At 38.7% G+C, this 144,179-nt stretch overlaps 2 protein-coding genes across 7 annotated transcripts; both read left to right on the top strand.

The window, feature by feature from the left end:
• Positions 1 to 8,508: 8,508 nt before the first annotated feature.
• Positions 8,509 to 46,607, top strand: ZMAT1 (zinc finger matrin-type 1). Of its 6 annotated transcripts, none has more exons than XM_045996110.1 (7): positions 8,509 to 8,794; positions 24,959 to 25,065; positions 31,667 to 31,768; positions 31,846 to 32,020; positions 33,734 to 33,802; positions 42,576 to 42,675; positions 44,136 to 46,607. In XM_045996110.1, exons 1-7 carry the CDS (start codon positions 8,515 to 8,517, stop codon positions 45,451 to 45,453), a joined length of 2,151 nt encoding a protein of 716 aa, XP_045852066.1. In that variant the 5' UTR covers positions 8,509 to 8,514; the 3' UTR covers positions 45,454 to 46,607. The 6 variants fall into 6 exon arrangements, with proteins under 6 accessions (XP_045852066.1, XP_045852067.1, XP_045852068.1 ...); XM_045996112.1 differs by lacking the exon at positions 8,509 to 8,794 and adding an exon at positions 8,964 to 9,047; XM_045996111.1 differs by lacking the exon at positions 31,667 to 31,768.
• Positions 46,608 to 85,755: 39,148 nt separating this feature from the next.
• Positions 85,756 to 129,420, top strand: LOC123935082 (nuclear RNA export factor 2-like). Its single transcript, XM_045995527.1, has 22 exons — positions 85,756 to 85,790; positions 87,091 to 87,188; positions 120,200 to 120,383; positions 120,613 to 120,766; positions 121,076 to 121,159; positions 121,274 to 121,378; positions 121,494 to 121,574; positions 121,695 to 121,764; positions 121,911 to 121,999; positions 122,119 to 122,226; positions 122,399 to 122,508; positions 124,336 to 124,372; positions 124,755 to 124,823; positions 124,910 to 124,965; positions 125,105 to 125,212; positions 125,333 to 125,391; positions 125,504 to 125,619; positions 125,712 to 125,754; positions 126,319 to 126,391; positions 126,922 to 127,104; positions 129,114 to 129,174; positions 129,313 to 129,420. Exons 1-22 carry the CDS (start codon positions 85,756 to 85,758, stop codon positions 129,355 to 129,357), a joined length of 1,968 nt encoding a protein of 655 aa, XP_045851483.1. The 3' UTR covers positions 129,358 to 129,420.
• The last annotated feature ends 14,759 nt before the right edge of the window (positions 129,421 to 144,179 follow it).

The raw sequence follows: 144,179 nt of genomic DNA, 5'->3' as shown, positions 1-144,179 counted from the left end.
TGTATTGTTGACTGTTTCCTTTGCTGTGCAGAAGCTTTTGATCTTGATGAAGTCCCAAAAGTTCATTTTTGCTTTTGTTTCCTTGGCCTTTGGAGACATATCTTGAAAGAAGTTGCTGTGGCTGATATCGAAGAGGTTACTGCCTATGTTCTCCTCTAGGATTCTGATAGATTCCTGCCTCACGTTGAGGTCTTTTATCCATTTCGAGTTTATCTTTGTGTACGGTGTAAGAGAATGGTCGAGTTTCATTCTTCTACATATCGCTGTCCAGTTTTCCCAGCACCATTTATTGAAGAGACTGTCTTTTTTCCATTGAATATTTTTTCCTGTTTTGTCGAAGATTATTTGACCATAGAGTTGAGGGTCCATATCTGGGCTCTCCACTCTGTTCCACTGGTCTATGTGTCTGTATTTATGCCAGTCCCACGCTGTCTTGGTGATCACAGCTTTGTGGTAAAGCTTGAAATCGGGGTAACATGATGCCGCCAGTTTTGTTTTTGTTTTTCAACATTTCCTTAGCAATTCCAGGTCTCTTCTGATTCCATACAAATTTTAGGATTATTTGCTCCAGCTCTTTGAAAAATACCAGTGGAATTTTGATCGGAATGCCATTAAAAGTATAGATTGCTCTAGGCAGTATAGACATTTTAACAATGTTTATTGATCCGGGGCAGTCAAGATGGCGGGGAAGTAGGAGGAGGCACCATTTCAACCTGTACCCTAAAGTGAGCTGATTACCTACCAAAGAACTCCGACCACCCATGAAATCAGCCTGAGATCAGAATTATACACGTCTGGATCTCTACAGGAGCAGAAGACGCCAGTGGCAGGTAAAGCAGACTGGGAGCGTCGGACTGATATCGGAAGATAAACAAAAGGGGGAGGGAGCCACCAGAGGTGACCAATTGGAAAGTAATACCCCAACAGGAGAGTGCTCTGAGTCTGGGGACCAGCATTAACTTGGAGTCTGGTTGAAAGCACTCAAAAAACAAAGAGCAAAGGATCGCGGGGGGTAATAGTGGGAACCTGGGCGGCTAGGGTCAGGGACCTAAGTCCCCGGACCCAGGACAGCCTCCCCTGGTGCTGAGCCAGAGAGAGTGGGGCGGAGAAATCAGGTCTCTGTCCCTGAGCCGCCAGTGCGCCTGAACGCCAGCGTGCCCAAGAACGAGTGGGGTCTGGCTCCCGTGAGGGGCTGGGAGCCTGGCCAGACGGCAATCCTGAAACGTGGGCATCCCACACCCTCCCTTGGGATAGGTGCTCATAGGCGCTAGCCTGGATCTCTGGCATCCGGAAAAACCAGACATTCCCAGCCCGGAACGGCGGGAAAATCTCAGTGTGAGATATCTGCTCAGAACCTCTCTGGCGGTCTGGAGCTGCCTAGACAGCCATCGCTGCCCTGGTTTTGGGTACAAGGAGGAGCTCCTGCATCCCCAGGGACAGAGACTCAGAACAGACTCTGCCAGCAGCTTTTGCAAAACATTCTGAGGCTTCTCTCTGAGAGGGAGGTCGGGGTGCAGTTTGCTCTCCTCTAAACTTCCAAAAACCATCAAAAGCTGTCAAGGCGAGAGAAAACAGATGAAAGAACATAAAAACCCCCAGAGAACAAAAGGCTGAAAAAAACAGTTTCCTCAGAGCTCACCCCCTTGAGGGGAGCAGGAGGACCTAACTCAGGGAACATCATTGTCTGAAAACCCACGTGGCAGCCCCCCCCCCCAGAAAACCAACCAGGAAGGAAGAAAAAAAAAGACTACAAGAGACCAACCACCACTACTTCATAAATACAACTTTTATTTTTAACTCTTTACCAATATTCTGGTTCCTTTTTTTTATACATACAGATAATTTTTTAACCTATTTACCACCACACTGAGATGTCCAGTACATCAAATTCTTTAATAACCTTCTAACCTGAACTTTTTGATACATACACCTGTGTTTTTCTTTTGCTTTTCTATTTTTTTAATTCTTTTTAAATTTTAACTTAGTTTAGTCTAGTTTATTCTTTTTTAATTTTTATTTTCTATTATACATATAGAGTTAAACTTCAAGGTAATCCCCTTTCCCCAATCAATGCTACCCCTATAGGCAAACCAGTTTCTAATCCCCCTGTAACTTAGGAAAGTTGAGTCCCTTAATAAAAACATCAAGATACCTTCAGGAAGAATCAAAATAACCTTCCTCACCCACACTGAGAATTTATAACCACTCTCCCAATTTTTCCTTCTGTCAGTGTTTCTGTAAATTTGTGTTTGTCCTGATAATATATAAATCTTATACTTGGGGTTCTTTCTGATGAGGTTCTTCCCTTTTTTTTTTTTTTGCTTATATATATATATTTTTTTCTCTTGTCATATACTTTTATCAGTCTTTTTGTTTGTCTGTTTTTGTTTGTATACTTCACAAATCTTACCTTGTGGCCCATTTGGGCTGAGCCTTCTCTTTTATCTTCCCTTTTTTCCCTATCTCTCTCTCTCTCTCTTTTTTTTTCCTTTTTTCTTTTCCCTTTTTTTCTTTCTTCTTCTCTATTTCTTTTTCTTTTCTTTTTTCTCTCATTTGGGTGGGGAATCCTGACTGCACAGAAGCGTTCCAGGGTGTACATTGACTGCACCACAATCAATAAGTCCAACTGCATCTGTTCAGTCATCTCTTACCAAAATGACTAGGAGAAGGAATGAACAACAGAAGAAAAATACAGACGATGGGCCTTCTGCAACAGAGCTAATGGCTATTGACATAGACATATGTCAGAAAAGGAATTCAGACTAACAATTTGCAGGCAATAGCAAGGTTGGAGAAAGCCATGGATGACCAAACAGAATTGATTAGGGCAGAACTGAAAGCCACCAGGGATGATGTTCACAATGTTAGGGCAGAACTGAAAGCCACCAGGGATGATGTTCAAAATGCTCTCAATGAGTTCCAATCTAATCTAAATTCTCTAAAAGCTAGGGTAACTGAGACAGAAGATAGAATTAGTGATCTGGAGGACAAACAGATAGAGAGAAAGGATCAGGAGGAAGCCTGTTATGTCAAATATATTTTTATTGACAACTTCTCATGTCAATAAAAATATACTTCCATAACATCAATTACCAATCAGATACACCCTATGCTATCATAGTTTTATCTATAACTATTTCTACTTAAATAATGGAAAAATATATAAATTATTTTGTATTTTCCTCATAACCCTGATTTGCCATATGCTCTCTACTCTTAGTATTTTTATATATTCTCCAGATATATTTTATGTATATTTGTATACAGCTCAAATGTTATATATTCATTCATAAATATGTTTATTTAAAACCGGGTAACATTAGGGGGACCCGGGTGGATCAGTTGGTTAAGCATGCAACTCTTCATTTTTTTTGGCTCAGGTCATGATCTCAGGGCTGTGTCAGGCTCCAGACTCAGTGAGGAATCTGCTTCTGTTTCTCTTTCTCTACCTCTCCCTCTGCCCTACCCACCACTTGTGCTTCCTTTTTAAATCTTCTTTTTTAAATAAATAAATCTAAGTAACATTATATGTACGATTTTATGCATTTCTTATTTGTGTGTCTCAATCTGTCTATTTGCTTTTCTTTAATTTCATTGTTGAACAACTGTGGATGTTTGACATTGTTTTTCACCTTTGATTTGTTTGTTAATAAAATTGTTAATAAAACATAACTGTTTTATTTAGATTTGTTTTATGACAGTTATATATTTATATGCCACTAAATTATGTTTTAATTATTTCTTTCATTTTTTAAGATTTTATTTATTTATTTGACAGACAGAGATTACAAGTAGACAGAGAGGCAGGCAGAGAGGAAGGGAAGCAGTCTCCCTCTGAGCAGAGAGCCTGATCCCAGGACCCTGGGATCATGACACAAGTTTTGTTTTCTTTTTGTGTTTTTTTTTTTTTTTTACTGGTTTCTCAAATATGCAGATATATTCCTTCCTTTATTTTTGGTGTCTCTGACTTCCACCTTAAACCTTTTACACATGCCCCTACCTGCCTTTTCTTTCTATGATATGGGGAGTTGGTCGTGAAAGCTTAGTTGAGACAATACAGTGCCCTCCCTGTAGCCCACTGATGTAAACAAACCATTTCAATCACTAAATTAAAAACCACAGAATAGTTAATTACATCAACAAGGTTCAGTTCATATTCCTTAAATGGGATTAATGAGCCCAATATAACATCACTGTTGTAAGAAGACAAAATTATGGAAAACATCTAGCCCATGGCAGGGTTTTGTTAATTTTTACATTCTGCAACATCCCACTTCCTCTCTCTCCTGTGAAAGAAATTAATTTGGCATTCACTTAGTAGCATTACTGTCAGAGAGAGCAGTGATAAGTGTAAAAGGAAGAAAGGAAAGTAAATGATCGTTGTCATAATGTATGACTGATATTTGGCGGCAGTTTTTGTATTATGACACATCACCAAATGGAACTAGGGAACACAGAGAAAATTAACTAACTACTTTGTTTTATTTCATGCATTATACTCTCCCCCCTTTTTACTGTTTGATCGAACAGCAGGTACATAATTTTCTATGGAGCTTAATAGGGCAGAATTAATTCCATAATTTAATAAATATTTGTTGGTGCACTGTTGTGGAGGGGAATGCAAACTGGTGCAGACACTGTGGAAAACAATATGAAGTTTCCCCAGAAAGTTAAAAATGGAGCTACCTTATGATCCACCAATCACACTACTGGGTATTTACCCAAAGAATACAAGACTACTAATTTAAAGGGATACATGCACCCCTATGTTTATAGCAGCATTATTCACAATAACCAAATATGGAAGGACCCCCAAGTTTCCATTGATGGAATGGATAGAGAACATGTAATATGTATACAATATATTTTTTACCATAAAAAATAATGAAATCTCGCCATTTGCAATGACATGGATAGAGCTACAGAGTATAATGCTAAGCAAAATGAGTCCTTCAGAGAAAGACAAATACCATATAAATTCACTTATATGTGGAATTTAAGACACAAAACAAAACAAAGGGAAAAAAATAAGAGAGAGACAGAGAGAGGAAAATCAAGAAAAAGACTCTTTACTGTAGAGAAGAAACTGATGATTACCAAAGGGGAGGTGGGGGGAAGATGGATTAAATAGGTGATGGGGATTAAGGACTGCACTTGCGATAAGCACAGGAAGTGTTGAATATAATCTAAACTAATATAACACTATATGATAACTAACTAGGATAACAATAGAAACTTAATAAATATTTATTGAAAGCTATAGTCCAAAGATAGGAAATTATAACTAACACACAGAGGTCAGGGGACTGCAGAAAACTATTGTTAATTTTACATGTCCTCCAGAGACTTTGGGTGCAAGAGTTGTGTAAGAATGCTAAAGCCACCACAAAAATTCATGTTTTATATCTTTTGGAATCCATATAAAGAACGACTTTTATCCCCATTCCATTTTAAATGTCATACAAATGTGTATCATCGGTAAGACCTAAACCATATTCAGAATCCCGCTGGCCAAGAAATCTGAGAAATATAATTCATAGGCTTCCAATTTTTGCAACACATGGGAGTGCATAGAAAGGGGTAGAAAGGCTTCCCAGTGTTAGCTGACAATATCTAAAATGTCCTCTGAGTTTTATTCCTCTAACACTTCTGATGATTTTTTAAAATACCAGATTTCCTATATTAAATCTTTTCTGTTTAAAAAACCTAGTGCAGGGCGCCTGGGTGGTTCAGTGGGTTAATCCTCTGCCTTCAGCTCAGGTCATGATCTCAAGGTCCTGGGATCGAACCCCAGGTCGGGCTCTCTGCTCAGCGGGGAGCCTGCTTCCTCCTCTCTCTGCCTGCCTCTCTGCCTACTTGTGATCTCTGTCTGTCAAATAAACAAATAAAAACATTTTTTGAAAAACCTTATAAAATACCTAGTGCAGTTTATCTTTTGCTGACTAAGTCCTGAGTGATGTATACTCCCCAAAGATTTTGATTGAATAGTTTTTATACAAGTGGATGGTGATTCATATTTTGAGAAGCAATATTTTTAAGGGCCCAATCAATGTTTTATGTAATATAAAACACATACATAATGTATGTATACATATACTATGCATATCATATACAACTTGGAATATTATCTAATGAACATGAACCTTGAATAAATCAGATTCCCATCTCCTTCTCTCTTTAGCCTTGTCCTCCTCTTCTTTAATGAAAAAGATGAAAATCATCATGGATTTTTAAAAATTCCAGGCTAAAGTCTAAAGTGGTAGTTTTGGGGCCCCACATAGTGGGTTCAAAGAAAGTGCTGATGGGGGTGAGGGCAGAACAGCCAGCAAGGACTTGGATGGAACTAAAGGGTATTATGCTAAGCAAAATAAGTCAATCAGAGAAAGACAATTATCATATGATCTCTCTGATATGAGGAATTTGAGAGACAGAGTAGGGGGTCGTGGGGGGGAAGGGAGGGAAAAAAGGAAACAAGATGGGACCCAGGAGGGAGACAAACTATGAAAGACTCTTAATCTCAGGAAACAAACTGAGGGTTGCTGGGGTGGGGGAGGAGTGATAGGGTGGCTACATTATGGACACTGGGGAGGGCATGTGCTATGGTGAGTGCTGAGAATTGTCTAAGACTAATGATTCACAGACCTGTACCCAAGAAGCAATGTTTTGAGGGATTTCCTCCCCCTACGCACAATATTGGAAGGGATAAAATTGCATTCCCTCTCTAGGCTTTCCTTGTCCTATTGGCTAATTCAATGGAATATTACTTGTGTGTGATCTATCCAGTAATTGCTTTGGCGAGTAAACATTGCACTAACTTCCAGAAAGACAGGATAGAAAATTAGAGAAACCATTCAATACCTCAGATAATCTTGGGTGAATTACTGAACCACAAAACAGCAAAGACATGTTCCTGAGTGCCCAGTATTCCAAGTCTTCAGATTTGCTAATCAGAAATGCACAGCCAATACTGCCAAATTTTCAAATGCTTTTAGGAAACTGTTTCTTGGCATGAAATGACCCTTTAAAATATTGACAAGGAAGTAATAAACAACTTTACAGTTAAACAAAACATTTCTGTGGGACAGACCTAGGGATTTAGGGACATAGCCTTAGGAACCACCAGTTCAAGACCTTGACTCTAGGACTCTACTGTGCTGGAGCACAAGTATTGAAAAATAAAACAAACTGTCTTTTATATCAGAATGTTCCGAGGCTATGGAGAAAAAAGGAGCACAATACAAATATGCACAGGATATAGGGGCAGCACAGAGGAGGGAATTAAGTCTACATAGGGAAAATACATGTGGAATTAAGTCTACATAGGACAGAACAGGTTACCGGAAGAATGTATTATCTGGGTTTCAAGGGGTGTATAAGGACTCATAAGACATGTGCTTAATGTTGGGAAAAGTGCGTTTCAGGAAGAAGGAACAATATATACAACATTGCATAATGAAATGACAGTCTTCATAGGAATCTGTAATTAATATTGCAGAATCATAAAGTAAGAGTGGTGAGGTGGGAGCCATGGAAGGGACTGAAATCAGAGGAAAGGAGACCAGTAAGACAGAAGCCATACTTCTGACAAGAGATGGTGACTTGAAATAGGGTAATGGAAATAAGACTGGAAGGGAGAATACCCAAGAGAAATTTTTGCAAACAAGCACCAGGACACATATCCACCAATACGGAAATGAATGGGATATTATACAGCATTAAAAGTGAGTGAGCTACAGCTACATGAGTGAATCTTAGAAACAAAATGTTTAGCAAAAGAAAAACGTCCCAAAATGCTTAGAAAAAGATACAAAATGTTCTGAATTTGAAAAGTAAAAAACATTGTTTAGGCATATATGTATGTAATAAGAATATACGTAACAAGAGCATGGAAATAGTAAATGTAAATCAAGATACTGGTTTCTTTAGGATGGCAGTTGGCGGAAAATGTTGAGAAGTTTTAAATTATCAGTAATATTCCAGCTTTTTGGTTGGGTACCAGATTCACAGGTTTTTACCATAATTTAAAAGGGTAGATGGATCGATAACAGTCATTTACGGCCCCAAGACGAAAATGTCATGACCAAATATTCTGTTTATTTCTGTTCTCTGTACTGAGGGCTACAAAAAAGACATATTTTGGAGGTGAAATCAGTTGGTTTCCAGACGTTTTTTAAACCTTAAACCTTTTAAACCTTGGTTTTAGATCAGCTCCTCCAAAGGAAGAGGCCTCACTGTGTGAGGCACACGTGCTTTTATATCCCGCTCTTTTTGCCCTTTGCCCTTGGCCTTCATTGCTTCCCCTCCAAAGGGAAACGGGTGACGCCAAGCGGTGGGGTAGGGGGAGGGGCAGCCCGCGGGTCTAAAGAGTTCCTATTGGTGGGAAGAAGGAGCGAGAAGGAGGCTCGAGCTGAAGCGTGGAAAAGAGGGGTGAAGGGGGAGGGGCTAAACGGAAGGCGGGGCTAAAAGAGCTTAACGGGAGTGAGGCGCAAGTGCAATTGTCCGCGCGTCGCTGCGATGGCGGCGGCGCCGGGCACAGTCACACCGCTGGCGGCAGAGTCTTCCCCTCAGGAAGCTACCGTCTCTGCCGCCTCCTCCTCCTCCTACACCGCCTGCGCGGCGGCGGCGGTGGCGGCGGCAGTGATTGTGCCTGCCTCCTCCGCCACCTCCACCCCTGCCAGCCCGCCTGCCGGTGGCTGTGGCGACGGCGGCGGCGGCTTTGGCGGCTTCACTATGGCGGCTGCGGGGAGGGGGGGCAGTAGTTTTAAAGTAGACACCCGCCCTTGCCTCAGAGAAGGTGAGTTCCCGTCCTGGGCTGTGGGAGCGGCCCCATCTCCTTCGCTGCCTCTCTTCAGCTGGTCCGAGATCGGACTGGGCGCGGTTAGCCACCGCCCCACCCCCCACCTGCTGTGGCGCAGTAAAGGCCAAGCTCGCCCCGCCCCGCCCTGCCGTAGTAGCCCCGAGTGTGCAAGACCGACCGAAGCAGAGAGGGGCTTCCCTACTTCGCCCCCACAAAGGATGGAGGGGATCCCCAGGAAAAGGAGCTGCAGGTATTCACAAGGCAGGAGTTTGAAGGGAAGAGAAATACCACATAGTTTTTCTCCCAGCGAGGGTGCCTCAGTATGGTCTACGAAGCTGAGGTGCGATTTGGTTAAAAAAAAAAAAAGAGAGAGAGGAGGCAAGGTAGAAGTGCTGTGGAACTGGACGGTCAGGAAAAGGGAAGGAGGACTGATGGAGAAAGGGGGCAGAGATTTTTTTTTTAAAGGCCGAAGAAGTAAGAGGGAGGAAACCCCTTTTGGTGAAATTCGTCCTGCAGTGTAGAAACTTGGAGTAGGGTATTTAAAGAGATAGGAGGTTAGAAATCTGGGAAGGTTAGAGTGTATACTTGAGCTTTAAAGATTTTAGGATCATAGGGTCTGGGGGAGGGCGTTGTACTAAGAAAAGAATAAAGGAATAGTGTGGTAGAAGCACAGGTTTCAGAAATCACTTTGGAGAGTTTTCTTTGACTATTTGAGAGTGTGACCTTGTAGAGCAAGGTTTAGGGGCCCATCTTTGAGATGATTTTGATTTTAATAAGTGCTGTTGTACGTACCAACACATACTACTCCTAACATAAAAAGATATTTCTTGGCGATTTCAGTAATAAGTGGTTTCTAGTTCACACAAAATACTATATACTAGTAAACAGCCTACTAATACCAAACTGTAAGTTTTGCCATTGAAATGTGTTTTAAAGCAGTGCTTGAAAATGCTTCTTAGATTATTGAGAACGATTCCACTACAGAAGAGCTCAGTAAAGCTTTTAGCCATCGTCAATTTCGTAATTAACTTCCAGTATTTGTGTGTTACCTTATGTTGCTAACTGGCCTCCAAAGTGAAAGATGTGGACAACAAAATGAAGTAGAATAATTTAAGTTCCTTTTTCTTTGGAGGACACCCCATTAAAATTACCCCATAAAATGATTTTCTCTTCGCATTTTTAAATGGTACATCCCTCTGTGCTATTTCGTAACCTTTCACACCTTTCACTTTGGAGGAATGGCAAAGCAGTAAAAAAAAATCCTTTACAATATTGGTCATAGGCACATTACATAAATGCCAATTACTTAATATGGAAGTCAGAAATACACTGTGATAATGGTTATGTCTTTTTATTTATTAACTCTCTTATTGAAGGCAACTGTTGAAAGACTGTAGTGTCTTTAGTCAGCCTGGATTTGTACAGTTGTTTCAGGATTAAAATATGAAATCTGGATTTCTTTGTTTTTATACCAAACGATGTATAACTAGAAAGAAAGAAAGAACAATTTTTAGAGGTGGTTGAGATCACAATTCAATCTGGCTGTCATGGACTTTCCACAGTATCTCCAGTATTCCAGTATCTCATGGATATCTCATGGAGCAAATGGCTTTTTGCCTGCCGCTGTGACTGGCTTGGTTATAGTATCTTTGTATTTATGTAGGTATTGATGGCTTTAAGAGATAGAAATTCATAAAGTAGCAGCAATACCTTGTAAATACTATTACTAGCTGGCAAAATGAGGAGAGCTCTAGCATAGGCGTCTGGTGCAGAGAACTTAGATTCTGTTGTTCATGTACTAGATTTTGTGACCCTGAAGAGATCACAAACTTCCTGAATTTGGGTTTTGACATTTCTGAAATAGAGGTTTTAGACCAGCCAGACTCCAAGGTTGATTTCAAATCTGAAAATATGAACCATGATTTTGCAGTTCTGCATTGATACTCTCGACGGCATTTCCATGGCTGTGCAGTAGGACAGTAATTCATAAGCCCTAAGAAACTGTGGCCATAGTTCCCATTTGACATTCAGTGAGTAATGAAATCTGTGTTGTTAGTGTTGAGACCATTTACTAGGATGTGAAAAACCAAATATAATTGCTACCTAAAAATTATCTCTTACCATTTCATTTTAGGTAAATATCCTTTGTTAATGTTTCACTCCAAAACAAAACTCTCTTACATTTCTACTTAACAAAAGATAAATATGTGATATACTATCCAAGACATTGTTAGGTCTCAAAAATATTTTTGTTTAGGTATTTATTGAGACTATAAATGGTTGCCAGTAGTACAATAATAGGTAAAGGAGAAGAGAGAAAAATGTTGCTTAATGGTGTATCTTTTGCTTGTTTGTTTTTTGAGCCCTAGTTAGGAAATTGGTCTAAACAGTGACAAAGAATTGTCAAGATTCCAGTTATTATAGGTCCACTCCAGATAGAACCATTAAAAGTGGTTTGATCAGGAGTTTGCTAAACTATTTTCAACTATAGCCAACATCTTTCTTGGGGTTGATAATGAGCAAATGTCAGTGGAGATTAGAAATTGCCAAGCAGAGGAGATGAAAAGCTTTCAATGTTATAAATGGGAAATTGGGTAATAAAAACAAAAGAAATGCCAAGTAAATGGACATATGACAAAACACATACCTACCCAGAATTCATGGTAAGAGGAGTCATGAGATTTTATAGGACACTTCATATTTCATTCAATTCATTTTCAAAAATGTTTAATGGCTCAAAAATGAACTTTCACCCAGTATTGATGTAATCATAGTATAAATCAAAACGAAAACAAATCCCTTTTATTTACCTCTTCCTTTTAAGAAAAATAATTTTTTAAAGATTTTATTTACTTATTTGACAGACAGACCAGACAGAGATCACAAGTAGGCAGAGAGGTAGGCAAAAGAGAGAGAGAAGCAGGCTCCCCACTGAGCAGAGAGCCGGATGTGGGGCCCGATCCCAGGACCCTGAGATCATGACCTGAGCTGAAGGCAGAGGCTTAACCCACTGAGCCACCCAGGCGCCCCAAGAAAAATAATTTTTTTTTTAGATTTTATTTATTTATTTGACAGAGAGAAAGATCACAAGTAGGCAGAGAGGCAGGCAGAGAGAGAGAGGAAGGGAAGCAGGCCCCCCGCCAAGCAGAGATCCCGTTGTGGGGCTGGATCCCAGGACCCTGAGACCATGACCTGAGCTGAAGGCAGAGGCTTTAAACCACTGAGCCACCCAGGCACCCCGAAAAATAATTTTTTAAGTCAATTGTATTTTAGATTGGAGGACATGCTGGCTTTTTATTTAATTAATAATCCGTTTGCATAGCAATTATCCAACAATTACCTTTGTCTCTATATTATTCAGTAAAGTTTCAAGTCCACCATAAGAAAACCTAGTTAATGGCCTTTCCTTCATTTATTCAGGAATCATTTATTTAACACCCGTGTGTGTGTGTGTGTGTGTGCCAGGCACTATGCTAAATGATGAGGATATAGATGAATTAGACATGGCTATATTAAAGAGCTCGATAGTAGTGCTCGATAGTAAAATTATAAAATAAATAAATAAATAACTGGGAAAAATACAATTTTAAATAACATTTGTCAAACTCTTAAACTATCAGAACTGCCCCATTGTTTATTATAAATCTGTATTCTACCCATGGTTTCTTACATACTACAGGCACACTAAAACATATTATAAATGTAGTATCTAGAAAGGAATAATTAGCAAACTGTTAGAATTAATTTTTATTTCTTTACATTTGGCAGGGTGGGGCTGTCTGGAGTGAGGTTAATGGCCACTTGTTCGTTTCTGAACCCCTGTCTTTAATTAGGTGTCAATATGTAATAATACTGATTAAGCATGTCCCCTCCTGTATTCATCACATATCTGTTAGGGTATGAACTTTGATCCTTTTCCACCTGAAACTAGTCTTGTAGATCCATTCACATTTACTAACCTGTTGGAATGAATGGCATGGTACCTTTCTGACACCAAGTAGGTGTCATAGGATCAAGTAAATTACTGGATATACACAGGACTTGAATTCTTTTTTTTTAAGATTTTATTTATTTATTTGACAGACAGAGATCTCAAGTAGGCAGAGAGGCAGGCAGAGAGAGAGGAGGAAGCAGGCTCCCTGTTGAGCAGAGAGCCCGATGCAGGGCTCCATTCCAGGACCCTGGGATCATGACCTGAGCCGAAGGCAGAGGATTTAACCCACTGAGCCACCCAGGCGCCCAGGACTTGAATTCATTTTATAACTTCACAAACAGGCAGGATTCCAGAGCTAATGAGCCACAGAGTGCTTATAATTATGAAGGTCAGGGACTTAGTTTAAATAAAGACAGAGTTAATATTAAACATGTAACTAGTACTCCCAGTTATTTCATTAATTACGCTGTATTTTGTAATTCTTAATATGCTATAGGAAAGCCTTCATTATTTTTTTATTGTAACAATCTGTGTAAAATAGCTTAGCTTGAGAAACTTATAGTTCAAGTACTAATCTTATAAACTGAGAAAGTTTATAAACTGAGAAAATTAAAATGATGATTTCTCTGGTTTATTAATACCTGACTACATCTGAGACTAAGAGTAAAATTTATGTTTATATGATTGCAGATAACTCTTCTGAGCTTTGCTCCATTTTGTCACTTTATTAAAATAGGATGCGAAAACATTTTTTACAATGCTATTTTTTTTTTTTGCAAGATCAGTTGGACTGTGAAATTCCCACTTCAACAAAGCATTAAAGCAGTTAATAGTTATTGCCAAAAACATCTGATGGGTTGTTTTGAGGAAGATATTTAGTGTTTTGTACAACTAAATCTAATTGTCATGCAACAAATGCAAGTAAGATTCCTTTTTTAATTGTAGCCATTTATATATAGAATCATCTAATTTGAATAAGCTTAAACTTGTCAAGATAACCAAAGAACATTTCATTGGAGTGAACAGAGAAAGTTCTTGTACTTAAAACTGAAGGATGTTACAATCTTCCTTTCTTCAAAGATCCTGTATGGATTTTTGTTTTTTTGGATTTTGTTTTGTTTTGTTTTGTTTGTTTTTGAGAGAGAGAGAGAGAGAGAGAGAGAGCCTGCAGGCATGGTGCCTGGCACGCTGCCGAGGTGGGGGGAGGGTGTTGGTGTAAAAAGGAGAGAGAATCATAAGGAGGCTTCCCGCCCAGAGCCCAACACAGGGTTCATTCTCAGGACTGTCAGATCAGGATCTGAGTCAAAATCAAGAGTCAGACACTTAACTGACTGAGCCACACATGCACCCCAGATCCTGTATGGTTTTTAATTTCATTAGTGAGAGTGGACCAAATTGTAGGCATAGATTCATTATTTTTTTCTGACTCACGGCCATAAATATTTTTCTTTTATCACAAAAATCTATTACATCCTAAATATCTGGTGTTGTCTAATAGTATTATAGGAAAGTTTCAAATAGGATAATTTGGATTTCACACTTAATTGCATTTTCGGATACAGAAGTTAAGGGTATTTTACTTTAGCATAATAATGCAACTATTCGGAGTAGATACAATCCAACAAAGTTCTCTAAAAATGAGTTTCTGGGAAGTGAATCCTCTTTGCTTTTTGTTTCATCAAAGGCAGATACTCAAAACAAGCTGAATTGAATATTTTTTATCAACGTAAGGGATTCTAATCCACAGGATGTTAATTATTGGTACTCACATTTGTATTTCACTTACTTAAAAACATCCCTCAGCTGTTACTAATGCCTCTCCTCAGACTTCTGGAACTTTTTCATAGTCCAAATCCACCTGAATCTGGAATCATATAATTTAACTTCCCCAGCCCTTTGTTTCCTATGACCTCTTTGGGCTTTAGCTTCCTTACTTTGAAATGAGAACAGTAGACTAAATCAGTTATAAACTAGAACCAATTTTGCTGCACAAGGGACATGTGTCAGTGTCTGGAGATACTTTTGTTTGTCACAGCTGGGGAGTGCTACCAACTTCTACTTGATAGAGGCTGGGGATGGATGCTGTTAAATGTCTTACCATGCATAGCATAGCTCCTCACAACAATGAATTGTGTGATCCTAAGTGACAATAGTGCTAAGATCCAGAAACGTTGGACTAGATGATCTCTAAAATTACTCTGATCTGAAATAAAGTTATTATAAAGATGTTCTTTCTTTATTTCACAGAGAGAGAGACAGCGAGAGCAGGAACACAAGCAGGAGGAGTGGGAGAGTGAAAGCAGGCTTCCGGCCAAGCAGGGAGCTTAGTGTGGGGCTAGATCCCAAACCCTGAGATCAGGACCTGAGCCAAGGGCAGACACTTAAGGACTGAGCTACCCAGGCACCCCTGAAATTAAGTTATTATATACAATGTTAAGTAAAACTTTGAGCTACTGAATTAGTAAACAAGCATACTTTATCAAGTGATTATGTGTGTTAAACATTTTTTAAAATTTTGTTTCATTTAATAGTCACCATGTCCTGGGAGAGACATTGTGTTTCTGTACTTTTTAGATAAAAAAAAAAACTGGCTCAGAGTGGTTAAACAATTTGCTCAAGGATATACAGTTAGAAGTAGAGATAGGATTTGAATCTGTTTGACCAACTCAAAAGCTTATTTTTCTTCCTACTACCCACTGCTGTAGGTCATAGCTTTTTTGCCCATTCCAAATTATTATGAAAATTTTGCTTTCTCAAACCATGTAAACATTCCTGTAGGAAAGAAAGAAAGAAACTAAACACTTGGGACACCTGGGTGGCTCAGTCAGTTAAGTGTCTGCCTTTGGCTCAGGTCATGATCCCAGGATCCTCCGATTGAGTCCTACGTTGGGTTTCTTGCTCAGTGGAGAGCCTGCTTCTTCCTCTGCCTGCCGCTCCCCCTGCTTGTGCTCTCTCTCTGAAAAGTAAGTAAAATTTTAAAAAAGACTAAACACTTTCATTAATAGAAAATTAGTTGATTATTTCTCTCACCAAAGGCTAACACCATACAAAAATATAATCAAATTGTAGGAGCACCAAATACTTGAACTTTCTTATCAGATCACATTTATGGTTTGTCACAAAACCACTCTTTCATTTAAAATAACCCTTATGAAAATTAATTAATTAATTAACCCTTATAATTGTTATTCAAGAGAGGATCACTTAGGTGATAACAGAAAAACAAAGGTTTATTACTTGCTCATGCATTTTCCTCTGAGTGATAGGTTGACTGCAGGGGAACTGCCTGCCCTTCATGCTGTGGTTGAGGGACAAGAAGGGGCTTTTGTCTTTTATTTTAACTTTTTTCAGTATTTTATTACATTTCTTATTGTGGCCAGATATACATAATGTAAAACTGCCATTTTAAGCATTTTTAAGTGTGCAACTCATTGGTATTACATACATCCATGTTGTTAGGCAACCTTCACCACTATCCATCTCCAGAAATTTTTCATTGTCCCAAACTGGAACTCTGTACAGGTAGGTCATAGTTTTGCTATATGACCATTTTTCTCCAACCTAAAGAATTTTCTGATGTATCTAATTTCTGGAAAATAAAATATTTAAAAGATATTCTTAGTATGTTAATAGTTGACAACCTGAGGAACTGTACTGTTTATTGTGACCACAGAGGGCAGCATTGCAAAGCTGTTTTACTCTCTTAATATTCTGAATTTAAACAGGAGTATACATTAAACCTTGGTTTTATTTCATCTGTTCCATATCCTTTAAGCTGTAACTCCATTATCAGCCTTAGGTCTCTTTCCATTTTGAACCTAGTTTTTGATAGTGCTTTCCTATTTCCTATTGCTTTTTTTTTAATGGTAAAATGCAAAGAAGTGCTATCAGCATGAGAAACTCCTGTTTCAAAGACGGTATATCCCAGTCTTCATTTGAGAGCACACCATTATATCACTAAGATCTTGCGATCAAGCTACACTAAGATGGGCTTTGATTCTGAGTATAAAATCTTTCTCCCCTATCCATATCTCTTTTCCCAATTTATTTTTTTTCTTTTCCAAATTTATGAGGGCATATAAAATTCATATATGTCAGAGAATGAAGAAGAGTTGAGAAGTACTATGCTAGGAATATTAAAACAACATTGGGAGATATTTATCTTCCCATGTTCAAAGAACTTTACTCGCTGCAGATGAAGAATGAAGTCACACTTCACAGCATTTATTGTTTTGTCATTTGATATTCTAATCTACTTACATTTTCAACCCTAGCTCTCCTAACTTCTAACTAAATTAGATTGGAAGATACAGGACCCTCTGCCATAAATTCAGTGTACTCATTGTCAGAAAAGAAAACTGATCCATTTATACCTAAGTTATAACAAAAATAATAACCTAATTTGCTAAAAAAAATTTATTGACACTAACTATAATAACCAAAACATTATATTTAGTAATAGAAGTGCTGTGTATGTTTTTGCAAAGACATGCCTTGGAGAGAACCAATTTTAGAGTTAGGGCATAGATAAGAAAAATGCAGATAATAGAGGAATAGGGGAAGAAATATGGGGACCTTTTGAATTTTTAGGCCCTAAAGTCTGTACAACCATAGCTGCTTAAAACTTCAAATCATCTTTTGCGTTTCCTGATAGACTTATTATTTGGAAGGAGCTAAGATATTTGGTTCCTTCTATAAGTGCCCCACCAAAATTTTGCTTCTTCTATGTATTTCTATCTAAAATACAACATTTTCTTATTGATAACTATCAACCCATATATGGTCAAGTACAAAGAAACTTTACACATGGGTATCTGGAAGATTGTGTTATGTTCTTAGTCATATAGCTAGTTAATAGGGTAAAGGCTAATGCAAGTCTCTCATTCTAGTGCTTTTTACAACCCTTACTGCTTTGGGAATTAAGAATCTCTATAAGACATATTTAACAACCAACCAATAAAAACTACATTTGTTTCAAATTTTGACCAGTATATAAAGAGAAAAGATGTAAAGAGAGTGTGAAGAAGAAAAGGAAAAAGAGGAAGAAACAATTGTCAAGTTTCTTCAGCTATTCATTCCTACCAGAACCAGTTCCAAAGCCCCGGTGAGAACACTTACTTTGTGAGAACACTTATTTTAGTTTGTGTCCACAATAAACATTAGTTTCTGTTCCAGCCATCTTCCTCACAGCCAACATCATTTATTCACATGACCCTCATTTAACATCTATTCCCTGAATTTGGCCTGTCCTCTAGGTCTTCCCCCTGAGACAGGCTGGGAATATCACCAATTTCCTCTCCCACTTTCAGAATTGGCTATAAAGTTCATTCATTTCTGGGAGTCCAAAAATCATGTCTCAAATGGTGGGGATGGGGGTATAGTGGGGTCTAAAGTAACATTTTTTAGCATCTCTTGTGAATTGGACATGTATTTCTTATATATGCCAAACCTAGAGAGGAAGTTTCTCATTCAAGACTTTGGCTTTTTTAAAAAATTTAATTTTTTTTCAGTGTTCCAAGATTCATTAAGAACTAGCTCTCAGGGAGGCACCTGGGTGACTCAGTGGATTAATAAGCCTCTGCCTTCAGCTCAGGTCATGATCTCAGGGTCCTGGGATCTAGCCACACGTCAGGGTTTCTGCTCGACGGGAAGTCTGCTTCCCCCTCTCTCTCTGCCTGTCCCTCTGCCTACTTGTGATCTCTCTCTCTGTCAAATAAGTAAAAATCTTTATTTAAAAAAAGAACTAGCTTTCAGGGAAATCTTTGGCAGAATTAGGCACTTACTAACTATGTAACTTTGGAGAAATTGCTTGACATTCCCAATCTTAAGGTATAATCTTAGAAAGTAGCAATCATTACATTCATGTCAAATTTAGGGGAAATGCAGTTTGAAGAAAATTTGGCAGTGTGGGGTGCCCTCTGAAAAAACAGTACCTCATCATGTATGATTGTTCTCAGCAAAAAGCCAGCTTCTACAAGCTTCCTGTCTACAAATTCAGGATCTAAAAAGATCTTGAAAGGCCAGAATTATTGGTAAAATCTAACAAAGGAGAACTTAAATGAGACAAATATAAGTGTATATTGGGTGTTCTAGGGAGCCATAAAAATTTCTTTCCATATAACTATGTCCTGCAGACTTTAACTAGCTCAAGATGAAAGAGAAGGTTGTATTTTAGTCAAAAGTTAGCCTACCATGAGTCAATAATATGATATTTCCACCAAAAAAATGGCAAAGCTATCTTAGGCTATATTAATAGAAGAGAAATATTCAAAACAAAGGTGAATACACTTAACACTAAGGAACTGTATGCTTAAAAATGGTTAAGGTAGTAAATTTTTTATTATGCATTCTCATTACAATAAAAAATGAGGTGATGATCTCATTTTACTAGTGTGTAGTTATTTTGACCCCATTAGGGTGATAGTGCTTAAGTTACACTTTATGAATTGCTGGGATTTAGGTAAACTAGTTAAGAGGACTAGAAATCATACTGCATGACAGAACTGGGATCAATTCACAAAAAGCTAGGGTGGGCGGGAATAAAGATGTAATGATTCTCTTAAAATATTTGAGGATTGCAATTTTAGGAGAGGGATTATACTTAAAGTGACTTTAAGGAATAGAACTAGGACCAGAGGAAGCTCTGAGACAGTATGAGGCTCAGCAGTGATGCATGAGCATCACCAGGGAACTTGTTAAAAAAAAAAAAAAAACTATGTTCTTGGTCCCCCACCCCAGAACTACTGAATAAGTAGTTCCGGGAATGGGACCCAATAATTAATTAATCTTTTAACAAGTTTCCAGGTGATTCTGATGAACACTAAAGTTTGAGACCTCCCCTCCCCTCCCCCAGCTTCCAGGAAAACAGATTTTTCAATTCAACAGATTCAGCAACAGAATCACCTGGAAAGCTTTAAGAAACGGGGGGGGGGGGGGGGGGGGGGGGGAGGGGGGAAGGCCAAGAAACTATGATGGGGAACCACTCTCAGAGATTCTGGTTAATTCGTCTGGATGGAGTCTGGGTATTGGTATGTTTTTAAAAAAACCTGGAGACTTCAATGTGCAGCCAGGGTTGGAACTACCTTTTTGAAAAGTTGAACCGGTATCACTAGGTAGGCTGTTTAAGAGATTACTTGGGGGACCGTATTTAACAACACAGATTCTTGGGCTTCAACTCCAGAGATTTATATAGATTTGAGGTCGTGCCAAGGAATACTTTTTTTCTTTCCTTCTTGTTCTTTCTTTTTTTCAAAAAATCATTTCAGGTTAAACTAAAGCACAGTTAGCTTGATAAGTATCGTAGATGACAAAATCTGTATATCAATCAGCTTAGTCACCAAATAGATATTGGACAGCCGTTATTTGTAAGAATCTGAGCCTGTCCTGTAGGGCAGTGATTCCCAACATGGTTGATTATCAGAATCACTTGTGGTTGGATTGAACCACCCACAGAGATTTTTAGTTCAGCATGTATGATTTTGGAAAAACTGCATGTGAATTTGATGTGATACCCTGATTGAGAATAATTTTTACATGAAGATTTGTACCTGAAAATTTGAACGTAGATTTAATCATATTTGAATTGATTAGGAAAGCCTGCTATTTAAAGAAAATTAGGGTCAGTCCTCCTAAGTACATTTTAACCTGCATCATCACTCCAGTATCTTCTTGTTAAATTACAGATTTTTGTATACTTTAGTTTTGATTCACTGAAGTCAGAACATCAGCACATTCTTTATATTACAGTCACAAAGAACATCCATTGACAAGTAATTGTAGGTGAATTTATTTGATTTAAGGTCAAATCAGGAGCAACATTTTGTAAGCTTAAATGTGATAGATCTAAAAGCTTATCATATTCATAGCAAGTTCTAAGCTCAGGATTTAATGCCCCTTGGTTTTTATAATTACATCTCTTATGTCCACTTCTTCCTTTCTGTGCCTGCTGCCCCTCCTCTGGTTCAAGCCTCAATGACCTCTTGCCTGCAACTGATTCCTAACTCCTATCCACATTTTGAGCTACTTCTTTTCCCTTTTTGAATGCAGAATTCAATCCAAATGCCCTAGTGAAGACAACTATGATTTGGCCTCATTCCAACCTTCCAGTTATTGTCCTTCATATACTTGCCTCTCCCCAAATCTGTTTATTCCACTTTTTTTTATCTGAATTTTACACATCTTTTAAATCTTAGTTCAAAACCCGTTCTCTAGAAAGCTTTTCTCAAACTCCTCAGCAGGAACACACTGTACCTTGTGTCTTTTATCACATATGACATTTGATCTTGGGATCATAGTTTTTTCTATATGCTAACTATACACTTACTAAATTTACTAAATTGTAAATTCCTTGAGATTAGGAATTCGTCATTTCTAACATGTGGGATAGTTATGTAAAAATGGGGAAAGTAGAAGTAAAACAACGTTTAGGTTTTAGCTTCACCAAATAACACAACGTGACAAGTAATTTTGATTGTACTGAATCCCTATTTTCTAATCTTCAGAATATGTGAAATGCTACTTATCTTGCAGATTTGCTTTAAGGACTAAAGGGATAGGCTGTTGTTTTGTTTGACACGTAGAAGTCTTTCAATAGATGCTCATTCTTTTTTAATCTCTTTCCAAAATGTCTACCATAGTACTTTGAGACTAACTTCAGGTCATCAATGTAGATGATCATAGAACTAAATGATGTCTAAAGGCACTGATAGCCTGAACTAGAGTAGCATTATGGGAAGTGAAAAGGAAGAGATGAATATGAAATGACATTATAAGCTAGAATGGACATGAAATAGTGATTTGCTGGGGACAAGAATGGCTGAGATTTGAGCCTGAAAGATTGTGCCATTTAATAAAGAAAAACATACCAAGTACTTGATTGAGGAAATGAGTCAAAGGCAATAAGTCTAGGCCATACCATTCTAAAGAAAAAGTTATAGGGGTACCAGTAACTTCATGGGCTGCGTGGAAATGTTGTTGGGTACCAGTGGTGAAAGGCTGGGTTAAGATATTTGGCCTTGATATTTCCCAACTTGAGTTGGGAAACACTGAGTTTCAAACATTGAGTATTTAACCTGGGGAAATCTGGAATTTTAAATATTGATCTAAGAGAAATGAATGTTTTATTTTAAGAATTATTGAACCTCTAAATTGGTAGTTTCCTTTTATCTTCTTAAAGGAAACTGTCCCTTGATAATAAGCTATAATGCCAACAAATTATAATATTTACTAATTAAAGGTTTTAAAGGGAAATTCAAAATCTTACCAGTATGCTCCATTGCATATAATAGTTAATTCTGAAACAAGGGAAGTCCTGAAATATATTGTAACCTCTTTACCTTGCTGATTTTAGAGTCAAAGATAAATCATATATTCTAAAACAATCTTAAAAAGTAATTCATGGGCACCTGTGTGGCTCAGTGGGTTAAGCTTCTGCCTTTGGCTCGTTCATGGTCCCAGGATCCTGGGATCGAGCCCCATGTCCAGCTCTCTTCTCAGCAGGGAACCTGCTTCCCCCTCTCCCTCTGCCTGCCTTTCTGCCTACTTGTGATCTCTGTCTATCAAATAAATAAAATCTTTAAAAAAAAGTAATTCAGAGGGGATTCTATTGATATATTATAGGGATACATTTTTAAATGTTTGTCAAGGCATTTCTGACATGTTCCTAATTAAAGTTATTCTTTCTTTTTATTAAACTATAATTAACATACAGCATTATATTAGTTCAATTCTGTATGTTTTTCAGTGTTCATCAGGATAAGTGTACTCTTAATGCTTTTATCTATTTCACCACTTCACCCATCTCCTCTCTGGAAACCACCAGGTTTTGATCTGTATTTAAGAATCTGCTTTTTGGGTTTGCCTCTTTTTTACTTTGTTCATTTGTTTCTTAAATTCCATGTATGAGTGAAATGGTATTTGTCATCTTTCTGACTGATTTAAGTTAGCATTCTGCTCTCTAGATCCATCCATGTTGTAGCAAATGTCAAGATTTCGTTTGTCTGAGTAATATTCCATTTGTATATGTACATTGCATCTTCTTTATCCGCTCATCTATGGATAGATACTGGGATTGTTTCTACATCTTGGCTATTGTAAATAAGGCTGCAATAAACATAGAGGTGTGTATATCTTTTCAAATTAGTGTTTTTGTTTTTTGAGGGTAAATACCCAGTAGTGGAATTACTAGGTCATATGATAATTCTGTTTTTAATTTTTAAAAGATTTTTTCCATTTTATTTAATTTTATTTCTTTTCAGTGTTCCAGCATTCATTGTTTATGCTTCACACCCAGTGCTCCATGCAATACGTGCCCTCCATAATACCCACCACAAGGCTCACCCAACCCCCCCAACCCCTCCCCTACAAAACCCTCAGTTTGTTTCCCAGAGTCCACAGTCTCTCATGGTTTGTCACCCCCTCCAATTTCGCCCAAATCACTTCTCCACTCCATCTCCCAATGTCCTCCATATTATTTTTAATTTTTGAGGAAGCTCCACACTGGTTTCCACAGTGGCGGCACCAATGTTGCATTCCCAACAGTGTATGAGGGTTCCTTTTTCTCCACATCTTTACCAACTCTTGTTAATTTTTGTGTGTGTGTTTTTTTATTTTAGCCATTCTCACAGGTGTAAAGCGATACCTCATTGTCGTTTTAATTTGCATTGCCCTGATAATTAATGATGTTAATTATAGTTATTCTTATCTTGGACAAGCAATTTTTTAAGAAAGCCTTTTTAGTGCATCTAATGATACTGAAAATTAAGCTTAGTTGAAGATATCTGACATAACTTTTAAAATAAAAATCTTTATGTGTGCCCGGGTGGCTCAGTCAGTTAAGTAGCTGGCTGTTGATTTTGGCACAGGTCATGATCTCAGGGTCCTGGGATTGAGCCCCTACATTGGGCTCTGCACTAAGTGGGGAGTCTGCTTGAGGATTCTTTCTCTCCCCCCTCCTTGTGCCCCTCCCCCTGCTCATACACTCACTCCCTCTAAAATAAATAAATCTTAAAAATAAAATTAATATATTTAAAAGTTTTTAAATAGAAAGTTTTACATGTGTTTTGCAAAAACTAAAACAAGATAACATAAAGAATAAAATGTTTATGTTTCTCCCTTTGTTCCTTATCTAGCCCCATTTCCCAGAGTTAACCACTTTTAAATTTAATTTATATCTTTGCATATTTTTTCTACGTGGTGTATAATTAATTTTTGTTAGTGTTGGGAACTAGATGTGTTATATTTTTTCTTCTACAATGGAAACTTTCCTTTGGTAATAAGTTATATTTATAGTTACGTTATATTTATAATATAAGTTATATTTATTGTTATAATTCTATAAATATAGTTATATTTGTAGTTTGCCAACAAACTATAATATTTACTGGTTAAAGATTTTAAAGAGAAATTCAAAATCTTACCAGTATGCTTGGTTTATCAATTTAATGTATCATTGGCATTTCTCTATGAATATGTGGTATCAACTTATTCATTTAAATAGCCAAATGGTGAGCAAAATTTTTATGTTTTGTGATTTATACCTTATAGATAAATAATAAATTTTGTCAGAATACATTGCAGCTATTAAGAAACTTAGAACTGTAGACCTCAAGTGTAAATGCAGAAAGCTTCAGTATGTGTTATTACTACAGTGAGAAACACTATAGCATAATTTCTAGATGTTATTACATGAACCTTACTTTGAGGGGCTTATGTGAGACATGTTTTGCCAGATGGGTATGCAGTCTTTTTACAACAATGGAGGATGTCTGCCCACTGTGACCAAAGTTTCTTTGTGGTTCCAACCACAAAGAAGATAACATTGGAGCCATAGCTGTCACATAGCCATAGTGACAGTCTTAATGCTTTATTAGGATTATCTCTTGTAAAACAAAATTCCAAGGCTGGGTTTTTTAATCCTGCCTTTCATTATTGGTACTCTAGATCACCCCGTGAAGCTCATGAAGTTACTAATAACCCCATAACTTTTCCTTTGGAATGATATTGCCTAGACTTATCATACCAACTAACTCTTCTTGTATCAGAGATTAGAAATTTACTTAATATACCCATATTGAATTGTATCCTCAGTAAGCAAAAAGCTATTACTGTAGTCTCATAGGCACTCAGATTTGAGGTGACATAAGAAATAAGATAGTTGAATGAAAATGATACTTCCAAATATTCATTAATGTGATATACAGTCTCACCTTCTTTTATTTTATTCATAGATATGATTTGGAATGAACAGGAAAAGACTGAACTTTATACAGATAACTTTTGTAATATATGTGGAGTAGTGCTACAGTTTGAATCACAAAGGATTTCACATTATGAGGTAGGTTAAAAATAATGGGACTAGAGTCTAAAGGACTCTATTTTATTTTATTTTATTTTTTATGGTTTAATGTATACATGTATTTATTTATATATTTGTTTATCCTCATTTATATTTGTTTAGACTCATTTAAAGGAGGTTTCTAAATGTAGCCAATAAACTTCCTATTTTATTATTTTTGATTCTTATGAAAATCCTGCAAAGTAGGTGATATTATTTCCTTTTGATGGATGAGGAGACTGGCTCAGAGAGGGTCAGTAACTTATTAGCTTAAGTTTGGGGGATTTGGGTTTAAAATAGGTCTTTTTTTTTTTTTTCTTTTTTCTTTTTTTTTTCCCTTTTTATTTATTTTTTTTTTCAGCGTAACAGTATTCATTCTTTTTGCACAACACCCAGTGCTCCATGCAAAACGTGCCCTCCCCATCACCCACCACCATGCTTAGTGAAATAAGTCAATCGGAGAAAGACAACTATCATAAAATAGGTCTTTTTTATTCCAAAGATTCTTTCCTTTTCTTCGCACCATTCTGCCTCCCTTTGTAGTCATCAAGCCACTATATCCTTCATGTCCTTGTAGTAAATAAAAGAGAGGCATTATAAAGCTTGAGTAGAAGGGATATTATAGAACTTGAGTCTTCCTTTATAGTAAATCAGGGCTATAAAAACAAAATGAACCAGTCTTGCACTTCACTTAGCCAACATCTTTTTAAGCAGAACCATAGAATTCTAAAGCTAGGAGAGGGAATATTTAAGGTTCTTACTCCTTTGGTTTATTGATTTAAAAACTGAGACTCAGAGGGGTCATGATTCTTCATAGCATCATTGGAATGACCAAGCTTAAAAATGATTTCTTCTGATTTCAAGTCCAGTGTTCTTTTCTTTCATTTGGTGTTGCCCTCCCCCACCCCATTTCTATATCATAGGATGAGCTATTGGATTTCTTTCATATCTACTGTCTGGGTTACCAAAAGTACTAGATAAATTTACTTTAAAAAATACAAAGTCAGCTTTACTTTTTAAAAAGCACTTCATCTTGTCCATTGCAAACGTTATTGGCAGCTATATTTCAGTTCTCATGTTGACTGGGATTCAATTACTATAATTACAGATAGGGAAATTTTGTTGGCTATGGATTGAGAGGACCTACATTCAGGCTTTAACCCCATCATTGTTGTGTAACCCTGGGCAAGTCACTTTGCTTCTCTGAGCATGTTTCTTGAACCTTCAAAATCGGGGTGGTAAAATCTCACTTACTAGGCTCATGAGAATTAAGTGAAATCAAATATGTGACAGTGCTGAGTACATCCTCAGACCTCATAGTTCAAAGATTTGGAGTTAGTAAAGAGATACACAGAATCAAGGGGCTCTGTGATAACTGTGATTCAAACCATTTGAATTTAAATTTGAGAAAATAGCTTTTTGTGAGCTTATGAAGTAATAGTGTAGAAAATACACAAAAATATGAGAAAATCACATTCAGTTATAATTCTGTCACTTGTAGATAACTCTCATTTAACTTCTCTTTTGCTGATATGATTCCACTATGCTTTCTGCACGCACATGGGCACAGACACACACTTTAACAAAATATAATTTTTATATGTTGCTTTTTATTCTTTATTCATGTAAGAGCATGTTCTGGACACCTGTCCTATTGCTACATCTTTTTATTTTTCTGTAATGTTTTAATGGCAATAAAGCATTATGTAATGTTATAGCATTTTTATTAATAAATATTTATTAAGAACTACCAATACTTCAGAACTTGGATGGTTATAAGGATTAAATTGTAAATAATACAATGTTCTTATCTTCAGAGAATTCTGCAAATAATGCAGGCAATAAAAATACATTGCAAAATAAAATTTATGATATTAAAAAGCAAATATAAATAAGTTTACACATTGTATAATTACAAAATATTTGCTACTAGCCTATAGTTAAAAAGTTGGCACTTTATAAAATGATGTTGATATTTAAAGTATTGCCAATTCTTTGGAAACCTTTGAAAGGTTATACATTTTCATAAAGGCTGGGTTTTTAAAAATATTTTATAGAATTCTGAACCTTTGAAAAGCTATTCTGCTCTGGGAAAATTTGGAGAGAGCAAAGCTAGACTTCCTAAGAGCCAAGTTTATTATATTATGAAATAAGTTCTTTTAAACTGAGTTGTTTAGATTCCAAAGTACACTTTTGAAAAGCAATATTGTTTTAATAAGAATAGAAAATGAGCTGTACATGTTTCTTAAAATTCCATTTGTTAAGGATTTTATTATAGATTTTATAGGCTATCATTTTTTTCTTTTTTTCAAATTTTTATATAATCCCAGTTAGTTAACATACAGTGCAATACTACTTTTAGGTGAACAACACATACGGGGGCACCTGGGTGGCTCAGTGGGTTAAGCCACTGCCTTCCGCTCAGGTCATGATCCCAGGGTCCTGGGATCGAGCCCCACATCGGGCTCTCTGCTCAGCAGGGAGCCTGCTTTCCTTCCTCTCTCTGCCTGCCTCTCTGCCTACTTGTGATCTCTGTCTGTCAAATAAATAAAATCTTAAAAAAAAAGAAACAACACATACGTACAACAGCTGGTGCTCATCACAAGTGCATTCCTCAGTCCCCATTACCAATTTAACCCACCCACATACCTCTCCTCTGGTAACCATCACTTCGTTTTCTGTAGTTGAGTTTATTTCTTGGTTCATCTCTCTCTCTCTTTTTTCCCACTTTGCTCATTTGTTTTGTTTCTTAAATTCCACATGCGAGTAAAATTATGTGGTATTTGTTTTTCTCTGATTGACTTATTTCATTAGCATTATACTCTCTAGCTATAGCCATGTCATTGCAGATGGCAAGATTTAATTCTTTCCTATGGCTGAGTAACATTCCATTGTGTGTATATGTGTGTGTGTGTGTGTGTGTGTGTGTGTGTGTGTGTGTATACACACACACACTACATTTTTATCCATTTATCAGTTTATGGACATTTGGGCTCATTCCACAATTTGGCTATTATTGATAATGTAGCATATTTTTAAATTTAAATTTCAGTGCCATCTGTTAGTTTGGTGCTTATGATTATTAAATCATCAAATCAAAATTATACATAACCTTCCATGTATTTGAAAGCATTTCCATACACATACTCTACTTGAAAAGATGATTTTTTTCCTCTTTCATATACAGCTTGGTTAATACTAGCAGACTATCTCAGTGTATAGTATTTATTACATATGTAAAATAGAACAGTACTGTTGAACTTTTGAATGTTTCTTAAGTTATTTAAATTCCAGTTAGTTAACATAGAGCATAATATTAGTTTCAGGTGTACAAAATAGTGATTCAATACTTCCATACAACACCTGGTACTCATCACAAGTGCATTCCTTAATCTCCATCACCTATTTAACCATTTCCCCACTAACCTCCCCTCTGGTAAGCATCAGTTTTTTCTCTATACTTAAAACTGTTTCAGGTGGTGGGTATTATGGAGGGTACATATTGCATGGAGCACTGGGTGTGGTGCATAAACAATGAATTCTGTTACACTGAAAAGAAATTTAAAAAAAAAAGAATCTGTTTCTTGGTTTGCTTCTATCTCTCTTTTTTCCCTTTTGTTAGTTTCTTTCGTTTCTTAAATTCCACATATAAGTAAAATCATATGATATTTGTCTTTCTCTGACTTATCTTCCTTAGCATTATACTCTCCCTCTCCTGCTCCATACTTGTCATTGCAACTGGCAAGATTTCACTCTTTTTTTTTAAGATTTTGTTTATTTGTCGGAGAGAGAAAAAGAGAGAAAGAGGGAAGGAGGGAGAGGACAAGCACAAGCAGGGGGAATGACAGGCAGAGCAGGCAGAAGGAGAAGCAGACTCCCTGATGAGCAAGAAGCTTTATTCAGGACTGGATTCCAGGACCCTGGGATCATGACCTGAGTTGAAAGCAGACCTTTAACCAACTGAGCCACCCAGGCATCCCAGATTTCATTCTTTTTGATGGCTAAGAAATATTCCATTGTATATATATACCACTTCTTTATCCATTCATCAGTCAATGGACACTTGGGCTGTTTCCATAATTTGGCTATTGTAGATAATGCTGCTATAAACATAAGTGTTCATGCATCCCTTTGAATCAGTATTTTTGTATTCTTTGGGTAAATACCTACTAGTGCAATTGCTGGATCATAAGGTAGTTTACTTTTAACTTTCTGAAAAATCTCCATACTGTTTTCCAGAGTGGCTGTACCAGTTTGTATTACCAACAACAGTGCAAGAATGTTCCCCTTTCTCCACACTCTTGCCAATACCTATTTTTTCTTGTCTTGTTGATTTTAGCCATTCTGACAGATATAAGGTGATACCACATTGTAGTTTTGATTTGTATTTCCCTGATGATGAGTGATGTTGAGCATCTTTTCATGTCTGTTGGCCATCTGGATGTCATCTTTGGAACAATGTCTATTCATGTCCTCTGCCCATTTTTTAACTGAATTATTCATTTTTTGGGTGTTGGATTTGGTAAGCTCTTTATATATTTTGGATACTAACCCTTTATCAGGTATGTCATTTGCAGATTATCTTCTCCTATTCCGTAGGTTGCCTTTTTGTTGTGCTGATTGTTTCCTTCACTATGCAGAAGCTTTTTATTTTGATGAAGTCCCAGTAGTGTATTTTTGCTTTCATTTCCCTTGTCTCAGGAGACATATCTAGAAAGAAGTTGCTAAGACCGATGTCAAAGAGAAGGTTACTGCCTGTGTTCTCCTCTGGAATTTTTATGGTTTCAGTTCTCGCATTTAGGTCTATAATCCATTTTGAACTTATTTTTCTGGATGGTGTAAGAAAGTAGTCCAGTTTCATTCTTTTCCATGTTGCTGTCCAGTGTTCTCAAATGACTCCAACAATAAATGCTAGAGCTGATAAACGAATTCAGTAAAGTCTCAGGACACATAATCAACATACAGAAATCTGTTACATTGCTATACACCAATAACAAAGCAGCAGAGAGAAGTTAAGGAATCAATCCCATTTACAATTGCACCAAAACCAATAAGATAGCTAGGAATAAACCTAACCAAAGCAGGGAAATACCTATAGTCTGAAAACTATAAAACACTGATGAAAGGAAGTAAAGAGGACACAAAGAAATGGAAATGAACCCACAGCTGTAGGGGCAATTAATCTTTGACAAAGAAGTTTTGAGTTTTAAGGATATTGCACTTATTAAAATTTCCCTTTGTATTTTTATTTAGATGTTTAAACAACCATTTTTTGCACTTATATCATATAGATATGTCCCTCCATTTTCTTTGAATACCTTTAAAAGTTCTGTTTCTCATGTTATTTACTCATCTAGTATTGAATTTTGCATATGGAGGAGGGTGTATATGACAGTTTTTCATACAGATAGCCAGATGTCCCAGCACTGTTTATTTCACAGTCCATTCTTTCTACATTGATTTGTGTGGCACTTCTGTCATGTACTAAATTTCATATATATATTCTTGAAGCTATTATTCTGTAGCATTGTATTGCTTTGTTTGCCTTTCTGTACAGTAGTTTCACCTCATTACTATAGCTTTAAAATAAAGATGTGGTGGTGAAATTTTACATGAAAAAAATCATCATAAAGTTAAAAGACAAAGTGCATATTGAGTGGTATTTATAACAAGAGATAGGACTATATATATAAAATTTTATCTCTTTTAAAAAGGAGATCTGAAAGAAAGATAGCAAAATGTTAACATCTCTTAAAGCAGAGTGGTGGGTATGGGCTTCAGCTATATTATTTCCTGGCTTTTCTGCAAGATGAGTATATTTCATAATTTAAAATTCTATAGATAGTGATTATATCACAGCATGTGCTCAGGAATACTAGTTTCCCTTCTACCTACACCAACATTTTTGTTATTCTTATTTATTTTGTTACACATTTTTTGGAGATTTTTCTAATATGCTTAACTTAGAAGGTTTAAAATTTTCACACAAAAGAATTTTGAGAGGTAAGCAGTACAGGGCTGCTATGACAGTTCCATGACAACAGTTCCATGATATCATCAGGAACCTAGGCATTTTCTGTCTTTCTGTTCTGCTGAACTAGTTTTTGTCCTCAAGATCCCCTATAGTCCCAGATGACTGCTGGAACTATGATCTTAATTCCAGAAACAGAAGGGAAGAAGGTTGGAAGGGCTCATCCCTCAGCCTGTTAAAGAGATTTCTCAGAACTTCTACCCAATAGTTCAGATTGTATCTTATTGGCCAGAATCTAGTCACATGGTTACATTTTGTGGAAAGGGAGGCTGAAATGTGCAGTCTTTTAGCTGGGTATATTGCCCAAGACATGTAACTAAGAAGAAGAAATTTGATATTGGGAAGCAACCAGGAGGCTCTGTCAACAACATAAAAGTTATTGATTTCTAAATTATAGCATTTTCATTATGAGATTCAGAGATTTGAAAAAAGCATGTGAAGCTCTTTTATAAACATGGTACAACACCACATATATTACAACTCACAAGTGCTATCCTCAAATCCAAAGAGGTGTAAACTCGGGGTGCTTCTTTTATTGCATAAACGAAGTCATATTATATCTTTTTTCAGAGTGAAAAACATGCTCAAAATGTTAGGTTTTATTTTCGAATGCATGGGGAACAAAATGAAGTGCCTGGTAAGAAAATGAAGATGGATGTTAGGAATTTTCAGGTAAGTGGCCTATATTGATGTTGTAATTCTAAACTTTGAATTATCAAATAATTTTAACAAGATTGTGCTTATTTCAGGTCCATAGAAGTGAAGTAGCAGACAGAAATAAATTTTGTGATCTCTGCAACATGATATTTAGCTCCCCAATTGTTGCTCAGTCTCACTATGTGGGAAAAGTCCATGCTAAAAAACTGAAGCAATTAATGGAGGAGCATGATCAGGCATCTCCGTCAGGATTTCAGCCAGAGATGGGTAAGATTACATTCACCTCTTTAGCTTCAGTACAGGGTCTCCTGATCATTTTTTTTTTCCAACTTCGCTATCCATTTTTTTATTGGAGAGCCTTTCACTCTGGAGTAATAACTTGATTCTTCTTCTTCTGCCCAGTTAATCTCTTTCTGTGTCTTTGTCATTTAATATGGAGATTATAATTGATAGCTGAATTTTAAGAAATGTTATGACCTTTCCCTTTTAGTTTATTAAATACAAATGAAAGCAGGTGATTTGCTATGCTGCTATGAAGAAACAACAAAAAGCAGCCTGGGCTCTCCATTTTCTAATCAGATCATAAAATCTTACTTAGCTCCTTCTTCTTTTCCTTGCCATCAATCTCATTTTTTCTTCTTTAGTTCTTCCTAGAACATTATCTCACATATGTGTTCACACCAGTATTTTCACTATAATATAGTTATGGTATAGTGTTTTCTGACTATAACTATAAGGAAAAAAAAAGTTACAGAATCTCCTTCTACCCTGATAGTTCACTTCTTTCCTCTTATAAATATAAAGTGCCACCAACATCATCAATTAGTAATGGGTACTTATTTTATGCTAGATCACAAAGACACACAGAACTATAAAACATTGTCTCTTTCCTCCTTCCAGTGATGTTGAGTCACCAGCACATGAGATATCTAACCTAAAGATCTTGCTTCTGGCCTAAGGTGGCAGAGTATACCCTGGAAAACTGAACTTGTATTTTGAAAAATTTGTGTGCTAGAATAAAAAATGAGATGATTAATCCTCTGTAAAAAATAATATACTACATTCTCACTAGTTTCAACACTTTAGGAATAAGGCATGCCTAGTATGGAAAATTTACCAACATTAATTTCTAACTCATATGGGAGGCCTCACCCTACCTTAAAACATACTGTTTTCTTAATAATGACGAGCACTGGGTGTTACACACAACTAACGCATCATTGAACACTACATCAAAAACTAATGATGTACTATGCAGTGGCTAACTGAACATAATAAAAAAATAAATAAAAGAATACTGTGAATAATAATATAAAAATTAAACCAGAATTATTTTTAAACTTATTCTAGTCTGTCTAATTTTTGTGTATTTGTTTGTCTTCCTATCTTCTAAAGAGGGTTGGAATCAGTATGTCCTACAATAGAAAGCATCTTGTAAAGTCTTGTTTCCAGTCCCCCAAATTCATCAATTTAAGCTCATGTGGGATACTAAATGTAAGAACTCTGAAGTAACTACAATTGTAGAAACATATAATTTTATAGACTTAAACAACTGCATAAATTTTATTTCGATACAAATACCACAAATCTGGACTGGATAGACTTACTGGGGTACTCAAGAAAGACACCAGCTTAGAAGTTGGTACCATCTGTTTTACCCTCACTAATTTTAAGAACCATCCTATGCTCTCATGCTTTCATTGATTATTCCAATAAATATAATTAGCCAATGCCTGATGTTGAATATTCCTTCCTGTACTTAATGCTGAAGAAACGTGGTGACAGACTTGTATTCAAATTTCTATTCCCACAGAAAAGTAAATTCTTTTTAACCTGAGTGCCTTTATCCAACAGCCCTGTATGGAAAAAAGCCCAAAGATGGCAATTTTCAAGGAATTCTGAATTCCCCTAATACTTTGTAATGAATGCAGCTCTAATAACTGAATATATGTTGATGACTTCTCATTACAACTATTTCAGCAGGTGTGCCTCTTACTACTTCTGCACAATCAACTTTTCTGAAGCCCCTTGCTGTCAAGCCTCCTCCAGGTGGGATTAAAGACAAGACTATGCCTTCCTCTTCCAGCAGTGCTTTGGATTTGAATAATCCAAACAAGTATTGCAAGCTCTGTCCTGCTTCCTTTAATAGTCCGTTAATGGCCCAACAGCATTATGTTGGGAAAAAACACAAAAGAAATGAAGCTAGAAAGAAGTTTGTAGACAACATAAGAGAGAAACCTCTTCCAGCAAAATCAGATGCAAATGGTAAACAGTAAAAATATCCCAAAACTCTTTCATAGGAAGTTTATATTTTATAAAACATACTGACTTATGTATATATCAATTTGCAGGTTGATAGTACTGATGGTATTATACAATTTTAGATGAGTAAGGACTTCAGAGTTCATCTGGTTCTGTCTGTTGGTTTTCTAGAAAATGAGACTCTGAAAAGTTTAGATGACCTTTATTAATTATAGGATCAAATATAGGTATCCCCATGTCCATGTTATGTCATAGGTACATAAGGAAGTATTTTTAATTAGTGCCGTGTGCTTATATTATTCAGTCACTAAGTATGGCTTAAGTATCTCTAGGGTGCTAGGCTAGTCATTGTTGGGAATACAAATGAGGATATACCATTTTCCCTGAAGGAGCAAGTGTATAAACTTGCTGAATTTATAACACTTAATTGCAAGAGGCTACAGACATGAATTTTTGTGTACATATTTTTTGGTAACTAGGGGAGTGAAACACCATGGTTCAGAAAACCTTCATTGAGGGAGTATATGATTTAGAGTGGTAGAAGTGGGAAGGAGAATTAACAGAAGAGCTAGAAAGAGTGGCAAGAATTCAGGTGCAATAAAGATTCTGATCCTGACTGGAATAATCCACTTGCTCTTCTAACCATATTTTTTTTCATTTTCCCCCCACAGGCACCTTCTCACTACTAGTGTATTTTATTCCCTTTTCATATTCTCTCTTCCATCCACTTCTTTTCGTCCACTTGCTGTTATGTTTCAATTCTTTTCTTACTAGACCTTTCTTCTTCATGTGAAAATGTTCATTTCTCCCACCTTGAAGCCCTATTCTTTGTCATATGTAATTCCTTATGTTCTGGTTCTTCTGTGTTTCTGTTTCTTTTCTGTTTTCGTTGGGGGATCTTTTTTTAATGCATTACCTAAATGTAGGTGTTCCTGTGGCTCCATTCTTGACCTTACTCTACAAACATGATCTAAGCTGTTCCCCTGATTTCATCTCTTATCTGTATGCTTACGACCTTTCTGTCAAGCTTTGAATTCATATCTCCTACTGGCAGCTACTGCTTTACCTGGATACCTCATATCATTTCAATTCCACTCAAGTCACTTGGAATAGAAACCTGTAGTTAACTGTGAATTCCCCAACACTACCTTCTTTACTTTTTATATCTAATGAAACACCAAGCCATGACTGTTTTACCTGTTCCCTTATCTCCAGCCCTACTTCTCCCATACTAGCTCAGGCCCTCAACATCTTCCCTAGAGCTTTGCTACTCAAAGTGTGATTTGTGGCTAGCATCATCAGCATCACTTGGGAGCTTGTTAGAAAAAAGAATTTCAGGCCTCACTGCAGACCTACTAAATCAGAAACTGCATTTTGACAAGATCACTAGGTGATTTGTTCTCTCAGAAACTGCATTTTGACAAGATCACTAGGTGATTTGTTCTCACAATAAATTTTGAGAAGCATTGTTCTAGAATATTGCCACAGCCTCCTAACCACTCTCCCTACCATCAGTTTGTCTCTCCAAATCTACCCTCAATTTAACCATGAGAGTGTTTCACCTAAAGTGCGCATCTTTCCATGCCACTCCCTACTTTAAAATCCTCACTTGATTCTCCTTTTTCTGGGGATAAAAATCTAAGTTTCACAGCTCTTTATCATCTTTCCCTGCATATCTTCTCCAGGCTTATCCCCTGCTACTTCCTGTCATATCTTTATAGGTCAGAACCAACAAACTGCTTATGGTTTCCAGAAACCATTATCCTATTTCTTGCTTCTGTGCCCTTTTTCATGCTGCCTTTTACCTGAAACATCTCCATGTTCCTCTTCATTATCTAATTCCTACTCATGGTGGGCGCCGTGGCTTAGCTGGTTAAAGCGCCTGTCTAGTAATTCCTACTCATTCTTTAACATACTACTTCCTGGGAAGCCTTTTCTGTTCCTTCAAGACTTATCTTCGTGCTTCCTTAACCTGCATGTATAATTTTCTCTTCATGTGTCTTTATCTCCTACTAGAATGTGTAAGGTCTTTGAGGGAAGGGATTTCACCTAACTCTAATGTATTTCCAGTGCTAGCGATAGAAACTGGCACAGAGTAGACCTCCCTCAATAGCAATTAGTTTAATATAGAATCAGTGAACTACTAATCTTGATATATTGAGTGCTAACCCTGCGTTCATACTATTTAAATTTCCTAATTAACGTGATTCAACATATTCCAAAAAGTTACATAGAGATCCATGTTTTTATCTAGGAATTTGAAGAATGTTGATTTAGGCAAAAGCAGAAATAAAAGTGGTAGAGTTTCAGAACACTAAAAAGAAATAAAGTGAAAAAAAAGTGGTAGAGCTTCTAAAAGTAGTAGATGTTTGGAGAAATGACAAGTTTAACTTGTTAGGTTATTTTTCCTATTGCTAGGGTGAAGATATCTGAAATAAGTACCTTCTAGTTTAAAGGTCAGCATTAGGTAAAACTGGAACTGAATCAATTATGATAAGTGTGTATAGCCTGGGAAAGTCATGTTACCATTCTGAAGTTTCAAGTTTATTAGAATAAGGGAAGGATTTTGGTGAAATTTTCATCTGGCCAGGGAGGAAGGCTGACCATTAGCATAATAGAGCTCAAAGAACAAATTTCCAGCCCTGCTTTCGACTGTTCCATTTTAAGAACAGTAAACATTTGAGGATTAAAAAGTAGCTGGAGAATTTAAATCAGCTAATGAGAATTTCAAAGAACAGAACAGCAGAAGTCCATATTATAAGTAAGCAAGTGGTAAGACAGAAACAATTTGATATATGACAATTTGACTATTTCATTCATCAACCCATCTTCTCCCTTCTTTCTGTCTCTGCCTTTTTTTCCATCTGTTTTGTTTATATATGTTCCTACTATACCTAATCTCTGTCTTTCTTCATCATTCTCACTGCTTTCTTCATGTCCCTCATCCAGCCCAGATCTTATTAGCACAGGAATGGCTACCATAACGATATGGAACTAAAGTATGTATGTATTTTTTATTTATTGTATTTGTTTTGTTTATCTTACTAATTTCTAGCTTCATTATTGCACTTAGATATCTCACCTTTACCTGTAACTCAACATACCTAAAATTGAATTAATAATCTTCTCTAAAACCAACTTAATTTTCCCAAGATTCCTGTCTTTGCCTGTTGTACCATTTCTTAGTTACCTACATTTTAATCTTTGAGGGCATCTTCAACTACTTTATTTTCCTCTATCTTGTCCATCAATAAGTCTTATCAAGTCTTATTAGAACTATTTTTCCTTTCCATTACATTTCCACTATCATCATTTCACACTTCAATTCTGTAACAACCTCCTGGTGGGTCTTACTTATACCTCATTGTTACTCTCTTATTCTTCAGTAGCAAGATTTCAACCCTGGATCAGTTCCACATCCCCATTTTCTACTTTTACATTCAGGATACTGAGTGATGCTGTGGAAAATTATGTAAAGCTAGAGATTATGTACCTTGATAGAGTCTTGGAATCCAATCTCTGTGGACTTGTCCTGTTTAACCCTTTACCTTTTCCTTCACTTTACTCTCAGCAATGATTTTAAAACCCACACCACTGTCCAGGACTCTCTTCCACTCTTCTGTGCTTCCCCCTCTCACACCTTTCAGATAAACTTACCTCCCACATTCAATCAGTCACCAAGTTTTGCCAGTTTTTTCTTTTTTCGTTTTTCCAGTTTTGATGGTATATTTCACCAATCTCCCTGCTCCTGTCTATCCCTACTGTGTTCTATCTCATGCCCTCCTTATCTCTTGCTTTGTCTAGTTATTTATATACATGTGGTCTCCTTACTTTGAGGCTTGTGCCTCTCAAATTTATCCTCCATATTGCAGCTATAGGAGAGATTTCTCTAAAACACACAGCTGACTATGTCACTTACTGCTTAAAGCATTTCAAGGTTTCCCAATACACAGGATAAAAAGTATAGGCTCCTTAGCATAACACTTAGATCTCTCTGACCTGACACCCTTTTGCCTCTCCCATATTGTCCTGTTATATTTTATTCTACAACAATTCCAAATTTTAAGAAGTTCTTATAAACACGTCAGTGTTTCTGTCATGCTAGTCCATCTCCATAAAATACTATTCTCAACTCTTTTCAACAAGATAACTATTGTTCATCCTTCCAAGTTAACTAAGGCATCATCTCTTCCAGTAGCCTTCTTCAGACCCCCATACTGTGCTAAGTGTCTCTGCTTCTTTGAGCTCCCATAGCCTTTTTTTTTCCATTTTATTTATTTTTTCAGCATAACAGTATTCATTCTTTTTGCACAACACCCAGTGCTCCATGCAAAACGTGCCTACCACCTGTTCCCCCAACCTCCCACCCCTGACCCTTCAAAACCCTCAGGTTGCCCCAACCTCCCACCCCTGACCCTTCAAAACCCTCAGGTTGTTTTTCAGAGTCCATAGTCTCTTATGGTTCACCTCCCCTCCCCAATGTCCATAGCCCGCTCCCCTTCTCCCAATCCCACCTCCCCCCAGCAACCCCCAGTTTGTTTTGTGAGATTAAGAGTCATTTATGGTTTGTCTCCCTCCCAATCCCATCTTGTGTCATTTATTCTTCTCCTATCCCCCTACCCCTCCATGTTGCTTCTCCATGTCCTCATATCAGGGAGATCATATGATAGTTGTCTTTGATTGACTTATTTCACTAAGCATGATACGCTCTAGTTCCATCCACATCGTCGCAAATGGCAAGATTTCATTTCTTTTGATGGCTGCATAGTATTCCATTGTGTATATATACCACATCTTCTTTATCCATCAACAGATGAATGGAGCTCCCATAGCCTTTAAGCATACCTCTTACCTTTTACCAAATGAGATTGAAATCCTTTATTTATATGTTTCTCACTTGCATTTGTCAGCAACCTGCCCATTTTATCCATCTTGTACCCGTAGATTCTAGCGTGGTTCTTGGTGCCACATAGGGGCTTAGTGTTTTTTGAACAGATTATTTGAAGTCAACACATCATGCTCATTGCTGTCTCTCCCATATCTGATACTGTTTTCTTCCCCTGGAATGCCCTTATCTGCCTTCCTTAAAATTCAAATCCTTCTTATCCTCCAAGATCCATCATAACTTCCCTCACTTGTCTGGCTGCTGATATTCTCCCCCTCCTCTGATTCCTCATAAACTTCACTGTTCATTGAGAGTTACGCTAATTATAGCCCCTTAAATGAATTAGCCTCCTTGAGACAAAAGATTATATTTTATTCTGCAATATCCATCTTAGCACTTTATATGGTAATAAGTACATAGTTTTTTTATTATTTGCTAATTGTTTATTGAAAAGAAGAGTCATATAGAAGGATAAACATAGATTGAGAGATATGTTTGAAGTCACTTACTCAGTTGTACCTCAGATTCCTCAGGTGTAAAGTGAAAATAAGGCTACTTCACAGGATTTTCAAAGGATGAAATGAAACAGCACAGTACCCATCACAGAATAGGTACTTAACAAATGTTACCTTTTTTTGCAATGTTTGTTCTCCTGTTGTAATTTAAAAACAGGTAAAGTAGACTTTTTCTACTTTTCTTCATAAAGTAAATTCACGTTAAGCTGCACTTTTCTTTATATGAGGCTCTCAATTGGTTATTTTCCATTTAAGCTATTAGACAATGGTTCTCACCTTGCCTACATGTTAGAATTATGCAAGGAACTTTTAGACATCTCAGTGCTCAGGCCATCCCACAAATCATTTAAATTAGAATCCCTAGGACCTACACATTAGTGTTTTGTTTTCTGTTTTTTAACTCCCTAACTGATTAGGATATAGAGCTAAGATTGAGAACCACAACAGTAGACTATAAAGATACATACTTCCCCAATCTGTGCTTTGAAAACAAAGATCTCAGTCTGGGCAGTTATAAGATAGAGCTGTGATTAGGAGAAAAATAGGCACCACAAGTGTTTGGTTATGGAAAATTCTGAAAGGTATGAGATTCAAAGAAGCTTGAGTTTCTGAATGAAGTCAGAAATAAGGAATCCTAGCAGAGCTGAGGGCAGCAGAGCTGGACAGGAACAAGGAGCAGACCAAGATGGAAGAATAGAAAGTATAAGAAACAGAGTAGATTAAAGAGATTTAGAGTATACTTACCTTGGTGAGCATTAAGTAATGTATAAAATTGTTGAATCATTATATTGTTTACCTGGAACTAATGTAACACTATATATTAATTATATATCAATTTAAAAAGGAAAAGATAAACATAATGGAGGCAGGTTACAGAAGGATTAGACCAGGAATTTTGATCTTGGAGCCAATAAATAGGCTTCATATCTTCACAGAAAGTGTTTACGCCATATTTATATATTATTTTTTTAGATGTCTATATCTAGAAAAAGATAAAGAATATCAGTGTATGAAAAAGACAAGAGCTAAGGTTATAGTAATCAGACCACAGAGTTCCAGAACTGCCTCTGGACCTTTTATATGTGACCTGCAGCTTCTCTAAACCCATATATTACCTATATTATAATCTTCTGATATAATTTGTAAAAAAAAAAAAAAAACAAAAGAGGAACTGAGGAGAATGTTATATATACTGTATACTTTATAAGCACTGAACAAATATGTAAAACCCCTGAAATCTAATCTGAGTTTATAACCATAATGAAGATCATTGGCTCAATATTAGGGCAGTGGTGCTCAATGGCTGTATAAAAAAATCATCTAAGAACGCTTTCAAAATTAAGAAAGCCTGGTTCCACTCCTAGAGATTCTGATTTAAACGGTCTGATGTGGAGCTGTAACATGAATATTTTTAGTTTTCCACATGATTCTAATATGTAGCTAGCATTGAGAACCACTAACCTAGAGGAAGTCAGGATTCCTGCTTAACTTGCATAACTTCAGTGCTCTCAAAATGTATGTTGTTGGCCAAGCAAATCTGAATGTTAATTTTTGTACTTGTTAAATAAGGATATTAATATTTTTTTGAAAAGTTTATTGTGAGCATGCATAGTCCTGGCTTTAGACCTTGGCTTTGCAGGAAGTCCAGCATCTTCATGTTAGATAAACCTCAAATCAGGAACTGACTGGACCACAAACAAACTTGGCAAACACTGATAAATAATCAGAGAACAAGAAAGGTATTCCCTTAGTGTATTTCTCATACATTCTCTAAGAATAATTACCTGAGCTATTGTTAAAATACAAATTCCCTCTCATAGAGACAGTGGATCATGTTCTCCAGGAGAGGGAATTGGGGGTCTATATTTAAGTAATACTCCAAGTAATTCTTAGCAGAGAAGTCTGGGAAACACTGTCATTTAAGTTAATACACTGTCATTTTGGTATTGATTTATGGTAGGAGGAGATAAATATTTTTCCAGTCCTCAAGGTTTTTAAAACTTGGATCTATCACCCAGGTATCCCTTTTTTAGGATCAAATAATATGGGAAACCAAATTAAATCTGTAAGTGACTTGGTGAGCATGAAATCAGAGCACTGGCAGAGAGGATAGTTATGAGGAATCATTCATTCAGTCTTTGGCATAACCTGCTGAGTTCTCCTGGGCCCACTAGAGTATCTGTCAATTGTAAGCAGACTCCCCATGTTCTTCCAAATTATCGTATTTCTTTCTCCTTGACAATATTCTCTTGTTTCTATGAATGATCTTTCCTTGGACAAAGCCAGTATTCTTGATAATGATTAATTTAGCATCCTTTGGTGATTAAATTGCTGTTTGATTTAAAAGATGACCTCTCTTGACTCTAAAATTACTGCAGCCACCAATTTATTGCCTCTTCTTTAGGGTGGGATTGTTTCATATTTGGCTTATGAAATTTATTAATTTGCTACTTCTGACCAAAGAGGAAGTGGAAGAATAATGAAGTTAGGAAAATAAAGATTAATTTATCCCCTGCTTTCAATTCTACCTAAGAAGCAGAATAGAAAGGTAGCTGGTATATCTATAGTTCTTGATTCTTTTGAAGTGGTAACTAGTAGTTTTGTTTTAGAATCTTGCTTTCAGCTTTTATCCTGAGAGTGGGGCTCACTGAACCTCTCTCCTATCTAAAATCTCTCTGTGGAAATTACTTTTGGTAAACTAATGCACTACAGTGATTTCAGGTAAGAGAGTAAAAATTTGCTTTTGTTTAATCTTTTGGGACCTTTCAGGTTTTTGTTGGGCAGAAAGAGAATTAGGAACAAGCAGAAAGGTTGGTTAAGGGATTAAGAGGTCGGGCATACTAAATTTGATGTGCCTGCTGCACTTTGATGTAGAAACAATAGGCAGGCAGATAGCAGTTTCTTAAGAAAGAGTCCAAGCCTAGAGAAGCAATGTGATGTAGTATAAATAATTCTGGGCTCTAAATTAAGAAGTATGGGCGCCGAGAGGTTATCTCAATTACTAACTGGCTCTTTGACTTTGACCAAGTCATTTGACCTCTCTGGACCTTATCTTCAAATTGGGAAAGTTCAGTAGATAATCTCAGTAAATTCCTGTCCAGTTCTATGATTCCAAATGTGTCCACATTGACCTGCTTAACTTGGACTCTCTATTTTTCAGCATTTAGTATGAGAACCTACATTTGCCATATTTGTAATATCACCTTTACATCTTTAGAAATGTTCCGGTCCCATATGCAAGGAAGTAAACACCAAATTAAGTAAGTATTTTTTTTTTACCAAAATGCCCCTGTGACACCAAAGAACAGGGCTTCTGTCAAGTACCCTTACATGTATTTTTTTACAAACTTTCTAGGCATTCATTTCCCTATGAGTTGATACTGCTGTAGGTGATGGCATTTGTAGGTGATAGTATTTGATACTGCTAAAACTGATGGTATTTGAATCCCCTAAGGACTTTCCTAGCCATGATAGTATACTGGCAGAGCTGGATAATTGGCACCCCTGCTGACCAGACAGCATTGTCCTTTTCTGGAGAAATGCTGAAGGATCATTCTCATTGAGCCATACAAACTCAAATAAGTCTTGGAAGGTTGCTTAGTTTTGGAGATACAGTGATCTGGTCATCATCCTTCTAGCAAGGTACAGTGGTTAAGAACAAAGGTCTTGCTGTTGGACAGATCTGGATTAGAATATCATATCTGTGTTTCTAACAAGTATATAACTTTGGGCAGCTCCAATATGAAGTGGTTATAATGAAATGTTAAAATTATTTGTAAGGTGCCTGGCCTGACATATAATAGGAGCTCAATAAATATTTATTCCATTCTATTTTATTGTTTTAAGGAGAGGATTAAATGTACAATAGGGATTGGATAAGTCAGGTAGCAGGACAGAGGGGCACTTAACTATTGTATTTTTGGTTTGTTGCTTTAAAAATCAAACCATAGGGGCGCCTGGGTGGCTCAGTGGATTAGGCCGCTGCCTTCAGCTCAGGTCATGATCTCAGGGTCCTGGGATCGAGTCCCACATCGGGCTCCCTGCTCAGCAGAGAGCCTGCTTCCCTTCCTCTCTCTCTGCCTGCCTCTCTTGTGATTTTTCTCTGTCAAATAAATAAATAAAATCTTTAAAAAAAAAAAAAATCAAACCATAGTGTTTCTGTCACATTATTTTATTCTGGTAGAAAATATTTCTACTTTGAGTCTGAATACTTAGGAGCTTAATTGTCTGATTAATCTTCATTTAGACTCTTTATTTTAAACCTCAGAGTTCCAGAATAAATAGCCACTACATTTATAGATCTATACAAGAAGCTAATTAAAACTTCTAAAACAGGGTGACATTCAGATCAGACCATTTTGGGACACTAAATATTATTGGTCCTTTCCCACATATCCCAACATGCCTTACACTTTAAGTACTAAGACAGTATCAGCTATGTCTACATCTTTGTACCCATCTTCCCTTTTATCTCAGCCCTGAAAATTTTTTTGTGTGTAAAAAATCGTGAGGTACATGGGAAGTATCTGACTCTCCCTGCTTGCTGCTTCTTTTTGGCATAAACAGTGATGATTTATAGCTTTTATATTACAGTAGGTTTTTTAAAATTTGCTTGGGATTTTTTTGTTTTTATTTTTCCAAACTAATCTTTTTGAAAGCAAAGAAAATATTCAGAATAAAATAACCTAGTAACAAGAACTTTCTGCTGTCTTCTTTGCAGAGAATCCATTGTTACCAATCTAGTGAAGAATTCAAAGACACAAGACTCTTCCCAAGATGAATGTACAGATTACATCCAAGTGCAGAAAGCCAGAGGACTGGAATCCAAGACTTGTTTCAGAAAGATGGAAGAGGGTTCTTTGGAAACCCGTGGGTACAGGGAAGTAGTTGATTCCAGATCCAGATATAGAATGTTTGAACAAAGACTCCCATGTGAGTCTTTCCGGACATACCCACGATCATACAATATTTCACAAACAGGAGAAAACCAGTTACCTCGTTGTTCACCAGCTCATTCAAAGAAGACCTATGACTCTTTCCAAGAAGAACTGGAAGATTACATCAAAGTGCAGAAAGCCAGAGGACTAGATCCAAAGATTTGTTTCAGAAAGAGAAGAGAGAACTCTGTGGAAACCCGTGGGTACAGAGAAGTTGATTCTGGACCCAGACGAATGTTTGAGCGAAGATTTTCACTTGAGACTTCCCAGACCTACCAACAACCATATAATATTTCACCAGTAGAAAGCCAATTACATCACCGGTTACCAGCTCATTCAAAGAGGACTTATGATTCTTTCCAAGATGAACTTGAAGATTACATCAAAGTGCAGAAAGCCAGAGGATTAGAGCCAAAGACTTGTTTTAGAAAGATTAGTGATAGCTCTACAGAAACCCATAAGTACAAAGAAATGGTTGATTCCAGACCCAAACATAGAATGTTTGAGCAAAAACTCCCATTTGAGGCTTCCCAGACCTATACAGGATCATACAGTATTTCACAAGCAGTAGAAAACCAGTTACCTCATTGCTTACCAACTAATGACAGCAAACAGAGACTAGACTCCTTGACCTCTTGTCAGCCCATCAGAGACTATTTCTCAGAAAAACCAGTACCCCTTAGCCTTAGTCAGCAAGAAAATAACTCTGGCCCATACAGTGTAGAATCTGAAGTTTACAAGCCTCTCTCTTCAGAAAACAGTACCAGTGACCATCAAGCAGGTCATAAACGGAGACATCAGAAGAGAAGAAGGCACCTGGAGGAAGGCGAAGAAAGGCCAGAGAAAGAGCAGTCCAAGCATAAAAGGAAAAAGAGTTGTGGGGATACTGATCTAGACAAGGACAAGAGCATCCGACAAAGGAAAAGAGAGGGAGATAAAGTCAGTGTCAGTTCAGGAAAGCCTAAACATCGGAAAAAGAAAAAAAGCCATGGTGTACCTACTGAGAAAGAAGAACGTAAGCACAAGAAAGAGAAAAAGAAATCTGTTGAAGAAAAGACAGAAGAGGAAATGCTTTGGGATGAATCTATTCTTGGATTTTGAGCTTTTAGTTTTGTTTACCCAAAGATGAATTGAAGAAATAGTTAAGAATATGGATTTAGACAAACAGGAATATCTAGTAAAGAAAAGGAGCAGTGGATACAGTCAGTGTCAGTTTAGGAAAGCTTAGTTTTTGTGTGTGTAAATTGAAATTGAGTTGAAAGAAGAAACAAGCTTAAACCTACCCTCTGAGAAAGAACATAAGAAAAACATAAAAACACAACAAGAACAAGAGAAAAGGAAACCTGTTGAAGAAAAGACCACAGTCAGTGTTTTGGGAGGAGTCTGTTTTAGGAATTTGAACATTTCATTTTATTTGCCTAAGGATGAATTGAAGAAATCAGTTTAGAAAATGGATTTAGATAAAAAAAAACAAAAACATCCAATGAAGAAGAGAAGAGGTGAATATGGTCATTGTCAATTCAGGAAAGCTTAGTTTGGGGGCAGGGTGTAAAAACTGAAAATGAATTGAAAGAAGAAACAAGTATAAACCTAGCCTCTGAGAAAGAACAACATACCAACACAAGAATAGAAAAGAAAAGGAAACCTGTTGAAGAAATGCTTTGGGATGAATCTACTCTTGGATTTTGAACTGTTTTTAGTTTTGTTCCCTTAAGGTTGAGTTGAAGAAATAAGAAATAAGTTGAAGAACTTGGTTTCATGAAATTATTATTTGAATTTTCCTAAGTGAACAGTTAACTTTAACCTATAACAAAAGCCAAGTGAAGTAAAAGTATTCAATATGCCTTTTCCTCAAGTTACTTTTCCTCATTTTCTTAAAAGAAAAAATATGTTTCTTACATATAATGTAATTTTGTTTAATGGGGTTGTCCCTACTTCTGTTCATCAAATTGCTGTGGTGGTGAATTATTTACCCATGGGAGATAATTTATTTTAAATGAGAGAACTACCAGGCATTACAGAATCCATTTCTTGTTTAGGTTTGTGTTAGTGTTGTTGATATTTTATTGTTGTTGTTGTGTGTTTATTTGTTTCTTGGTTTTCTTCAAGAAAAATGTATGAAGCGATTTAGACTGATTTTTTTTGTTAAATCTAATTTGCAGTGTATTTTTGTATTTTCTAAATCTGAAAGTGAAAATGAAAGTCTATAGTAAGTTTAGATGATATATAGTTTTAAAAAGCTCTCAAAAAGTACTGATACAAAATCAGTCTATATTCTGCAAATGTTTATATTATATTAAAGTGTTTTAATTTCTACATACTGTTTTGTGTAACCAATCATTTGCCAGCCAAAGATGATTTTATTTGGGGAATGAGAGGAGAAACAATTATGCAGTTTGCACCCCTTAGGAGATCACAATGTGAGATTGTAATAATTTCATTTATTTCACATCTTGCTTAGTAGAAGCAGACTTGAGTTCAGTTTTAAGTTAAAAAATTCGACCAACTAAATAACTTGAAACTGAAGAAGGAATAATTTCCTAAGTGGGAGAGGGCTGTGAGAGTACATTACCTTTAAATTGTTTCATCTTGATTATTTTTTTTACACTGGTGCTCCCTTTTTTTATGATTAGCACCTCGATCACCATGGTACAGTAGAAAGAGTAATACTGGGAGTCCAAATCCCAGGATTCTGGTCTCAGTTGTACCATCAAGTTGCCTTGTGACTTTGTGAGAATATTATCAGAATCCAACATGGAGTCATCAGGAATAGGAAAAATAGGCTATAGTATTCCCTTGATGTGTTAATCTTATCAAAAAGGTAAATAAATTTAGATGGTAATGTATCTGCATGTAGGCAACACATTTAATAGTCCTTTTCCTTGAGATTTTGTTGAAATGGTAAATGTGAGCTGAAGCATAATATGATTGATTGGGTTTATACCACGTTGGTATAGTCTGAAAGGGAGATAGTTCTCAAATTAACTTTTCTTCCACAGGACTTTGGTTGGTGTAAGATTATTCGGTGCTACACTACTACTTCTCTTTTTAACACATCTGGTATAATGGTAAAAGGAGAGGGGAAAGAACCAGAACAGAGCAAATAGACTGTGAATTAGCTACACAAATAGCAAGATCTTTTTCTGAATTTGGCAAAAAATGCAGCTCTTTTCCACAGAAAACGCAAGACAAGATTATTGAATTGTAAGCATTTTTAGAATTGGTGAATTATTTTGCAGAAGTCCATTTTTTATGGAAGGGTGGAGGGTAGAAATTCAAAACTATACATCATCAGAATATTCACTAAGACACCAAATTTCTATTATCTTTTCCAAATAACTTAAATAGATCAATGATTTATTAAAATTAGCAGCACACGATTTCATCAATATTGTGTAAATCATAAAAAATTTTAACATTAAAATCATTTAAATTAGGTGGGGTGGCAAGTTGGGAGAGGGAAAAGTGTGTGCCATTGACTACATTCTTGGGGAAGTTACCAGGGACTTGCTCTAGAAATTGGTTTCGAAAATTTCTAGGACAAAAACTGTTTTGACAAAAATAAAGTTTAGGGGCACCTGGGTGGCTCAGTTGTTGGACCTCTGCCTTTGGCTGAGGTCATGATCCCAGGGTTCTGGTATTAGGCTCCCTGCTCTGTGGAGAGCCTGCTTCTCCCTCTCCCTCTGCCTACTGCTTCCCCTACTTGTGCGCTTGCTCATGTTCCCTCTCTGTCAAATAAAATAAAATCTTAAAAAAAACTTTATGTTAACTCTATCATAAAATTAGTTTTCTATTAACCAAAAAGTATTTTCTGGTTGAAGCTGGAGACAAAGACCTGGAGTCTGACTTTGGCAAATTTGTTCTGCTCTTAACTTCTGCCTCTGAGCACTGGGAGGTGACAATATAAATCAAGATATTTAAATATATATGCAGATCCCAAAATCATCTCTAATTCTGGAGTTGAGGCTGAATCTAGCAAGACAAAATTTAGTAGTGTTACTATTAATGCATTTGGCTGTAGACAATACAAAAATATATTTGAGGGGGCATAGTTTTAGGATATTACCTGTGAAAATGTTGAGATTTTTATTACATGCTTAGTTTGAAAGACTAATATGCTCATCTAGACATAAGATCACTTATGATTTAAGACAAATAGTGTTCAGACAAGTAAATTAATAGCACCTAGCTTCATAGGTATATACTCAATAGAAGGTTGGGGGGGCAAATTTGGGCTGAATTTGGAAAATAGTTTTCAAAAATTGCAGCTTTAGGGGAAAAATGGAATTGACTGCCTTGTAATATGCATACCTTAAACAAATTATAAGAGCTGACTGTCAGCATTGAGCCAGGAAGGAACCTGGGGGAAAAAATGAAGAGCATAGATTCTATTCCACAAAGAGCTCACACTCTAACAGGGTAAATGGACCAATAAATAGGAAATTGCAGTATAAATTTGATAAAGTCTACAATAGGAGTGCTGAAGGATGCTGTGGTTAGAAAGGTAACAAGCTTAATGGAATGGGAAGTGGGCATTCAGGAAAGACTTCCCAAAGGAAGTGATATCTAAGCAAAACTTTTCCTCTCGGTTCAAAGACATTTCTTTGCTACATCTACCACTATCTAATAGGTACTAAACAATATAGATAGCTACATAGAGTGCCTCCTGCCATTACCAACCATTCACCTCTCAGTTTCCCCCATTTCTGTAAAACTGTCCAATTGTTCAAGCCAAAAACTATTTTTGAGAACCTCTTCACTTTTACATTAGTCCATAAGCAACTCTCCTTGATCATATCACCAAAATATCTCTCTTGATGTTCAATCTCTTCATCCTCACTGCCACCACTCCAAACTGAGATATCATCTCTTGATAAAACTAGAATAGTAGGTTTGAGAGCAACTGAAACATTCAGAGAAGCCATCAGAGGTTCTGAATTACAGATGAGTGGGAAAAAGCTACACAGAATCAGCAAGAGATCAAAGAGTGGTGCGGTGAACTAGGCCCTTGAGGATTTCAGAACTATCCATCATAGTATTTTCTACAGAACAAACCCACACACAAAGAAAACTGCTAGTTTCAGAAATCAAATGGAACAGGACAGAAACACCGTGGGTAAGGAGAAAGGAAAATTCAAATAGTAGTGGATAGGGAAAGAATCCAGAGAAAGAAGATCCCAGGAAGTATTATGAACAGCAAAATAAACTTCTGAAGGTGAGAGTAGCACCTTGGAAAGCCAGATCTAGTAGAAAATGAACACACCAGAAAAATGCAGATACAAATTAAATGAAAACTAACCTAACCCAGTATTTTAAAATGAGCTGAAATAAAGAAAACATTTATGAGCTTTGATAAAGAGCATAAATTCAGAAATAGAATCCAGAAATAGACAACAGAAAAATGTAAGACAAAACCTGACAGAACTAAGTAAATAAATATAAGAACAATTGGAAAATAAACTGCCAAGAATACAAGAGAGAAGAGACACTATGTTAAAGATAGGGAAATAAAGAATAGAAAAAGGAAAATAAAGGCAAGTTTTTGAAAATTATATAGATTGATAGACCAAATAAAGGATAGCCAATGGGAGATAAATTTGTTGTAATGGAACTCTGTTTGTGCTGCCCAAACCACCCCTGCCCCCTTCCCACCATCTCAGGTCAAAGACACTCATTTCCCCAACTTTTAGGGAATTGGCCTTGTCTGAAGGGAACAGTGTCTTTTAAGATCATGCCCTCTCCTGGGGACAACCTGCATCCTTTAGTGAGATAATGTAGATGTATACAAAGGCCAAGATCTCCTGTTTCAAATTTGGGCACCTCTAAAAGACCATCTTAGTTCCAGAACTCCCCATGGGATCAGCCAAAACCTTTGTTGTAATTATACTACAGTTCAATTTCTCTGCTAATCCTGCTTCCCTTACTACCTCACAGCGTTGTTCTTTTGAACATGCCCCTATAAATTATCTACAAACAAATCTCTGTTTCATCATTATTTTCCCCCAGAACCTTACCTAAGACAGGTGGTATCAGGAATAGTCCTAGCAAACAGACTCCAAAAATGGGATTTGCAGAGCAGGAAGTGAGGATCCTGTCAATCATGGCAGTTGGTAAAACACTGGTAGAAAGTAGTCCGCGGTGTGCTACAACAGTATAATTGTTAAAATTTTCACCAGTTATACTAGTGAAAAGGAAGGCATGTGCAAATATACAAGGAGTTGAGAGGATCGGGGCAAACAGCAATTACATAGAATCCACTGGCTCTTGCTGAGTGATATTCACGTAGTGGAGAGAGAAAATGAAAGGCTTAGAGAATTACCAATTTAAAGTGAAATATTAAAGTCAGAAGACATCTTTGATAGCATATAAAGGGATTTCCAGCTCTATCTTGAAATCTCATCTCCCATGGGTCTTCTATCTTGAAAAGGTGGACCAATTCTAAGATTGCCAGAAAAATAAACAGAATGCCCAGTTAAATTTGAATTTCAGAAAAAGAGCAATTTTTTAGTATAAATATGTCCAATGCAGTATTCGGGACATAATTACACTAAAACAGAATTTCACTATTAATCTGAACTTCAAATATAATGGGATTTTTAATATTTTTTTATTAAATCTTGACAACCCTACCCATTTCTTCCAATTGGTTGTTAGCATTCCCGTTGCCTGAAGATGCTATTTAGCCCTCTGCCTTGCCAAACTCATCCCCTCCCCTAAACATAATTACACTAAAACAGAATTTCACTATTAATCTGAACTTCAAATATAATGGGATTTTTTATATTTTTTTTATTAAATCTGACAACCCTACCCATTTCTTCCAATTGGTTGTTAGCATTCCCGTTGCCTGAAGATGCTATTTAGCCCTCTGCCTTGCCAAACTCATCCCCTCCCCTAGCATCTATCCCCATGATTCCTGCTGGCCAACAGACTGATAACTATAATCAAACCACAACCTAACCTGGCTTGAGAAGTGTTGATCTGATCAGGGTAAAAAGGGTCTATGTGCACTCTAAACGAAGGAAAGTACTAGGAGAAAGCTTTCTGGGGCTGAGCTCAGAGGCCAGAAAAATTTGTGAACAGACTGTAAGAGGGCTACGTATTTCCAGGAAGAGCCCCATAATACAGGGAGGTTAGAAATAAAGATAGAGAAAGCAGCCTACTGAGGGTATGTAAGAGAGAATATGCACAGGGAGAGTAGGATAGACCTGAAAAGCTTTGACAGAGAGAGTTTTGGTTTTTGCCTGTTAAATTACAGGAGTCACTGAAGATTTCTAAGCAGAAAATCAAGAGTTGGACTGGATTGGTCTTAAATTAGTCTAATGTGTTCATTTCAAAAAATTGTTAGTGTGAAGTTGGGAGGGTGGACAGGGAAACAGACACAGAATCTGTATGGTAATCCAAATGTAATATCAGGGACTAAGGTGATGTCAGAGAAAACTGGGAGTAAGAGACAGAAAAAGACTATGAAGTTCTCTTGTAAAGACTCTGAAAGACTAGGACTGGGTCATAGATGTCCAAGAGAAATGCAAAACTTAATTTCAGACAGGCTAATTTCACAATGATTGATACCAAGAAAGTCAATCTAACGTCATGATGCCATGAAAGGAAAGAGATAGCCTTCAGACTGAAAGAAGCCCAATAATATAATCACAAGCTCTTGTTCCTTGGGACTTTTTAATCAAGTCCAGGGAGGATTAAAAAAATTTAAGTATATAACAATTGACCCATGGGACTTGTCAGTGTAACTTCACTGTGTACCTCAATTTAAGATAAGCACTAAGAAAACAAATGTTTGGGAATAGCGATAATCTGGAATCTGGAAAGTTAGAAAAGGATTTTCCACAGGACTGCTAGTCTAAAAACAAAATAAAATTATTAGTGTAAACTTGCTAAAGATTTGTCTATGTTTCCTTCCTTTTGCTTTTATTTTTTTAAGATTTTATTTATTTATTTGACAGAGAAAGACAGCAAGAGAGGGAACACAAGTAGAAGTGAGAGAAGGAGGAGAAGCAGGCTTCCCACCGAGCAGGGAGCCCAATGTGGGGCTCAGTCCCAGGATCCTGGGATCATGCCCTGAGCCAAAGGCAGACACTTAACAACTGAGCCACCCAGGCACCCCCTTCCATTTGCTTTTATATAACTTTTCCTTTTTTAAATTTTTAAATTTTTTCTATTATGTTATGTTAGTCACCATACAGTACATCATTAGTTTTATGTAGTCTTCCATGATTCATTGTTTGCATATAACATCCACTGCTCCATGTAATATGTACCCTCCTTAATACCCATCACTGGGCTAACCCATCGCACCACCTCTCTCTCCTCTAAAACCCTCAGTTTGTTTCCTGGAGTCAATAGTCTATCAGGGTTCCTCTCTACTTCTGATTTCCTCCCCCTTCAGTTTTCCCTTCCTTCTCCTAATGTCCTCCATGCTACCCCTTATGTTCCACAAATAAGTGAAACCGTATGATAATTGTCTTTCTCTGCTTGAATTATTTCACTTAGCCTAGTCTCCTCGTTGATGCAAAAGTTAGGTATTCATCCTTCCTAATGGCTGAGTAATATTCCATTGTATATATGGACCACGTCTTCTTTATCCATTTGTCTGTTGAAGGGCATCTTGGCTCCTTCTAATTTTTAGGTATATTATAGCAAGGCTGAAAAGGGAGAATTCGTGAAATCTTTAATTGGCTCACTGAGGGTAAACAGTGTGTCAGGGAACTGTAACTGTAATTCTTTTCAAAAGATTAGCTGTACATCTATCTTACTGCACCTGTTATATATACAAGTCAAGGAAGTTTGTTAGAAAAAAGGAAGTGTATCCATCACTGCCCAAAGAGACAGAAAAACAGGACGTATGTAGTACTCTTTCCCTTTAGTTTAAGAAATGCTCTAAGCAAGAGGTTTATTTGGATCCTTGAATTTTCAACCACCATAAAGTGGGTGAATCTATAAATTCTATAAAGGGACATTTATGGGGAGAAGTGAGAGCCATGGCTTATCAAGCTCTCATATATCCTGAAATACTGCATGAAATCACCAAGAAAGTAATCCCCATTATGTTTTTCTTTTCCATAGCTGATAGCACTTTTAAGAGGTTAGGTGGAGTAGGGCTCATTCCCATCCCAGAAAAGAAGAAAATTCTGGCTTTATAGACTTCTTCAATGCATACATAGTGAAATCAGGAGGTGATTCCTCATGTTTTCTCTGAATTCACTTCAGTGTAATGCCTGTTATTCAATAACTGGCAGAAACCTATTAAATGTGCAGGTACCTTCTAGAACAGCAGGAGAAGAAAAAGTCCTATACATTATGGTGAAATGACATGGAGTATTGCAGTATTGGATTCAGATTCAGAAGACCTAGGTCTAAAAAACCACTCTCACACATATTTGCTTTAAGGCAACTGGAAACAGCTCATTTAGCCTCTTGCAACCTTATTTTCCTCATCTATAAAATGGAGATTTAAAGAAACTCATCTCACAAGGTTATTTGAGGATAAAATTGAAATAAGATAAGGTGTCAATACACATTTGACAGAAACCGAACTCTCAATACATATGGATTAAATTAGAATATCAAGTAGAGAATATCAGTTGGGAGATCATTACTAAATGCTACATTACAAGGTGGTGACCCCAAAAAGTCCTTTCCAGTGGTCATAGCTGTCCAAAAGCAAACTGGCTTGTCTCAAGAGGTAATGAATACTGCCAGTGTTCAAAGGCAGACTAATTATTAGAGTAGGTTGTGTGGGGAGCTCTAAAGAATTACATGTAGGGTTCAATACAAAACTTACTCTCATTATCCCTCATAACTTCAGTCTTATTTTTTCTACCTTACTTTCCTTTATCTTACAATTTCATCTCTTAAAAAAGTCTTGTCATCAAGCCTATATCTTTATAAGCTGCCTTGACATTTTTAAATAACAAACAAATTTCACAAAAATTGTAAGTGGAATTGAATCTAAGAATTAACATTTTTGTGGTTTCATTTTTTTGTCCTAGGAGAGATTTTTGTAGGGAAAGTGTGCCTTCAGAGAAAGTGAGAAGTTTAGGCTATTGCCTTATGGGTAAGCATTTTGCCATCAGCTATGACTTTATAATAATGGACTTATAAATTAATAATTATATTGTCACCCATTGGTTAAGTTCAAGCTTATAAATCCTTTCACATTCCACCTTTATTATCCCAAGTTCACAGATGAGCAAAGTAAGGTTTTTAATGATGTGCCTCAAATCACACAACTTCCTACCTGTAGGCAGTTAATATCTGTAAATCCACTGTAGTGTGTCTAATTTGTGAAACATCATATCCCTTGAAGAAGGCACCACTCTGCAAGAGTAGAATGCCATCATCTACCAGATGTCATCATCTACCAGCATATGCCAATGCCCAAAGTATCTGGAAAGAAGAGAGAAATAGTCTTTTCTAAAGTGTTCTTCTCCCAAAAGGAATGAGACTTTCAATTTCATCAAAAAAGGTTTAGGGGCGCCTGGGTGGCTCAGTTGGTTAAACAACAGCCTTTGGCTCAGGTCATGATCCCGGAGTCCCTGGATCAAGTCCCACATCGGGCTCCCAGCTCCAAGGGGAGTCTGCTTCTCCCTCTGACCTTCTCCCCTCTCTCTCTCTCACATAAATAAGTAAAATATTTAAAATTCAAAAACTTTAAATCCTATAGGCTAAGGACTGTCCTTTGTAAGGATGCAAACACCACTCAAGGGGTAATTTATTCAGCCATTACCAGCCACTAATTTCCCCCATGGAAAAGTAGCAAGAGAGAAAATAGAAAGTTCAAGGAAATTTTCAAGATGAGAGAGAACTGGAACGAGATTTGAGTACCAGTATTGAGCTAGGCACTTTCACATTGTTATCTCTTTGAATTCTTAAATTAATTCTGAAAACCAAGTGGGGAAAAGAGGGAAATTGAATCTCAGAGAAGTTAAGTCCATTGGCCAAGATCATAGAATTAGGGTCATACCTGGGAATTGAATCCCCATTTTTCTGACCTCAGAAGCTGATCTGTGCCAGGAAGCTCATTATTCCTGGAGAAATGTTGACCCAGAATGCCCTTCGGGTACAAAGACCCTAGATAGACCCTGGGAGATCTTATCCATTAGACACAGGAGGCACAATGCCTAAGTATCGTGTAATTTTTAGGAGTCCATGAAAATGGTTTAAGGAGGTGATGCCACTCAAAATGGCAGAGTAGCTAACTCCAGGGCCCGGCCCATCTACAAAAGCAACTATTTTTGGCAAAAACTGTTAGACTCAACTTTCACAGAATTCTGGAATCTAGTCAAAATAGTAGAACAACTAGAGGAAAGCTTAATGAAGAAAGAAGCTGCAGCGTTTTAGTAAGAGAGAGTGGTGATATTTTAAATACCTCTCTTACCATTCCCATTCCCCAAATCAGCAGCAACCATGAAGACTCCTGGTGCAGGTTACTAAGTGCCAGAGGGAACAGTACAGACCTTATTCTCAAAGAAGGGTGGTTGTGTGTTTCAGTGTTTCAGCTCCACTGGCAGCTCCTTGAAAGAACATTTCAAGGGCTTGCCATTGTTTCTTTTTCCTTGGAGAGTTCCCAGGGCTGGAGTGACTGCCCAGGCAGCATTTGCTGACAGCACTTGTAATGGTCCATTTTATGTACAAACTTGGCTGAGCCATGGTGCCCAGATATTTGGTCAAACATTATTCTGGATGTTCGGAAATCGGTTAGAGAGGGAGATGAACCATGAGAGACTGTGAACTCTGAGAAACAAACTGAGGGTTTTAGAAGGGAGTGGGGTGTGGGAATGGGTGAGACTGGTTATGGGTATTAAGGAGGGCACGTATTGCATGGAATACTGGGTGTTATACACAAACAAGAATCATGGAACACTACATCAAAAACGAATGATGTGGGGTGCCTGGGTGGCTCAGTGGGTTAAGCATCTGTCTTCGGCTCAGGTCATGATCTCAGGGTCCTGGGATTGAGCCCCGCATCAGCCTCTCTACCCAGCGGGGAGCCTGCTTCCCAAACCCATGCCTACCTCTCTGCCTATTTGTGATCTCTGTCTGTCAAGTAAATAAAATCTTAAAAAAAAAAACTAATGATGTACTATATAGTGGCTGACATAACACAATAAATAAATAAATCAGTGAATTTTGAGTAAGGCAAAAACCCCTCTGTACAGGTGGGCTTCATCCAACCAGTTCATGGCTTTAATAGAATAAAGATTAATCACCCAGAGCAAGAAGGAATTCTGCCAGTAAACTGACTTTGGATTCAAACTGGGTCTTCAGCCCAAAAGCCTATCCTGAAGATTTTTTACATACCAATTCCCAAAATCATGTGACCTAATTCCTTAAGACAAACAAATAAATAAACATCCTGCTGGTTCTGTTTCTCTGGAGAATCTTAATACAATGTTGGTACTGAGAAGTGAGGTACTACCTTAACAAACGCCTAAAAATGTGGAAGCAGCTTTGGAATTTGGAATGGGTAAAGGCTGGAAGAGTTTTGAGATGTGTGCTAGAAAAAATGTGGATTGCCACAAAGAAACTGTTGGTAGAAATGTAGACGTTCAACGTGATTCTGGTGAGATTTTTAAAAAGAAAAGAGGTTTGGGGCACCTGGGTGGCTCAGTGGGTTAAAGCCTCTGCCTTCGGCTCGGGTCGTGATCCCAGGGTTCTGGAATTGAGCCCCACGTCGGGCTCTCTGCTCAGCAGGGAGCCTACTTCCTCCTCTCTCTCTCTGGCTGCCTCTCTGCCTACTTGTACTTTCTGTCTTTCAAATAAATAAATAAAATCTTTTTAAAAAAAAAAGAAAAGAGGTTTGGAACACTGAAAAAAATAAAATAAAATTTAAGAAAGGAAAAAGAAAAGAGGAACATGTTATAGGAAACTGAAGAAAGATGATCCTTGTTACAAAGGGGCAAAGAACTTGGCCAAATTGTGTTCTAGTATTTTGTAGAAAGTAGAAATTGTATGAATTTGGATATTTAGCATAGGAGATTTTGAGCAAAATATTCAAGGCATTGCCTGGTTTCTCTTTACTGTTTAGGATAAAACATAAGAAGAGAGGAGTAAATTGGAGCAGGAATCATTAAGCAAAAAATATCAGAACATGATGATTGGAAAAGTCTGTCTATCCATATTGCATAAAAAATGAGAAAGCATGTTCTGGGGAGAACATGAAAGGTGTGATTGAACAGTCAATCCAGAAAAGAGATGATGGGCATGATTCAGAGTCTAATCAGCAATCTCAGCAGAAGCCAGAAATAGAGATGGAGTTATACCAGCAGAAACACTGCCAGCTTTGACTGAAGGAGACAAAGAAGAGACAAAATGCAGAAAGGCTATAGGACAGAACCATAGACCTATCCAGCTGTGAATATGTGTTGTCCTTCAAGAAAAAATAAGAGTTTACCCCAAATTGGGGCAGTGTCTTACTGGGTTTCAGAGAGCAGGGCCACTTCTTTGGTTTCAGAGGGCAAGGCCTAGGGTCTTGGAAGCAGAACTGCCACCCAGAGACAAGGGGGTAGGCCTGCTACCTCAGTGGGCTCAGATTCCACTGCTGTGGGCCTGGAGGACAGAGCATTGAGCCAAAGAGAACTATTTCTTGGGACTCCAAATGAATTTTTCCACTAGGTTTTAGACTTGCTTGTGATCTGTAATTCCTTTCTTCTTTCCGATCTTGACCCTTTTGGAATAAGTATCTGTATCCTATGCCTTTCCTACCATTGTATTTTGGAAGCAGTTTAACTTAACTGATTTTGCAGGTTCACAACTGGACAGGAATTTTGCCTCAAGATGAACAATTTCTTAAGTCTCACCCATCCTTGATTTAGATATTTAGGTGAGATTTGGGACCGAGAGTTAATGCAGGAATAGGTTAAGACTTGGGCTGTTGAGATGGGGTGAATGTATTTTGCATATGAGAAGGATATGAATTCTGGGTATCCAGAATGTTGATTGTTATGGAATAAATTGTGTGCCCTCAAAATTCATATGTTGAAATCCTAATACTCAGGACCTCAGATTGTGACTATATTTGGAAATTGGGTCTTTACAGAGGTCAGGGGTGGGAGGTTGGGGGAACAGGTGGTGGGTAATGGGGAGGGCACGTTTTGCATGGAGCACTGTGTGTTGTGCAAAAAGAATGAATACTGTTACGCTGAAAAAATAAATAAAATGAAAAAAATAAAATAAAATAAAAAATAAAATAAATAAAATAAAATGTATTTGTGGCATAAATAAATAAATAGGTGATTGAATTAAAATGTGACCCTTAAGATGCGCCCTAAACTGACTTGGCTTGCATCCTTACAAGAAGAAGAAATTTGGACACACACAAATACCAGGTATCTGAGCACACAGAGTAAAGAGCATATGAGGACAGAGCAAAAAGGTGACCATCTGCAAGTCAGGTAAAGAGGCCTCACAAGACACCTTGATCTTGGACTTCTAGGTTCCAGAACTGTGAAAAAAATAAATTCCTGTTATTTGAGGCACCCAGTCTGTAGTATTTTGCTATGGAAGTCCTATCAAACTAATACACCAGTCTAGAGTGAAGGGCAAGAGTCACAACAAGCAACAGACAGACTGATAAGCCTGGGAGAAAAAGAGGTTGGGAAAAAAATATGTAGGAAAATGAGGGCTTTTAAAAGCTCCTGTGTCTATCAAGGAATCCAGAAGTTCTCCTAATGCCACTGGCATCGGTGCTATACTTTTTTTCTTTTAGTTGAAAGAGGGCCAGTTAATATAACCTAATATATTACTTCAGCCCGTAGCTGCCCACAACCTATCGAAAGTTCAAGAGATTTATTTAGTAGCTACATTAAAGTAAAGACATTTCACATTTCATGCTTTATGTCTGTCTGTTAATTTTTCAAGTAATATACAGTGATATTTTCATAATTACCTGATAAATTAATCAATTAAAAGGAAAAAGTAACCTTATCACCACTTACTCTATCCTTCTGTTAGACCACTGTCACTCTCACAAATACACTATTCCCTCCTTACTACTAATGATCTTTTTGTGTAGATGTTTCATATAGGCACCTGTATCAAAAACTAAGATTGATCCATGTGACTCCTGGGTTCCTAGAAAGGGACTGAAAAACTATATGTGTGTGTATGTATATATATATATATATGAGTTGTGACTCCATCAAAATAGAAACAAATTAGCAACACAATTAGATCTCATATTGGCATACATTTGTTGGAAAATTTCTTGTGAAATTACCTAGAGGGGCAAGAAAGTTATGAGAGGAAGATTTTTTTTATCAGAAGTCAGACATAAGGTTACATCTATCATACAACAAATGCCATCCTTGGCACATAATACATGCCTAAAGATTCTGAGATTCCTTAGAAGTGGGAACATGTCATCACTATCTTGTTATGCATTTATAGAAATTTAATTAATTCACTCAACAACTATTTCTTGAACACCTTCTAAGTGCAGATACTATTATAGACATTGAGATACAGTAGTTAACAAAAAAGACAGAGACCTCTGATTTTGTAAGTGAAGGAGACAGAAAATAAATTAAGTGCAATATTAGTAGGATAGAGAGTGATAAATGCTCAGGAGAAAAATAGGGGAGAAGGATAGTGAGAGTGGGAGTCCGGGAATGAAAGGTAATAGGGAATGATTAGGTAGTAGGGAAGTAATGAATAGGGGATATAAACAGGGAAGCTAGGGGACACCTCAGTGATAAAACAATTTTGAAGCAAATACTCTAAGGAAATCACAGGGATAGTCTAGGGGGTATTTTGGAAAGAGTATTCCAGGTAGAGAGAATAGCAAATGCAAAGGTCCAGAGGACACAGCATAATTGGCATATTCACAAAACCACACAGAGGCCAGCTTGGCTGGAATAAAGTGAGGGAAAGGAAGCATAATAAGAATGAAGTCCTAGAAGGAATGGGGATGAGATCATGTTGAAGTGTTAAAGTGCTGGCCTGAAATAATATTCCAGCACTTCAACCATTCTCCTTCCAGTGTCCTCAAGTTCCTCATCTCATCCTCCTTGTCCCAAGCAGTGATCAGAATTCCCGTACAACTACATATTTTTTGTAATACAAAAACTTGGAAGGAACGATTTCTTCCAGGTTAATTTCCAGGAATGGTATGGTCAAAGGATCTGTACACTTAATATGTAAATGGAATAATATCCTTCATATTTTAGGGTATGATAATTTTCCCAATATAAAGAAAAATCTTCCAAGCCGGTAAGAACATGATTTACAACCAAATGAGTACATTACAGAGACAAGAACAGTGGTTTGGGTTCAGAAAGACCTCAATTCCAATATGATTTTCGAGATTACAGCTGAACTTGGTGGTGTCCTTGGGGGGGGGGGGGAATTAGGGGTTGATAGAAAGTCATTTGTTACCACCTCTTTCTTTTTGGTGGCTGTATGACCCTAGACAATATGCTTCTTGTTTCTCAGTTTCCTCATCTAGAGAATGGGGATGATTATCTTCCTCACAGGAATAGCTGAGATAACCTACATGTAGCACATGGTCAGGCCTTCCTGGGTTCCCTACAGGGCAGCAACTAGGGAACCCACCTGCAAGGAGCCCTGTGCCTGCAGACATTTAAATAGCAATCTTAGGCATAGGTTGGGCCCGAGGCCCTTGCTGGGAGGCTGAGGCTGGAGTCGGCGGGGAGGGGCGCTTAAGGCGGGGAGGACGGAGGAGGGAGGAGACAGCAGCCGCGCAAGCGGCTGACTGGAGGTTCGCACCCAGCGTGTTAAGTAAACTGCGATGCTGTCTCCGGTTCGCCGGCCAGTATGCCGCCGCCGGTGCCAGGCTTACGCTGCCTCGCGCCCTAGGGACTCCGCGCAAGCCTTGTGCGCCCTCGCCGTCTCCCCCGCGGCCCCCGGCCCGCGCCCCTCGGGTCCCGCGGCTGACCCGCGCGGGATGTGACCTCTTGCAGCTGCCTGGCCTCCTCTGCCGCCCGAGGGGCCTGCCTTTACTTGCTTTGGGGAGTTGGGGGCTGAGGAGCTGCACGCGGATCGTGGCATTGGAGTTCCCGGGCTTGCAGCGGCCGCCGCAGCCTCATCCACGCACCCCGAACACCCCCCTTCTTCCCAGAGCAGCAGCGGAGAAGGCTAAGCGACCGGCGGGGCCGAGGCAGACGGGGCTCAAGGCACGCAGAGCGGCGGTGACAACGGGGGCGGCGGCGGGGACGAGAATCCGGCCGGAGGGGACGCGGCGGCGGCCGGCGACAAGGAGAGGAAAGCGGGGTTGGCGCCAGGCCACGTAGAGCAAGTCACCTTGGCGCTCAGTCGCAAAGCTAACTGCTGGAGGGCGGCGGCCGCGACCACGGGCCGCGGAAGACCCCGCAGGGCATCGGGCTAAGACTGGCCAAGACTCCTTCCCCCACCCCGGCCCAGCCGTCCTGTCAAGAGCAACGTCGCCAAGTACGGGCGTATCCAAACTTTGATCTATGACACCCCAGAGAGATCGCGGGGCTGGACGCTGCTCTACCATGTGCTCCTACTCTTGGAGCTACCTAACAGGCAGAACTGGGATTCCCGCAGGAGTGTTCCACCTATGTCCTAGTGCTCTCTTCACCATGTCACTGTTGTCCCCAAAGACTGACGATGTGGAAAAAGGTAATAGACTGAAACGCTACCTTCTTGGGTGAGATGCTTTGTACAGCTGCTTTTCTGAAAAGTCCCCAGGGGAGGGGTATCTGGCTAGCCCAGTCAGTATAGAGCATGAGACTCTTCCCGTTATAAGATGAGTAAGTTCTGGGGATCTACTGCATAGCATGATGACTATAGTTAACAATACCATAGCTGAGAGAGTAGTTCTTAAAAGTTCTCATCACACATGTACACACAGAGGTAACTATGCGAGGTGCTAGATGTGTTAATGAACCTTATGTGATAAGTCATTTCCTTTTATCTGTGTATCAAATCATGACATTATACATCTTAAACTTACACGATGTTATATGTCAATTATAAATCAGTACAGGAGGAAAAAACACAAATGAAATTCATGATACTTGATTGGATCCCAGATTGAAAAAATAAGTAAAAATGAAGGAAAAACTAAACAGCAATCGCATTGATAGGAGTGTATTATTGGATCCAAGTCCCTGAAACTGTAAATTTTATTTACTGGTATAAACTTAGGCTAAAATTTAAAATTTCTATAAAAAGAGAAAAATGTAAAGAAGCAAATAAAAGTCATTATGTGTACCTCCAATTAAAGGTAATTTTTTGAATTTTTATTAAGATTGTAAGCTTGACAATAGATATTGCTTATTACTTACTAACTATGGCATCCTGCATGAGTCAAAAACTGCATGATCAGGGGGTCTGAGTGGTTCAGTCTGTTAAGCGTCTGCCTTCCCCTCTCATGATCCCAGGGTCCAGGGATTCAGTCCCGCATTGATCTTCCTACTTGTCCGGAAGCATGCTTCTCCCTCTGCCTCTGCCTACTGCTCTGCCTACTTGTGCTCTCTATCTCTCCGTCAAATAAATAAATAAATAAAATCTTTAAAAAAAAAAAAACTACATGATCAACTCAATAGAAGCAGAAAAAGCACTAGAGGTAATCCAACACCCATTCAGGATAAAATCAAACTAGAAATATCAAGGAACCCCCTCAACCTGATGGAGCACCCATTCTACCAGAAAATCCTAAAACTAATAACCTGGGGCGCCTGGGTGGCTCAGTCTGTTAAGCATCTGGTCTGCCTTCACCTAGGTCATGATCTCAGAGTCCTGGAATCCAAGCCCCTAGTCCTGAGGCTCCCTGCATCAGTCTCCCTGCTCAGAGGGAGAGTCTGCTTTTCCCCTTCCCTCTGCCCCTTACCGCCACCTCCCCATCCCCATCCCCCATGTTCTCTCTCATTCACTCTCTCTCTCAAATAAATACACAAAATCGTTAAAAAACAAAAAATAAAACTGGGGCGCCTGGGTGGCTCAGTGGCTTAAAGCCTCTGCCTTCCGTTCTGGTCATGATCATGATCCCAGCGTCCTGGGATTAAGCCCCACTTCGGGCTTTCTACTCAGCAAGGAGCCTGCTTCCTCCTCTCTCTCTGCCTCTCTGCCTACTTGTGATCTCTGTCTGTCAAATAAATAAATAAAATCTTGAAAAAAACTAAAAAAAAATAAAACTAATATCCTATTTAGTGGTCAAAGACTGAATATTTCCCACTAATATTAGGAACAAGGCAAGGTTGTTTGTTTTTACTGGTTTTATTCAGCGTAGTACCGGTGATACTAGCCACTGCAAAGAAATATGAAAAAGAAATGGAAGGCATATAGATTGCAAAGGAATAAATAAAACTATATTTGCAGGTAACATGATCTTGTGTGTGGAAAATCCTAAGAAATCTGTAAGAGAAATACTAGTGCTAATACACAGATTTTGAAAGATCAATAATGTCTGTATACTACTAGAAATGAACAATCAGAAAATGAAACTAAGAAGTCAGTTCCTGGGAGAGTATGTGATATGGTGAATGCTGTGAAATATGTAAGTCTGACGATTCACAGACCTGTACCCCTGGGGCAATTAATAATACATTATATGTTAATAAAAATAATTAATAAAAAACCTTTATCTAAATGGGAAAAAAGAAATCAATTCCTAAAGTAGTGTAAAATAGAATAAAATGCTTAGAAATAAACTTGGCAAAATAAGTGCAAGGCTTACTCACTGAAAATTATAAAAGCTGAGAGAAATTAAAGATCTAAATTAATAGACATACATGTCACATTTAACAACTGGAGGACTGCCCTGTTCTCTCTCACTCCTTCTAGGATTCCAGTTAACTGGGTTAGAATTAATCACTGTATTATCTTTAATTCTTCCCCCCTCTTTTTCAGTATGTTCCATCATTTTTTCTCCCCAAGCTTCACTCTATCTATTCTTCAGACTGTCTTTCATTTTTTCATGTGGAGAACTCACTATGACCCTTAATATCTAACACCACACATTCAGGGTAGTTTGAATTGTCCACCTAGAACAGAGAAGGGAGGTGAGGGTTACAGACATTAATTAACTCATTCCAGGTCACCCAGCCTGAACACATCAGAGCAGGGATAGTGTCTCACAATGGACACTCTGTCCAAGTCCTTCCTGCTGTGCTTGCTCTCTCCTGGGTGATGAATTCTCCCCACCTCTCATCTCCCAGGAGGTACAGGGCAGCCTTCCAATCTTCTGTGCTATATTTCTTTCTCGATTATAAAAATCAGTGATATTTCTTTATTAGCCATGACAGCATCCCAGGATCTTTTTCTTCGTTTTTAGTGTTTTCTACTTTGGGTTTTATTTTGTGTTGTCTTTTTTTCTTTTATTGATTTTTATGTGGGTTTTTTTTCCAATTTCAGAGCATGATACCAAATTAGCTTCTTTCAAAGAACAAGATGCTGGGGTGCTTCCCAAGGGAGGTATGATACATGTTCTGAACAAAGCAGTTCTGGGATTCATTCTTCACCCCTGTAGGAGCAAGATAGAGATGCAAAAATGGATGATGCCAGTGAGGATCCCTGGATAAGATAGTAAGTGGCTGAAGTGTGCAGGGATAGGTGTGAATTGGGAAGATTAAGGGAGTGAATAATGGGTATTTGCAGGTTATTTGTTTTGTTTGTTTATTTCAGTCATTATCACATATAACACTTCAATCTCAGCACATATAAGCCAGCTAGTTGTTTTTGAACAGTCATGCAATATTTTTATGAATTTCATGAACCTGTTCCTTTCCTGACAGACACTTAGGTACCTGAATTTTTCTCCTGTGGCATACTGCCACAAAGCTCATTCCGCTGCATATGATGCAGTAAATGTGGAGGCATGTTTCTGTCACATGTGATCTATGATCAGGATATGGCACTTTGCAGTCAGAGTATCTCTACTTTGATCCTAATGGGTGTTACCTTTTCTTCCTCCATCCCAGATGCCTTCATGACAACCACTTGGACTGCACCAGGGCCTTATATGTTCTTGCTGTGCCCAAGATAAGTTTTGGGAATTTAGGCCACGTGAGGAGGATGAGACTCAGGGCTCCAGGCTGTGCTGATCTCCCAACTCCCTCCCTTCACTCCTTCCATGTTGTGATCAAGGTCAAGAAAAGGCTTTCATGAAGCTGTTTGTGATCCTGAAACCTAAAACTCTGAAAGGAGACATTGGTCTTGTCACCTTCCTAACCCTAATCTCTCTTCTCTGGCCTGCAATTGAGGTGAGAGTCTCAGCTTACCCAAGGAGCCAAAGGTTACGTGGTAAGGGTGACACCCATTCATGCAAATGACTGGTTTTTCTCTGTTTTTGTCCCAGTATCCCTGATTATTTTGATAATAAAGAATGGCACTTCATGTTATGTCAAATCCCTGCAAAATCCATTGGAGGTGAATATTAGTTCACTGGTCCACTGAGGAAGAAGGGAAAAGTCAGAAGGTCAGCAACTCTTGGAGAACAGTGGGGTAGAGGCTCAAATCTTGGAGCTCCCCTCCAAAGCCCAGGCTGTGTATGATCCCCAGAGTCATGTAGCTGCTGAGATGGGGAATGTTTTATTACTTTGTTACACCTGGGGGTGGTGTTCTCTCCCCCTAGTATATTAGTCAAATGTTTTTATGCAGAACAGTATAATTTCTTCATTATACAAATCTATTCAATGTTTGAAACAAATTAAATTAAAAGTAAACATATTATAATTAAATATATATTCCATGCCTAATCTTACCATCCAGCCAATAACTTTGCCCTGAATTTAAAAATTCCTGTGAAAAAAATTATTATACTAATTTTATCAGTGAGGGTGTTATATTCAAATTGTTTTAAAAACATAAATCTATTTTACTGAAATTCAGTTTATTTTTGAGAAACACTAGGTGAAATAAGGAGACTGCACCCAGCTGAACACCTAAGAACACACAAAAGGGTACAAACATAACTCAAACATCGACCACCTCCCTCAGTTCACAGTGCTTGGTATGAACTGTACCCATCCGCATCAGGTGTTAGAATGTTGTAATTCAGATCACCTGTTTTCCACCATTTCAAGGAAACTGGCAAATTGTAACCCTTTAGACACCCACTTTTACAAGCAAACTTCACATTGATATCAAATAAACTGCCATAAATATTGTAGTATTTACATACATAATCATTTAACAGGTCTGAAACAGCACTACCATTTTTTTTTTACCAGTAGCTTTGTTTATTTATTTATTTATTTTTTCAGCATAACAGTATTCATTGTTTTTGCACAACACCCAGTGCTCCATGCAAAACGTGCCCTCCCTATTACCCACCACCTGTTCCCCCAACCTCCCACCCCTGACCCTTCAAAACCCTCAGGTTGTTTTTCAGAGTCCATAGTCTCTTATGGTTTGCCTCCCCTTCCAATTTTTTTTTTTCATAAAGCACTACCATTTTTATTAGGTTCCTATTTCTAATGAATCAGTATTTAAAAATATCCCAATAACGCCTGGGTCCAGATGCCTTCACTGTTGAATTCTATCAAATATTTAAAGAATTAGTACAAATCCTTCTCAAACACTTCCAAAAAGTAGAAGAGCAGGGAATATTTCCTAACTCATCCTATGAGGTTAGCATTACCCAGATACCAATGCCAGACAGACCCTACAAGAAAACTACAGACGAATATCTCTTACAAATACAGATACAGAAATCCTCAACAAAGTACTAACAAACTGAATCCAACAGCATATTAGGAAGACTCTACATCATGACCAAATGGGATTTAGGCAAAGGTGGTTCAACATTAGAAAATCAACGTATTAGTATTTAAAAAAAAAGAAGAATATCAATGTATTAAGAAGGGCATGGGTTGTGATGAGCACTGGATGTTATATGCAACCGATGATTTACTGAACTCTACCTCTGAAACTAATGATGCATTATATATTGGCTAATTGAATTTAAATAAATTTTTTAAAAACTAAACAAATTTTTTTCTATAGGGAAATAAATGAACAAATTCATTTTATTCTTTAGGTTAAAAAAAAGAGAGAGAGAAAGAAAGAAAATCAATGTAATACACCATAGTAACAGAATGAAAAACATCTTTCCATCCTTGGAGTGAACCCTACTTGGTCATGGTGTATAATTTTTTATATATTGCTGAATACTATTTGCTAATATGTTGTTAAGGATTTTTGCATCTATACTCATGGGGGACATGTAGGGTGTTATTTTTTCTTCCAGCTTTATTCCTTCCCCCTTACTTCTCCTTCCTCCCTCCCTCCCTCCCTTCCTTCCTTTATTTATTTTGTCTAGTTTGGGTATTAGGGTATTAGTAGTTTAATAAATTTAATTGAGAAATACTCCCTTCTCTTTTATTTTCTGGGTGGAGATTTTGTAGAAATGATGTTACTTCTCCCCTTAACATTAGATTCTCCAGTAGTATCATATGGGTCTGGATTTTTGGGAGAGTTGTTAACTTAGAACCTCAATTCTTTCAATAGATGACTTTTCAAATATCTATTTCATATAGGGTGAGTTATAGTGGATTGGTTTTTTTAAGGAAGTGGTTTCTTTTATCTAAGTTATCAAAGATGTGTGTAGAGTTGCCCATCGCATAATATACTCTGAGGATATTTTTTATGTCTACAGGATCTGTAATGACATCCTCTTTAAACTATGATTTTGGTCATTTGTGTCTTTCTTTCTTTCTTTTAATGTTTATTGGTGGAGGTTTGGCAATTTTTTCTATCTTTTCCAAGAATTAGTTGCTTGTTTCATTCTTCTATTATTTTTCTCTTAAGTTTCTTCAGTTTCTACTCTTTATTATTGTCTACCTTATTCTGGTCTTGGTTTCTTTTGCTGTTCTTTTTTTAGATTCTTGAAATAGAAGCTTGGATAATTGATTTGAGACATTTTTTGGGGAGCGCCTGGGTGGCTCAGTGGATTAGGCCGCTGCCTTCGGCTTGGGTCATGATCTCAGGGTCCTGGGATTGAGCCCCGCATCGGGCTCTCTGCTCCGCAGGGAGCCTGCTTCCTCCTCTCTCTCTGCCTACCTCTCTGCCTACTTGTGATCTCTCTCTCTGTCAAATAAATGAATAAAATCTTTAAAAAAAAAAAAGAAATGAGACTTCCATGCTGCTGAATCCCACAAATTTTGATACTGAATTTTCATTTTCATTCAATTTAAATTTTTTTAATTTCCCTTGAGACTTCTACTTGGACCTATGAGTGAGTGAATGTGTGAGTTATTTATTTATATGAGAAAATAAAATTTAATAGGTGTATGTATGAGGATTCCACAGTCATGTAAATCCCAAAAGAAATCAAGCAAAATAAGGTATATATGTCATTCTGAACTAAGGAGAAGGGAGTAGGGATCTGGGATTTCAGAGGAAAGGAATGCACTTCACAGGGTGATAATGGAAGCAGATATTTGGCAATCAGATGTTTGACCTACAATATAGATGCGTCACTCAGATAAAATTCATCTCTGTTAATAACTCTTATTCTGGAAAAGACCCCCCAATTTAAATTTTTCTGTGTGCTTAAGAGACAAAACTTTCTCTTGAGTCTGCAGGATCTCAAGTGCTTTCAGCTCAGAATAATCCACATACCAAAGTGGTATATTCTGAGGTAGGGGCTGTTCTGAACCCACAAATACTTCCTTGGGAGTGTGACATATTAAATATTACACAGGTGAATTGTTTCATCTTGTCGATCCCATATCTTGGTCCTAGCAATAGGTCAGTTTAGTCAAACTAATTTCAGGAAGTAGAGACGCAGGTATATTCTCAAAGTTACACCTATGTTTCAAGTAATGAGATAATAAATAAAAAGCATTTCTATGGAAATAAAAGGAAAACAATGGTTAATGTTTGGATCAAATGTTAAGCCAGTTTTTGTGTTCTGAGGGTAGCTAGTTGATGAAACATCTAGATGTCAGACTTGAAGCCTCTTTAGATAGAGTGAGGGCAGGTAGTGGCAATAACAGAGCTTCCTGGTTTGTAGTTCAAATGTCTTGGGTGATCTTTTTGAGTGGCCCATAGAGCAGTAAGCACAAAGAGTGTCTATTAATGAGGTATTAAGGGGATTTCTTTACATCAATTCATTTGTATTTAGTTTGAAGGACTTCAGGAAAAGGCAAGTTTTCATTCTCAAATTATTCCAAGTCAGAAAGGTGGGAGAAAAAATCAGAATGTTAGTTTGGAGAGTTTTAGCCAGGCATTGGAGGAACTTAGGAGGAATCAGGACCTGGTCCAGTTTATAACAAATAGTATTAAAATCTAGTATCTACAAAGATGTGTTATTGAAACATATTTTGTCTCTATACCCTTATTTTTACCAAAGATAACCAATAATTTTATACAAAATAAGTCTAGACTTATTACCAAAGATAAATAATAATTCGTTTGAAAAATAAGGCTAGGCTCCCAGCAGTCTCTTAACATGCAGAGAGTCTGCTTTGCCCCATATGTCTACAGCAGTGATTCTAGGGCAAGTGAGGGCAGAGGAGCCTGTCTGGAAAGGAGACTTAGGGATGGTAACATGGGGACGGGCTGGTGCTGGAGCTGTACCAGCTGGGCCTCTGTCAGGCCTCTGATTCCCTCCTCTTGGCTTCTAGGAGACTTGATCACCCATGGTATTGAAATGGTACCAAAGTCTAGACACAGCATGGCTGCCTCCCTGCAGACCCATGAAAAGAACATGCCTGAGGTGAGGACTCAGGGCCAGTGCCGAGACTGGTGGTGAAGGTGGGAAAGATTAGGTAGAAGAGACAGGTTGGTCTCAGATATCCCCTGTTGGGGTCCTCACTCTAAACTTTTCCTCACCATAGCTTTTGCCCTCGAACCCGAGCAAAAAGACACCCTTTCAGCTGGATGGCCTGTCTGACACTGTGCAGAATGTCGCTGGCATTAAGAACTTGAACCTCTCAAACAGTGAGGTGAGGTATGATACCCAGATCCTTCTTTGAAAGGATGATGGGAGTGCTCATGGGATGGTGACAAGTCAGGGAAGTGGATTTGTTGGAAAAGAGAAGGGCTGGGTGTGCAGGGTCATCCTGGCCATCTTTCTCTTCTCCATGTGTTTCCTTCCCATAATTGCAGGTGATGTCTTCAGAGGAGCTGGACAGGGCAAAAGTCTGCAGCCAGAAGAAATGACTGCTGACAGAAGCCCCCTGTGCACCGCCTTCCCTGATTAATCAACCAACATAAAGTCAGTTGTACACTGTGTCACCCCGTGGGACTCTGAACTATGCCTGACGGTACCTGTTTGGAGGAGGCAGCAGCTCTGTTCCTTTGCAGGAGACCAGAGTCCCTATGCTCTCCTCTCTGTGTCCCTCACCTGTGCTGAAACATCTCCTATTTGGATTAAGAGGCTAGAGGATAGCTTCTGAGCCCTGGCTCAGGCCAACAGGCAGAAACAGAGAGGGTAAGGTTCACTGAGACTTACTTTTCTTGGCAAGGAGGGCTGGAAGTGGAGCTGAAGCTGCCTAATGTGCCTCAAATTAAGATGGCTCTTAGATCTGTAATAGGATGAAGAGGTGGAAGGATCTCTGGGTCCATCTATGGGGATCTGAATAGAACAGGAAAAAAAGGGAGCTGTGGAGTGGAGAAAAACAGTGGAAGAAGAAAGATATGGGTTGGGGGGAAATGCCTTCTACATGATGCTAGGTCCAATACTCTCAACCTCCTTTATAGGATGCAAAACATTATTCTCTTAGACCTGTGTTTTTCAACTCTGGATACAGTAAAATCGCCTCCAATGTCCAGACTCAGGAAATTGAATCAGAAAAAAAAAAAGAAAAAAAGAAATTTGATCAGAATATCTAGGGGTAGATCCAGTCATCAGTGTTTTTAAGGCTCCCCAACTGATTCTCATAAGCCTCATGAAGAGTTAAAGCTTCAACATATGAATTTGGGTGGGACACAGTTCAGTCCACAACAGATGGTATAAGTAAATCGAAAGCCTTATCTAATAGTATATTAGTTTTCTAAGGCAAAGTCACCACAGACTGAGTGACTTAAGCAATAGAAATTTATTTCTCACAGTTCTGAAAACTAGAAAGCCAAGGTCCAAGTACTTATAGCATTAGTTTCTTCTGAGGCCTCTCTTCTTGCCTTGCAAGTGATCACCTTCTTGCTCCTTCTTCACATGATCATCCTTCTGTGCACACACATCCTTGGTATCTCTCTATATTTCTTAAACTCCTCTTATAGGTAGATAATCTAATCAGACTGGTTTATGGCCTACCCTGATGGTTTCTTTTTAACTTAATTACCTCTTTAAAGGCCCTATCTTCAAATCCAGTCATATGCTGAGGTACAGAGAGTTAAAGCTTCAACATATGAATTTGGGTGGGACACAGTTCAGTCCACAACAGATGGTATAAGTAATATCTTGGTCTGAGAAGTTCAGGTGCCTTTTAGCAACCTTCCTATGGCTACCACACAACACTTTTACAATCACTTTGTTGGGCAGAAGTTGGTCATGTGGCGACACATAGCTGCAAAGGAGACCACCAATGTGGTCTTTTACTGGCAACACTACTATCTAAAATAAATTTCGGATTCTATTACTTTTTAAAGACTTAATATTTATTTATTTGACACGGGGAGAGGGGAGAGAGCAAGCATAAGCAGGGGGGAGGGGCAGAGGCAGAGGCAGAAAGAAGCAGGCTTCCTGCTGTGCAAGGAGCTGATATGGGTTTCAATCCCAAGACCCTGGGATCACCACCCAATGCGGAAGGCAGACGCTTCACCTACTGAGCCATCCAGGTGCCCTAGGATTCTATTTTTAAGGGAGAAGTATAACTGATATAGAATATATGCTATACTTTTATACCCAAGACAGCTAGAAGCACTCCCTCAATTACTAGGCTCTTTCTACCCAATTTTCCAACCACAGTTTTCATGGGTTCAAATAAAACTGCTGTTTTAGAGACACCTAAGCTCACTCTTCCTTCCTCACAAATCCCCTGTCCCAGACTGCTTGGCTCATCACAACTTAGCATACATATGTATAATCAATGTCATTTATCCATTCAACAAATATTTAGTGGTTAACAAAGACATGAGAGGCACTGTGATAGATACTAGAGATAAAGTAGAGAACCTGACAGACATGGTCCTGTTTCCCATTGAGTTTACATTTTAGAAGGGATGGTACCTTCAGGGATGAAATGTTATTAAGAAAATAATATGGAGAAACATGATAGAGAGCCAGTAGGGTGGGGAAGGCAGGGAAGAATTTTCTGAAAAAATGACTTTTATCTGATACTCAGCAAGAAGCAGTCAGCTGTGGGGAGATATGGGACCTTACGGAACAAGAGAGGGTGCAGCAAGAAGAAAGGCCCTAAAATATGAACAAGCTTGGCACATGTAGGAAATAGTTTGGATTCCAGTGTGTCTTAGAAGAATAGTGTTGGGAAATGAGGTTAGAGTAGCAGAAGAGGCCAGGTCACAGAAAGCCCTATGGGCCACGATAAGCACTCCAGGTTTTGTTCTTACTAAGATGGAGCCACTGGGGCACTTTAAGAAAGAAAGGAATATTATTACAATCTACTTTATTAAAGGTCAGTCTGAATGTTCTTTGTGGAACAGACTGAAATATAGGAGCAAGGGGATGAGGTAGGAGACTACTACAGACATGAGAGTGAGAAGTTACAGTGGCATGGACCAGAGTCTTAGCAATGGAAGAGGTGAGAAGGAGTTTAATGTGAGATTTATTCCAGAAGTACTGAACTTGCTGATGAAGTCCATGTTTGTAGTGAGGGATAGAAAGGAATCAAGTGTGTCCTTTGGAATGTGTGTCTTTGCAACTGGGTTAGGGTAGTTTTCTTAGATAAAGAATTGAGTCAAGGGTCAGGTTTAGTGCAATGCCAAGAAATTGACAGTTCTGTTCTGATCATGTTGTTTGTGGAGCTTATGAAAAAATCTGGTTGGGGCCATGTTGTTGGATATATAAGTCTGGAACTCCTGATAATATTCTTGGCTACAGCAAAAACAAGAGAGAACAACTATACAATTTAACAGAATAATCAATCAGAAAATACTTGATTCTACATATGAGCAGGACTCAGCTCTAGATTTTGGAAGGAATATGAAGACATTTTAAATCAACTTTACTGAGCTATAACTTATGTTCAATATAATGCATCCATTTTAGGTGTATAATTCAATAAGTTTGGATAAATTTATCCATTCATGCATGTAACTACCACAGTGGACATATAGAATATTGATACTAAGGCTTTTAAGATCCCTATCACTTTCTGGGGTGCCTGGGTGGCTCGGTGGGTTAAAGCCTCTGCCTTCAGCTCAGGTCATGGTCCCAGGGTCCTGGGATTGAGCCCTGCATCAGGCTCTCTGCTCGGCGGGGAGCCTACTTCCCCCTCTTTCTCTGCCTGCTTCTCTGCCTAATTGTGATCTCTATCTGTCAAATAAATAAATAAAATCTTTAAAAAAAGATCCCTATCACTTTCTTCATGAAGCTCTTCATGCTGTTAGAGGGAAAGAAATGCAGACATGTAAGTGAAAGAAAGATATAAAGAAGTAAAGAGTAAGTTTCAATGACTGTAACAGTTCTTGAAGGATGTCACTTCGGTGAGGGTATCCATTGGGAAATGCCTGGCTATAATGCAAATACATTTGGGCCAGGAAGCTTGCCATCAACATAAAAAGTCAAGGGAGAAGTCAGGCCAGGACACAAGACTTTCATCTCCTCAAATATCTCACCAATCCGAAATGCCCATAATTATTCACCACTTTGGCTTAAAATATTTGGAATTATCCTTAGACTACAACTTATAAAATGCACATAAATTTTTCAAGAGTGATGTCTGTGGGATACATAGAAATCCAGCACTCCACTAACATATGCTTATGGTGTCATAGGAAGATTTTCTGGCAACCACCTCATTAGAGGATAGGGAACTTCAGGACAAATGAGGGATTAGCAAAGCAAGTACTCAATATCCTCTTAACTCCTCTGTTTTCTTTTAACCTGACAATAGAAAGACTTCCTTCCTTTGGGATATCCTGTATCATTTTGGGGTGGCAAGCCTCATAAGGAAGCATGTGACATTTGTTTTAGTCCAAAGAAAAGGAGGATTTTATTGGGAGCATGAGTTCATCTAGGGATTGGGGGAAGCCCTAGAAAATGATGTGTGTGTGTGTGTGTGTGTGTGTCAGGAGTCAGGAGGAGGTATAAACAAAGTCTGTGGGCTATAAATTTTCAGTATCTATGTCTGTTCATATTGATAGTAACATGTAAAAAGTGGTTATGGTGAGAGAGATGAAGGCTATGCCGAAGCCTAACAGTATGAGTCTTGATTTATCTAGGTGGGTGGATATAGCTTTGCTACTGTTGAATGTTCAATCTTCCAGCAACAGAAACCAATGTTGATCACCAAATATGGGACCGGTTGAATAGACTGGGTCTTTTCACTCTGAAAGTGAAAGGCCAATGACTCTTTCGAGAGGAAGATGCATATACTGAGGGTGATGGTTTTCTTGTCAGGTCTTGGCCATCACCTTTATCTGAGAGCATAGTGTTTGATCTACTGTCATGGAATTCTCAGAAAACATCATATCAAACAAAGAGACCCACTTTATAGCAACATGTATGGAAATGGACCCATAGACATGGGATTCACTGATCATATGATATATTGCACTACCCAGAAACTCCTGCCTAATAAAGGGTTAGAATGGATTGTGAAGGACCAAATGAAGTTCTGTTTAAAGGTGACATTTTAGTAGAATTGGGAGTCATCATCTAGGACTCGATGTACACCATGAGTAAAAGACATTTGTGTGATTCTAATCATCAAAGAAGATAGTACATGGATCTGGAAAACAAGGGGTATAAGCAAGACATATCATTTGCCATCATTCCAATTCCAGGTTGGAGAAATTTGGGTGCCTGGTTTCTAGAACTCTGGGTTATTGAACTATAAGCTACAAATTCTACTCATATACTTTGTCTTACTTGTGCTCATCAACCATCCTGTAAAAGAAGAGTCACCATCCTGGCAGACCTAATTGACTGTTATCAGGAGAGGTATGAACATTATTACACACTGAGAGCAGGAAGAAATATGTTTGGCTATGAAGCAATCCATTGAGTGCTTCTTAGTACTCCCCTGCCCAGTTTTGACAATAAAAGGATAATGGAGAAACCCATAGCCATAGAAGAATAAAATGACCAGGAATGAGGGTCTAAATAATGCCACTCATAACCCATTACAAACATCAGATTTGGGGACTGAAGATGAAGGGAATCTAGAATGGGTAGTGGACGAAAGAGATGAGTATTAGTTGTGGCCACAAGGCCAGATGCAGATATGGGCTGGTAATTATTATCTTCTAAGTTTCCTTCAGTAATACAGAACCACTGGGTTTTCTGGGCATATGTGGAGTAGTAGATCCAATCAGAGCAAATGGTAGAGAAATAGAGAGGAACTCAGAACAACATTGCCTTGATATCCCTTTCAGAGAATGACTTGTTGCCCACCCTGTGGCAATTGATATCAACAGATAGCCTTCAGCTATCAACGGTTTCTGGGATAACATCTGCTGCAGAAAGCTGTCTTGCCGGTAGTCATGCCCTTCTTATGGTGTTCCTCATTGATGGAGGTAGGGGAAAAGGCCCAGCCATTTAGGCCCAATGCCTGACAAATCTAGTGAAAAGTTTTAGCTCCTCAACTCAACATGGAGAGGGCAAAAGATATCAGACTTGCATCATAGACTGACTTTTCCCTTGGCCTAATCCTACTTCTTCCTCCTCCAAGCTATAGTGTTTTTTTTATCCCTATGGAACTCTATAATAAATATCCAGCATATTAAATTCAATCTTAAACATTATTTCCTGAGCTCACCTTAGGACCCCTCCCAGATTTTCTCAATGAGAACTTGCATATTTGTCTGTTTTGTTTAATGTTATATTTCTAGCATCTAGAAGAGTGTCTGTAACATAGTAAAACCTCAAAAATTATTGGTTGAATGGACATGTAAAATGGCACAACCACATTGAAGAACAGTTCGGAAGTTTTTAAAAAGTTAAACTTACACACTACCTACCATATAATATATCCATTCTACTCTTTGATAATTATTCAAGAGAAATGAAAGGATATGTCCACCCAAGTACTTGTGCATAAGTTTCATAACAGCTTTACTCATATAGCTCAAAACTAGAAACAAGTGAACCATCTACCATTTGGTGAGCGGAAAAACAAATTGTGGAGTACTGCTCAGCGATAAAAGGAAGAAACTATTTGTACACTTAATGATATGAATGAATCTCAAAATAATTGTGTAAAATCAAATAATCTAGAAGAAAAAGAGTATATGATTATATTTTTCCATTTATATAAAAGTATAGAACATCCATTCGTCCGTTGAAGGGCATCTTGGTTCTTTCCACAGTTTGGCGACCATGGCCATTGCTGCTATAAGTATTGGGGTACAGATGGCCCTTCTTTTCACTACATCTGCATCTTTGGGGTAAATACCCAGTAGTGCAATTGCACGGTCATAGGGAAGGAAGATGTGGTCCATATACACTACGGAGTATTATGCCTCCATCAGAAAGGATGAATACCCAACTTTTGTAGCAACATGGACGGGACTGGAAGAGATTATGCTGAGTGAAATAAGTCAAGCAGAAAGAGTCAATTATCATATGGTTTCACTTATTTGTGGAGCATAACAAATAACATGGATGACATGGGGAGGTGGAGAGGAGAAGGGAGTTGAGGGAAATTGGAAGGGGAGATGAACCATGAGAGACTATGGACTCTGAAAAACAATCTGAGGGTTTTGAAGGGGCGGGGGGTGGGAGGTCGGGGGAGCCAGGTGGTGGGTATAAAGGAGGGCACGTATTGCATGCAGCACTGGGTGTGGTGCATAAACAATGAATTCTGTTACACTGAAAATAAATAATTAATTAAATAAAATAAAATAAACTACCATATGAAAAAAAAAAGTATAGATCATGATGGGGTGCCTGGGTGGCTCAGTGGGTTAAGCCTCTGCCTTCGGCTCAGGTCATGATCCCAGGGTCTTGGGATTGAGCCCCACATCCAGCTCTCTGCTCAGCAGGGAGCCTGCTTCCTCCTCTCTCTCTGCTTGCCTCCCTGCCTACTTGTGATCTCTCTCTCTCTCTCTCTCTGTCAAATAAATAAAATCTTTTAAAAAAAAGTATAGAACATGCAAACTGACTTATAGTAACAACAAATCAGGGCTTGTCTGAGGGTGGTAGAGGGTGTGTAGAGGGAGTGAGGAAGAATTAGAAAAGAACATGAGAAATTTGGGAGGGTTAATTAATATGTTCATTATCTTTATAGCAGTTATGACTGCATGCATCTGTCAAAACTTAACAAGTCACACACTTTAAATATATAGTGTTAATTGCATGTCAATTATACATCAAAAAGTCTGTTAAAATAGTTATTGATTGGATAAAAGAATGAACTCATAACCTAGGACAGTTGTTTCCCAGAAACCTACCTCAAATGTATATTCTCTGTTTCACATTTCACAATTGAGTAACCAGGCCCCTAAATTTTCGCTCTCTGAGAATCTTAGGAATAGACTTTAGAAACATAATTGACCCTTCTATCCTTACCTTTTATATGGAAGACTCAACAAGTACAGCCCCACCCCAAACCTTGGTAAAAAACTGGTATGAAAGATCTGGCCAAGACTAGGCAGGAGTGAAGACAGTTGATATTTCATGGGGAAAAATGAACTTGCTGAAATTGTTGGCGGTAGGCAGGAAAATCATAGCTCCAACTTACACCATCTGTTGAGAAAAGACATTGTGGGCCATAGGCTGAAAAATCCCTGTGGTGACTAAGAACTATCTCTGAAGTTATAAGAAGGAAATGAGAAAATCAATGTGACAATGAAAAAAAATTTGCAACTCTCTCATACTTTAAAGAGGGGAGATATAAAAAAGGATTCTCCATGTGCTAGAACAGGGTAGTGTATATGAGGATTCAGTGATAGGAAGCTGAGAGAAGGAAATGACTCCACCTAGGACAGAGGTTTGGGGAGAAGAGATGGTTCATGAAGGACAGGGACTGATACTCTTCCATCTCATAAATCTTCAGGGAAGAGAGGCAAGACTGCCTGATGAAGAGTCTGGCGACGTTTTATTGTGCACTGTGCCAGGTAACCTCTTCCATTGTACACATGAGGATAACATAAAAGGCACCTTGAATAATTTTTGCAATTAAACTTATTGTTAGTAGAAAAGTGGGAGATAGATTTCAGCACCTGCTGCCAAAAGTGGCCCTAAGTGTCCCAACAATATTGTGCTTCAATAAAGTTGCCACCCTGTATTGCAAAATATTTCAACCAAAGTTGAGGGGTTAAATACAGGCTTTACCTTCAGAGAAATGGAATAATTCTGAAGAAACTTGGAGAGAAGTTTCAAACTTGCCGCAAGCACAGCTGCGGCAGATGTTCCAGTCTTCTTCAGAGAGGTTTTAAAAACATGGAATGGATTTTGACAGGTGCCTGCTGCTTCCCACTTCTACCCTGTGCTTGTTCCACACTGTGCCTGTTTAGTTGACTGCCTGCCAGTCCTAAGAAGAGAAGATCTAAATTGCTCTGGTCTTTTTTTGGCAGCTTGGTTCTTAAAACGAACATTTACCAACTTTACCCCACTCCAGTGCCTACAGAATGATGAACTACCTGTTGTAGAATGAGATACAATGGCTACTACAGGAACCAATAAAATACAGTGAGGATGCAAGGAAATTAGGGTTAATGTTGATCCTGAGGTAGGAATCCTAACTGTTTCAAGTAGTACAAAATATAAGGGTGATTAAAGGCTCTGCTTTAGGGGCACCTGGGTGGCTCAGTTGGTTAAGCAACTGCCTTCAGCTCAGGTCATGATCCTGGAGTCTCGGGATCTAGTCCCACATCGGGGTCCCTGCTCAGTGGGGAGTCTGCTTCTGACCCTCTCCCCTCTCATACTTTCTCTATCTCTCAATTAAATAAATAAAATCTTTAAAAAAAATAAAGTCTCTGTTTTAGATGCTTTTACTGAATCCCCCAGTAATCAGAGCCATACTCTGGTCTCTGCCTTGAAAGTTACCTACGACTCCCAGTTTGTTTGTTTTTTTTTTTTAAGATTTTATTTATTTATTTGACAGAGAGGGATCACAAGTAGACAGAGAGGCAGGCAGAGAGAGAGGGAAAAGCAGGCTCCCTGCCGAGCAGAGAGCTCGATGCGGGACTCGATCCCAGGACCCTGAGATCATGACCTGAGCCGTAGGCAGTGGCTTAACCCACTGAGCCACCCAGGCGCCCCGACTCCCAGTTTTTTAGTCTTTTAGGATTCTGCAATTTGTTTCTTAGGCAATTGGTGTTTAGTTTCTGTGGTCTGCTCAGTGTCTGTTTTCCAATTTCCAAAATTTTGCTCAGATTTTTTTTTGTCTGCTGTCCTTTTTTCCCACCTTTTCTTCATTTGTGGAGGTTTTCTACTGAAATCAAAAAAGCATTTGTATTCCATTTTCCAGGAATAAGCAGAAGTTCATGAATAGATTTTTCTAATAGTTCACTGTGCTTTCATTTCTGGAATAAATCCTTTATGATCTCATTTCTTTATAAGATATTGGTTAGTTCAGTTTGGTATTATTTTACTTAGAATTTTTACATCTATAATTATACATGTACTATAATTTCCTTTGCTTATACTCTTTTTCTAATGCTTGGTGTCCAATTTTACTAGAATTACAAGAGAAGATTTTTAAATCTTATTGACTTTAATGATAAATGTTTTCTCATCTGGACTAATTAGTGGATATAAATATATCTGAATAAATAAAAAGAAGAATAGTCTTAACATGTGGAAAGGGACCATTACTATTTCAAAAGCACTGCTCTGTGAAAGGAGGCAAAAAAAAAAAAAAAACACAAACCTCCTCAGTACACGGACTATTACCAATGAAACTGGGATAAAATGTTGCTTTGTTCAGGGGATTTCATTAAACTGGCTTTGTTATTATAAAGTATATCTTGAGGAAATGCCAATAAATTATGTTTTTTATTAGGTATCAGTGTTTTTTAAGTTTTTATCTAAATTCCAGTTAGTTAACATACAGTGTAATATTAGTTTCAAGTGTACAATATAGTGATTCAGAATGGCTAAAATTAACAACACAAGAAACAAGTATTGGTTAGAATGTGGAGAAAGGGGAACCCTCTTGCACTGTTGGTGGGAATGCAAACTGGCACAGTCACTCAGGAAAACAATAAATTATAAGTGAATAGAGTCTTTCCCATTCACTTCCATGGTACTATTGTAAAATAAAAGAAAACCCCTGAATGGATCTTCACAGTGCTCAGCTTTCCTCCCAGGTCAGGCCAGAACAGCCCTTCACAGTGGCAGACTCAGGAGAGAGTCCCAATGTTCTCACTTACCTTTCCTTCCATCCTGACTTGATATCTACTACAATTATTCCTCTGCCTATGTTATCCCTTAAAATGTGCTTCCTTGGTATGACGCATTTAGATTTAGGTGAGAATCATGTTGGTTAATTTTATGTGTCAACTTGACAAGGCTACAGGGTAGCCAGATATTTTGGTAAAATGTTGTTTCTGGGTGTGCCTATGAGGATGTTCCTGGATGAGGTTAGCATTTGAGTTGATAAACTGAGTAAAGCAGATTTCCCTCTTCAGTATGGGTAGGTACCTAATTGGTTGAGTGCTGGAGCTAGAATTCTTCCAAGAGGTAAGCCTACATCATTGGACAGTGTTTCACTTCTAGTTATTTAGATAGTGGAAATGAGTAACCAGAGCAATCTCTTGATGACCCACAGCCCCCAGGCTTTCCCTTTTGACTACTTCTTCCTATTGAGTAAGCTAGATCACTTTCAGAAGCTTCACTTAATCTTTAACTATCTCTCAGGCCACCTATGTAGGATGCTCAAGGAGTGTAGGTAGAAGTATTTCTGAAGAAACAAAGGCCAAGATCTCCAGAATGCCTCTATGAAACTCATCAAGTTAGAGCCAAGCATAGGTTTCCCTTCCATAAATTTATGCTGAATCACTTGGGAGCACTGGCTGCATACCTAGGGTCCTGGTCTACCAGGGGCTATTAACGGTTAAAGGGAAGAACGATACATACCTGGAATATAACTATAATTCATTCATTCATTCATTCATTTATTCATTCATTCATCAAAGCACCTAGTGCATGTCAAGCATAATGATAAGAAGGGAAAATAGGACCATAAAAAATTCAGGCAATGTCCTTGTCTTCCTGAAGCTTCAGACTCTACACAGAGAAAGAAAGGCGTTCTGGGGTAAGGGAAGTGTTTGGGTCCCTGTAGTGTCTAAACCCAGTTTATAAAGTCGACTCTTCCCCTTCTGCATGTCTCATAGACAAAGCTCTGATATGAACTGGAACAGAAAGCTGTTCACCAGGAGCCTGTCCACTGTGTAAATAAAAGGCTGAGGAATTTGATTTCTCAAAATTCCACCCAATAAAACACTTAGCCCTTATTATATGCAGAAATACACTTAAATTTCATTTAATTCTTAAAACAATTTGAGGAGTGTAACTAATTATTTTATCTTTATATCTAATTAGAAAGTTAAGGTTAAGGAAGATTGAGTGTCTTAAAAGAAAATAGAAGGCATATTGATAATAGGAAAGCGTTAAACTTTAAGCTGTGAAATCTTAACTAATACAATATACTGACTCCCATCCTTTAGGTCCAGGTCAGGGTAGTGGCAAAGCAAATTTCTCAGTCCAAAGCTTGGAAGTTACTGGACCTTAGAGAATCATATGAACTGGAGAAGCTATAGTATAATGAAAGCCTAACATGCCTTCCTCCTGCCTGCTCTGTGTAATTGTTCCTATCTCTGTTCTGTTGTCTCATAATTATGCCCTTTTAACATTGGGCTTTATTTTGACTGGATTATTTCTCCCAAAACTCATATGTTGAAGTCCTAATTCCCAGTGCCTCAGATTATGACTACATCTGGAAATGGGATCTTTAAAGACATGATTAAGTTAAAGTGAGGCTGTTATATGCCTTATCCATTCTGACTGGTGTCTTTATACTAAGAGGAGCTTAACAAAATGCAGAATCAGACCCATAAATACAAAGAACAAACAATTGTTGCCAGAGGGGAAGGGAAGCGGGAGATAGGAAAAATGAGAGAAGAGAAGTAGAAGATGCAGACTTTCAGTTATGGATAGAATGTCACGGGAATAAAAGGCACAGCATAGGGAATATAGTCAGTGATATTATAGTAGCACTGTATGGTGACACTTGTGCACATAGTACAACCTATACAGAAGTTGAACCACTATGTTGTACACCTAAAACTAATGTAAAATTGTGTGTCAACTATACTCAAATATAAAAATTTTAAATAAGTAATTCCATTTTGGTTTTTTTTAAAGGAGCTTAAGACACACAGACGCCAGGAGCGTGTGTGCATAGAGACCATCATGTGAAAAAACAGCAAGAGGGCACCCATCTGCAAAACCAGGGAGAAAAGCCTCAGAAGAAACCAAACATATCAATACCTTGATTTTGGACTTCTAGCCTCCGGAACCATAAGAAACAAAATTCTGTTGTTAAACCACCTAGTCTGAAGTATTTTTGTTATGGCAGCCCAAATAGTCTAATACAAGCATTATGAACATGTTGCAAAGTTTTTCAGGTTATAAAGCAGGTATAATAGCCTGTCACAGAAAAGATGAAAACAAAGTGATGATCAATGACCAGTAAAACTAAGAGAAAGATGTTTTATTTATACTAGTGTCAGGCACCCCCCCCCCATGTGTATTAGAGTGTGCTGACAGGCACTCATTGATGTAACTAAACATTTTTTTTAATCCTAAAACATTCCTGGTAATCATCTCAGAGGAAAAAATATTATTATATGACTATCAGGTCTGACAGGAGAAAATCTGACTTTTCTGAAGAAAAGTTATAATTAGAACTTCAGTGTTCATCTTTTGATGAAAGAAGCTGATCTCGATCACCATCAAAATGTGTAAGTATCGCTTGAGCATAAGTGGGATAGGTGTAATTCTGCTGTCTTACACTGTGATCTGTCCATCTATAAGTACTTACAGAGACTAGAGTTGGGCCAGGCATCAGATCTTGATGTCAGACTCCAGTGACTATATACAGAGGCTTCCTAAATCTAATTTGAAGTTTCATAATAAGTTTTTTTTCCATTTTATTTATTTTTTCAGCGTAACAGTATTCATTCTTTTTGCACAACACCCAGTGCTCCATGCAAAACGTGCCCTCCCCATTACCCACCACCTGTTCCCCCAACCTCCCACCCCTGACCCTTCAAAACCCTCAGGTTGTTTTTCAGAGTCCATAGTCTCTTATGGTTTTATTGTAAATGCATGGCTCCATTTTCATAACCTGAATTTACATGTGTTCCATAAATGACTCTTCCAAAATTATCTATAGAACACCAATTTTCACAAATTATAGTCACTTGAATAAAAATCACAACTTCCTTCAGTAGTCTTAGAACTACAAACACACAGTCTGTTGCCATCCTTACTGAAATATTCAAATTTAACCATGGTACAAAATTTACTCTGTTGAATTTTCTTCAGCTTATTTATGTAACTATGTTATTTTGCAGGTACTTGGCAAAATAATATCATTTCTTTTATAACACTTTTTTTCCCATGTCAGCAAACCAGTAAGGCCACATCAAATTTATTGTGGATATACATACTAAAGCTTCAGTTTTCCACACAAATCAGCAAAAGAGGTGTTCATAAAACTGCAATTTAAAAAAACTACATTGTATATTCTTCTTTGTTCTTTCTAGGAAAGTTCATAGTATATCTAATATACACAGTAATACCTAATTCAGATTCTACTCATTTTTAATTTTTGTAATTCCAGCAAGAGCCAGGTATTATGTTTAAATTCTGCAATATTTCTTTTTTTGGTATTTATCTAGGAGATGTTTTCAACTATCATTTAGCATTATATACCACATATTATATAAATGAATATTACATATATTATTACAATTATATTTATACATTAAAATAAATCTAAGGGTCTTAATTACTTTCAATTTTGTTTGATTAGTTCTAATTACTGGTAGTACCTGAAATTATATAAATGGCATTTCAAAGAGGTCCTCCATTATCTCAACTTTTCAGAAACTGAAGATGGCTTTCCAGTTAGGCTGAATAAGGAAGACTGAATTAATATTAATTTTTTTATTAATTTCTTAATTAATTTTAATTAGTGGGTGATCAAAACACAAAGTTTGGATCCAGGGTGTCTGGAAGCAATCCCTGGCTTGACATCTATAAATTCTAACTTCTTAGGCAAGCGACTTAACACATAATGTGTTTCAACTTCCTCGTCTATGAAAACTGGAAAAATATAGTACATACTCCATAGAATTACCACTATTAAATGAGTTAATATTTTTAAGCCCTTGACTCATAGTAATTATTATACTTTTTTTTTTCAAATTAACAGCTAAAATTCACTTTCTTGGTTTACTTTAGTTCCTTTAGACTTCCACAAAATTAAATCAACAATGCTTCTCTATAACCACTCCTTAGGCTTTTGAAGTAATCGCCACAATATGGCAATTGTTATGGTTTTAGGGAGGACCCATTTTATTGTTATGTATTAATTTATGTCTTAAATTTCATGTATTATTAGAAAAATAACAGAATTAGCACATTAAAAAAGGGGTGGGGCAGGCAAAGCCCAACCTTGTGTGCTGAGGAAAGTCACTTGGAGTCACCACCATCACTAGGGAGCTCAGGAATGTGGGAAATCTCAGATCTCCAGATCTCATGAAGAGAATGGTCTCCTAAAACATGCAGATTGGGGGAATCCTACTGTTGTTGTACCCAACTATTACCAAGCTGACACCAGCATTTGAGCACTGTGGGATCCTAAGGCATGAATACTGTCATCATGTAAACACTACAATTATGTGGCAGGCCCACACATACTGGTCATGTCAATACCATGGGCTTCTAAACCCTAAGGTCACCTGGTCTCTCTGAACCGGTTGCCACAATGATCATGTGGTAGATTCAGGGTCAAGTCACTACAGAATCAAGGACTCTTAAATCCTGCCCATCAGGTGATTTTTTTTCCTGTCATGTGGCATGTGGAAACTTCAGCTCTCAACATCACATGGGTGTCCTGTTTCCGAGGTCATAAGGATTTTGCTACGGTCATATATCAGGCTCGGTTGTCTCTATCACTGAAGATTGTGGACTACCAAACTGTAAATCTATGAGTCAGCAACCATGTGGCGCCTACAATTACGTAGCAGTCACGTGAGCACAGCAGCTATCCAATCGCTTTTGCTTACCTATATCCTATGGTCACGCGAGGCTCAGATTTCTCAGTCGCGTGAAAATCGAAGGCTCCTGAACCCTGAAGTCACTTAGATCTTTCTGTCATGTGGACCCTGCCAGTCAAGTCTCTGGAAGTCAGGTAGATACCCCCCATAGCTGTGGGTTCTGGGGATCCTGGAGTCCCGTGATCCCCCTATAGTCGTGTGCGAGTGTTGTTTTTAAGTGTGTGGAGTCTCCTGAAGTGTGGCTCAACTTAGCTTTCTGAAGAGTCAGACCTATACATAAAGACCTTTAAAACTGTGGTCTGCACCTTGGCAAAGGGAGAATTTTCCTGAGACTCCGGTTCAGATCCCTTCCTTTCTACCAACTTTTATATCCTGGCATGGCGAGCTGCACTGGGGGGGGGGGGGGGCACCAGTAAATACTTGATCTTTACTCAGAGAATTGGCTTGAGAGGATGCCCCTGGGGTTCATGTACTTCTCTCAATGACCAGTCTCTAGAAATGCGGTGGGACCCCGTTCCCATTCCTCTTCCCCAGCCCCACACTAAAGCCCTACTTTTTTTTTTTTAAGATTTTATTTATTTGACACAGAGAAAGAGAGAGAGCACGAGCAGGGGGAGCGGCAGGCTCCCGGCTAAGCAGGGAGCGCCATGTGGGGCTCGATCCCAGAACCCTGGGATCATGTCTCAGCCTAAGCCACTTAACTGACTGAGCCACCCAGGCGCCCCTAAACCGTATTCTTGATTATCACCCTGTCGTATTAGCTTGTCTATATTGGACTCCTGTGCCATTGTCTGACTGTGCTGTTATCAGATACCAGAGACCTCCTAGATGCCAATTTGTATAAATGATTCCAAATCTGATTTTAATTTCTTTTCTCCTTTGATGCTGTGGAGAGAGGGAAGAAGAGACTTTCAAAGAATCAGATATTTTTTCAATGAAAGTGTGAAAGTTCAAGTATATTCAACAATATTTTTAAGTGTGACAGTAGCCATTATCTGAAGTTTTAGAATGTTTTTATTAGATTTACTTTGTAGTCCAACAGTTTTTCAAAGTGCACATTGGGTGCATATATTTTTGTACTAGGGATCTCTAAGTAGCTTAAACTAATCCAACCAAACACCATTAGCTTCTGATTTTTCTCCTGATTTTCTAACCATTCCTTCTTAGAATCCTTGAAACTCTTTTCCTTCCTCCTGTTCTTCATGTGGAAAAAGTAGTAAATTTATTTAAGAAAAACATATTAAGTAAAATTATGGGTGATACATAAAAATCACACATGGTGTGTGATGGTAGTGGATGAGTAAAATTCAGCAAATAAAGGACTGTGTTTACATTTGTGAGGTTTTGAAATATCGTTTGATAGGCACTTAAAGAATATTGTCATGTGTAATATTTTTATTTCTCATATTCACTTTACCTTTTCTCTCATTTCAGCACTTCCAGGTTTGATACACAAAATACTATGTCCGAAAGACAGCAACAACAAAAATATGTTCTTCCATCAGATAAATATGAGAAATATAGTAATGAAGGTAAAAGGATTTTTATATTGTCATATTTTTTAAAGATTTTATTTATTTATTTGACAGAGATCACAAATAGGCAGAGAGGCAGGCAGAGAGAGAGGAAGGGAAGCAGGCTCCCTGCCGAGCAGAGAGCCCGATGCAGGGCTTGATCCCAGAACCCTGAGATCATGACCTGAGCCGAAGGCAGAGGCTTTAACCCACTGAGCCACCCAGGCGCCCCTATATTGTCATATTTTTAAGATAACTGTGCTAATATGCAATTTGAATATCAAAGAGAGAGGTAGTGTCTTAGTCATTTCAGGCTGTTTTAACAGAATATCATGAAGTTTATAAGTGAGAGTTGCCAAGTGAGGCAGTTCACAGAATATTTCACAGAAGTATTTTTGCTATTGTAAATGATATATTCACAATGATATATTATTTTCTATTTGTTACAGTTCTTTTGAAAAATTGTATTACATCCAATAAACTGGTCAATCTATAGTCTTATAATTTTCTGTAGATTCTCTGGAATTTTTTTTTAAGATTTTATTTATTTATTTGACAAAGAGAGATCACAAGTAGGCAGAGAGGCAAGTGAGGGGTAGGGGAGCAGGCTCCCTGCTGAGCAGAGAGCCAGATATGGGGCTCGATCCCAGGACCCTGAGATCATGACCAGAGCTGAATGCAGAGGCCTAGCCCACTGAGCCACTCAGGTGCCCCTCTCTGGAATTTTTTAAGAAGAGTTTTGTTTCTTCACTTTTACAGTTATGAATTTATGTATATATGTATGCATTTATTTATTTTGGTTAACTGCACTCACTTGCTGCGTAGGAGACTCAGATGTTGAAGAGAACTGGTTATATGAGGGTGACTGGCTGGCTCAGTAGGTTGAGCGTCAGACTCTTGATTTTGGCTCAGATCATGATCTAAGGGTTGTGAGACTGAGCCCCACATTGGGCATTGTGCTCAGTGCAGGGTCTGCTTGAGATTCTCTCCTTCTCCCCCCTGTTGCTCCCCCCACTTGTGTTCTCTCTCTCTTAAATAAGTAATTTTTTAAAAGAACTGATTATCTGATTTAATATGGAATGCTTTTAATGTTTCACAATTATGTATGGTTTTGTTGTAGTCTTTTTAAAAAAATACATGTTATCAGTTTAAAGAAATAGCTCTCTATTCTTGGTCAGCGGAGAGTTGTTGTTTAATCTTGATTGTTTACTAAATTTTATTTATACCCTTTTTTCTGAAATCCTTGTGATGATTATCCTTTTCCTGCTTTATCTTATTAATGTGATGGATTATATTATGGATCTCTTAATGTTAAGTCACACTGCAAGTTTGGGATAAACACAACTTTGTTATGTTGTGTTATCTGTTTTACCCATTGCTGGATTTGGTTTGCTATTATTTCCAATTTTTTGCATTTTTATAATTAATTAAGATTGAACAGTAATTTTGTCTTTTCATGCATTATTTGTCAGGAATCCTTTTTAAATTAAGAAAGAGAACTCTTTTTTTTTAATCTTATTTATTTTATTTATTTATTTATTTATTTATTTATTTTTATTTGTTTATTTACAGCATAACAGTGTTCATTGTTTTGGCATCACACCCAGTGCTCCATGCAGTACGTGCCCTCCCTATTACCCACCACCTGGTTCCTCAACCTCCCACCCCGCCACCCCTTCATAACCCTCTGGTTGTTTTTCAGAGTCCATAGTCTCTCATGGTTCATCTCCCCTTCCAGTTTCCCTCAACTCCCTCTCCTCTCCATCTCCCCATGTCCTCCATGTTATTTGTTATGCTCCACAAATAAGTGAGACCATATGATACTTGACTCTCTCTGCTTGACTTATTTCGCTCAGCATAATCTCTTCCAGTCCCGTCCATATTGCTACAAAAGTTGGGTATTCATCCTTTCTGATGGAGGCATAATACTCCATTGTGTATGTGTACCACATCTTCCTTATCCATTCATCCATTGAAGGGCATCTTGGTTCTTTCCACAGTTTGGCAACCGTGGCCATTGCTGCAATAAACATTGGGGTACAGATGGCCCTTCTTTTCACTACATCTGTATCTTTGGGGGAAATACCCAGCAGTGCAATTGCAGGGTCATAGGGAAGCTCTATTTTTAATTTCTTCAGGAATATCCACACTGTTCTCCAAAGTGGCTGCACTAACTTGCATTCCCACCAACAGTGTAAGAGGGTTCCCCTTTCTACACATCCTCTCCAACACACGTTGTTTCCTGTCTTGCTAATTTTGGCCATTCTAACTGGTGTCAGGTGGTATCTCAATGTGGTTTTAATTTGAATCTCCCTGATGGCTAGTGATGATGAACATTTTTTCATGTGTCTGATAGCCATTTGTATGTCTTCGTTGGAGAAGTGTCTGTTCATATCTTCTGCCCATTTTTTGATATGATTATCTGTTTTGTGTGTGTTGAGTTTGAGAAGTTCTTTATAGATCCTGGATATCAACCTTTTGTCTGTACTGTCATTTGCAAATATCTTCTCCCATTCCGTGGGTTGCCTCTTTGTTTTGTTGACTGTTTCCTTTGCTGTGCAGAAGCTTTTGATCTTGATGAAGTCCCAAAAGTTCATTTTTGCTTTTGTTTCCTTGGCCTTTGGAGACATATCTTGAAAGAAGTTGCTGTGGCTGATATCGAAGAGGTTACTTGCCTATGTTCTCCTCTAGGATTCTGATAGATTCCTGTCTCACGTTGAGGTCTTTTATCCATTTCGAGTTTATCTTTGTGTACGGTGTAAGAGAATGGTCGAGTTTCATTCTTCTACATATCGCTGTCCAGTTTTCCCAGCACCATTTATTGAAGAGACTGTCTTTTTTCCATTGAATATTTTTTCCTGTTTTGTCGAAGATTATTTGACCATAGAGTTGAGGGTCCATATCTGGGCTCTCCACTCTGTTCCACTGGTCTATGTGTCTGTTTTTATGCCAGTACCACGCTGTCTTGGTGATCACAGCTTTGTAGTAAAGCTTTAAATCGGGTAACGTGATGCCGCCAGTTTTGTTTTTGTTTTTCAACATTTCCTTAGCAATTCGGGGTCTCTTCTGACTCCATACAAATTTTAGGATTATTTGTTCCAGCTCTTTGAAAAATATCGGTGGAATTAAGAAAGAGAACTCTTTATATTATTTTCTATTTCTTCAATTTAAAAGAATATTATTTTATGACACATGAAAATTATTTGAAATTCTCATGTCTGTAGCCATATATAAAGTTTTACTGGAACAGAGCCCATGCTATATGCATGGAAGCCTTTGGCTGAAAACAATAGATTTGAACAGCTCTATAAAAAACTGAAAAGCCTGCAAAGTCTCAAATATTTAGGATTTGACCCTTTCCAGAAATAATTGTTGAACTCTGGCTTAGAGCAATTGTCCTTAAAACAAGTGCACAGTAACTGGTAATTGCTGGAAGTCCCTTTGGCTAAGCCCAGGAAGATTTACTGTAGTCAATTGTGACTTTCTAGGGTTTTTTTTCTCAGTGGTCCATTTGCTTGTGGTATTATGGCTCAGGTGTGGGAATTGATTTTTCAGCCATTCAAATATGTAAAAGCCATTCTTAGCTTGCAGGGCCCACAAAAACAGGCCACAGAAATGGTTTGGTCCATGGGCCGTAGTTTGCCAATTCCCTGCTCCATGCTAATGGAATCACTAGGTCTCCAAAATAGCCCTAAGTGGAAAGTCAGCAAATGAGATGGAAATCATTCCTAGGATCTTCAGGCAAGCTTAAACCAAAAACTGACAGTTTAACATAGTAATTTTCAGTCTTGGTTGCACACTGCAGTCATGTGGAGAGTTTTAAAAATGTAGTTGTCTAGTCTGATTCCAATTGTGCTTTAATTGTTGTAGGTATACCTTGGTGCTAGTATTTTTTCACTTTTTAAAATTTCATTTTCTCAAATTTTTATTTAAATTCTAGTTAGTTAACACATAGTGTAATATTGGTTTCAGGAGTATAATTTATGATTCATCATTTACATACAACTCTCTTATGGTTTGTATTCCCTTCTATTTTTCCCCTATGTTCATCTGTTTTGTATCTTAAATTCCACATAGGAGTAATATCATATCATATTTGTCTTTCTCTGACTGACTTATTTCACTTAGCATAATGCACTCTAGCTCTGTCCACATCATTGCAAATGGCAAGATTTCATTTTTTTTTTGATGGCTAAGAAATACTTCACTGTATGTATATACCACTTCTTCCTTAACCATTCATCAGTTGATGGACTTTGGGCTCTCCATAGTTTGGCTATTGTAGATAATGCTGCTATAAACATAGGGGTTCATGTGCTTATTCAAATCAGTACTTTTGTATCTGTTGGGTAAATACCTAGTGGTGCAATTGCTGTATCTTAGGGTAGTTCTATTTTAACCTTCTGAGAAACCTCGACACTGTTTTCCACAGTGGCTACAGCTCTGTTTGTATTCCACCAACAATGTAAGAGGGTTCCCCTTTCTCCACATACTCACCAATATCTGTTGTTTCCTGTGTTACTAATTTTAGCCATTCTGACAGCTGTGAGGTAGTAACACATCATGGTTTTAATTTGTATTTCCTTGATGATGAGTGATGTTGAGCATATTTTTTCATGTCTGATGGCCATATGGATGTCATCTTTGGAAAAATGTCTATTCATGTCTTCTGCCCGTTTCTAAACTGGATTATTTCTTTTTTAGGCATTGAGTTTAAGAAGTTCTTTATAGATTTTAGATACTAATCTTTGTCAGATATGTCATATTATAAATATCTTTTACCATTCCTTAGGTTGCCTTTTAGTTTTATTGTTTCCTTCATTGTGTAGAAGATTTTTATCATGATGAAGTCCCATTAGTTCATTTTTTGTTTTGTTTCTCTTGCTTCTAGTTCTAGAGTAATCTAGTAGAGTCATGTCTAGTAACAAGTTGCTATGGCCGAGGTAAAAGACATTGTTGTTTGTGTGTTCCTCTAGGATTTTGATGGATTCCTGTCTCACATTTAGGCCTTTCATCTGTTTGGAATTTATTTTTGTGTATAGTATAAGAAAGTGTTCCAGTTTCATGCTTCTGCAAGCTGCTGTCCAGTTTTCCCATCATTATTTGAAGTGTCTTTTTCCATTGGATATTCTTTCCTTCTTTGTCAAAGACTAGTTGACCATATAGTTATAGGTCCATTTCTGGGTTTTCTGTTCTGTTCCATTGATCTCTGTGTCTGGTTTTGTGCCAATATCATACCATCTTGATGTTTACAGCATTGTTTTTTTGTTTTTGTTTTTGTTTCTGTTTTAAACTTTTATTTTTTTTTCAGTGTTCCAAGATTCATTGTTTATGCATCACACCCAGTGCTCCATGCAGTACGTGCCCTCCTTTATACCCACCACCAGGCTCACTCAACCCCCCACTCCCCTCTCCTCCAAAACCCTCAATTTGTCTCCCAGAGTACACAGTCTCTCATGGTTTGTCTCCCCCACTGATTTCCCCCAACTCCCTTCTCCTCTCCTTCTCCCAATATCCTCCATGTTATTCCTTATGCTCCACAAGTAAGTGAAACCATAGGATAACTGACTTCCTTAAGAAATTAAACATAGGAGTACCTGGGTGGCTCAGTGGGTTAAGCTGCTGCCTTTGGCTCAGGTCATGATCTCAGGGTCCTGGGATGGAGCCCCGCATTGGACTTTCTGCTCAGTGGGGAGTCTGCTTCCGCCTTTCCCTCTGCCTGCCTCTCTGACTGCTTGTGATCTCTGTCAGATAAATAAAATCTTAAAAAAAAAGAAATTAAACATAGAGCTACCCTATGACCCTGCAATTGCACTACTGGGTATTTACCCCCAAAATACAGATGTAGTGAAAATAAGGGCCATCTGTACCCCAATGTTCATAGAACCAATGGCCACAGTCGCCAAACTGTGGAAAGAGCCAAGATGCCCTTCAACAGACAAATGGATAAAGAAGATATGGTCCATATATACAATGGAATATTGTGCCTCCATCAGAAAGGAAAGAACGAATACCCAACTTTTGTATCAACATGGATGGGACTGAAGGAGATTATGCTGGATGGATACAGCTTTGTAATACAGGTTAAAGTCCAGAATTATGAGGCCACCAGTTTTGGTTTTCTTTTTCAACATTCCTTTGGCTATTTGGGGTGTTTTGTGGTTCCATACAAATTTTAGGGTTGTTTGTTCCAGCTTTTTGAAAAATGTTGTTGGTTATGTGTAGATTTCTTTGGGTAGTATAGAATTTTTAACAATATTTGTTCTTTCAATCTATGACCATGGAAAGTTTTTCAGTTTCTTTGCTGGTTATGGTTCCTGTTCAAATTTTCTATTTCTTCCTGTTTCAGTTTTGGTAGTTTGTATGTTTCTAGGAATTTGTCCACTTCTTCCACACTGCACACTTTGTTAGCATATAATTTTTTATAATATTCTCTTATAATTATTTGCATTTCTGTGGTCTTGGTTGTGATCTCTCCTCTTTCTCTCATGATTTTATTTATTTGGGTGTTTTCTTTTTGATAAGTCTGGCTAGGAGTTTATCTATTTCTTTCAAAGAACCAGTTCTTAGTTTTGTTTATGTTTTCTACTGTGGGTTTTTTGTTTTGTTTTGTTTATATCATTTCTGCTCCAATCTATTACTTCCCTTCTGCTGGCTTTAGTCTTCATTTGCTGTTCCTTTTCTAGCTCCTTTAGGTGTAAGTTTAGGTTGTATATCTGAGACTATTTTTGCTTCTTGATATAGGCTTGTATTGCAATACACTTCCCTCTTAAGACTGCCTTTGCTGCATCACAAAGGTTTTGGACTGTTGTGTTTTCATTTTCATTTGCTTCCATGTATATTTTTTTATTTATTCTTTAATTTCCTGGTTAATCCATTCATTCTTTACTAAGATGTTCTTTAACCTTCATGCATTTGTAGTGTTCTAATTTTTTTTTTGTGGTTGATTTCAAGTTTCACAGCATTGTAGTCTGAAAATATGCATGATATGTGATCTGTTCTGGAGAATGTTTCATTTAGACTCGAAAAGAATGAGTATTCTGCTGCTTTAGGATGAAACGTTCTGAATACATCTGTTAACTCAATTCAGTCCAGTGTGTCATTCAAAACCATTGTTTCCTTGCTGATTTTCTGCTTAGATGATCTGTCCATTGCTTTAAGTGGGGTGTTAAAGTATTGTATTATTATCAATGAGATTCTTTATGTCTGTGGTTAACTGATTTATATATTTGGCTGCTCCTGAGTACGGAGCATAAATATTTACACTTATTAGATCTTCTTGATGGATGACCCTTTAATTATGATACAATGCCCTTCTTCAACTCTATTTACAGTCTTTGGTTTAAAATATATTTTTTATGGTATAAGTATGGCTACCCGAGCTTTATTTTAATGTCTGTAACCATAAAGGTAGTTCTCCATCCCCTCTCTTACAATCTGCAGTTGTCCTTAGGTATAAAATGAGCCTCTTATAGGCAGCATATAGATGGGTCTTTTTTTATGTATATCCATTCGGAAACCCTATGTCTTTTGGTTGGACCATTTAGTACATTTACATTCAGAATGATTATTGAAAGATATTAATTTAGCACCATTGTGTTACCTAAAACGTTAATGTTTCTGGTGATGGTCTCTGTTCCTTTCTAGTCTTTGTTGCTTTTGGTCTTTTTTTCCCCACTCAGAGAGTCCCCTTTAATATTTTTTGCAGGGCCAGTTTAGTAGTCATGAGTTCCTTCAGTTTTTCTTTATCTGAGAAACTCTTTATGTCTCCTTCTATTCTGAATGACAGCCTTGCCAGATAAAGTATACTTGGTTGCATGTTTTTTTCCACTCAGCACGTTGGATATATCATGCCACTCACTTCTGGAGTACCAAGGTTTCTGTGGACACATCTGCTGCAACCTCATCTATCTTCCATTCTAGGTTAAGGATTTTTTTCCCTTGCTGCTTTCAGGATTCTTTCCTTTTTTGTGTATTTTTTGAGTTTGACTATGATATGTCTTAGTGATGTCCAGCTTTTGTTGAATTTTTTTTTTATTTAGAAGCACGATTTTTTATTTCTTATTTTTTTATAAACATATAATGTATTTTTATCCCCAGGGGTACAGGTCTGTGAATCGCCAGGTTTACACACTTCACAGCACTCACCATAGCACATACCCTCCCCAATGTCCATAACCCTACTCCCACTATCCCAACCCCACCCCCCCAGCAACCCCCAGTTTGTTTTGTGAGATTAAGAGTCACTTATGGTTCTTGTGTTTTGTCTCCCTCCCAATCCCATCTTGTTTCATTTATTCTTCTCCTATCCCCCTAACCCCCCATGTTGCATCTCCACGTCCTCATATCAGGGAGATCATATGATAGTTGTCTTTCTCTGATTGACTTATTTCACTAAGCATGATACCCTCTAGTTCCATCCACGTTGTCACAAATGGCAAGATTTCATTTCTTTTGGTGGCTGTATAGTATTCCATTGTGTATATATACCACTTCTTCTTTATCCATTCATCTGTTGATAGACATCTAGGTTCTTTCCATAGTTTGGGTATTGTAGACATTGCTGCTATAAACATTCGGGTGCATGTGCCCCTTCGGACCACTACGTTTGTATCCTTAGGGTAAATACCCAGTAGTGCAATTGCTGGGTCATAGGGTAACTCTATTTTCAACACTTTGAGGAACCTCCATGCTGTTTTCCAGAGTGGTTGAACCAGCTTGCATTCCCACCAACAGTGTAGGAGGGTTCCCCTTTCTCCGCATCCTCACCAGCATCTGTCATTTCCTGACTTGTTAATTTTAGCCATTCTGACTGGTGTGAGGTGATATCTCATTGTGGTTTTGCTTTGTATTTCCTTGATGCCGAGTGACACTTTTTCATGTGTCTGTTGGCCATCTGGATGTCTTCTTTGAAGAAATGTCTGTTCATGTCCTCTGCCCATTTCTTGATTGGATTGTTTGTTCTTTGGGTGTTCAGTTTGCTAAGTTCCTTATAAATTTTGGATACTAGCCCTTTATCTGATATGTCATTTGCAAATATCTTCTCCCATTCTGTCAGTTGTCTTTTGGTTTTGTTAACTGTTTCCTTTGCTGTGCAAAAGCTTTTGATCTTGATGAAATCCCAATAGTTCATTTTTGCCCTTGCTTCCCTTGCCTTTGGCGATGTTCCTAGGAAGATGTTGCTGCGGCTGAGGTCCAAGAAATTGCTGCTGCATTCTCCTCAAGGATTTTGATGGATTCCTTTCTCACATTGAGATCCTTCATTCATTTTGAGTCTATTTTCATGTGTGGTGTAAGGAAGTGGTCCAATTTCATTTTTCTGCATGTGGTTGTCCAATTTTCCCAGCACCATTTATTGAAGAGGCTGTCTTTTTTCCACTGGACATTCTTTCCTGCTTTGTCAAAGATTAGTTGACCATAGAGTTGAAGGTCTATTTATGGGCTCTCTATTCTGTTCCATTGATCTATGTGTCTGTTTTTGTGCCAGTACCATGCTGTCTTGATGATGACAGCTTTGTAATAGAGCTTGAAGTCCGGAATTGTGATGCCACCAACGTTGGCTTTCTTTTTCAATATTCCTTTGGCTATTCGAGGTCTTTTCTGGTTCCATATAGATTTTAGGGTTATTTGTTCCATTTCTTTGAAAAAAATGGATGGTATTTTGATAGGGATTGCATTAAATGTGTAGATTGCTTTAGGTAGCATAGACATTTTCACAATATTTGTTCTTCCAATCCAGGAGCATGGAACATTTTTCCATTTCTTTGTGTCTTCCTCAATTTCTTTCATGAGTTCTTTATAGTTTTCTGTGTATAGATTCTTAGCCTCTTTAGTTAGGTTTATTCCTAGGTATCTTATAGTTTTGGGTGCAGTTGTAAATGGGATTGACTGCTTAATTTCTCTTTCTTCTGTCTTGTTGTTGGTGTACAGAAAGGCAACTGATTTCTGTGCATTTATTTTATATCCTGACACTTTACTGAATTCCTGTACAAGTTCTAGAAGTTTTGGAGTGGAGTCTTTTGGGTTTTCCACATATAGTATCATATCATCTGCGAAGAGTGATAGTTTGACTTCTTCTTTGCCGATTTGGATGCCTTTAATTTCTGTTTGTTGTCTGATTGCTGAGTCTAGGACTTCTAGTACTATGTTGAATAGCAGTGGTGATAATGGACATCCCTGCCGTGTTCCTGACCTTAGCGGAAAAGCTTTCAGTTTTTCTCCATTGAGAATGATATTTGCGGTGGGTTTTTCATAGATGGCTTTGATAATATTGAGGTATGTGACCTCTATCCCTACACTTTGAAGAGTTTTGATCAGGAAGGGATGCTGTACTTTGTCAAATGTTTTTTCAGCATCTATGGAGAGTATCATATGGTTCTTGTTCTTTCTTTTATTAATGTGTTTTATCACATTGATTGATTTGCGGATGTTGAACCAACCCTGCAGCCCTGGAATAAATCCCACTTGATCGTGGTGATAATCCTTTTAATGTACTGTTGAATCCTACTGGCTAATATTTTGGCGAGAATTTTTGCATCTGTGTTCATCAAGGATATTGGTCTGTAGTTCTCTTTTTTGGTGGGATCCTTGTCTGGTTTTGGGATCAAGGTGATGCTGGCCTCATAAAATGAGTTTGGAAGTTTTCCTTCCATTTCTATATTTTGGAACAGTTTCAGGAGAATAGGAATTAGTTCTTCTTTAAATGTTTGGTAGAATTCCCCTGGGAAGCCATCTGGCCCTGGGCTTTTGTTTGTTTGGAGATTTTTGATGACTGTTTCAATCTCCTTACTGGTTATGGGCCTGTTCAGGTTTTCTATTTCTTCCTGGTTCAGTTGTGGTAGTTTATATGTCCCTAGGAATGCATCCATTTCTTCCAGATTGTCAAATCTGTTGGCGTAGAGTTGCTCATAGTATGTTCTTATAATTGTCTGTATTTCTTCGGTGTTAGTTGTGATCTCTCCTCTTTCATTCATGATTTTATTGATTTGGGTCCTTTCTCTTATCCTTTTGATGAGTCTGGCCAGGGGTTTATCAATCTTATTGATTCTTTCAAAGAACCAGCTCCTAGTTTCATTGATTTTTTCTATTGTTTTTTTGGTTTCTATTTCATTGATTTCTGCTCTGATCTTTATGATTTCTCTTCTCTTGGGTTTAGGGTTTCTTTGTTGTTCTTTCTCCAGCTCCTTTAGGTGTAGGGTTAGGTTGTGTACTTGAGACCTTTCTTGTTTCTTGAGAAAGGCTTGTATCACTACATATTTTCCTCTCAGGACTGCCTTTGCTGTGTCCCACAGATTTTGAACCGTTGTGTTTTCATTATCATTTTTCCATGAATTTTTTTCAATTCTTCTTTAATTTCCTGGTTGACCCATTCATTCTTTAGAAGGATGCTGTTTAGTCTCCATGTATTTGGGTTCTTTCCAGCTTTCCTCTTATGATTGAGTTCTAGCTTCAGAGCATTGTGGTCTGAAAATATGCAGGGAATGATCCTAAACTTTTGATACGGGTTGAGACCTGATTTGTGACCCAGGATGTGATCTATTCTGGAGAATGTTCCATGTGCACTAGAGAAGAATGTGTATTCTGTTGCTTTGGGATGAAATGTTCTGAATATATCTGTGATGTCCATCTGGTCCAGTGTGTCACTTAAGGCCTTTATTTCCTTGTTGATCTTTTGCTTGGATGATCTGTGCGTTTCAGTGAGGGGAGTGTTCAAGTCCCCTACTATTATTGTATTATTATTCTTGTGTTTCTTTGATTTTGTTATTAATTGGTTTATATAGTTGGCTGCTCCCACGTTAGGGGTATAGATATTTAAAATTGTTAGATCTTCTTGTTGGACAGACCCTTTGAGTATGATATAGTGTCCTTCCTCATCTCTTATTATAGTCTTTGGCTTAAAATCTAATTGATCTGATATAAGGATTGCCAACCCAGCTTTCTTCTGATGCCCATTAGCATGGTAAATTGTTTTCCACCCCCTCACTTTCAATCTGGAGGTGTCTTTGCGTCTAAAATGAGTTTCTTGTAGGCAACATACTGATGGGTTTTGGTTTTTTATCCATTCTGATACCCTGTGTCTTTTGATTGGGGCATTTAGCCCATTAACATTCAGGGTAACTATTGAGAGATATGAATTTAGTGCCATTATTAGCCTGTAAGGTGGCTGTTACTGTATATTGTCTCTGTACCTTTCTGATCTACTACTTTTAGGCTCTCTCTTTGCTTAGAGGACCCCTTTCAATATTTCCTGTAGAGCTGGTTTGGTGTTTGCAAATTCTTTCAGTTTTTATTTGTCCTGGAAGCTTTTTATCTCTCCTTCTATTTTCAATGATAGCCTAGCTGGATATAGTATTCTTGGTTGCATGTTTTTCTCATTGAGTGCTCTGAATATATCATGTCAGCTCTTTATGGCCTGCCAGGGCTCTGTGGATAAGTCTGCTGCCAATCTAATATTTGTACCATTGTATGTTACAGACTTCTTTTCCCAGGCTGCTTTCAGGATTTTCTCTTTGTCACTAAGACTTGTGAATTTTACTATTAGATGACGGGGTGTGGACCTATTCTTGTTGACTTTGAGGGGGGTTCTCTGCACCTCCTGGATTTTGATGCTTGTTCCCTTTGTCATATTAGGGAAATTCTCTCCAATAATTCTCTCCAATAGACCTTCTGCTCCCCTCTCTCTTTCTTCTTCTTCTGGAATCCCAATTATTCTAACATTGTTTCATCTTATGGTGTCACTTAACTCTCGAATTCTCCCCTCCTGGTCCAGTAGCTGTTTGTCCCTCTTTTGTTCGGCTTCTTTATTCTCTGTCATTTGGTCTTCTATATCACTAATTCTTTCTTCTGCCTCATTTATCCTAGCAGTGTGCGCCTCCATTTTTTATTGCACCTCATCAGTAGCTTTTTTTATTTCAACCTGGTTAGATTTTAGTTCTTTAATTTCTCCAGAAAGGGCTTTTATATCTCCAGAGAGGGTTTCTCTAATATCTTCCATGCCTTTTTCGAGCCCGGCTAGAACCTTCAGAATCGTCATTCTGAACTCTTGATCTGACATATTACCAACGTCTGTGTTGATTAGGTCCCTAGCCTTTGGTACTGCCTCTTGTTCTTTTGTTTGTGGTGATTTTTTCCGCCTTGTCACTTTGTCCAGATAAGAGGATATGAAGGATCAAATAAAATACTAAAAGGGTGGCAAAGACCCCAGAAAAATGCTCTGTAACCAAATCAGAAGAGACCCCAAATTGTGGGGTGTGAGAAAGGGGATAAAAAGAGGTTCAAAAAAAAAAAGAAAAAATTAAAAAAAATAGTAATAAAGAAAAAATATAAAAAAGAAAGAAAAAATATATATTTAGATAAACTAGTCAAAAAATGTTAATCAAGAAAAGGGTAAAAGTTTTACAAAATTTAGCAGAAGAAGAAAAAAGAAAGAAAAAAAAATTGAATTAACCGCAAGACTAAAGAATCATGGGGAGAAAGCCATGAGTTCCGTGCTTTGCTTTCTCCTCCTCTGGAATTCCGCTGCTGACTTAGGAATTGAACCTGCTTTCCTTGATAGATGAACTTCGTCCTGGCTGGATATTTTGTTGATCTTCTGGGGGAGGGGCCTGTTGTAGTGACTCTCAAGTGTCTTTGCCCGAGGCGGAATTGCACCGCCCTTACCGGGGCTGGACTAAGTAATCCACTCGGGTTCGCTTTTGGGAGCTTCTATTCCCTGAACACTTTTCGTAGAGTTCCGGAGGACGGGAATGAAAATGGCGGCCTCCCAGTCTCCGGCCCGGAGGAACCGAGAGCCCGGGGCCCCACTCCTCAGTGCGTCCCCAGAGGACAGCACCCAATCACTCCAGTATCCCCAGCCTCCAGCCGCGCTCCGAGCTCACCCAGCCTGCGACCGGTTCAAGGTAACCCCGAGCTGAGATCTCAGTCCTCGGCTCTGTCTCTGTAGCCGGCTTCTCTGTTCTAACACCTGTGAGCTCTGCGACACTCCGACACCCCCGATCCTTCTGTGACCCTGCGGAATCTGGGACCACGCTGACCCTGTGTTTGCTTCACCCCGGTTTAGCCTCTGGAGCAATGTCCCTCAGTGGAACAGACTTTTAAAATCCTGATTTTGTGCTCCATTGCTCTGCCGCTTGCCGGTAGCCGGCCCCTCCCCCCGCGGTCTATCTTCCCGTCATTTTGGATTCACTTCTCCGCCAGTCCTACCTTTCAGAAAGTGGTTGATTTTCGTTTCTAGAATTGCTGTTCTTCTTCTCTTTGATCTCCCATTGGATTTGTAGGTGTTTGCCATGTTTAGATAAGCTATCGAGCTGATCTCCTGCTACCTGATGCAGTCTCAGCCTGCTATTTCTCCGCCATCTTGACTCCTCCTTCGCTTTTGTTGAATTTAATGGCTGTTCCCTCTGCTTCTTGGATTTCAATGTCTATGGCCTTACTCAGATTAGGAGTTTTCAGGTGTAATTTGCTCAAATAAACCTGCTGTCCTTTTTTCCTCTCTCCTCTGGGATTCCTATGATATAAATGTTATTAACCTTTAAGGAGTTGCTGAGTTCCTACATCTAGAGTTGTGATCCAGTATCTTTCTTTCCCTATTCTTTTAAGCTTCATTATTTTCTAGAATTTTATCTTCCATATTACTGATTTATTCCACTGCTTCATCCATCATCATTGTCATGACATTTAGTCAGCTTCACATCTCAGTTATAGCATTTTTAATTTCAGCCTGAATAGTTTTTAGTTCTTTTATCTCTGCAGTAAGTGATCCTCTAATGTTGTCTATGTTTTTTCCAAGCCCAGATAATATCCTTATAATTGTTGTTTTAAATTTTGGTTCATACATCTTATATCTGTATTGATTAAATCCCTGGACTTTAACATTTTCCTGTTCTTTCTTTTGGAGAGAATTCTTCTGTCCTGTTATTTAGTTTAGGTCGCTGTTTTTTTGAATGTTTGTTAGAAAAGCCTGATATATTCCTGCTCCTGAGAGTAATGGCTATATTAAGAAAAGGTCCCAAAAAAGGTTCCCCCAAAAAAAGTCCTATATGCACTCTGTCCCTGTATTTTGGCTACTCCTACCCTCAGGTCAGTCCTCTGCAGAACTTCTTTTTGTTTGCTATAGGAGTTGTTTGGACCTTGTCCATTGTATGGCAAGTTTTGACTATGTGTCTTTTGGTCTGCTTGTTAAAAGAAGCTAGATTAAAGAGAAGGAGAAGGAGAAGAAGAAGGAAGAAAGAAGAAGAAAGAAGAAGAAGAAGAAGAAGAAGCAGCAACGGCTAGATCCTATTTCCCCCAGAGCTGAAGCTTTGCAGCACTCTATGATCAGTAAATTTGGTGCCTATAAGGGGTTGTTCTGGTCTTCTAGCGGTGGGGCCTGCTGCACTGATTCCAGGAGAACTCGCCAAGGAAAGATGCTCCTGCAGGGTGCTGGGGGATGGGGATTGCTGTAAGCAGCTTCAGCCTCCACTGGCAGCACTATGTTGCTCACTGAAGTCTTTCAGGGCTGATGGCAGGGATGGGGAATGGCCTCATCCCACTCTTGTCCCTGAAGCAGGGAGTTTACACCTCTCACTGTTCACAGAAGAGCAAACAATCACCCCTATTGTGCCCCTGGCTTCTGTCATATCCATGCCTTCCCCCTGTCTGTGTCTGAGCTATCTGCCTGCCAGATTTCACAGTACACCTGTGTTTTATCTTAGATATGTAGCTGGGTTTCAAAACTCCAAATTTTAGGAACCCACATGGTCTGGACCTGCACTGGTCCTCTGGGGGAGGGTCTAACCGCAATTTTCTCATTTGTGGGTGGCACAACTGCAGTGTGATTCAGACATTATAGTAAAGTGCAGCAAAAAGTCGGCACCAAGGTTTGCTGCCCTCTGCTGATGTCTTTGTTCTTATGCTAGGGAACAGGGCAGCACATTGGCACTGCTAGTTCTTTTGTCCCCAGAGAAGCTATGCCACCATTCCCAAATGCACTCCAAGAAGGCGAATTGTTTCTCCCCATGCGACTTCAGACCACACTGTCCACTCTCAGATCTCTGCCCTCCTTCCCCACAGGAGCACTGCTAAGCCCACCAGGCATGACCCTGGTGATGGCATGGACTTCTAAAACTTCAGACTTTGCACTCTGCTGCTTATAATAACTTGTGGTATTCAGTCCCCCTTCCCTTTCCCAGTCAGTGGTTTTAGGGAAGAATTTTTCTTGTGTAATCTCCTACCTACTGCTTTCTCGCTCTCTCTCCTCTCTGTGGTCAAGGCTCCCTCCACTTAATAGCACCTACAGTCTTTTCCCCTCCAAATCAACTCTCTGCAGCTCCTACCTTCCACGGTAGTCATTTTTCTACTTATAGATGTACAGCTTTGTTCTCTCAATCCTCAGATTGATTTCTTGGGTGTTCAGAATGGTTTGATATTTATCTAGCTGTGTATAAGGGATGAGGCAAGCTTAAGGTCCCCCTACTACTCTGCCATCTTAACTCCTTCCTCTTTTTTCAGTCTCCCCAAGTGGCTCTAGTATGCGAACAATGTTCAGAACTACCTGAATGATTTAAATGGTGACAGTGCAAATATTTAACAATATTTCACTTCAAAATTTTATACTTGTGGTTTTGGAATAATAATATTACATTAATAAATACTTATAATATGCCAATAGTAATAAACAAGGTGTAGATGAAAGCTAAACACCCATGAGAACAGTGCTGACTTGGCGGCAGTGAAGCTTTCTTTGCAGGAGACAATCATGACCCAGGGTAAGGATAGAAGAGACAGAAAGAACTCAGCAAATCAAATGATTTGTAATGAAGGAATATTAAAAAAATAGAAAAAGTAGAATAGGACCCTAAGATAATATTTTCTAGAGGGGCGCCTGGGTGGCTCAGTGGGTTAAGCCTCTGCCTTCAGCTCAGGTCATGATCTCAGGGTCCTGGGATCGAGCCCCGTATCGGGCTCTCTGCTTGGCAGGGAGCCTGCTTCCTCCCCTCTCTGGCTGCTGCTCTGCCTACTTGTAATCTCTCTCTCTCTCTCTCTGTAAAAAAGAAAAAAAATTTTAAAAAAAAGATAATATTTTCTAGAGAGATAAAAGAATGATAAAGGAAGAAATTATATATATTATAAAAGAATAGAAAACTGAACAAGAAATATGGCTAATTTAACATAAAGATCTACTTTCACTTCTTCCTGAAGTCTCATTAAAATAATATCAAAGGTATACAGATACATATGATGGGATATTACTCAGCAATAAAAAAAAGGCAAAAACATGGGTGGATCTCAAAAACATTGTGCTGACTTAAAGAAGCCAGACACAAAGGCATACAGGATATATGATTCCATTTAAATGAGATTCTAGAGCAGGCAAAATGAATATGTAGTGACAGAATGTAGATCGAGGTTTACATGAGAGAAAAAGAGACTAATTTGGTATGGTATATACCCATGTGGTTTATGCTTTATATCTTGATCAAGGTGGTGTGGTATATGCTTTATACATTGATTAAGGCGGTAGTTAGCTTTAATCCCTGATTTTTACATGTAAGTAATTTGAGATCAGGATAAATTGGGTGAATTTTCCAAATTGTTGCAGCTTATTAATCAGAGAGAGAATGGGGGATCTGATTATCAATAATAAATTTTTTCTATTGTGCTGCATAATGAGTCAATAAGAGTAGTACTTCCCCCCCACAAACACCTGACAAAACCTCAACCCAGCCTTGTATAGAAGTGAATCGTGGACATGAAAATATAAATATCTGCATTCCAGCCAACTATTTTAAACATAGTTGACATTCTTATGTTCTTTTACCTTGACTTCTTTATGTTTGTATTTGTAAATCAAAACATAAACTTTATTTATTTTTTTATTCAGTAACATATAATGTATTATTTGTTTAGGGGTATAGGTCTGTGAATCACCAGTCTTACACGTTTCACAGTACTCACCATGGCACATACCCTCCCCAGTGTTCATCACCCAGTCACCCCATCCTTTTCACTCCCCTCCCCTCCAGCAACCCTCAGTCTGTTTCCTGAAATTAAGAGTCTCTTATGGTTTGTCTCCCTCTCAAGTTTTGTCTTGTTTCATTTTTCCCTTCCTTCCCCTATGGTCCTCTGCCTTGTTTCTCAAATTCCTCATATCAGTGAGATCGCATGATAATTGTCTCTGATTGACTTATTTCACTTAGCATAATACCTTCTAGTTCATCCATGTCTTTGCAAATGACAAGATTTTGGGTTTTTTGATGGCTGCATAGTATATACAGACATCGTCTTTATCCATTCATCTGTTGGTGGACATCTAGGCTCTTTCCATAGTTTGGCTATTGTGGACATTGCTGCTATAAACATTTGGGTGCATGTGCCCCTTCGGATCACTACATTTGAATCTTTGGGGTAAATACCCAGTAGTGCAATTGCTGGATCATAGGGTAGCTTTGTCTTCAACTTTTTGAGAAAACTCCATACTACAAAACATAAACTTGCACTAATATTTACTTTTCAGTAATGTATTATAATGTACATTTTTAAAAATTGTGACAAAAAGCACAGAACATAAAATTTATCATCATAACCATTTCTAAGTATATAGTTCAGTACTGTTAAGCATACTCACATATTTGTGAAACCAATCTCCAGAACTTTTTCATCTTGCAAAACTGAAACTATATGAAATAGCAGCTTCTCTCGCCCTTTTCCACCAGACCCTAATAACTACCATTCTACTGTCTGTTTCTATGAGTTTGACTACCTAAGATACACCGTATGAGTGGAATCATACAGTATTTCTCTTATTGTGACCAGCTTATTTCATTAAGCATAATGTTTTCAAGGTTCATCGATCTTGTAGCATGTGACAGGATTTTCTTCCATTTTAAGGTTGAATTATATTCTGTAGTATGCATATACCAATATTTGTTTATCCATTCATCCATCAATGAACATTTTACCATCTACCTCTTGGCTGTTTATGAATAATGTTATGAACATGTATGTGCAAATATCTCTTTGATACTCCACTTTCAATTCCTGTGAATATATAACCGGAATTGCGATTTCTGCATCATATGGTAGTTCTATTTTTAATTTTTTTGAGGATTCTCCATACTATTTTCTATAAAGGCTATATTATTTTGCCTTTCCACCAAAAGTGCATGAGGCCTCCGATTACTTCACGTACTCACAAACACTTAATATGTTTTTTTTTTTGTAGCTATCCTAATAGGTGTAAGTGATATCTCATGGTGGTTTTTATTTGCATCCCTCTGCTGATTAGTGATGTTTCCTTCTATCCCTATTTTGTCAAGTGTTTTTTTTAATTATGAAAGTGTCTTAAATTATGTAAATTGTTTTCCTACATAACTTTGATGATGAGTTTGTTTTTGTCCTTCATTCTGTTAATGTAGCGTATTACAATGATTTATTATCACATGTTGAACTATCCTTGCATCCTAAGGATAACTTTCACTTGGTCATGGTGTGTAAACCTTTTAATGTGGTGTTGAATTTGGTTTGCTCATATTTCTAGAGGGTTTTGAATGAGTATGCACCAGGGATATTGGCCTATAGTTTTCTTGTAGTGTAAGTCTGGCTTGGGTATAAGGGAAATGGTGGTGTCATAGAATAAGCTGGGAAGTGTTCCTTCTTCAATTTTTTGGACAGCTGTTATTTGGCATTCATTCTTCTTTAAATATTTGATAGAATTCGCCAGTGAAAGGCATATGGTCCTGGGATTTACCTTATTGGGAGGTTTTTGATAATTGATTCAGTCTCCTTACTCAAATTGACCTGTTCAGATTTTCTATTTCAGATATGAGTCAGTCCTGGTAGTTGCTGTTTTTCTAGGAATTTATTTCTTCTAGGTTTTCCAATTTGTTGGAATACAATTTTTTATACTATACTCCTACAATACTTTTCATTTCTGTGGTATCAGTTGTAATGTCCCTCTTTCATTTCTGACTTTTGTTATTTGGATCTTTATTTTTTCTTAGTGAATCTAACTAGAGGGTTGTAAATTTTGTTTACCTTTTCTAAAGACTGACTCTAAAGTTTTGTTGATTTTTTCTATTGTTTTTCCTTTCTTTATTCCATTTATCTTTGCTCTTTTTTTTTTTAAAGATTTATTTATTTGACAGATAGAGATTACAAGTAGGCAGAGAGGCAGGCAGAGAGAGAGAGAGGAGGAAGCAGGCTCCCAGCCAAGCAGAGAGCCCGATGCGGGGCTCGATCCCAGGACCCTGGGATCATGACCCGAGCTGAAGGCAGAGGCTTTAACCCGCTGAGCCACCCAGGCGCCCCTATCTTTGCTCTTATTTAATTACTTCCTTCTGCTAGTTTTGGGTTTTGCTTGTCCATTTTCTAATTTCTTGACGTATAAAGGTACATTGTTGATTTGGGATCTTTCATATTTTTAATGTACATGTTTAAAACTATAAACTTCCTTGTTAGTGTTGCTTGTGCTGCATCCCATAAGTTTTGGTATGTTGTATTTTCATTTTAATTTGTCTCAAAGTAGTTTCTAATTTCCTTTGTGACTTCTTTGACCCATTGGTTGTTTATGAGTGTATTGTTTAATTTCGGTACATTCATAGATTTTCCAGTTTTCCTTATACTGCTGATTTCTAGTTTCATTCCATTGTGATTGGAAAAGATACTTCATATTATTTCACTCTTCTTGAGTTTGTTAAGACTTACGGCTCTGGGCACCTGGGTGGCTCAGTTGGTTAAGCGACTGCCTTCGACTCAGGTTATGATCCTGGAGTCCTGCATCGGGCTCCCTGCTCGTCGGGGAGTCTGCTTCTCCCACTGACCTCTCTCCTCTCATGCTCTCTCTCTCTCATTCCCTTTCTCTCTCTCAAATAAATAAATAAAATCTTTTTTTAAAAAAAAAGACTTTGTGGCCTTGCATGCAGTCTATTCTGGAGAATGTCCCAGTGCACTTGAGAAGAATATATGCTATTCTTGGGGGAGTGTTTCATATATATTTTTTTGGCCCAATTAATCTATACTGTTGCTCAGGTCCTCTATTCCCTTACTGATTTTCTCTCTGGTTGTTCTATCTATTATTGAAAGTTAGGCATTATAGTCTCCTACTATTATTGTGTTGCTGTCTATTTTGCCCCTTCAATTTTATCAAAGATTGCTTCATATATTTAGGAACTCTGTAGTTTAGTCCATACATACGTAAATAATTGTCATATCATCTGAATTGATGATTGATCCTTTTGCTATTATATAATGTCCTTCTTTGTCTTTTCTGGCATTTTTTACTTAAGGTATATTTTGTCTGGTATTAGTATAGCCACTGCTGCTCTCTTTTTGTTATTATTTGCATAGAATACCTTTTTCTATGCTTTCAGTTCCAGCTTCTGTATGTCCTTAGATTTAAAGTGAATCTCTTATAGACCGCATATAGTTGGGTCTAGTTTTTTTTAATATTTTATGTATTTATTTGACAGAGAGAGATCACAACTAGGCAGAGAGGCAGGCAGAGAGAGGATGAATCAGGCTCCCCACTGAGCAGAGAGCCTGATGCGGGGCTCGATCCCAGGACCCTGAGATCATGACCTGAGCCGAAGGCAGAGGTTTAACCCACTGAGCCACCCAGGTGCCCCTGGATCTAGTTTTTTTTTTTTAATCCATTTGTCCAATCTATGTCGTTTGACTGAGGAGATGAATCCATTTACATTTAAAGCAATAACTGATGGGAAAGGACTTACTATTGCCATGTTGTTCATTATTTTCTGTATGTCTTGTAGATTTTTTTGTCCCTACTTTCCTATCTCACTGTCTCCCTCTGTATTTAATTGATGTTTTGTAGTGATAGGGTTTTTGATTCCCTTCTCATATATTCTAAAGATTTTTTTCTTTGTGGTTATCATTGTAGTTACATAAAACATCTTAAAGTTATAGCATTTGTTTTAAATTGATAACAATTTAACTTAAATTGCATGCAAAAAATTAACTGCTTTACACCTCCACCTGCCCTACATTATGCTATTGAAGTTGCTCATTACATTTTTATATATTTTATATTCATTAACATAGATTTATAGGCTTTTAAAAATATTTGTCATTTAAATTCTCATTGTCATTTAATGCACCAAAATTACAACAGTACAGGTTACTCTACTGGCCCATATATTTACCTTTATTTCAGAATCTAGTATTTTCACACATGTTTCTGTCTACTATCCTTTTTTTTTTTTTAACTTGGACTCCCTTTAGTATTTCTTGTGGAAGAATTCTAGTGATAATGAGCTCCCTCAGCTTTTGTTTATCTGGAAAAGTTTTAATTTCTCCTTCATTTGTTAAAGGCAATTTGCCAGATACAGTATTCTTGGTTGACAGTTTTTTTTTTTTTTAACTTAAGTACTTAGAATATATCATGTCACTCCCTTCTAGCCTGCAATGTTTTGGCTGGCAAATCAACTGGTAATCTTATAAAAAGTTCCCTTGTACATGATGCTTACAAGATCATCTCTTGTAATGATGCTTTTCTTTCTTGATGCTTACAAGATTCTCTCATTGTCTTTGACTTTAGGCAATTTGATAATGTAGTTTAGTGTGATTCTCTTTGAAGTCATCCTAATTGGAGTTTCTTTAGCTTCTTAAATCATCATGTTCATGTCTTTCCTCAGATGTAGGAAGTTTGGAACCATTATTTTTGCAAAAAAATCTCTGCCCCTTTCTCTTTTCTTTCTGGGATTCCCCTAATGCATATAATGTTCTTCTTTATAATGTCTCATAAGTCCCATAAGTCTCCTTCCTTTTCTTTATTCTTTTATCTTTTTTGCTCCTCTGACTCAGTGATTTCAGACGACCTGTCTTCATGTTCAGTAATTATATCTTATGCCTTACCAATTCTACCTTACAAATTTTCAGTTGTTCTTGTATCATGCAGCTCCAAAATTTTTACTTTTTTTGTAGTTTCTATCATCTTGATGTACTCATTTTGTTCAGACATTGTTTTCTTGTTTCATCCAGTTATCTGTCAGTTTTCACTTTTAGCTTATTGAGCATCTTTAGGATATTTATTTTAAATTATTTGTCAGACTGGGGGTACCTGGGTGGTTCAGTTGGTTAAGCCACTGCCTTTGGCTCAGGTCATGATCCTGGAATCCTGGGACCGAGTCCCACATCAAGCTCCCAGCTCTGCAGGGTGTCCACTTCTCCCTCTGACCTTCTCCACTTTCATGCTCTCTCTCATTCTCTCTCAAATAAATAAATAAAATCTTTTAAAAAAATTATTTGTCAGACTGCTCATATATCTTTTTATTTTATAGTCAGCTTCTGGAGTTTTATTTTATTTATATTATTTATTTATTTTATTAGTGTATTTATATTTACTTATTAATATTTATTAAATATTTATTAATATCATAATATATAAATATATTTATGTGAGTATATGGATGTTCATATTAATATATACTTATTAATATTTAATATTTATTTATTATTTATATTATTTATTTAGTTTTACTTTATCCTTTTAATTGGACCATATTCCACTGTTTCTTTATAGGCCTTGTAATTTTTTTTAAGATTTTTTTTATTTATTTGACAGACAGAAATCACAAGTAGGCAGAGAAGCAGGCAGAGAGAGAGAGGAGGAAGCAGGCTCCTTGCTGAGCATAGAGCCCAATGTGGGGCTCGATCCCAGGACCCTGGGATCATGACCTGAGCCGAAGGCAGAGGCTTTAACCCACTGAGCCACCCAGGCGCCCCAAGCCTTGTAATTTTTTGCTGAGAGTTGGGCGTTTGAAAAAGCAACCAGCTCTGCCAGTTGTTGTGTACAGGTTTCATTCAGGTGATGACCTTCACTAAGGTCAACCTTGCTGGAATTCTAGGACCTTTCATACCTTTCTGGTCTTTTGCTCTCCCTGGTATCTGCCTGTGAAACTGAAGCTCTCATTTACTGCTTGCTTCTGTTTTCAGCACTTTCTAAACTTTGATGCAAGCCCAGTAAGTTTTCTAATTTGCACAAGACAGAAATTCATCCCGAATCAGCCCCCTAACAAGCCAGAATGTTGGATATATGGTCCACTCTTAATTCCATCCCAAGGGAGGAGAAGGAATATAGGCGGCTCCTCCCAGTTGTTCTGTGGTATGTCACAAAGGCAAAGGGGCATGAACAATCCTGCAAAACAACATGAATTTCATTACCTCTTTAGCTAAAATTCCTGGTTTTATAAGGGCTTGAATGCTGTATTTTTTCTGTTGACCTCCAGAGTCCTTAAAGAGATATTCTGGTTCATACATTGTTGTTAACTCAGTGTCTCTGTGGGAGAAGGAAGCCTGGTAACTTCCTAGTCAATCACTTTGTAATATACAGTTCTGTATCCTGACTCTCTTTTCTTTCACATAGTGTCATAAGATATCAGTAGTATTCTATCTTGCTTTTTGAGCCTGCCACTTGAAATTGAATCATTTTTTTAGAAAAAGAGCATGAGTGGGAGGGAAGGGCAGAGGGAGTGGGAGGGAGAGAATCTTAAGCAGCATGGAGCCTGACATGGGACTTGATCTCACAGCTCTGAGATCATGACCTGAGCCAAAATCAAAAGTCAGACACTTAACCAACTGAGCTACCCAGGTGTCCCACCATTTTTTAAATAATAATACATTTTTAGCAAAAATACTGGAACTCAGAATGTAAGCCCCCTTTCAAACTGGTCTGTATGCTTGTATCAGAGTGTAAGCCTTTTATTTTGGTTCTCTTAATTAGATCAATGTCAGACCATTTCCCACCAAGCGTATCCTGTTTTTACTGTTGCTACTTTATAAATACATTAATAGTTGACACCACGATCTTCTCCCATACACTCATTTGTTTTCCTTCTCATTTCCCAGAGGACTAACAACAATGAATGCAAATAACACCCATCCATCCTTTACTAAGCACCAGATGTTGTACTAAGTACTAACCTAATAATAGCTAACTTACGTACAGTGTTTATTTGGTCACAGGTATTTCTCTAGGTGTTTTCCATGTATTTCCATATATTAACTTTATATTCACAATTATGAGGCAAAACTGTTACTATTTTCAATTTAAGGGGAAAAAAATAAGGTGAGTCACCATGAACTCAAAGTTACTTTCCCTGGAACATAGAAGTTAGCACTAGGATTCAAACCCTCATTGATCTGACCTCTAGTCCTGTGCCCCTAACAAATGATGTACGACTCTGTGTTAGAGCTGAAATGAACTATGGTTCATGAGTTATGGTCTCTGGGACCAACACGAACCTTCGTCCAAGAAACTCATCACTGTATGCACTTCCCCTGTATGATCTCTCTTTTCTTAGACCATAGGAACTCTTTCTCTGGTGTTCAGATTGAAGATGAAGTAACAAAGACAGACAACAAAGACAGATGAGTTATACATGGAAAGAAAGAAAGGTTTCCAGAGAGGTGCATGTTGCCAGGATGAATTCAGTTCCTCATAGGCTTTTCCCATTTGTGTTTCATTCTCTTCCCAATGATCACCCTCATCTTTCTGACCCGCATGTCCATCCCTTGGCCTTTTTGTTCTGCATGTCAGGTACCATGCCCCTTCTTTCCTATCCTTGATTCAAGGGACAATCATTTCTACCCCTCTTCTGTCAATATCGGCCACTCCCAGATCCCATTGTCTTTCTGTGTCAATGAGCCTATAAAGCACAGCCATATAATTATAAGTATATATTTCAGCATAGGACATTTTGAGGTGAAATGTCTTGATCAAAGTGTAAGAATGGTTAAGCATACTGTAGGAAATTAGACTTTCTTGCACTCTTAGTGGAGAAATATATTGGTGTAAATATTCTTAGGAAATTGTCTCTTATAATTTAAGATATGATGTGCTTCTTCTGGGAAGCTATAGAGTACAGACTGAAATCTTGGAACTGTCCTAAATCCCAAGCCATACTCCACTGGGTAATTTGGCTTCCCTCATTAGAAATACCTTGTATAGAGAATTCTAATACTTTAAACTTGAAAATCAATTCAAATATTAAAATGCAAAGATGTAAAAAATTAAAGGGCATATTAAAAACAAGAAGCAAAAATTGGATATATATATATATATATAGTATATAATGAATGAAAAGATAATGTACATTAGGTCCTGTTTTGTGTGGCAATGAACTTTCCAACATGATTTGAAATACATGTATCTGTAATCTAACTATTTAAATGTATACAAATGTAATCTAATTATACAAATGTAAAACAGATAATATTAACACATGCCGATGCACACACACATGCTCATGCACACACTCTTGCTTTCCTTTGAGACAAGTACAGTAATGGCTGTCACAAAGCTGTCACAAAGCTGAGCACCCACAGACATGTGTATAGGTCCAGAACATTCTTCTTACACATACCAGCACCAGCTATATCTGCTAGATTTAAGGAAAGCCTCTCTTCATTTCTGCCACCAGTTTGCAAAAGCCTCCTTTCCTCAGATCAGAAAAGCAGTAGTTTCAGCATTAATCAAGAGGGGGGTAATCAGCTCTAGCTCTAACTGTACACTAGTGAAAAATACTAATTTTGCAAAAGACAAATTCAACACATGGTAGTTTTTTTTAAGATTTTATTTATTTATTTGACAGACAGAGATCACAAGTAGGCAGAGAGGCAGGCAGAGAGAGGAGGAAGCAGGCTCCCTGCAGAGCAGAGAGCCTGATGCGGGGCTCCATCTCAGGACCATGGGATCATGACCTGAGCCAAAGGCAGAAGCTTTAACCCACCAAGCCACCCAGGCGCCCCAACACATGGTAGTTTTACAAGCAGTTTATGAAATAGTTCTGCAGCCCAGTTTTTTTTTCTGGAATAAGTAGATGTGGGTGGAAGTGGTTGAGATGTATGGATTCTCAAAAGTGGTTTTGTTTTTCACAAATCTACATTGCCTACATTCATTTAACAAATACTAATTAAGCTCTGTTGTATGCCAGACAATCCCACCTCAAAGTGACTCCTAATTGGCAAACTCTGTGATCCAAACAGATTTATCCATCTAGTTCAAGACCTATATCTCCACTTGGTCCAAGGCACCTCAATCCGCCCAAGCAGGAGTGACTAACTCCTGCTGACATCCTTTGTCTGCTCACAGAAATTGGTCCTTGAGATCTAAAAGTCCACTAATAAAGGAGACGCAGCCCAGTAGCTGGAAGAACACTTAGGATGTGGAGGCAGACCAATCGATGAGGACACAATTTCTGCTCCACCACTGACTTGGCTGAGAAATCCTGGGAAATGTACCTAACCCCTGTGAGCCTAATATTCATGATCTAGAAAGGGACTGTGGATACAATCATTTTTAGACTTCTGTGAGGAGGTCAAAAAACTCTAGTGAGTCTGCCCAACTCTGATCAAGAATTGGTTCCCATTAGGAAAGTGTTGGTTTACTTCTCACCCTGTTTTTTCCCTACCACAGCAGGGATGCCATTGTCATGTACTCAATGGCATAGCAAGGATGTAGACAGAATTCCAAATTAACACAAGAAGTACCATGTGAACACATGATGTCATAAAGGATACTCACAACCATTTCTTGGTGCAAGGATCAGTTAATACTGTAGTAGAGACTGAGGGGAAACCCAGGCAGCCTGGGTGAGAGGCACCAAATGATTTTTTTATTTTATTTTATTTCCTTTCAGCCTAACAGTATTCATTGTTTTTTTTTTGCCTTTTAAATTTATTTATTTTTTTCAGCATAACAGTATTCATTGTTTTTGCACAACACCCAGTGCTCCATGCAATACGTGCCCTCCCTAATACCCACCACCTTGTTCCCCCAACCTCCTACCCCCCCGCCCCTTCAAGACCCTCAGGTTGTTTTTCAGAGTCCAAGTATCTCATGGTTTACCTCCCCTTCCAGTTTCCCTCAACTCCCTTCTCCTCTCCATCTCCCCATGTCCTCCATGTTATTTGTTACACTCCACAAATAAGTGAAACCATATGATAATTGATTCTCTCTGCTTGACTTATTTCACTCAGCATGATCTCTTCCAGTTCCATCCATGTTGCTACAAAAGTTGGGTATGCATCCTTTCTGATAGAGGCATAATACTCCATAGTGTATATGGACCACATCTTCCTTATCCATTCGTCCATTGAAGAGCATCTTGGTTCTTTCCACAGTTTGGCGACCGTGGCCATTGATGCTATAAACATTGGGGTACAGATGGCCCTTCTTTTCACTACATCTGTATCCTTGGAGTAAATACCCAGTAGTGCAATTACAGGGTCATAGGGAAGCTCTATTTTTAATTTCTTCAGGAATCTCCACACTGTTCTCCAAAGTGGCTGCACCAACTTGCTTTCCCACCAACAGTGTAAGAGGGTTCCCCTTTCTCCACAGCCTCTCCAACACACGTTGTTTCCTGTCTTGCTAATTTGGGCCATACTAACTGGTGTTAGGTGGTATCTCAATGTGGTTTTAATTTCAATCTCCCTGATGGCTAGTGATGATGAACATTTTTTCATGTGTCAGATAGCCATTTGTATGTCTTCATTGGAGAAGTGTCTGTTCATATCTTCTGTCCATTTTTTGATATGATTCTCCGTTTTCTGTGTGTTGAGTTTGAGAAGTTCTTTATAGATCCTGGATATCAACCTTTTGTCTGTACTGTCATTTGCAAATATCTTCTCCCATTCTGTTGGCTGCCTCTTTGTTTTGTTGACTGTTTCCTTTGCTGTGCAGAAGCTTTTGATCTTGATGAAGTCCCAAAAATTCATTTTCGCTTTTGTTTCCTTTGCCTTTGGAGACATATGTTGAAAGAAGTTGCTGTGGCTGAAATCGAAGAGGTTACTGCCTATGTTCTCCTCTAGGATTCTGATGGATTCCTGTCTCACGTTGAGGTCTTTTATCCATTTCGAGTTTATCTTTGTGTACAGTGTAAGAGAATGGTCGAGCTTCATTCTTCTACATATAGCTGTCCAATTTTCCCAGCACCATTTATTGAAGAGACTGTCTTTTTTTCCACTGTATATTTTCCCCTGTTTTGTCGAAGATTATTTGACCATAGAGTTGAGGGTCCATATCTGGCTCTCTACTCTGTTCCACTGGTCTATGTGTCTGTTTTTATGCCAGTACCACGCTGTCTTGGTGATCACAGCTTTGTAGTAAAGCTTGAAATCAGGTAATGTGATGTCGCCAGTTTTGTTTTTGTTTTTCAACATTTCCTTAGCAATCCGGGGTCTCTTCTGATTCTATAAAAATTTTAGGATTATTTGCTCCAGCTCTTTGAAAAATACCGGTGGAATTTTGATTGGAATAGCATTAAAAGTATAGATTGCTCTAGGCAGTATAGACATTTTAACAATGTTTATTCTTCCAATCCAAGAGCATGGAACGGTCTTCCATCTTTTTGTGTCTTCTTCAATTTCTTTCATGAGTGTACTGTAGTTCCTCAAGTACAGGTCCTTTACCTCTTTGGTTAGGTTTATTCCCGGGTATCTTATGGTTCTTGGTGCTATAGTAAATGGAACTGATTCTCTAATTTCCCTTTCTGTATTTTCATTGTTAGTGTATAAGAAAGCCACTGATTTCTGTACATTGACTTTGTATCCTGCCACGTTACTGAATTGCTATATGAGTTCTAGTAGTCTTTTGGATTTTCCATATAAAGAATCATGTCATCGGCAAAGAGAGAGAGTTTGACTTCTTCATTGCCAATTTGGATACCTTTTATTTCTCTTTGTTGTCTGATTGTTGTTGCTAGGACTTCTTTTTTTTTTTTTTAAAGATTTTATTTCTTTGACAGATAGAGATCACAAGTAGGCAGAGAGGCAGGCAGAGAGAGAGGAGGAAGCAGGCTCCCTGCGGAGCAGAGAGCCTGATGTGGGGCTCGATCCCAGAACCCTGGAATCATGACCTGAGCTGAAGGCAGAGGCTCTAACCCACTGAGCCACCCAGGCGCCCCTGTTGCTAGGACTTCTAATAGTATGTTAAACAAGAGTGGTGAGAGTGGGCATCCTTGTCGTGTTCCTGATCTCAGCTGGAAGGCTGTGAGCTTTTTCCCATTGAGGATGATATTTGCTGTGGGTCATTCATAGATAGATTTTATGAAGTTCAGGAATGTTCCCTCTATCCTTATACTTTGAAGCGTTTTAATCAGGAATAGATGCTGGATTTTGTCAAATGCTTTTTCTGCATCAATTGAGAGGACCATGTGGTTCTTCTCTCTTCTCTTATTGATTTGTTCTATCACATTGATTGATTTGCGAATGTTGAACCAACCTTGCAACCCAGGGATGAATCTCACCTGGTCATGGTGGATAATCTTTTTAATGTACTGTTGGATCCTGTTTGCTAGGATCTTGTTGAGAATCTTAGCATCCATATTCATCAGTGATATTGGTCTGAAATTCTCCTTTTTTGTAGGATCTTTGCTTGGTTTGGGGATCAAGGTAATGCTTTCTGATGCTCCTGTTGTTATCTTTGATTTTTGTGCAATGACAATGAGACGGGGATTCTGCTGAGATGCAAACCTTTAGTAAGTGGATATGCACGGGCACAAAAGTGTGTGTGTGTGCTCTCTCTGATTTTTTAATCACATGCCCACTCTCCTATAAGATTCCCAAAACAAGGCTGTGATTGTGATTGCTTCTGTTGAATCACCTTCTTTAAGGAGGCCTCTGGTCCTGTTTAGACTTAGCTGGTCCGTCTGGGGATTTCTATAGCTGTTAGGTAGCTCATTTTTAACACTTCCCCCTTGACAACATTATTTCTGAAGTAATGTCAGTTCTCAAAGATGATTCTGATGCTCTGTACACTGTATGTTGACTATGGACCATTATTCCTCTTTCTAATATTTGATTGTTTCATCGGTGGATTTTTATGAAAACACGTTGTTTTCCTGGGATTCTTCAAAGGTCACTAATAAGTTTTCTCTTTGTTGTTCTTGTTGTTTAGTATCATTATGAACTCATGGCTTTTTAACATGTCGGTGGGCTTCAAACCATTGTTTTGAGCAGAATGAAATGATTTATGTTCTACTCTTGGGCTGAAAACAGACGGTAAGGGAGCAAGGATGAAAATAGAAGGACCAGTTGGAAGACAGTATAATCCAGGAGATAGATGTTGGGGTCTTGGCCAGGTGGTAATAATAGCGGTGGTGAGAAATGGCTAGATTATGGATGTACTGGAGAGAGGAGGCAAGAGAATTTCCAGAACAGTTGGATGTGGAGTGAGAGTGAGAGAGCACTCCAGGCCACTTCCAGGTTTTGAGGACTGAGCCATTGGCATTTTGGCATTAAATGCTCTGCCCATGTTTAATTCCACTTCCAGCGCCACACAGGGAAGGTCCCAAAGGTTGTGAGTATCAGGGTGTCATGACAGCAAGGCCACACATTGAAAGCAGTGACTCCGCAGAGGAATTAATGTGAGGCATGGTTGTAATCAGTACATCATGGAGCATTCAGCAGTGAACAGATTTTTAGCCATAAGTGTAAGACAGCATGGAGTAATTAAGCTACAAAATGTACAACACACAAACTGAGAGAGCCTTAAATATTAGAACTCCAAAAGAAGCTGTTTTCTACCAGTCTAGGTACCTTAATCCTCCCCTCACTGCCTACCCAAACCACTAGCATTATTATCTGCTGTTTCACTGTTTCAGTTGAATATGGTAAAAATAAAATACCCTTAGTGAATTCACTGTGGGAAAGAGAATTGGGCCTCTTACTTCTGTAGATACCAGAAAAATTCCAAATCTTTCCATATGTAAGTTATATATGTTGGCAGGGAGTATTTGCAGGGGGAATGGTGAGTATCAGTACAACTCTTGGGAGTGAATATAGGATGAAATAGCACCAAAACACTAAGTGTACTTGTGGTTACAATATCCAAGAAAGTAGAAGTCAGATCAAAGGAAATTGATAAGAGAAAGAGGCACTACATAATAATAAAAGGATCAATACACTGGGGAGTCATAATGATCCTAAATGTGTATGGGCCAAACAACAGAGACTCAAAGTACATGAAACAAAAAAACTAAGAGAGCTGAAAGGAGAAATAACCACATCCATAATTATAGTTGGGGCCTTCAACAGCCCCCTCCCATTTAGCAAGGGATAAAATTACTAGAGACAAAACCAGCAAGGATATAGGAGATCTGAATAACACAATAAACAGGATCTATGTGACATAAATATAGTACTCCAACCAAAGACAGCAAAGCACATCCCCCCCCCAATATCTATCTAATATTCATCAAGCTAGAGCATCTCCTGTATCATCAAACAAACCTCAACAAATTTTAAGAGAATTGAAATCACACAGGGCGTGTTCTATAACCATAATGGACCCATGTTAGAAATCAATAATATAATGAAAAAAGAAAAATCCCTGCACACTTGGAAATGCTAGTTGACATATCATCCCAGTTTGTAATTCAGATCCTTGTTATAGAGAAGCTGAGGTTAGGAAGAGTTGTCCCCTCACCTGAAAGGCATTTCAGGCTGGGCAAAAAGAAAATTCACTCTGGGTATTTCAGACTGAGTATTGTTGACAACAAGGCTAGAGGGAGGGGAACAGCTTAGGAGGCTATTACATCAGTCTCACCTGACATTAAAGCTTGAACTACACCAGCAAAGGAAGTACAGCTTGCTGAGTGTTAGTGGGATCATTTTGGTGAGTGACTGAATTTGGGAAGCATGAGAAAGAATGCTTCCCTGGTATTGGTGTGGTATTTAGACAAGCCTAAAAGAAGGCACAATTCAGATGTCTTCCTAGTGTATGGCTGGTTTCTAGTCTAACCCATGGATGCACACATCTCTGTTTTTTATAAGTCCTGCTTCATTCTTTAAAAGGTTCAGTACAGTTTCCTCCTCCTCCTCTCCCAAGATCCTCCCCTGATAGTGCCATCTGTCAAATAAGGCTCTCCTATCTGGACAAGCAGAGGAGTTTCCTTTCTGGGGTTTGGGGGATTGGACCCCAAATCCAGGGCAGGCTGACACTTTGCTTGCCCTACTATGGTGTTAGCCTAAGATGGGTACATGGTAAGTGGACCACTGACATGTCTTCAATCTTGTATTTTTCCCCTTTTGAGAATACAATGATGGTGATAGCTCACCTCAAGGAAGAAAGAAAGTTTGGAGTTCATTCCAAGGTAATTTTGTCAAGAGGAACCCTCATTATGAATGTGATGGATATGAGCCTCAGCCTTCACACCTCCAGGAGAATGATGGAAATGTGTTGATGAGGGATGTCCAAGAGGACCCCAAAATAAGACAGTAAGTGACCAGGAAGACTGGTTTGCATGTAGCAACCCCTGGGACTAGGTGAATCACTCTCCCTGGTCTTCTTTTTCTTCTCTCACTGGAAAACTGAAGGATGCCAGAAGTGGAATAGTGGTTGAGAAATCCTAACTGTATTCCTGGTGACAGAAAGGGGAGGGTGTATAGAAGAAGACTTTCTTAGCATTTATGGCCCTACCATTGTCTTTCCACTTCTCCTCCACAGCATTCCCTATAGCACCCGGCGCAACAAGAGGAGAGTGAAATGGCAAAAAGAAGGCCATATCCATATTACTGTGTGGAGAGATAGAAAAACTCTGAAGAGAGAAATGGGGGAGAACACACAAGATGGAAACCCAGGGAAATGGTTCAAGATCAATGTGAGTATCTTGGCAAGGTCTGCATTAGATAGACTATCCTGGAACCTTATTAAAAAAAAAAAAAGGAAGACCACATTAAACAACCTTACGTCAATTATTTGGAGGAGAGCTTTCCAATGGAGATTTCTCTTCATCAGAGAGTCTAGGAAATCCATATTTGGCACAAAAATAAGAAATAATGCCAGTGATCGCTTCTTTCGAAGTCCTAGGCAGCTCAATAGAAGCTCAGATAAGAACGCTGTTGGGTCTGTTTCCAGCTTTAATTCTATGTTGTCTCTCCTCACTCCCATCCTTTCTTCTCACCTTTAGATTCCCTATGGGCAAAAGTATGACAAGACATGGCTAATGAATTCAATCCAGAGCCATTGCAGTGTCCCCTTCACTCCAGTGGATGTAAGAGAGGATGGTGAAGCCAGATGAGTGGGCAAAGGGAAGTGTGGGTGGGAGAAGCCAAATGTTCCAGAAGACTCTATCCTCCAAAATTATTGTTGCCTCCCCCTCCTACAGTTTCACTACATGAAAAACCAGGCTCGGTTCTTTGTCCAGGGTGTTGGCACTGCCTCTGCACTGAAGGGTGTCAGCTACAAGATTTATGATGAGGAGAACCGAAAGGTATGTGTTGAGGGCATTACCTCTCCCTAGTCCTGGGGAAGGAAGACAGGGCAGGGCTGGTCATCTTCTCTGGAATGAAAATTCTTGGTGTTTACGCCACCTCTCCTTCCTGCAGATATCTATCTTTGTCAATCCCTCCAATGTACCCTACTCTGTGAGGTATAAGTTGGATGCAGAAGAAATGGAACAGCTAAAGGTAATGCAGATTCAAGGCCCATTGTGTGCCCACACCCAGACCCACCTCTTCTTCCTCCAGCCCCTGATTTCCCTATCCCCACCAGAGCCTTCCAGTGGCTCTCTGCGTCTCTCTCTGCAGATGACCATGAACAAACGCTATGACGTCTCCCAGAAAGCTCTTGACCTCCAGTGTCTCCGCTTTGACCCAGGTACACAACAGCAAAAATTCTAGGGCAGATGAGGGCACGGGATCTTCTTGGGAGGGAGACTGAGGGATGGTGATGTGAGAAGGGATTGGTGCTGGCCCTAGACCCCACTCTCAGCCTTCTGATTGCCTCCTTTCGGTTTCCTGAAGACTTGGTGGGCCATGATATAGATATAACCCTGAACCAAAGAAACTGCATGGCTGCCACCCTGCAGATCATTGAAGAGAATTACCCTGAGGTGAGAACTTGGGCCCAGTGCTGTTATTAATGGTAGGGGGTGGGACACATGGGGTGGAAGACAGAGTTTTCTCTGAGTCCCTGGTAGTAATTGTCACTCTAACTCTTCTTCACCAACAGCTGTTGTCCTTGAACTTGAGCAACAACAAACTGTATGGGCTAGATGGCCTGTCTGACATTATAGAGATGGCCCCCGCTGTCAAGAACCTGAACCTCTCCAAAAATGAGGTGGGAAGAGGGAGCCAAATCAAAGTTGGGGTTGACAATGGGTGGTAGTGCTCATCAGAGTAATGACAGGAGCAACAGAAGGTACCTGTGTGGAAAGATGGGAGCTCGGGTGCAGAGCTTGTGTGTCTCTTTCCCTGGGAATCTTTTCCAGTTTCTTCCCCATATTTCTCAGCTGAACTTGGTGTGGGAGTTAAACAAGATGAAAGGACTGGAGCTTGAAGAGCTTTGGCTAGAAGGAAACCCCTTGTGTGACACCTTTCCAGATGAGTCCACCTACATAAGGTCAGTGTGAACACCTCTCATACTTCTTGGGAACCCTCGGTCCTGGGAGCCTGAACTGTCCCTGAGAATGCATATATGCAGGAAGCTACAACTCTAGTCCTCTAGAAGGACCATAGGTGCAACCTAATCCTCTCTCTGTGTCCTTCAGCTGTAAGGAGTTTCCTTCCTCTGACCTGCTCTCCTGCTCTCCTGGTCTGGAGTCTGTTTTCACCTCTCTGCAGTCAGAGTTCTTTTTCTTTTCTTTTTTCTTTTTTTTTTTAAAAACCATCTTTTAAAAATTTTTTTATTTAAATTCAATTTAGTTAACATTTAGTGCATTATTATCTTCAGGAGAAGAATTTAGTGATTCATCAGTTACATATAACACCCAGTGCTCATTACATCAAGTGCCCTCCTTATGCTTTCAGTGTTCTTTAGAATGCTCTCCAAGAGTGCTCCAGGAAGCAAGTCTCCTCCTCCTCAGCAGGACCAGGAGGGACCAGACTTGAGCCAGATGTTAGTGCTTTGAACTGAGAAGGGTCCTCCAGTCCAGGGCCTCAGTGCTGAGACAGGCTTTCCTACTCCCTGCTGAGATGGAGTTTCCCTCCCTTGTTCTGAGAGGGGACCTCCTTCTCTTACTCCGAAAGGGTTGCCCTCTCTAATTTTGGGCTACTGTGGTGGCTTTCCTCCCACATGCTGAGGCCAAGGTCCTGGACTCCTACCATCACGATATCATTCCTCTGACCCAATGCCAGTGGCAAGGCCCTGCTTGGGAGAAACCAGGGTTCCTGAGTCAATGGGCCAGAAATGGGTGACTGCCAGTGATCAGAGGCCTTTCTGAGGCAGGAATGGAAGGCACAGGGCAGAGGTGCTTGAGAAGACAGAAGGACAAGCCTCTCAGAGGCACTGCCCCCTCCTTTCCCTCCACACATCACATCTCCGCAACTGATCCTTCAGAAAAGCCCTGGGTAGTCCCACACAGATATGATTCCTCAGGCTAGGAATCAACTAAGACAGGCACACGTGCACAGGGTCCATCAGGAAGGAAGGCAGTGATCATGAGAGAGGACCACAGACCCTCAGCCCCATGCTGACCTGGGGGTTGACCCTATACTCCCTCTGGGGAAAATCTCCTGCCCCTGTGGTTGTCTTGTTCCCCAGCTCAGACTGAGCTTACACAGGTGACAAATTTCATCCAGCATGCAGTGGGCCCCCAACCCAACACCTGCATGTTTTCCATTCCTACCTTGGGTGCCAGGGCCTCCCAGGGCAGATGAAGGATAGGACTGCAGCCAGGGAGCCATTTCCCCATTCTTCTCTCTTCTTCCTGATCCCTACCACCATGGTAGAGCTTCTTTCCCTTCGCTTTGCTTTGCTGCTCTTCCTCCTTAGTCTCTGGTTCCATTATGTCTCTCCTACCTCTCCCCTCCTACATTCATTCCCTCTTCTGTCTTCATCCACCCCGCCCCCCTACTCCTGGGCCTTGCCTCACACACCTCCCTGCCCCAGCATCCTGGGACATCCCTGGGGAATATCAGGGTCTTGCAGGATTCTAGACCCCTAGTAATGTAGCAGAGCTCTGGGCTCCCATTCCATTCCCTCTTCTCTCAGGAGTCTTCAGTGGGGATTTGGAGGAAGGAAGGGAAGCAGGGAGGGGAAGTCACCCCTGGAGCCTGAGCTCCAAATGTTGGTTCCGGTGGCACTGAACAAGGGAGTAGGGGCAGTCTAGGTGGAAGCTACCCTCCCTCTCCAGTGGAAAGGAGAGGGAGGGAAGGGAGGGAAAGGATAGGAGGGAAGCTTCGCAACCCTGACCTATCAGTCACTTCTTTCTATTTGGATTTTGGACAGTGCCATCAAGGATTGCTTTCCTAAGTTGTTACGCCTGGTAAGTGACTACACTCATCATTGTCTCTAACATTGATCACTGCCACATCTTTGGGTGTTCTCTAGATTACATGTTTGTGTCAGACCCTTATCCATTTTAGGGTACCAAGACTCCTGAAAATGACATGGATATGCTCTCTGGAAAAATGTGTGTGTGTGCACACACATATACACACACACACGACAGAAAAAAGTTGCATATAATAGTAAATACTTTCCAGACGTCATGTTGAAGACACACACTGTAATCTTGTCCATGTAATTTCCAGTGTGCTTTCATACCTAACCTCTGATCCTCACCCTCTCTTGGGCTCACCTTTTCCCCTGATCATCCAGGGCCGCCACCCTCGTCTCCACTGCTGACTTCTTCTTCCCTTCTCCAGGATGGCCAGGAGTTATCACCACCAGTTATCACTGATACTGACACACCCTGCTTGTTAAAGCCCTGCAAGGTGAGGAAAAATTGATCAAACAACATTTGGGCTATTACAAGGGAGGTTTTATCAGCCACATAGTCTCAAATGTCTTTTGATTCCAGGAAAGCTACAAAGGATCTGATGCACTGAAGAGTCTAGTCCTGCAATTCCTACAGCAGTAAGTACTCCTGGGAATCTGGAGAAGGGGATGGCTAGGATGGGTGAGGCCACCCAACCTCAGAACTGCTGACTAGGTCTAGAAATCTTATTTGGGGTCCAGACCACAGAGATAGACTGTCCTCATTACTCTCCCACAGGTACTATTTCATCTATGATTCTGGAGACCGTCAGGGTCTCCTCAATGCCTACCATGACGAGGCCTGCTTCTCCCTGGTCATTCCCTTAAACCCCAAGGACCCAGGCCCGTAAGTACCAAAGCCCAGTCTCTGTTTCTGGACTCTGTGGCTCCCCAGCAGACACAGGGCAGCTCCTGGAATCACCCACACTGGCCACACCACCACTTTCTGTTCTTCTTTCTCTGCTAGAAGCAGCTCGTGGGAGTACTTCAAGGAAAGCAGGAATATGAAGAAGCCCAAGGACACCTGTGCGTATGTGATGAGGAAGATTGGGCAGGGAAACGGGGTGTGCAGGGGTTAACTATTATGGCCCAGGGTGTGACGACCCCTAAACTTGGCTTGCTTCTCCTCTCCCCATAGCCCTGTGTGTTCAGCCGCTAAAACACACAAAATATAACATTGTGTGCTCCCTCTGTGTGCTGCCCAAAACACAGCACGATCTCAGCTCCTTCTTGGTGGACATGTGGTTCCAGACGGTGAGCACCTTCTTCCTCCCAAGGGCAGCCCCAGAAAGCCATGGGTGGGTAGGAAGTATAGGTGACTTAGCACCTGGGCTCTTCCCTTTCAGGAGAGGATGCTCTGTTTCACTGTCCATGGGGTGTTCAAGGAAGGTGAGTGTGCATAGAGTCCCTCCCCAGATGCCCCACTGCTCCCTCCCCGCTGGCTGAGATCCCTCTCAGAACTGCCCCAGCTTCCCTGATTTTCCTTCTCTTCCTATTCCCACTGTGTTCTGCCTCCACTGTCCCCAAACCATCCTGGTCTGAAGTGGGTCTATGCTAGTCTGCCCCACACAGCTTGGGCATTAAGGACACAGTCTGTGGAGTTTCATGGCTGTCATCCCAGATCCTTATTCTGAGAACTACTTGGGGTGTTTACTTAACCTCTAAGTTTCCTTCTTTGCAAAATGGAGCTAATAATGCCCACGTCTCAGATAACTGAAAAATGAATCAAATGAACTTGTGGAGTGTTTGTCACAGCACCTGCCACCTAGTAGAGGCCCTTTCGCTGGGAGTAGACTGTCCCTACTGTTGGCATCCCCATACCAAACATCCTGACTCCCAGTGAACAATAGTTCCCTTCAGCATGAGTATCAGGTCAGACCCTGACTGGGGAACACTGTGTGGGCATGTGACGTATGTGTGACTCTAAGAGGGTATTGTTGTTTGTTGTTGAAGTGGAGGGAAAGTCTCAGGGTTCTGTTCGTGCCTTCACCAGGACTTTCATCACCATCCCTGCCAGCAATTCCAGGTGAGTGCCTCATTGTAGGTGAGAATGCTCATCCCAGCCTGGGCTCAGGGTTGTGGGAGCATGGTGGTGAAGACATCTTGGTTTTCTCACTTTGTGGAAAGCCAACAGGTAGATCCAAGAAGCAGTCTAGTGTAGTGGTTAAGAATATGGGTTCTGGAGTTAGAGCACTGGGTTCTCTTCTTGACCCCAGCACTCACTGGCGTCACATGACCTCTCTGTGACACTTTGTCTTCCTTGGAAAATGGGGATTAGCTTAGCATTCCCTTAGGCTATTGTAAGGGTTAAATGTGGGTGTAAAATCATTCCTGGGTTGCAGGTAAGTGCACATCTAGTGAGGTTGGTAGATAGTCGCTGCAAAGGTGGGCTCTGTGAAGGGGTGGAGGCACAAGCCACGGAATCTGGGGAGGATGGCAGGCACAGTAGGGGTAAGGAAGGAATCTGGTTGCTGAGTGGCAGTGGAAACAGGATCATTGATCTGGATGTGGAGTTGTACATTCATCTATTTGTCTGAGGGCCCATTTTCTCTCCAGTCTATGCATCGTGAATGATGAGCTGTTTGTGAGAGATGCCACCCCCAGTGAGACTTGGAATGCGTTTTCCTACCAAGATCCTACACCGACTTCCAGCTCCATGCCCACCCTCTCCCAGGAGCAGCAGGAAATGATTCATGCTTTCTCCACTCAGTCTGGGATGAAACTCGAGTGGTCTCAGAAGTGAGTGGTGGATGTACATGGGAAAGGGCAAGTGCGACAGTGACTTGGGTGGAGGAGTGTGAATCAAAGAAACTCACAGGAAATTTGGAAAAATAACATTTTGGATAGTTTGCTTACAAAAAGAAAGAAAGAAGAAAGTGAGCCCATGGAGAAGGTGTCATACTATTATATATGTGAAGGATTAAAAAAATAGTATAATGCTCAATGACATTGTTTTATATATAGAAAATCTGAAAGAATCCACCAAAAAGCTAATAAAACTAATAAATTCAGCACGGTTGTAGGATAAAAGACCAAAATACAAAACTCATTTTTATTTCTATGTACTTGCAATGAGCAGTCCAAAAGTTAAATTAAGAAAACAAGCCCATTTATAATAGCATCAGAGTAGTAAAATATTTGGAAACAAATGTAACAAAAGAAGCACAAATCTTACACTCTGAAATCCATAAAACATTGTGAAAAAAATTTAAAAATGGGAAAGACACTCCATTTCCATTGGTTGGAATATTGCTAAATGGCTTAATATTGTTAAGATGGCAGTAATACCTAGAGCAATCTACAGATTCAACACAATCCCTGTCAAAATCCTTTGTAAAAATTGATGGGGTTATCCTAAATTTCACATATGAGTGCACCAAAACAATCTTGAGAGAAAAGAACAAAGTTAAAGGACTCACACTTCCTAATTTCAAAACTTGCTAAAAAGGTACAGTAATCAGGACTATGTGGTGCTGACATATGGGCAGTGCATGAATCAATGGAGTAGAATTGAGAGTCCACAAATAAACTCTCACATTTACAGTCAATTGATTGTCAGTGAGAGTGCTGAAAAAAATGTGATGGGAAAAAATAGTCTTTTCAGCAAATGGTATGGGACAACTGGATATCCATATGCAAAACAATAAATTTTGACCCTGGATTCACATCATGTACAAACAGACTATAGGTGGATCAAAGATCTAAAGGTAAGAGCTAAAACCATTAAAAAATTGGAAGAAAACATACATGTAAGCCTTCATTAATTAGGTAAGTGTTTCTTATATATGACACCAAAAGCACAAGAAACCAAAGAAAAAACAGATAAACAGGGCTTCATCAAAATTAAAATGTGTTGTGCACCAGTGAGCACTATCAAAAGACTATAATCCCACCAAAGGAATGGGAGAAAATATTTGCAAATCACATATCTGACAAGAATCTCAGGGTCCTGGGATCGAGCCCCGCATTGGGCTCTCTGCTCGGCAGGGAGCCTGCTTCCTCCTCTCTCTCTGCCTACTTGTGATCTCTCTCTCTGTCAAATAAATAAATAAAATCTTAAAAAAAAAAAAAAGAATGTATGAAGAATGCTTGCAGCTCAACAATAAAAGGACAAACGACCCAATTTAAAAAGTAGTAGAATGGTCTGAATAGACAGTTCTCCAAAGAAGATACATAAGGGGCCAAGGAGCCCATGAAAAACTTCTCAACAATTATTTCATTAAGGAAATGTAAATTAAAACCACAATGACTTACTACTTTACACACCACTGGTATGGCTTTGATCAATAAATGTTTAATGAGGTTTTTTTTTTTAGATAAAATTATTTGGGAATTAGATAATGGTGATTATTGTGCAATCTTGTGGCTATACTAAGGAAACACTGAATTGTACACTTTAAAATGGTATGTGCATACAAAAATAATAAAATGGTATGTGCGTTATATCTCAATTAAAATGACTGGAAAATTGTACTTTTAAATTTCCTATTTATTTTCTTGAATATCCTTTTTTTAATCAAAATATATTAAGTTCCGTTGTTCTTTTGGAAAGGTCTATTTTTCTGTTTTGAATTCTAGGGGGCATGAATGCCAGTGATAGACATTTTCACTAGGTCTTTCTTCATCATTTGCACGTAGTGTTCATTCCGGTACATGCATCCCAGCAAAGAAATGGCACAGATTTAGCATCCCACGGTCAGAATGTCTGTACTGTGGTACTAATTAGATCACCTGTTCTTCCACTCCAGGTGCCTTCAGGACAACGAGTGGAACTATACCAGAGCTGGTCAGGTCTTCACTATGCTCAAGGTGAGGTCTGGGAATCATGAAGCGGGCTACTGATGGGCATTTCTGGGCCTTCAGGAAGGCCAAGAAAATGGAGGCTGGGTGGCCTGGGAATGAAACTCCGGATCTGGCTCTTCTGATGTCCCAACTTCTTCCCTCCAGAATGAGGGCAAGATCCCAGAGGAGGCTTTCAAGCAAACCACCTAAAAGAAGCCTTAGATGTCCACAGCATCACTGTTTCTCTTTTCTCCAGCCTAAGGCTATACCCATGACTGGGGATGGAGGCCTGGCTAACCAAGAAATCAAAATTACCTTGCAGGCCAGGTAACATAAGCACCTGAAGGATCAGTTGTTCCATGTACTTTCCTGACACATGATCGCTGTTTATTTTCATAATAAAGAGTTGTGTTGCACACTGTATGTTGTGTGTCCTAGATCACTCTTCTCCTGCCCCAACCGTGAGCCAGTAAGTCCAGGACTGAAAGGCCCTGTCCTCTTCCCGACATTGTTCACCCTGGCACAGCAGGTACAGAGGCTTGACTCCACAGGTAGTATGTCAGTAAATTCTGGTGAGAAGGTACAAACACTACTTGCAGGGATTGGCCTTTGGAAACAGTGTGACTCAGATGCTCTACCTGGAGGCCTGCAGAAGCCGGCATGTGGCCTGGAACAATAGGGGATTTGCAAGGGCTGCCTACCAGCTAGTGAGGACAGTGGAAGGAAGGAAGATGAGGACTCACACGTATTTACTTCTTATTCCTAATCACTTGGATGCATTCAAAGGCATACCATCAACAACTTTATGACTTGCACACCGGTGAATGGGAAATGGGCCTTTTCACACCTCTCACCACACTTGGATTTGTCTTCTCATCTATCCACTGTACTGCCCCCCCCCCTTCTCTGAAAGTGCACTGTGGGAGAGTTCTTACTTTAGCTCCTAATAGTGAGGGAGAGCCAGCCTGTTTGCCCAGTGCATTTGTTAGAGCGGCGACAAGGGTGCTCCATGTCTGTGTGCTTGAGGGGGATCAGACATTTAGTTTCACATCCAGACAAACAACAGTAGCATGGAACCTGACATTATGGTTGGCTCTGTGGGTAATTTCTCAATGATCAGCAACTGGCAGTTCAGTATCACAGGTAGGAGTTGAAAAGGACACTCATGCATTTTATTTTCCACACTTCTGTAACATTTGGACTTTAGACCACAAGCAGTCATAATTCTTGAAATTAAAGTAATAGCAGTACCAAATTTCACATTACCATCCTATAAATGATGGCATAGGTGAGGTATCACCAGTGTACAAATTATGCCCTATTGGCAGGTCTCACGTAAGTCATTTCCTACCACTTGCCACTTTTCAACTCTGTATGTACATTTACAGAAGGAATATAGAGGTGTGTGAATTTAATTAGATATATGAACTAAGGGAATAATTGCATTACATAAGGAATAATTCCATGCTATTCCATGCAGTACCTCAGGGATCAAAGAAATATCTCCACCTCCTTACCCAGAGAACAGAGCCTGCATTGTGAGGAATAGAGGCAGTCTCACATGTTAACAAGCAATTGTTGTGTCTGGCTCAAATTAAGCTCTCTGAGCTGTCTGAGTTCCCTCATGGGCAAGGACTACAGAACCCATTACATGGCACCTTTACTGCTTTTCTCTACATGATTAGGTTTCCACATCCTTGGCCTCCTTCTCTAGCTAGCTCAGATGCCATGGTCTTCCAGTCACTCATTCTTCGGCCAATTCTCCCAATTCCATTGGTCCCATGGTACAAAGGCATCAAGTTTATGGACACCTCCAATGAGATGCCCTTCTCACAAAGGCTACTACTGGGGATGGATGGTGGACCCCTTCCCACACACCCTCAGGCCAGGAACCTCTGTGGGGAAGGAACCCCAGAAGCAGCTGCAGGAACTCTAGGAGGAGTGACCTAAATGATGACTCTATCTCCAACTAACTTCTGTGCCTTTACTAAAAATCCCTCTGACCCTAGTGTGTCACTCTGCTCCCAACACTTTGTCCCAGAGCTTGCTCTGAACTGATACCCTTGTCCCTAAGATTCCTGCCCAGATGCTCTACTCCAGCTCTAGTTTATAACTGTTGCTTATCTTTCTTTTTTTTGACATTTTATTTTAATTTTTTTCAGTGTTCCAAGATTCATTGTTTATGCACCACACCTAGTGCTCCATGGAATACATGTCCTCCTTAATACCCCCCACCAGGCTCACCCATCCCCTCACCCCCTCCCCTCCAAAACCCTCAGTTTGTTTCTCAGAGTCCACAGTCTCTCATGGTTCATCTCCCCTTCCAATTTACCCCAATTTACTTTTCCTTTCCTTCTCCTAATGTCCTCCATGTTATTCCTTATGCTCCACAAGTAAGTGAAACCATATGATACTTGACTTTCTCTGCTTGACTTATTTCTTTCAGCATAATATTCTCCAGTCCCATCCATGTTGATACAAAAGGTGGATATTCATCCTTTCTGATGGAGGCATAATATTCCATTGTATATATGGACCATATCTTCTTTATCCATTTGTCTGCTGAAGGGCATCTTTGCTCTTTCCACAGTTTGGCAACTCTGGCCATTGCTCTATGAACATTGGGGTACAGATGGCCCTTATTTTCACTACATCTGTATCTTTGGGGTAAATACCCAGTAGTGCAATTGCAGGGTCATAGTGTTGCTCTATTTTTAATTTTTTGAGGAATCTCCACACTGTTTTCCAAAATGCCTGCACCAACTTGCATTCCCATCAACAGTGTAAGCAGGTTCTCCTTTCTCTACATCCTCTCCAACACTTGTTGTTTCCTGTGTTGTTAATTTTGGCCATTCTAACTGGTGTAAGGTGAAATCTTGATGTGGTTTTTGATTTGAGTTTCCCTGATAGCTAATGATGATTATTTTTTCCATGTGTTTATTCTGCTTATCTTTCTATATATGGATTCTATTTACCCTATTTGCCTGATCATAAGTCTTTAATGGTACCATTTCTTTAATGACCAGAGAATTTCTCTTCAAGCACTGCTCCTTATCATTCTACCACCCTGTAACCATTGTGCTGGAGAAAAATCAGCCATTGGATGTGAACGCATCACTCCTTCAGTGAGCATAACCAAGGGCGGAAGCCTTGGCCCTAGATCATACAAAGTTGGGCATTGTCTCACACCCCTGCTGAAATAAAATAAAGCAGAGAGAAATGGTGTCTGGTTGTTCTTAGCACCCTAACCTGCATCAAAGAAAGGTAGTAATGTAATGGTAGGATGGCATGATTTCTGGGTGTTAAGGAGGACAGTTGTTTGTGGCAGGGTCTGAAATTTTGCAGTTGTAACAGGATCCCAGTTGTGATGGTTAATTTTATGTGTCAACTTATGTAGACTGTGGTACCCAGATACTTGGTCAAACATTATTATGGATATTTCTGTATGGATTGTTTGGGATTAGATTAATATTTAAATCAATAGATTTAGAGCATAGCGGATTACTCTTCATTATGTGGTTGGGTCACATCCAATCAGTTGACGACCTGAATAGAGAAAAGACTGACCTCCCTGAAGGAAGAGAGAATTCTGCCAGCAAACCACCTTCAAAATTGAATTACACCTCATCCCTAGGTCTCCAACCTATCAGCCTATCCTGCAGATTTGGGGCTTGTCAGGTTCCACAATAGCAGGAGCTAACCCCTCGATTAAGAGGGGAAAAAAGAATGAACCATACAACAAACTACACAAACCAGAATAAATGGAAAAATTCTTGGAAACATACAACCTACTAAGATGGAATCAGGAAGAAATAAAAAAAATTCTGAACAGACCAATTACTTGTAAGAAGATTGGGTGACCATAAAAACAAAAACAAACAAACAAAAAACTTCCAATGAAAAAAACTTCAGGACCATATGGCATCACTGGTGAATCTTACCAACATTTATAGAAAAATTCGTGTCAATCCTTCTCAAACTTTTCCAAAAAATTGAAGAGGAAAGAACACTGCCAAATTCATTTTATGAGGCCAGCATTACCTTTATATCAAAACTAGAAAAGGACACTATTAAAAAAAACTACAGGCCAATATCCTTAATCAATATAGATGCAAAAAATATCAATAAAATACTTGCAAACTAATTCCAGCAGCACACTGAAGGATAATTCACCAAGTGGGATTTATCCCTGGGATGCAAGGATGGTTCAATATATGCAAATCAGTAAGTGTGATACATCATATTAATAGAATGAAAGAAAAAAATGCATGATCATTCAATAGATGCAGAAAAAGCCTTTGACAAATTCCAACAACTGTTCATGATAAAAACTTCTTAACAGATTAGTTATAGAAGGAACATACCTCAACATAACAAAGGCCATATATGACAAGCCCACCAGTAACATCATTTTCAATGGTAAGGGGTTAAAAAGTTTTTTCTCGAAGATGAGGAATAAGACAAAGTTGCCCACTTTGATATCTTCTACTCAATATAGTACCAGAAGTCCTTGCCAAAGAAATTAGATATTAAAAAGAAATAAATGATCAGAATTGAAAGGAAGAAGTGAAATTATCTCTATTTGAAGATGACATGATTTTATATGAGATAATCCTTAAGACTTTACCCAAAATTGTTAGTTCTAATCAGTGAACTCAGTAGTGGTGGGACACAAAATTAATACACAAAAATCAGTAGTATTTCTATTTGCCAACAGTGAATTATCTGCAAAAGACATAAAGAAAACAATCTCATTTACAACAAAAGAATAAATGAACTATTGAGACTTCATCAAGATAAAAACTTCCACACAGGGGCGCCTGGGTGGCTCAGTGGATTAAGCCGCTGCCTTTGGCTCAGGTCATGATCTCAGGGTCCTGGGATCGAGCCCCGCGTCGGGCTCTCTGCTCCACAGGGAGCCTGCTTCCTCCTCTCTCTCTGCCTACTTGTGATCTCTCTCTCTGTCAAATAAATAAATACAAAATCTTTAAAAAAAAAAAAAAACTTCCACACAGTGAAGGAACCAATCAACAGAGCTAAAAGTCAGCCTATGGAATGTGAGAAGATATTTGCAAATTACATATCTGATAAGGGGTTATTATCCAAAGTCTGTAAACATATCAAACTCAACACCCAAAAAATAAATGACCCAGTTAAGAAATGGACAGAAGACATGAATAGACATTTTTCCAAAGATGACATCCAGATGGCAATCAGACACACTAAACGTTACTCAACATCATTATCAGGGAATTACAAATCAAAACCATGATAAGATACAACCTCACACCTGTCTGAATGGCTAAAATTAACAACACAGGAAACAACAGATGTTGGCAAAGATGTGCAGAAATGGGAAACTTCTTATACTGTTGATGGAAATGCAAACTTGTGCAACCACTGCAGAAAACAGTATGGAGGTTCCTCAAAACGTTAAAAATAGAACCACCTTACAACCCAGCAACTGCACTACTAGGTTCAAAGGAGCACATGCACCCCAATGTTTATAGCAGCATTATTAACAATAGTCAAATTATGAAAAGAGCCCAAGTGTCTATCAACTGATAAATGGATAAAGAAGAGATGGAATAGGGGCGCCAAGGTGGCTCAGTTAGTTGAGTGTCCAACTCATGGTTTTGGCTCAGATCATGATCTCATGGCTCTTGAGATCAAGGCCCATGTGGGACTCTTTGCTCAGCGGAGAGTCTGCTTAAAGATTCTCTCCCTCTGCCCCACCTTCCACTCTCTCAAATACATAAATATTAAAAAAAAAAGAAGAGGTGATACTATTATCCAACCATCAAAAAGAATGAAATCTTGCCATTTGCAACAATGTGGATGGAGCTACAGTGTATTTTTTTAAGTGAAAGAAGTCAGTCAGAGAAAGACAAATACCATAGGATTTCACTCGTACGTAGAATTTAGGAAACAAAACAGATGAACATAGAGGAAGGGGAGAAAAAGGGAGAGGGAAGCAAACCATAAGAGACTCTTAACTATAGAGAATGACTGTGGGATGATGGAGGGTAGGTGATCAAGAGTTGGACTAAATCAGTGATGGATATTAGGGAGGGCACTTGTGTTGAGCACTCAGTGTTACAAGTGAGTGAAGAATCACTAAATTCTACTTCTGAAACCAATATTACACTTTATGTACACTCATTAGAATTTAAATGAAGAGCACCTGGGTGGCTCAGTCGTTAAGTATCTGCCTTTGGCTCAGGTCATGATCCCAATGTCCTGGGATCAAGCCCCGCATCGGGCTCCCTGCTCAGCAGGAAGGTTGCTTCTCCCGTTCCCACTCCTCTGGCTTCTGTTCTCTTTTGCTGTGTTTCTCTCTGTCAAAAAAATAAATAAAATCTTTTAAAAAAGTAATTTAAATAAAAATCTGAAAAAAACAAAAAAGAAGCAATCTCACATACACTAGCACCGAAAACAATAAAATACTTAGGAATAAATTTAACCAAGGAGGTGAAAGGTCATTACACTGAAAACCACAAAACACTGATTTAGGAAATTGAAGAACACAAATAATTGGAAAGTATCCTGTTTCATAGATGGAAAAAATTAATATTGTTAAAATGTTCATACTACCCATAGCTATCTATAGATTCAATGCAACCTATCATTTTTTTACAGAAATGGAAAAAAACAATCCTCAAATTTATGTAGAAGCATAAAAGACACTGAATAACCAAAGCAATCCTGAGAAAGAAAAACAATCTGGGAGGCATCACATTTCTTGATTTCAAGCTATATCACAAAGCTAGAGTAATCAAAACTACATGGTACTGGCATAAAAACAGATACAAAGATCACTAGAAAAGAGAGGGGTGCCTGGGTGGTTCCGTGGGTTAAAGCCTCTGCCTTCAGCTCAGGTCATGATCTCAGGGTCCTGGGATTGAGCCCTGCATAGGGCTCTCTGCTCGGCAGGGAGCCTGCTCCCCCCACCCTCGGCTGCCTCTCTGCCTACTTGTGATCTCTAGTCAAATAAATAAACAAAAGAAAAGAAAAGAATTGAGAGCCCAGAAATAAAGCCAAGTATATACTGTCAACTAATATTTGACAAGCAAGCCAAGAACACTCAGTAGAGAATAGACTATCTCTTCAATAAATGGTGTTGGGAAAATTGGATGTTCACATGTAAAAGAATAAAACTAGACTTCTACGTTATACAATTTGTAAGAACTTAAACCATAAAACTCCTAGAAAAAAAAAAAAGAAAGCTCCTTGACATGAATCGCGGCCATGATCTCTTGGAGATGACACCTTAAGTGCAAGCAACAAAATAAAAAATAAGCAAGTAGAATCACATCAAACTAAAAATCTTCTGCACAGGGGAAAAAAAAACAAGATCAACAACAAAATAAAAAGTCAATCTATGGAATGGGAGAAATTTTTGCAAATCATATGTCATAAACCCCATATATCATATAAGGGATTACTATCCAAAATATATAAAGAACTCATACAACCCAATAAGAGCAAGCAATCCAATTAAAAACTGAGCAAAAGCCTGAATGGACATTTCTCCAAAGAAGATATAGAAATGGCTAACAGATACATGAAAAGGTACTCAACATCACTCTTAATCTCACAAAACAAACTGAGGGTTGCCTGGGGATGGGGTGTTTGGGTTATGGATATTGGGGAGGGTGTGGGCTATGGTGAGTGCTGTGAAATGTGTAAGCCTAATGATTCATAGACCTGTACCCCTGGGGCAAGTAATACATTATATATTAATAAAAATAATGTTTAAAAGGCACTCAATATCAATAATCTTTAGGGAAATGCAAAATAAAAGCACAGTGAAATATCATCTCATACCTGTTAGAATGGCTATCATAAAAAAGACAAGAGATACGGGTGCCTGGGTGACTCAGTTGGTTAAGCATCTGCCTTCAGCTCAGCTCATGATCCCAGGGTCCTGGGATGGAGCCCTGTGCTGGGTTCCCTGCTCAGCAGGGAGTCTGCTTCTCCCTCTCCCTCTTCCCCTCCCCCAGCTCCTGCTCCCTCACTCTCAAGTAAATAAATAAATTTTAAAAAAGACAAGAGATACTTAATGCTGGCAAATATGGATGCTGGCAAATATGAAGAAAAAGGAACACTGTGCACTGTTGGTGATGTGTATTTAGTCATAGAAAAGAAGAAATCCTGCCATCTGTGACAACAGGGATGCACCTTAAAGGGATTATGTTAAGTGAAATAAATCAGACAAAGACAAATACTCTGTGACCTCACTTATATGTGGAATCCAAAAACAAAAGAAAAGAAACTCATTTTAAAAACGAGAGATCAGGTTTGTGCTTACCAAAAGCAGGGGATGAGGGGTCCGGGAACTGTATGAAAGTGATCAAAAGGCACAAATTTCCAGTTATAACATTAAAAAGTAGTGGGGATGTGATGTACAATATGATGGCTATAGTTAACATTGCTCTATGGTGTATTTGAATGTTACTAAGAGAGCAAATCCTAAAAGTTCTCAGTACAAGAAAAAAAAATTGGTTTTTGCATTTTAAAATACCAAAAACTAATGTTGTACTATATGTTGGCTAATTGAACTTAAATTTTAAAAAAACTAAAAAAAAAAATAGGGGTGCCTGGGTGGCTCAGTCGTTGTGTCTGCTTTCGGCTCAGGTCATGATCCCAGGGTCCTGGAATCAAGCCCTGCATCAGACTCCCTGCTCAGCAGGAAGCCTGCTTCTCCCTCTCCCACTCCCCCTGCTTGTGTTCCCTCTCTCACTGTGTCTCTCTCTGTCAAATAAATAAATAAAAACTTCTAAGAAATTAAAAATTAAAAATTAGAAAAATAAAATATGTATGAGAGAATAGATGTTAAATAAACCCACTGTCATCATTTTACAATATATGTAAGTCAAACCATTATCCTGTATAACTTAGACTTATACAAGGCTGTACATCAATAATGTCTCAGTGAAACGATAAGAAAAAGAAAATACACGCACACACATGTGCACACGCACACACACACACACACACGCACACACACATAAACTATTGGCTCTGTTTCTCTGGAAAACCCTAACTAATACACCAGGTAATGCTAAAACTGCTATTGCATGGCTCACACTTTGAGCAGTAAGGAACTAGAGAATATCTGGCAAGTGGGCACATGGTTTCATCTATAATAATGCTCATTTCAGCATTGTTTATAAGAGCAAAAGTGTAGGAAAAAACAAAATGTCCCTCAAAAGTGGTCCCCAAAACACACTGTGATTCATTCTTACAGTGTAATATTGTATAGCAATAAAAGTGAGTGTTTTTTTTTGTTTTTAAAGATTTTATTTATTTATTTGACAGAGAGAGATCACAAGTAGGCAGAGAGGCAGGAAGAGAGAGAGAGAGGGAAGCAGGCTCCCTGCCGAGCAGAGAGCCCGATGCGGGACTCGATCCCAGGACCCCGAGATCATGACCTGAGCCGAAGGCAGCGGCTTTAACCCACTGAGTCACCCAGGTGCCCAAGTGAGTGTCTTTGAACTATAGGAATCAGGCCCTATATACATCTGAAAAATGCAATGTTATATTAAGTTATCAAATGGAAGATAAAGGCACCTACAGCATGAACATATATGTATGTGTATGTATTGTGTGTGTGTACAACATTTTACTTTCTTTCACAGTTCAAGTATGAAGCAATTTATGGAGTGTACAAACACCTTATTCTGGTTATTAGTTACATCTCGGGAGGCAAAACCCATTCCCTGAACCACTGTTCCTATGTTATATTTCTTCTGAGTTACGGCTGCAGCCTGCACAGGGGACCGACTCACCCGAGATCTTGAGGTTTGGCTTGGGGACAGGCCTCCTGAAATTACTCTTCTGTCCAGGAGACCTTTTATTGGCTTGTTCCCATATATGCTCTCTTTTTCTGATGCTCAGTTAGAAACTTCTCCACCAGTAACAAACTAGAAGGGAAAAGAAGGGAACAGAAAATCACCTGGAATAAAAGTAATTTATTTTCTTACCTTTCTCAAAATTCCTTGCTTAATTCATCCCACAACACAGGAATGACACCAAAGCTCATGCACCAGGTAAGTGTCTGTACGTTTGTCTCCCTTTGCTACATTTCTGGATACTCTCTATGACAGATATGCTTCTTGGTTTCTCTAAGAGTCAATTCTTTTATGAGAGGGAGGAGGCCAGCTGGGCAGTACTAATGTTTATCCACACCCTACTATGTTCCAGAAGTTTCTATAGGTTTCCTCCATTTCTCCCCACCAGAGTACTGTGAGGAATATATTGTTATTCCTACTTTACAGATGACCAAACTGGGCTCACGAGCATTGTGCTTTTCCAGTCACACATCAACTCAGGAGCAAGAATGGGGTTCTTTCTCTCTCACTTCCCACAATATACCCATCAGCTTCCCTTTGGGAGGTTGGGTTTCCAAAGCTGAAGAACTGATTGTTTTAAACTCTCCTAGAACTATGAACACATGACTACTCAACGTGATACTGATTATAGAGATGAAACCTTGTGCCAGGAGGCCCAGATGTATGAACCACATGTTCCAGCTGGACTCTAAGGTGTTAAGCAAGGTCGATGTGACAGCAGAGCTGTTGCCCTTTCTGGAGAGTGACCTGAGAAAATGTTGACTTTACACAGGGACTTTAACGAATGGGTACATTATACTTTAACTTAATCCTTACAGCTATTCAAGTTACTGTTCATTGTTGACATTATTCGGATTAGGGTACAGGAGTTATGAGAAGTGAGGTAACTTTCCCTGGGGAAAATAACCTTATAAATTAATGTTCAGGAGCTTAAAACCTAGAATTAGACAAAGTGCCAGTGCTTTTCTGCTCTGTGATGTGGGCAAGAAGTTAATGGAGCTAAGTGTATTATTCAGGGTTTTGCTTTAACAATGAGCTTTTACAGCTTTTACATTTGAATATATATATTCATATATATATATATGGTGGTATGTGTCTGTATATATACTACAGATATATATATATATGCACTGTATATACATATACCTGTATATATCTGCTATACAGATGGTACATAGCAAAATTTAAAAGTACAAAGTATATAAAAAGGTGGGAGAAAATTTTTGGAAGACACATTGTAGGTATAGGGTTAACATCTTCAGTCTTTCAATCAACAGAGAAATGAGCCAAAGATTACAACAGAGAATGCTCATTCAAAGCAGCATAAATGCCCCATAAAATCCTTAAAAACATGCCCAACCATATAACTGATGAAATGCCAAATGAGCTCTCATTTGAAGTGAAACAGGTAAATAGCAACACAATATGTAGAGAGGGGGCACAAGTTTGTAAAATATATAATTTATATTTGGATAGATAGCTGTGCATTTTATTAGGATATATACTGGGAAAAAACAACAGAATATGCATCAAATAATTAATAATGAGTATCTTCTAGTTGGTGTGGGAATCCTGGCACAAGATTAATATCCTGATATATTAATTTGGCTAAGAGAATAAAATCCCCCCAATTTTTTAAAAGCTTGTTATGAAACACTCTTCAATAAATTAATAATTACCTTTATTCTGAAATGACTGTTTTCCTTCTTCTTTCTTATTTTAAATTACACAATTCACAGTAAGAGCTGCAATATTTAAATGTCTACAGCCCTGTGCTGAGAAGACCAGTGAACAAAACTGCCTAGGGTCAGAGCAAAGAGACCACAATGTACACAGAAGTTATGCCCCTAGAACAGTGTTCTAGATCTCAGAAGTAAGAACTGGGTGCCAAAATATGTCACCTCCCTAAAGGCAGAAGGGACCAGATGTATTTTATGGTAACTAACATAACACAAATTAAAAAAAAAAAAAAAGAAAGGACCAGTCACAGTTCAGTAGTGTAAGTCCAGGGGGAAAAGAGGCAGATATGGAATTAGTGCAGATGGAGGGTTCTGTATCAGACACAACACATTGGAAACATAACTTACAGACAGAATTAATATACCATTAATTTCCATACAATGAAATCTGACTAGTTGAAAGAGTCATGTTCACATGTACCAACAGATAATTCAAAGAAGAATAATAAATGGCAATCAGATGTGTAAAATTGCTCAACCACACCAAAAGCTAAATGAAAGTAAATGGTAATAGAAACATCAGATATATAAATATGTAAAAAGGGTATTGAACTTAATGTGCAATACGACCTAAGTTTTGAAAAATTTCTATTTTCATAAAAATATACATTATGTCATAATTTAAATGATAAACAATCCCACACAAACATATATGGGGAATATTAACAAATATATTGACTGCTTATTTTGAGGTGGGACATAGAAGTTAAGAGGGGAGTACAAGATAATTCCTCTCACAAATGTATATTTCTTCAGTATTTCCAGGGGCTTCAGGTACGTGTGCACTGATTTTTTTAAAAGTTATATTTATTTATTTTAGAGATAGAGAGGAAGAGAGAGAGAGCGCGCGTGTGCCCACACATGGGGTGAGCGGCAGAAGAAGAGGGAGAGAGAAACTCTAAGCAGACTGAGTACTGAACATGGAGCCCCACACGGGGCTTGATCTTATGACCCCGAGATCACGATCTGAGCCAAAACCAAGAGCCAGATGCTTAACCAACTCTACTACCCAGGTGCCACTGTGCACTGAGTTTTAATTACTAAAATAACTAAGATAAAATTATGACAGCATAAGATAAGCCTAGATGTGCTTTTATTTACAAAATTAATGTTGGGTCGCCTGGGTGGCTTAGTCCGTTAAGCGTCCAACTCTTGATTTCAGCTCAGATCGCTATCTCAGTGTTGTGAGATCAAGCCCCACATCTGGCTCCACACTCAGCTCAGAGTCTGCTTGAGATCCTCTCTCTCTCCCTCTCCCTCTTCCCCTCCCCATCACTCATGTTATAAATAAGTCAGTAAATAAATAAGTAAATAAAATCTTTTTAAAAGGATTTATTAAAATTAGAAGAAAGGGTAAGTAAATAACTTAGAAAAATCTTATTGTTTTGGATATATTTGGTTAAATAAAATGTATTATTAAAGTGAATCTCACCTAAAAAAAGGTAATGCTGAAACATGTATTTCTGGAGATTAAATGTATTAAATATACTATAAAATAAGAGTTATACACAGGGGCACCTGGGTGGTACAGGTGGCTATGTGTCCAACTCATGGTTTCAGTTCAGGATCTCAGGGTCATGGGATAGAGCCCCCGCATTAGATAGCAGAATCTTCTTGAGACTCTCTCTCTCCACTCCTTCTGCCCCCTTCCTGTGCCCCTCTCCACGCTCTTTCTCAAATAAAAAAATAAATCTTTTTTTTTAAGTTTACACACAGCTTTATATTTATAATCACACACATACATGCATTCCTTTGTTTGAAAGAAGGGCCAAAATAAACATCCTGTCACAGGAGCCCCATGGGCTCTGCATCACCGCTTAATACTTGCTGTGCCATATAAACCCCAGAAAGTTTTCTCCAGAGCGCTTCCACAGGGAAGGCCTTTTTTCCTCTCTACCTCCTTTTCAGCCTTCTTGAGACCAAACTGCAATTCTGGATTTGGCCACCAGATGGCAGGAGCCTCCAATTAAATTCTTCTTTTTCAATGGGAAAAATATTCATTTGGCAAGATGAACAAATTCCACTTTGAATGGTGGCTATGAAACAGCATGTAAAATAAAATCATGATTAATTCCTTAATTCAGCAATAAACACTTTTCAAAACACTCCTTTAAAACTTTGATAATAAATTGACAATGTCAAATGAGCTCATCATAAATGTCAATGAGATCACAAATGACATGGAGGACATTGGGAGATGGAGAGAAGGAAGTTGAGGGAAATTGGAAGGGGAGGCGAACCATAAGAAACTATGGACTCTGAAAAACAACCTGAGGGTTTTGAATGGGCGGGGGTGGGAGGTTGGGGGAACCAGGTGGTGGGTATTAGGGAGGGCACATATTGCATGGAGCACTGGGTGTTGTGCAAAAACAATGAATACTGTTATGCTGAAAAATAAATAAATTAATTAATTAATAAAAAAAGTCAATGAGATTTAAAGATTAAAAGATGTATGAAAAATTAGAGGGAACTTATTCACATTTACTGCAACACAAATTTTGTATACCAGGAGCTCTCTTGAATCAGGAAAGACATAAATGAAAACGAAAAATCTCATAGAAAACTATAGGAATGCAAATAAACTTATGAAAAGATAGCCAACAGCAATAAACTGACAAATATAAAAGTCCTGATAATTTTATCTTCAGCTAAAAAGGATACATTGCATGATAAGATTTGCTGGCACCCCATTCTTGCAAAAAAAAAAGTGTATATCTGCTCACACTTATTGTGCATCTGCACATATTTTGCACATATACATTTGAGAAAAGCATCTGCAGAATGCGCTCCACACCATTAACAAATGATGGCTCAGCAGGATGAAAGAAGGTAGATACAAGATCATTTTATTTTCCACATATGCATACCTATATTTGATTCCTTTCAATTACAAACATTCAATTACAAACATTAGCTTTATAATTGAGGAAAATAAATGAGATAAATTTTGGAAAACAATAAACAACTTGTTATGATCTGATCCCTGATTTCATATAAATCTACTGACCTGAAAAGTAGTTCATAGTTAATTGCTAAGTTAAAAAATCAAACATGAGATATATGCAATATAATCCCAATTATTGTTTATAATACACCAAAGTGCAAAAGTATGCGTATATGGGTAAGTGCAAGTGTGTCTAACAGGATATGACTAAAAATACACACACACACACACACACACACACTTCCTCAGAGACACTTACACTGGCAGCTTTCCCTTCATGAGACAGGGGTGGAACTTCCTGTCAGAAGTTCAGAGAGCTAGGTAGCATCTCATTCTGCAGGGAAGCCTGCCTGTGCCATTCAAGCCTCCAGGTTGCCCAGTCAGTGGGTCAGACCAATGGCCCTGACCAGTGGCCCTCCCCAAATTCTTGCATAGCACCTCCAGAGATATTGAGAGATGTAGTTCTGGTTCTAACCAGCAAGTGCTGGTTATCTC

Source organism: Meles meles, chromosome X (assembly GCF_922984935.1).
Source record: "Meles meles chromosome X, mMelMel3.1 paternal haplotype, whole genome shotgun sequence".
Lineage (NCBI taxonomy): Eukaryota > Metazoa > Chordata > Mammalia > Carnivora > Mustelidae > Meles > Meles meles.
The sequence above is the reverse complement of the archived record's forward strand: the minus strand, read 5'-3'. Positions and strand labels throughout refer to the sequence as shown.

What these genes read in the sequence shown, in the direction of transcription:
- ZMAT1 (XM_045996110.1), top strand. Translation starts at nt 8,515, where the DNA reads ATGGCGGCGGCGCCGGGCACAGTCACACCGCTGGCGGCAGAGTCTTCC. An exon ending in AGGATTTCAGCCAGAGATGG is followed by an intron (nt 32,021 to 33,733) that starts GTAAGATTACAT and finishes CAACTATTTCAG; the next exon opens with CAGGTGTGCCTCTTACTACT. An exon ending in GGAAGTAAACACCAAATTAA is followed by an intron (nt 42,676 to 44,135) that starts GTAAGTATTTTT and finishes TCTTCTTTGCAG; the next exon opens with AGAATCCATTGTTACCAATC.
- LOC123935082 (XM_045995527.1), top strand. Translation starts at nt 85,756, where the DNA reads ATGTGGACCCTGCCAGTCAAGTCTCTGGAAGTCAG. An exon ending in GAGGACCCCAAAATAAGACA is followed by an intron (nt 120,384 to 120,612) that starts GTAAGTGACCAG and finishes TCTCCTCCACAG; the next exon opens with CATTCCCTATAGCACCCGGC. An exon ending in TGAACCTCTCCAAAAATGAG is followed by an intron (nt 122,227 to 122,398) that starts GTGGGAAGAGGG and finishes CATATTTCTCAG; the next exon opens with CTGAACTTGGTGTGGGAGTT.